The sequence below is a fragment of the Centroberyx gerrardi genome, chromosome 9 (assembly GCF_048128805.1).
Source record: "Centroberyx gerrardi isolate f3 chromosome 9, fCenGer3.hap1.cur.20231027, whole genome shotgun sequence".
NCBI classification, from domain to species: Eukaryota; Metazoa; Chordata; class Actinopteri; order Beryciformes; family Berycidae; genus Centroberyx; species Centroberyx gerrardi.
In genome coordinates this window covers 32,965,946-33,088,197 of record NC_136005.1, presented here as the reverse complement: position 1 = coordinate 33,088,197, position 122,252 = coordinate 32,965,946, and the positions used below count along the sequence as shown (strand labels likewise).

Below are 122,252 nucleotides of genomic sequence, written 5' to 3'. Positions count from 1 at the left end.
CACCATAACTGTACGAGAGGCTACAGGAAATATGAGATGAGTGTGTGCGTAAAAGCGCATTCCAGGAATTCCATGCAGTAAATTCACGCTGATTGAACAATCCTGCCATGTTCATGAAATACCTTATAGTTTGTTACTGTTAATCATTTAATTGCAGTTATTTTTGCCGGTTTGCCACTCAGGCGCTTTGGCTGATGTGCCTGTAATATTTAATATAATAAAGTAATGATTATGCCTCCCCTGTATATATTGTGTTTTAGAAATAAATACACAGACACTGATTTGGTTGTGTTGTTTTTATTCCAAAGATGACGTTTTTAAGTATCTGTCTGGACTCACAGCTATAGTCCAGATAATAGCTGTGAGTGATCTCATCTCTCTGAAAAATCTTCTGAAAAATGGTGTCTTTTCTATATTCCTTTTGTTTCAATTATGAATATTCATCATGGACTGATGAGCAGTCCAAAGTATCCCTATGCAATGTTTCTCTCTATATTAACGTAATGTGCACCAATTGGCTGAATTACCATAAAAGAATTGCTTGATCTGTGTGTGTGTTTAAAATTAAAGAAATTATCTATTAATTACTATGGCTTTAGATAAAAAACAAAAAGTGCACATTATAGCTTACAGTCCTGAAAAATACTCATATTAACACTAGAAGTTGGTGACCAACCAACATCTGTTACTGCCCCCTAATCAAAGCCATCTAAAACAGAGCTAGCTCCATGGTGCTGAAAGGGCGCACAGCGCTATATGCAGACTTGTAGTGCAGCGGCTACTTCCCAGTACCAAACATAATGATCTTGTTCCCACACATTAGTAAGTTGTGGCCATGCATTAGGATCCCGTTCCCACGCGTTACTAAGTCGTGACCATGTATTATTTTATTAACATGAGATGACACCAGAGGGGCTCCGTAGAAAGGGGACCTGTGTAATGTTAAATCTGTGTAGCCTATGTAGTCCAAAAATTACAAATCTCTGTTTAAATGTAGAGGGGAACTTTCAACAAAATGATTACAATTCAGTGGTTACTCGTAGCGACAGATGTTGCAACCAGAAAGAGAAAATTTAGCTGACCTCGCGAATATACGGTGACCGACGGGGGCAAACGCACTACAACGGCCCAAAACAACTGCATAAGAAGAAATGGGCTGCAACTTCAGAAACGATGCAAATTCAAAAACACATACGAGCACCCAAAGCAAATATAATGGAAATGTGCTGCAATTGAAGAAAACGTGCTGCAGAATGCCAAAGCAAATACATTAACAGGAAACGCTGCAAATTCAGAAACGATGCAAAGTCGAAAGCACAAAACCCCTTGTTGAAAGTTGCGCGAGACGTGGCGCCTAGACCTACACAATCATGGTGGTATACGTGATTTTGCGTTGTTTGCACTGTTAAGGCCCATTCACACCTAGAGCGACAATTATAAAGATAACTACAAACTATGGCCCGTGTCCACTAACGACCTGTGAAAAAAGTGGTGGCGCTGTTTTTTCATAATTTCCTATGGAAAAGTTGTGCTTTCAGCGCTTACAACCCAAAACAGGTACCTCACCTCTTTTTAACACTTAGCGCCGTGAGCACTGGCCCTGTTCTGCAGTTGAAACAATTTCAACTTTGTCTGAAGCGCACCGCTCATCAATGTCACTTCAGAGTTCTACCAACCAATGTTTAGCAACAACACCTGGAGACGTCATAGCCATTAAAAAGATGGGATGATAACGCATTAGTTAGCAAGATAACTAGCAAATACTCTAGTTAGTGAGTTTATCCAGTAAACACACCTTACTGCTAATCCCAAGAGCTCTTCCGATCCTGACCGGTATGTCACGTTTCTTTTCAACATTTTTAGAAGTGATGGTTTCCCCAAGGCTTTGTCAAATAGTGTCAGGTTCCTCTGGACTTCTGTAATCAGTTCCTTAGCAAGCAATGTCATCACTGCAGTGAACTACCAAATTCTCCCACACCTTCCTTTGTAGAACTTTATTTTGATTGGTTGAAAATGTTCAGGAATCAGTTGTTCTGGAACCGAAAATTCCTGCTATGCCATGTCTAGCTCACTCAAGTCAGAATTCAGACTTTAGTTTAGGATTTCTTAAACCGTCTTTCTGGAATGCTATGAGAACTAAAGTAAAACTTAACATTCTACAATTCCCTCTTTCTCTCTCACTCTCTCACTTTTGTTGTGTTGACTGGATATGCAGCGCTTTTCTGTTGCATTTGTTTTCGTGTTTTTGACTTTGCATCGTTTCTGAATTTTGTGGCATTCTGCAGCGCGTTTTTTAATTGCTGTGTCAATTTTATCTCTCATTTCAATAAATATTCATTTTATTTTGATAAAATGATCTGTGATCTGTAAGCTTCTTTAATGAAGCTTTTTTGAAAATTCACCAACCGCATTCTGAATGTTTCCCCCAAAGAAAGGAAAAAAAAGACCCAACACGAGATTCGACACAGACAAAAGTGTGGCACAAACGACCTGTTGTAATTCACCTACGCTATCCAGGACAGGTAAGGATTTTAACCTATATTTCAAGTTAAATTGGCCTACGCCAACATACAAATGTTTCCTTGTCCAAGCAATACAGCCGTAGCAGTGCTTTTCCAAAAAATAAAACTAATAATACACTGCCATTTAGAGATTCATTTTAGAGAACTGTAATTTTAGTTCTTTATAATTCATTGTGCAGTGTAAAGTTTTTAAGATTAATGACAAAGTAAAACATTTATTGGGCCATAATAAATTTGTCAGGAAAATAACTGAACAACTGCATGATTGAGGAGAGGAGTTGTTTGATGTGGGCTTGAGACTAACTGTTACGGGCTACAAGCATGCAACTAAAGTAGTTGTAGATTGCATGGAAATTAATTTACTAGAAACCTGACAGTTTCAAATGAGTAGCAGAGGCTTCTGCGACTGAGATTCCACTAGGTTTCAAGCAACTTCAGTGATGTGAGTTTCAAATTTGGAAACCCAGCATCCACACATCATGTTATCACGTTCTTATCAAACCAAAGGTTTCTTGTGGGCCTTTTGTGTATTTTAGGTTATGTTCTGCCTCTCCTGTCTTCATTTTACCTTCAGCTCCCAGTTGCTTCTGCTCTGCTGGTTATGCAAACAGTGTTTGAATCAATTTACGTTAGCTGGCTAATGGGTTAGCTAAGTTTGTTAGTTCCGATTTGTTAGTTACTTAGTTCCGATGCTTAGTTATTGATTGGTTCATGTGCTAACTTGTGTTTTTCAGATTACCATTAAAATTGTGGAGATTGAAGGATACAGCCGGTACCAGGCTGAGGTCTCCATGGCCAGAAAGAATTTGCCTGAAAGAAGAGTCTTAGCCTTCATATTAGCAAGCATGATAGCCCCCATGTCTATCACCAAGCTGTATCACCAAGTTTTTCATATCCGTTTATTGAATGTGTGTCAGCCTGTGGACTTTACTTTCATTGTTACTTTATCATTTTTAAAGCTTTAATGTTTCATAATAAACATGTTAACTTTTTTTTTACAATAAAAAAAGCAAATTTTCTCCATTTTTAAATATTTCATAATAAATTGTTTAATAATTAATAATAGATTTAAAACATTTAATATAAAGAGTCAACAGACTTTTCAAATATATTTTTAATTAACAAACACTGAATAAAACCTTTAAAAGAGTCAACAGACTTTTCAAAGATATATTTGTAAAGTCTGTGTGCTAAATTGCAAACTTTAAAAATACAGATTTTGTCCGTCATGAGAAAAAACAACACGAAGAAGAACCACTTCCACTGTGGAGGTCATTCGCACCTTATTCCAAATTGAATGTGTTTCTGTACCACATGTAATTGCAACCTGGAATAAGTATGTTCAGAACACATGTTGGGAAAAGATATGATCTCTTCCTAATAGGAATCTGTTGGTTAACAAAATTGGAGAAATTTCTTTTAAGATCATACATCGCTGTTATCCTGTTAAGTCTTTTCTGGTAGATTCAATAAGGATATTGATGTAAGCTGCACTTTTAAAAAGGAAGCAGAGTCAAAAAATCATTTGTTTTTGGACAAGTGGCTGACAAATGGAATACATATAATTAATGATCTTTATAATGAAACAGTCTTAAAGTCATTCCAGGAATTGAAAGAACAATTTAATCTAATAGATAAAGGGGATTTTTGGAAGTATTTACAATTAAGGAGTAGTATAGGATCTATTTTTGGAATAAACAGAAAGGAGGAAGAAGAGAATATGATCCAGAATTTTTTTTAATTCTCCTAGTGAAATACACTCCGCATCAATATTTTATAAGAAATCTTTGAATAACCAGAGCAGAATATGTGAAAATTTGAGACTGATTTGGCAAAGGGATTTAGATAGTGAGATCAAAGAGGAGGTATGGCAGGATATTGTCTCAAATATAGGTTGGGCCACGAGGGATGTGAGAAATAAATTTACTCACTATAAGATTATAAATAGGTACTACTTCACACCACTCAAGCTCTATAGAATGGGCCTGGTACAAGATAATAAATGCTGGAAATGTAAGAGGGAATTGGGCACATTTTTGCATGTCATGTGGGAGTGTCCTCTGGTACACTCTTTTTGGAAGGAGGTACTAGAAACACTCACAAAGTGGATAGGGCAACCCCTCCCAGAAACACCACGACTGTGTCTCCTAGGAGATAAATCAATCTTGCCACATGGAATCACCAAAGCAGAGTTTGGGTTAGCCTTAGCAGGCTTTATCACTGCAGCCAGGCTCATTTTACGGAACTGGAAGACTCCACGCCGTCCGGAGTGGACGGATTGGTTGAGGCTGATGACTGAAACTGCCTCTTTTGAGGATATGATTGCCAGAGTGAATGATCTCAAAGGGAAATCTAATGTGGCCTGGAATCACTTTCTCATATATATTAAGGATGTAACATCTTAGAGTGTGGAGTTTCTTGTGGGCTAAGGTGGGGACTTAGGCTACATATTCTATTATGTTGTATTAACGGAATACACCAAGTTTTTGTGAGTTTGAGGTAGGGATTTATAGGTGTTGTCTTGACTGGATGCTTTGATTGACTGCCACTCTTTATTTTATTTTATATTTTGTTTTATATTATTTATTTACTTTTTGTATTATTATTATTTTCATTTTATGTCAATTTATGTAAAACTTTAATAAAAACTTAAATGACAAAAAAAAAAAAGGAAGCAGAGTCCTACATTAGAACACTATCTACCTCATGCAATAGAAAAGATTTGAAAACTCAAAATTTGTGCTCCAAATTTAACATTTTAATATGTTTACTGCATCATTTTCTTTTTGTATTTGTTTATTGTTTCGAGCTTTGTATGTAACCCCTGGCACTTTTTGTTACTGTACATACTTTTGAATATCTTTGTATATTTGATTATAAAAAATGGAGGAGCTCTGCCATTTTATCTGCAGCTAGGTACTCTTTATTTTATCTGCAGCTATGTACTCTTGAATATTTGAGTGTTGTGAATTTGTAGAAATTACGCTTTTATTCTGAAAAAAAAATTCCGGCCTGGAAGTGTCATTCTTATTCAGGCAAGCATAAGGTGAAGAAGCTCCAGAAGTGGCAGCAAAGAAGTGATAATTTCCACAAATAAACCCTCTAAATTGTTTTTAATAAAGGACCTATTATTGCTCAGTCAAAGAGGGCGGGGGATATACTTAAAGGATAAGGCTGGTGTTTTTTAATGCATTGCTTACTGTCAACAAATCCTATGAAAATAACAAAATCAGCAATGATTTTGTTTTGCCAGCAAATCTTGTCCATGTAGCCGGTGCCCAATGAAGCCATGTCCCAGCAGCCATAGAACTCCATTGTATTAAAAAAACGATTAAAAACAAGTCAAAGAACTATGCCGTTGCTCGGGGCAGCATATTTCATCATCACGATGCATCAGGCCAGCCGACTGTTTCCTCAAACAACTTAATTAACTTTGTGATCTCAGGAAAGTAGTTCCGTAGCACCGAAAATAGTCCCCAGCGTAATGAAGAATTTGTTCCCATTTGAATTTGATTTGGTAATAACTACAACAGCCTGACTTTTCGTGGTAACAGTTAGCAATTTTTAAAATTGAAACTATGTCTTTGTGAGCTGATTTTTTTTATTAAATTTGTCATATGTAGTAAAATTTGTACTAGTAATAGTTTTTTTATTTTTAGTTTTGATTAAACTTTGGCCCCAGAAGCTCATGCAACACTCTCGGTTTGAGTTGCGAGAGTTTCTGCGTTTCTCAGATTAGAGGGGACGGGAATGCAACTAGCGGACACACCAGTCAGTGGAATGGAAGATATGGAGCTTGGATTACTGATTGGAGGAGGCTATTACTGGCACATGGTCAATGGGAAAATTGAAAGGTACTGATTGGAGGAGGCTATTACTGACACATGGTCAACAGGAAAATTGAAAGGTTGAGAGGACTCCTGGCAATTGAAAGCATTTTTTTTTTCTTGCCAGAAAAATACATCATAAATATATATATACAAAACAGTATACAAACAAAGAGGATGATACCAGGGGTATATACAATTAACAATAAAGAAATATTAACTAACATTGTATTTAACAAAAATATGTTTTCAGAGCTTTCTTATTTTTTATCTTACAAATTGCGGTGCCATATTCAATCAGTTCTTGATTTTAAAAAAAGTCCAAAATGAGGCGTGGAGTCAGTCCATTTATTAGTATTCCATTACAAGTATTACTAATAATTGTACAAAGAAAACAAAGTCTTTTTCTATCTCTTAATTCACTGGTTCTCAACGTGGGGTCCGGGGACCACCAGGGGTCCTTGTGGGGGTTCCAGGGGGTCCCCAGAAAATTTATGAATTGTTAAACTTCACCATTATTTCATTTTTAATAAGTTAACACAATTACAGAATGTAGAAGAACAACTATTTTGATCATAGTTTCACTGTTATCTCTCTACCTACAATACAAATACTCTGGAAATTCTGGACAAAATCATATCTAACATTAAAAATATTCTCAGTTTTGGGTCCAAGAGAAAAAATGTCATCAAATGGGGGTCCGTGGCCCTAATGTGTACTAAATTAGGGGTCCTTGATATGAAAAAGGTTGAGACTCACTGTCTTAATGTAGAAAACAAAGGAGAATATATCTACTTTGTTATTTTATTACATAACCAGTCTTTTTTCTTATAAAGTGCTCAACATCAGTCCAAAATATTCTAGTATATATGTAATGAAAATAAAAGTTAAAATTTTCTAATCCACAGAAGTCACAAGAATATACAATATTCAACCTGGACCAGATCAAGCGAAAGGTAAAGAAAAACATTTCATTTCTCTGTAGGGTCCTTTCCATAATGTTGTCAGACACTTATAATAACAATCTGAGCCTGTCAGTGGCAAAAACAAGCACTTTTAGTGGACGTACATTGACGGTTCACATTTGCCCCGTCGGATTACATTGCAGCCCGTTTCGTGGCTGCCGGCTGATGCAATCTCGCTCAATACTGGACCAATTTCAAAAATTGTTGTCCCCATTAGTTACTTAGACACAAAAAGTTGGGAAAATAGGGTCCAGGTTGAAAAATACCAAAGTTACCCTTTAAAATTCGATAATTTGCTCCAAACTTGCATGTGTTTGTATATGTATGTATATGTGTGTAAAAAGTAATAGGAGATGTGTGAAACTGCCCAACATGGGTGCAATGCAAATACTGGCATATTGCCCCTGTTGTGTGATGTATTGAAAATTAAGTCATGACATATAAGTCTATATATAAAACTCGATATATTGAAAAAGCCTTCCTCTCCCCCTGTGGCTCCACTCGCCTTGGCTTTTGCAGCTCGTTTTTTGGCTTTGTTGAGCTTGTCACATAAGCCGAGTGTTTCCCCAATATATATTCTACTGTGGCAGGCCGCCACGGTAAGATCATGACATGCCATGCTAAAAATATTTTCAAAATAATTTTATTTTTGGCTGAAATGGTCTCACTTGGTAGGCTAAGCTGCTGTGCACTGAGGACTGTTATAACCAGTGTTTCTAGGCGCCTCTGCTGAAAATGCGCCAGAATTTTAATTAAAAAAAAAAAAAACCTTCATGATCAAAGTGAATAGCAACTTGTGGTCACGGACAGAGCAAGAGAAGCACAACTGCTTCTGCTGTCTATGGTGTTTCAATAATCATTCAGTAATTTCTATAGTAACTGCTGCTAGTGTTTATGTAATCATTCAGTCATTTGCTATAGTAATTGCTGCCTACAGTGTTTCTCCCCCGGACCATGCCTCCGCTGTAAGAAAAAATGCTAGGGGTTAACACTGCATAAACGCTGCATCCCAGCCTCTGCTATCTCCCTCCAGGAATTGAAAGCCTCGCCCGGTCTACACAGTAGCTCACCAGATGTTGTTCTGAGGAGAAGGTACCAGCAGAAATTTGCGGCTCCCTCTGATTCCCAACTCCCTTCATACCTCATTACATCCATGCTGACCAATCGCTGCAGCGATGGTCAGCATGTTCAGACGTTTCAGAGAGTCACATTTTCGAACTGCATCGCCCCACCCCCCAAACGTCAGAACACTTCTGAAACCCTCTCCGAACTAAGTATAAACCAAGCTTTATGGTCCTGCGTCGGTGATTATGCGATAAGACCACCGAAACACTAGACGGCAGTGGTGTGCTTTGTTAACACGGAAGCAATAACAGAAGTTAGGTCTGAAGAAAATCTTGGGGAGAACTGCAAACTTTTCTTTCTGAAGTGGAAGCAGTCAGCTAATCAATTCCAGACCCCTTACTACCTCTCACCCCAGCTCATTTTCTTACAGGGGAAACTAACTGCGCTATCTCCACAGACTGTAAGAAACATGGATATCCTCCATGGGAGAAAATGAACAGACAGTGATATAGAGATAGACTCAAAAAAAACCTCAAAATAAATCAATTCTGCATTGATGGAGACAGGAGTATTTGATGCAATTAAGATCAGCTCATTCTTCAACTTCCACGACTTTCACAACTCCATTAAAGGTCGGTGACTTAGTCCTGGTACATGACCATGTACTGCCAAGACAGTCCTGGAAAATGGGCCGAATAGAAGAAATCTTCATTGGGCACGATGGGAAGGTTCGTTCTTGTTCTGTTCAGTTGCCACGCAATACCATGGTAAGAAGACCAATACAATTATTGTATAACCTTGAACTGAAGTGAATTTGAGTTGGTTTGATGAACATGATAAAAAAGTTAATCGTGCCGGGAGTTTGTTGTTACCACGGAATTTGAATGGATAGAACAGTTTTCCTATTCAAATCAACGCTCCTGGAAGGTCGGAGCAGTGGCCATTTTTATGTGTAGGCTACCGCTCGATAATATAAAACCTCCTTGGTACCGTTGGGCTAGCTTCCATATAAACCGACTTACGGCAAGTCGCAGAGGTGAGAGGTTTGGCAGCAATGACCCAGCAGTGGAAAACTGGCATGTTGCACTATCTCTGTCGCATTGCTGTGGGTGGGTGGGTGGGGGGGGTTGGAGCTCTTCAAGGATTTTGGACCGACTGGGTTTAATCGCTCTATATTACTGTTGGTAAGTCGTCACATTTTATTCATGTAACGATAGTCTTGTAATATGACAAAGCTAACCCACTCACGCTGTGTGGCAGCAAGTGTGACACACCGGCCAAACTTACGTTGTCACCATAGCACCTAAACATAGATGCCATTTTATGGTGTACTAGCCAAAATACAATAGAAAACAGTGGAAAGATCATTCTATCCATTCAAATTCTGTGGTTGTTACTCATCATTGTTGAGTGTGTGTCAGCAGGTGACCTTCAGTACCATATACAGCGCCTGGTGCGCTGTAGGCGCACTCCCTACCTGAATTTGCTTGAAGGAGGGGCAGGGGTTTCGGCGAGGTTACTTGAGGAAGGGAGACACAAACATGGTTGGACTCACATCCACCATGCAAATTTCTTTGTCCCAATTTCCCACAAAAAATTTTAATTAATAGAAAACTAGAAAATGTGCTCAGTAGAGCACAGACCTCCACCATGTCTGACAACACCCCGCAAGGAAGTTATGCACCTTTTGGTGATATGCCACGCCCACCACCATGCCCCCTTTTGGCCAATCGACATGAAAAGTAAATCAGTTCTTCCTTGGCCCATAACCAACCTTCATACCAAGTTTTGTGCAAATCTGTGCTCAACTTTTTTAGAAATCCTGCTAAAAGTTGGACGGACTGACGGACGGACAAACATTACCTCCTTGGCGGAGGTAATAAATCAAATGAACTGCAAGAAGACGACGGCCATGTTTTATTTAAAAGAATTCCACAGATGAGGACGAAAGACTGTCACTACTGTGTGGTTCTTTCATGTTTGATTTTCAGATTTCCTCATTTGTCAATGACAGAAATTTCAACATTTTTGCAAGTTTTAATGTCATTAAGGATAGGGCTGGGTATCGGTACTCGATACTTTTAAGGTATCGACCGAAATAACCCAGTACCAAGTAGTATCGAAACTTCTCCAGTCAAACGATACCTGCATTCGATACTTTTTGTACACAGATCTAGAAAAAAATGACTAGTTTTGCTCGCAGCCAATCACCACAAGCGTTCTTCGATTTAATGCGACGTGTGATTTGCCCGCTACCGCAGCAGCTACAACCCATACAGTCTGTGGTGAAGTCGAGCGCGGTGTATGTGAAGGAGTCGGCAGTTCAGCGTGCCGAGATGCCACCAAAACGTTAAAAAAAAGGTATCGAAAGAAGTACTCTATTGGTATCGGTATCACTTTAAGGGTACTGGTATTGGTACTGGTATCGTAATTTTTTAAACGATACCCAGCCCTAATTAAGGATGATAAATGAGTAAAGGCCAGCCGATCACTAGCTGCATTTACATGGAGCCTTTTAATCAGAATAGTAGCCCAATCAGAATAAAAATGCCTCATATAAATGCCTCAATCAAAATAAACTGAGAGGGGTGATATAACCGTCGATGGATCAAATTTGGTCATGTAAACACTCATTCCAATTACTTTCTTTGGTTAGAATATCTCGCTTCTTTCTGCACATGCTCGCGCATTTGACGTAAGTAACATCAATTACGTTTACTTTTTTCCCGGGAGAATTTGAATGGATGTGCTTGTTATTAACCCCGGGGTGCTCAGGCTTCATGTAGGCGGCGCAGTCCGTTTTTATATCAAGTGCCGACTCCGCCTATCCAGTTTCGTTGTATGGCGGTGAAAATTGCAAATGGACCCAGTCATTGCGGGGGCAAAACAAAACGTCTTTTTCTGACAGTTATGGAGTCATATGTTGTGATAAAACTGTTGCTTCATCAGAAAGTACAGCAGTAAAGAAATAATGGTGCCAAGCACCCGACGCAGGTCCAGCTTTTAAAAATGTAAGCCTGAGTGCTGGATTCGGTGTTTTGAGCGTGTCAGAAACTTTTATTCTGATTATATACAGTGGAGCATAGAAACGCACATCTTAATGCGATCATTATATTTAGCGCTCATGTAGGCTAAACACTTGCATGGGAATCCTCCTTCGGAATGATTTCATTCAGAATGAAAAAAAATGTCTCATGCAACCGCAGCTAGTGACAACCATGTTTACAAAACACATTTCAGGATTTCATTGTGATTTTGTGTTTTTTTTGTTTTACTTGTTATGAAATATAAAGAAGCTTCAGAAATTATGATCAATTTGATCAGGAAGGACTTTGATTAAACATGTCATTGATGCCACCTCATTTTACCACTATTAGGTACAAGCAATTGAACAAACTTGGGTATAGTTAATAACTAATTATTGACCAAAGATGAAACGTTAGTTGATTCCGACTGCTATGATAAACATCAGTGATGTTTTTTGAGGCGGCGAGATGAGACCTTTTTGAAGGCAGTAGCAAGACAAAGCAGAAGTTCAGAGTTGCTAATGCTAACCTCTGAACAATATTAAAGTATAATTTTCCACCATTATTTACCAGTGGGAATAAACTTTGGTTCTGATCAGAATTATTCAAATTGTTGACCAAAGATGTAGTATAGTCCAGTGTCCAAAGATGTATGGTTGGAGAAATCTAGAAACTACCGCAACCAGAGGATCTGGAGTTAGGAGTTGGAGGTCTTCATAGCAAAACGTGGTATGCATTGACCAATCAAAGACTGCTAACGCAACGCCCATTTCTGTTGTAATACCCACCTCCAGAGACATTTCAGTGTTGCAAGGACCTACACTTGCCTACACTTGCTGCGTGAGCCATTGAAACCTCATGGGGCCGAGGCGGGCGCAGTCTCTGGTGCCAGGTGCTGCAGTTGCTCTCCACCGACTGCTCCAAGGATGGGCACTGCCTTGAGCTGAGTGCTCATTGGCTTATCAAAGTTGTATCACACCACCCACAATGAAATAAAGTGACGTTACTCCAACCAAATGTTTTTATTGGAATGTTATTAGAATGTTTTGGGCCGATTACCACTTGATTACCTACGCTCCAGACATAATGCAATTTCCATAAATGCCACCTCTCTGCAATGCCTACATCAAAATAAAAATGGCTTAAAACCAGTGAATAGCCTAAACTAGACTAGGAAGTATGTGAAGGTCTGGGTACTTAACCTGCTTGTATCCATTTAATGAAAATTAAAACTCTTGATTCAAATCAATTTATTGTGGGGATACTTATTGGATTTTTCAATTGTCATCAAGGCATGTTAAAACAAAAATTAACCAGCTAAAATATCACTGGTCTGTGCCCAGTGGTCCACTTTGTCATTTGAAATTGGTTTTAACATCAATTGCAATAATGCGTCTGCCAGATAATGTTTGGATCCAAACTGTTTCTATCAGTTTCATTTGAGCAGTGAGTGTGGGTCGCGGTAATGCACCTTTTAAGTCGTTTACCAACCGCTGTTAAACAAAACTGAAGGAGAGCAGTGAGTGTGCTGTCGGGACTGTTCGGTTTGTCGACTCCTCACCTGACTGCACTCTGCTACTCTCGTCTCGAGCAGGAAATCATCTCAAATGTGCCTATTTTCTGATGAGAAATTCCCCAGACCTCCGGGAGTTTGAGACGGAGGTGTGGCTACGCGAGATTAGTGTCGACCCAAAACCAGGTTACTTGAGTGTCTGGGTTAAGAAGGAAATGGTAGGTTACTATAGCACACATGTTGCTTAAAAAATAAATAAAAATCCTGAGGCAACTGTATAGCAATAACAACCTATAACAATCAGATTTATTAGATGATATAATGCACTCTAACTCTCTAACCTAATAGATTGAAATGAGGACACATTTTAATATGGAAAACATTTATTATGTATACAAAAAATAGTTCAATAGTAGGTAATAATCATTATGAATGAACAAACTAACATTTGGCATGCTCCCCCCCTCCATTAACAAAAACAGGTCTCTACTTAAGTGATTAAGAGTTGAGTGTTTTCGGCTCAATGTTCATTCAGAACTTTAAACAAATGGCTCAAACAGAACTATGTCCTTAATTGCCATACTGTATGGCAAAACTAGTTAGACCCAAGTCAATTATTTGGTCTAACCATACCTCATAGCCCAAAACTGTTGATGCAGCAACAAGACATCCATAAGAATTAACATCCAAATTTAATCTGAGAAATGACTCACAGCCTCATTGATTCCATCCAGTCCTTTTTCGGTTACTTAGCTGGATAATCCAGCTAGAACACCTAAAGACCGGTCGAGTTCCACCATCTGTCTGTGCTACACTTGAGCCCAATAAAGCTAGTCTTCTATTCACCACAGGGCTCAGGTTCAGAAAATAGCTTAATGATCATCAGTTTGTCTAACCCTGTCTGCCTTTACAATGATCTGGTTTAAATGTCTAAAGTTTGTCTCTCTTCATCAACTACTATTAGGAAAAAGAAATGGAAAAAAAAAGGACTTTGAACGTTCAGCATCAGTCTAAAGCTACTGGAGCAGCAATGCAGCCTTGTTTCAATTAGAGTCCTAAAATACACTTTCAACCCAGGAACAAGATTTCACACAGTGATCCAGGCCAACTCTGATCAAGTGATCAGAGTGGGGTCATCCGTTAACACCCAAACTTAATCACCCCAGAGACCCTTAACACAATAAATCAATAAAACCAAAAAAATTAATGTAAACAAACTGATTACATAGACAAAAACCCTATCAAAGACAAAAACAAATCCAGTAATGCAAAGCACTGCATTCAAACACACAACAGAAAAACTCAGTTTCCCAGGATGATATATAGTTAGAAAAACAATTGAGGCAATGTTAGTTTACTTCAATATTTCAGATTGACAGAGCAACTGTCATCCAATCAGAATGCTCTCGTTTTCTTTGTCATCCAATTGCAGTGGCTGTAGTGAGGAGCGAGCCCACCCCTCTACATAGCCTACATTCACCAGTTCGAAACCAGAGCCACAGAAATTTTGGCCACTCCAGGTTTCAGTGGCAGCCATGTTGGCTCCAGTGCTGCCTCAGGGCAGTTGTTAGGCAACTGATCTCGAGTGGTTCCATATTACTAACTAGCAATGGTTCTGGTGGAAACAAGTTGATTTAAGTAGAAACAATCCCTGCCATGCTGTCTCATCACAATCCCAGCAGAGAAAACCTGATGACTGTGATTTTAACAGAGTTAACATGTCTGAGAAACATCATTTTCACATATAACCATCATTATCTTTATGGCCATACTTATCCAACAGACCTAATCTTTTTTAAGACACACCCATGATTTTATAATCATGACAGTATCATAGCTTCCAGTAGGGTGTCAAGAGCAGAGAGGCTAGTTCATTTCCCATTATGCTTCACTACCACAGGTCACATCAGTGTGACTGAAGACACAATGCCATGATACACAGGCAACATTTTTAGCAGTTTTGTTAATATGGAGGTCAGACAGTGTTTAAGCCCGACGGACCCGGTACCGGGTCCACCCCCCGTGGCGTAGTTACGAAAAATCGCAATGGAAGATGGTCTATTTACAGAAGATATGAATGTTATACTGTTTTGAAAACATGGGGTCTTCAGCTTTCAGAATCCGTAAACCAATTGTATATTGTCCAAACTATGTCTTATTACAAAGTATTTTAACAATAAAGTCGTACAAATATAAACTTCGTAAATATAGGAGCAAGTTGTGATCAAAAGATCCAGGATAATTTTCTCGTCAGTCTACAATAACATGCTTGGTATCGCTGGAAACTAGAAATTCCAAGCTTTCCAATGACCCTAAAAGCACCACGATTGGAACGAGACAGCTTCCGCTATTTCCGGGGAAACGTAGCAGTCAAACTTCACATTTTACAGTCACACTGACATAAATCTATGTTCTTGCCAAAATATTTCACCAATTCTTATGTTATTTTTGCCAAAAACGGCAGATTTTGGTTACTTACGTTTCTACCGTATCTTTGGACCAACAGCAATTGTCAGGGGGGTTTCACCAGCCATTTTAGTCCAGCCAGACTGAATCCCTATGGTGGGAGCTCTGTCTCTTCGTCGCCATCTGGTGGCTGTATCGAAGTACTGACACCAATGAACCTTATACCATTCTATTCCTCTGACTCAGACGAAACTGAGGATACCTCATAAAGCACTGAGGACCCTTGCATTCTCCATTAATCTATCTGCCTGTATAGCATGGAGCTCTTCAGTCATATATGAATATTGATCAATATTCATTGTGTTTATTACTATTTCAATGTTTTTGGGAGATTTATGTTATTTGTAACATGGCTATATTGAAATAAATAGTGTTTTGAAGTAAAACTCCCAGTAAACAGTCAACATGTAAACAGTAAACATGGCCAAAGCATGGAGACTGCCTGAGTATATCTTTATAAATTGTATCATAAATGTTGTATTTTAGTGTATTTTCATCACATTTACAGTTACAGTTGTAGTCAAGGAGTAGGAGAATACATTCAGTTGCATCATTATCCATGGGATCTTGGTTATAATGGTGATATTGCCTTTGAAATTTAGATTATATACGAGGCGAGGATGAAAATCTTATTTTTTCCTTTATTGCATCTCCATTTACTTACTTCTTACCTATCAAAAGAGACCAGAAATATGCATATAGGCCTTATGGTTGAGGAGCTATTCCTGATTCATTTTGGGTATATTATTTTAGGTGTTTTTTCCTAGGGCTAGGGCTTAACAGGTTAAGCAAGGTTCTTTTAGACATGGAGTTTCCAGCTGAATGGAAAAAGTAGTCAGCTAGGGGAGCCTGGGGGCGTGAGGGGCAGAGCAACTTTTTCACCATGAGGTGAATTTGGTGGCCTGTTGTGCATTCTGATGCCTTTATTGGCCTGTTGAATGTGACTGCTCATTTGGGTCATATGTATTATGTATTATATGTATATTATATGTATTACACTATCACTAATAACTTTCTGAAGGCAAAGGTTTTGTGATGACAGATAGCTATTGTGCTTTTCAAATAATACACTATCAATCAATATAGATTAATGCCAGTTTTTAGTTTTGAACTGTTCTATTATGTGCAGATAGATAATAACCATAGCAGTCTACCTGCTCCTACCTGTGACTTATGAACTTTTAAATAGGCTATACACCAAGCGATATTCTCATTATGCCTTCTCCTTTGTTTGCAATTTCACATACATTTAAAAGGAAATCAGACAAATTAGATCATACGTGGATTTACGTAGTCAAAAAAGCAAAGGTACAAATTACTGTATAATCTTTTGAGTTTTTTTTATGAAAGAAAATATGAGCTGACACTCATTTGTGTTTTTTGTACCCTATAGAGTACACAGGTAAATAGCCAGCAGTCAGTACAACGTGAGAAACAGCTTAAGGTTGCCACTCCCCATCGCTACTTAATAGGGGTGTCACGATTTCGATTCTAAATCGATCGAAATGAGCGTTCGATTTCAACCTCGAAATCACAAGCAGGTTCGCGATTCTCCCAGTATTTTTTTTCTCTCCACCCCTGCCTACTTGCACGCGTCTGAAGAAAAAACAACACTTCAATGACGACACAGCGTAGCTGCTAGAGAGCGCCCGTTCTATATTTCACTACAGCGCCCAAGAGTGCCCGTCATTTTTAAATCGTTTAAAATGCACCAAAAACTGAAAATCAAGTTATCAGCTTTGTTTTATATATACTTCAAGTTGTCATTGATGAACCGGAACCGGAAAATACTGTATATCTGGTGACGCTGAGACGTTTGATTTTTCCCGGGTTTAGTCGTCCTCCACCGGTAATGTTAGATCTAAAAATGGCTTCGCCGGCTAAGCGTCACGCTTTTAAAACCTTCTGGAAGCTGTCAGGTTGTGCTGTGAGACAGAACCTGACCCGCCGTATGTAGTGGAAAGTTACAAAGACGTTGTGAGTTGAAGTCTTTTGATCGAAATCGCTGTTCTTGCTCGATAAAACAAGACACAAGATCACCTTCACTAAACAACTACCTGGCTGTCACCGCTGGAGATGGACGCTGTTTTCCGGGAGGCAGTGCACCGAAGAGTCGGTAGGAGGACTGGCCGGGTTGCAGCGACTTTTATCCATATAAGTTCGGCGACTATTATTGTCTGGCGACTATTATTGTCTGATCTTTTTACTGTGTGGGCTGAAAGCGCTGGAGGTTTTGTATGTATTGTGAAAGTTTATCATTAGCCAATCAGTTTTGTTGTCATACTGTGAATGTTGACAATGAAGTGAGGAGACACGCTGAATCGCCTTGCCATGTATTTGGTACCAAATTAAAGGGAAAGCTGTGTTTTTTTAAATGGAAAAACTTTGAAAAAATTTGACCATATGGCCTTAGTGTGGTACATTCAAAAAAAAAAAAATGGCAGTTATATCACACTTGATACCATCTTTTTAAAGAAGAATTTGAAAATGTAAATGACAGTTGTCAGGGCATAAAACCAATGATCTGTTGATCTTTACAAATCAAGACTCGATAGTCTAACAATGGCATAGCTGTCAGTGCTGAAAAAAAATATTTTTAAATCAAAAATCGAATCGAATCGTGACCTTAAAATCGAAAGTCAAATCGAATCGTGGATTTGGAGAATCGTGACACCCCTACTACTTAAGGCTTTTATGTAACTCAACTGCATCAAAATGTTGCCCATGTGTCACTGCCTTAATGTTTTGTTGCTCTTTGGTCTCCCTGCGTTGCAATCTTCTCAATGTCCTATTTTTTTCAGGACTATGTTGAATTTTCTGTTTCTTTAAACACTTTTCATTCCAATATCATTCTATACACATTTAAGAATGAGATACATTTTTAATATTTAAACCGAACCCACTTCTCCTGTTCCACCCTTCTGGGCCTGATGCTGCCAGGCATTCTACACTTACTGAGTGAGTTTGATATCAACCAAAGGCCCTCCAGGCAGTACAGCACATCTTTATGCATCTTTAGTTCCGTGCGACAAATCCTCATACAAACATCCCTATGCGCAAATATCTGCTGTTCTGCTTGGAGTTGTTGCACAGCTTGGCAACCTGTGTAACCTCACTGGGGTACAGCCTGGTTTTCACTACAGGGTTGGTATGCTCTCTACTACAGGCCAAATGAGTCTAACCAAGGATAAGCCATTCCCTACTTTTTTCCATGAGGTTGCAAGCAGAAATCATCTGCAAGATGTCCCATTCGGTTCAGATAAACCAGTAGTGTTTCTCTTCCAGGAGCGTTGGCCCTGCTGTGGAAACCAAGGTAGCAATATCAAACTTACCCAGTCACTACAGGCACTAGCAATAGTTAACTGTCAGTTATAGCATCTACAACACACAATTGGAGGATAACATCACATGAGCCTCTAAACCCTTCCCCTCAAAACCTCCCTCGCCAATTCCAAACATCCGTCTTTGATTCTGTCCTTCCTGTCTCTTTTTGGAGGACAGAAAGAAGGACAGAATAAGATTGAAATCAGATCAACAATCACATTTGCTTGATCTCTTTGAAGAGACAAGGAGGAAGAAGAGGAAAGGAGGAGGGGAGAGGAAGGAGACAAGAAGGAGAGAGAAAGGAGACAAGGAGAGGAAGAGGTTTGGAATTGCGTTCAAGATTGTGACAACAGGCCAGATATCAAAGACCTCTTGGTAGGTCATTGAAAACTGACTGGAAAAATAGTTCTCCAAAATCTGCGTAACAGCTTGTCACCATCTCCTCAACACCACCATGGATACTCAAAACACTGAAGTTATGAATTCATCACATCATCATTATGGACAGAAAATAAAGTCAGCATCATGGTTGCGGGCCTTTAACTTGAAAACCTGAATAGCAGGTTCTATTAATTGATTTCTACAGAATTTCTATACGTTGTTTTAATTGTGCCATTTAGCTTTGCCCAAATGAATGGAACCAAATGTTTACTAGGAAAGAATGGAAAACAGCCCACAGAATGGAGAAGTGATATGAAAATGAAGAACACTGTTATTGTGAGTGGAAATACTCAGCTGCAACACCCTATTTTTACTAAGTTTGTAGCTGAGCGCCATAATCTTTGACGTGATCCATAGATGTTCGCATTTTAAGTGTAATCATTATCTACAGATGAAATTATTTGTATTAAAAGCAGGTCCAGAGTTGAGCAGAGCAGTAGAAACAAAGTCTGTTAGAAACGTGCCCAAAAATCCTCATATCTTGAACTATGAAAAACCAGCAAAATGACGAGGCAACAACAGGACAAATAGAAAAATATCTGAGTGGCTCTAGAAAAAAAAAGGGGGAAGTCAAAACCACCAGTGGAATGGGGAGGCTTCACATGATGGCGCACTCTCTGGATGCCATCTTCTTGCCCTGCATGGATACACAGAAGAGTTCAGACTATTTAGTTAAGTTTAGTCCCTCGCCTCTCTTCCATCTTGAGTTTTTTATAGATGCACTTTGGAGCATTGTTGAGTTTAAGGACAAAGCAAGGTAAGTCCTAGCTTATTTTAAAATAATGATATGCAAATGGACAGAATCAGTAAACTGTGAGTTAGAATGGATTATGTGGACTCCAAGTCTTGTGAATTCCTCACCCCTAATGCTGATTATGCATTGGGAGTACTTCGATCAGGGAATATTGATCAGGGGTATTCCCAATGCATCCACAGCACTGTAAGGAATTCACAAGACTTAAGAGTCAAAAAATCCAAAGAAACCCTTTAATTTAAGGAGACATGAACATGAAATGAGGAAATAAAACTTTTTTTATGCAAGTGAATTGGACCAAAATTTAAGTATACTCACCCTTTCTCCCACCTCCTCTTCGTCATCCTCTCCGTTCTCTACCTCTACCTGAGTCTTGGTGACGCTCCTACTGGCCACCTCCTTTAGGACAGACCAATCACACCAGATGTTTCAACATAGAAACAGTGCTGTCAAGCTTTAGAAATACTACCTTCACCAAGGATAAGAAGTTAGTAACTGGTAGGGATGCACCAATCCGACTTTTTCAGTCCAGATACCGATACCGATAACTGGGCTTTGGGTATCGGCCGATACCGAGTACCGATCCGATACCAGTGTTTAATTAATAAACTGTAGGCTATGCCTCACTGTGTGGAAGAGACTGGGATCATTCTTTTATGTGTAAGGCAACATCAGGCTTGACTTTAACATTGCTTTCCTAACTTTGTAAAACAAAATGTAACAAATAAATACATAGATATAAATGTACTCAATTGTTATTTATTATTAAAATAATAAATAATCGTGCTCCAGCAACTTGGTAAAACATCTTCAAAATTAACAGGAATTACAATTCAAGTGTAAACCTTTTAAATGCAGCAACAAATTGGTCAGGAATTAAAATTCCAGTATAAAACAATACAACTGCATCAAATGAGAACAAAATGTAAACATTAAATCACAATTAAGTCACAAACTAGTGCAAACAAACTTGATAAATTAAATCACAATTCACACAAGTAGTATAAACAAGTAACTTGGTAAAAACAAAACATTCAAAATATGCAGAATAAACCTAAATTACTGAAATAACTCTGGCTTAACTGGTAATCTTGCTTTATGAAACAGCCCTCAGAAAAAAAATCAAGGTATGTTAGTCTGACTATGTGTCGGCCGAATGGAGCAGCAGTACCTGACGAACACGGAAAACACTTGAAATCGTGTTGTGGCAGGAAACAACGTTGACCTACAGCCGAGTCCCTGTAAACCTTGGATTTATGAATGGAGTCTGGCTGGACGCGCCGATTGTATAATTGGTGGAAAACTACTTTACCTCGCAGGTTAAATGGCAGCCTGCTCGGCCGCGCGGTGACCCGGGAGAGTTTAAACATATAACCGAGACAAAGTATTCATGCAGGTGTGTTTTTAACTACCGAGCATCAGCACCGACCCCCGGTCAGCTCACCCCGACCCCGGCTCTGTTATGAGGGTTGGGCGCCAGGTTAGCTTGTTAGCCTGGATGCTAGCTGCGGGAGGCTCGCGCCCCACGAGCGAGAATTCAGTGCGGGAGACGCTGCGCGCGGCAGGCGGGATCCTCCGGGATCCTCCGGAGCTGCTGGACCGGAGGAGCCACCGGACGGACCGAAGGCAAATGGCCGGGTCTACCGGCGCGCTGCTGACGCATGACGTAGTATGCGCACGTAGACATAAACATAGAATTGAATTGAATAGATCGGCCCCATTGTCACCGATACCCGATCCAGCTATTTGAGTCAGTATCGGACCGATATCCGATATCAGTATCGGATCGGTGCATCCCTAGTAACTGGGATAAAATTAATGTGTATAATTTCTTAACTATGTTGCCTCAAAAAGTTACCAATGTACAGATACTAAAGCTAGGTCCACACATCTAAAAATGCTATGTTGTTCAATGGCCTAGGCTCATTTTCATCCAGATTCTATGGCAGCCAAGTGTACAGAGGAGATTCCCCATGATTCAGCCTGAAATGCCATTTCAATCAATTCTATGGTACTATATCTGAATCAATCTAATATGAAATATTCTTTAAATTCAGTACCTCTCCATCAGCGTTGATCAGAGTAGTGATGATGTCATTTCCTGTACCCCAGGAAGACTGACTCTTCCACAGCAAGTCAGATGGTGGGCTGTGGGCCACACCCGCATCCGCAGACCACACCTGTAGAGACATTGCAGTTTTATGAAACCAGCTTGCAACCAGTGCTGTCCTTGTGACAGTCTGTTGAAATGCTCTGTTCAACCACACCATTTTGCTGCAGCACTGCAAGAGTCGTGGAAGCTGGATGTCAGCAAATTATATGTCCCTCAGGAAACTCTTCTTGCCATGGTATTTATTGTTATTTTTTTTTCATTGAAACTGTGATACCTGGCCTGGAATTGGTACTGAAGTCTAAACTTGGGTTTGGCAACAATGGTAGTGTTCAATAGTAGTGCTCATTTACAGAAAAGTTTCCATCAGGCCCATTTATAAATATAAGTGCCAATTTCAAAGACATCATTTTTGGAATTTTATACAGTTGTTAAAAATCATACATGTCAAATTTCAATAAATTCATATATTTTTTGATTGTTTTTCAGTCATTTTGCAATGACATGTTATGAACTCAATATCAAATATTTTATACTAATAAATTACCTAAATATATGAAAAAGTGTGTATTTTTTATTTTGACCTGTTGACCCTGTGGAAATATACAGGGGGTAGGCACATGTGACCTATTGGCTGAAAAACTTGTTAATGTACATCTTAGTGTGTTTGCTTCAGCTTCTTTTAGACACGTTTTGGCACTAAACTAACCTCACACCCTTTAAACTGTCAATGACATTCAACTTTTAAAATTCAGTAAAGTTCAGCAAATTCATGTGTGCTTCTATTCAAAATTTTTATAATTTTTAAGTTATTGAACTTTTATTTTGTGTTCGGTAATCTCTTTTACATCCATTGACACTCTAGCCCCTAATAACATAGCAACTGTGGGAGCCCTAAAACATGATGAGACTTTCATTTCATTGTATTTACCAAAGTCATCTTTAATGCCTTTCATTCCGATACTTTCACAATCATATTGATGAACTGCATAAAGGATAATTCCGGTTATTTTCAACCTGGTCCACATTTACCTAGTTTTTGCGATTATTATGATTGTGTTCAAAATCTTGTCCCCTATTCACATCCAGTTTGCCGGGAGCTCTGCTCTCCAATACACACCCACAGGGCCAAAGCAACCTCCAACAGTCAAACCCAAAAAGCATTTAAAACACATCCTACATCTGATTTCCAATTATCTATTGTCTGAAACTTGCGTATATTGCAGTATTAGGCATGTTATTTTAATTAGTGTGAGCTAGTTGGCAAGTAGACTGTTCACCGTCCACGTCAACCTCCTAGTGATAATTACAAGTAGGATATGTGTTGTTGTTTTTTTTTTTTTTGAAGGCTTCGATATCTCCCACTTGGCATCATGAATTGCGGAAGTGTGTTAACACAAGCAATAAATGGGAGGAAATCCACCGATGTCGGCAGCCCAAAGCATTTAAAATTAAAATGATGATTTATATTCATGTTAATGCAATCAACCGTACTTACAAGAAAATATCTGCTGTAGTTTGTTTATGGATGATTTTAAATTCATGACTACAAACGACTTTCAATGTGGGTGTTCCAATGCGTAAAACACCCAAAGAACTCTTTCAAGTTGAAGCAACAAAATTGTTTGTCAGCAGCCAGAAAGTTGGAAGGGAAGTGTGTGAGTAATGCTAAAAATGGACTGAAATGCCAGCTATTTAAAGATGTGAGTGTTGCTGTGTTGAAAGGGTGTGTTTTAATTGCTTTTTGGGTTCAACTGCTGGAGATTGCTTTGGCCCTCTGGGTGAGTATTGGAGAGCAGCGCTATTGGTGAACTGGAGGTACGTAAAGATCTACAATCGTCATGATGGTAAAAACCAGACAAATAAGGCCCAGGTTGAAAATAACTGAAATTAGGCTTACCTAAAAGACGTCAGACTTCATGTTTACTTTTTCTTTGAGGCGTATTAAAGCTCAAAGTTTCATATGTCTGAAGAATATGTAATAATATTTTACAAAGTTCAATGTATTGAACTGGTCCCAGTCCCCGTCCCAAGGACGGTGACTGGGACTTTGGCTACAAAATAAATTGCTTAAGCCACTTAATCAAATTCTAAACACATTTTAACTAATGAATTTAACTTTTTAACCTTCCATACTAAAACAAGCAAACAAATTTTGTAACATTTTCTAATTTTTATTTCTTACCGTGACTGAGTGTCCGGCCTTGAGGACAAACTTTGGAGAGAACTTATAGATGACCTCCTCCCCTTGGTCAACCTGTCTCTTTAACCTCCAACTGCCCAGAGGCTGGTCCTGCACATACACAACACAGCTCAACATACATGTCATACATGTTTTAACTGTGTCTTTACACAGTGAGTCTGAGTGAGTTTTTTACCTCAATTTGTTTCTCCTCTATTTACTGTAAAGCACTCTGAGCTGCATTTCATGTATGAAGGGTGACTTACTTGACTTAAACCTCTTTACCCCATTTAGGGGCATAGGGCATCCACCAGACCTCACCATGTATGAAGGGTGCTATATAAATAAATATTATTATCATTATCATTATTATTATTAACATCAGAAACTCGGACTCACTATCTTCATTCAAAAATAAACTCAAAACCCACTTCTTCAAAACTGCGTACAATACTTGACCCCCACCGCCTCTCCTACAATGAACAAACCATCAACACTGTTTTCTTTCTCTCTACTGTCTTAATACTCATGTTATTTATTTTTATTATCAGGGCTGTACGTTAACTTTTTTTGCACATAGCACTGGTGCTACAGAGGTTGATAGTTTTGTAGCACAGGCCACAAAATTGTAGCACACGTATAAAAGGTCTGTTACCATCTCTAAAAACAACCACAAGTAGTGCAGTTCATCACTTAAACAGGTATGTGACTGGCAAAGGACATTAATGTTGCATACAGGGCACACAAAATCCAAACCTTAACAAGAAATGTTTTCAGACAAACATTTTCTTTATTTGCCCATAATGGTAAATTGCAGGGACATAACAACTGTATACAAAACATCAATATATTACGCTTCAAATTAGGGGTGTGAATCTTTGGGAATCTCACGATTCGATTTGATTCCGATTCTTGGGTGTCCGAAACGATTCTCGTTTCAAAACGATTATCGATTCAAAACCAATTCTCGATTGAATTAATAGAAAAGGGGGCACCATTTTCAGTCTCTTGCTCCAGTATACTGTGTGTCAAACCATTCACTGGTGTCCTTAGTCCACTGAAATACAATATGAAACATAACTGGCAATTAAGGTAAATGGTCCACAGCCTTTTTATTTTAAAAGGTTAACTGCATTAATTAATGAATAAATTAATTTGAAAGCATCTTACAGTCTCCTGCCTGTATGAGAATAACAAAATGAGGGGGAGGCGGAGTGCTCCGCTATGTTGTTATTAACGTTATATCTCCAGCAGCGGAGAGCAGCCTCTCTGCTGCACCGTTAGCTCCGGGGAAAGCCATCGTTGTCCAAGACGCTGAGCGGGCGCAGGGTTTTTGAGGTGAAACAGACTGAGCACCGAGTTATTTTCTTCACCTCAGAGTTGGTTTAAGTTGTTTAATGCTGCAGTGTGTGTTGGTCAGCCGGTCCCGTTTGTTACTGCTGATCGCTGCTCCGCTCTGCTAACGTTAGTTTCTGAGTGACAGCGTAGAAAGTTCACAATATACTTCACGTTCGTCTCACAAAGGTAATTATTTAGTCATTAAATCAAAACATGTTTGCAACCGCTTGCCTTTTTTGAAGATGAACTACAATATAACTCTAGCGTGTGCACGCTGTAGACTGTCCGGGTGCTGCACTGCCCTCGGAGGAAACGGCGTAGAGGCAACCGCATAGGAATTATGGGATTGTTCCCTAGGAATTGTGGGAATTGGTGTTGGATGTATGGACTCTACGCAGCTGGGGGCATCATCTTTAATCGCACGATAGACTACAACTACCAAGTAGAATAGCGATGCGCCATCGATTCACCTCACACACAAACAAGCACACAAACCCTCACTTCACACAAACAAGCGGCTCCACACACACACGCAAAACTGTATCGCACGGGTGCTATTGCGGTAAATTAGCACGTGCGACATATATGTCGCACTGTACAGCCCTATTATGGTCATTTATTTATTATCAGCACTTTTGTACCATTTGCTTTATATGTTTTAATATTTTATTCTCTTTATCCCTTTGCTGTAAAGTGTCTTTGAGTACCATGTAAAGCGCTCTAGAAATAAAATGTATTATTATTATGTCTCTCTTTAAACACAAACTCGGCTCTGCCAAAATCAACACCAAATGCAAACTGAACAATCGTGACTTCAAAACTGCACCTACCCAACAGACATTGGGCGACTTTAAGATTCTGCTCTGGGTGAGCTTGCTCGCTGTTAACAGATAGTGTTGTAGTTCCCGAGACCAATATCCCTTGATCTCTATCTTGGACCCAATTTGTCTTGGTCTTGGGCACTAGTGTCGAATTTCTCAAATGTGTATTAAGTGAAATTAAGCTGATTACAAATAATCAACACTCACACATCAACACTTCCTTTTCCTGCCAACGAGTGCATTATTAAAACAAAAAAAACCTTCAAGCTCCTCGTCAATTGTGTTCTACCGCTGTTGCCTTCAGTCAGAACTGCATACAAAGCTGATTAGCAACATGTTGGTTTCAACTGCAGTCATCCAATTCATATATTTAAATGGTTGTGAAGAAAAAAAACACACGGCTGTGTGCCAGTTCTGCAAGAAATCCATGACAGAAACCGCCGGAACAATTGAAAGGGACCACAAAGACAGGTAACATAAGGTTAACATTACCTACTTGGCCATACATTTCTCTTCTGCACTCAACTGTTCTTCACCTTTGTTTAATTCCTGCAGCTAGTGAAAAATTCAATCCTGCCCTGAGATGTGTCATAAAAATTATGCTGGATCAATTTATCAGCACATCTTACTCTTTTGGTTGTAGTTTTGCCTTGTAGTTAAAGACAGCAGTGACAACCTTTGTCATCTCCTACAGTAAAGAAGTGGGAGTTTCAAACAGCTTGTAATGAACTTATTTCTGAATATCAGTTTGAGCCTAAATAAGTGAAATAATATCGCTGACAGTTCAAGCATACACACACAGTCTAATTTATGGCTACATTGCATTTTAAAAAGTTATATCATCAGCTGTCTTCTTTAATATGGTAAAAAGGTAATTAAGTAATTAGAAAAACTCTTATTAGATAACAATGATGAGGACTCCAAAAATGTCCCCTTAGTCACTCTGGATATGCTATGCTTTATATTATGCTTGACTGCATAATAAAGTAAATTACATGTACCTATAATACATTCTTTTTTATTGTGTATTTACACAAATCAACACAACTAGAGTAATCCCAAATGGAATTAAGTGCAGCTGTTATAAAAACCAGATAACGCATTAATATTCAAACTGTTGTAGACCAGACTACCTGGATATGTTGAAAAACAGCCCTCCTTAAAAAATAAATAAATAAAAAAAGCCAATATAATAATAACAACAACAATAACAACAATAATAATAATAATAGATCATTGTTATTAGTAGTAGTATCATCATCCAGGGTTTCAATGGAGAGTTTGAGTGTCCCAATGTCTAAATGCCGTTTCAGAGGCTTCTGCATCCTGACAAAAATAAAATTCTACGGGAATTACTTTTTAGGCATTTTGGCAATTAAGGAAAATTTTAAGACACTGAACAGCTATTGGCAGCTTTAATCCAAAAATATGGGTATGGGCCTTCATTGGTGGAACCCTAGTCATGGTGTTTCAGTGATTTTTCTGCTGTGGATCAGTGAAATTGTGCTACATACCTGTTCAGTATCATTGGCCAGTGTGACAGCATTTCCATCCATATCAGTGGGCGATATGGTCACTGCTCCGCTAGCCGTGGCCTCCTCTGACACCAGGAGTTGCCCCTCTCCTCCTCCCAACTCTGGTGCCTCCTCGGCCTCCACCGCCACTCTCTTCCTCTTGGAGGAGCGGGAGGAGGAAGAGCCTGTTACCCTGGAAACAGTTACCCGGGAGGAGGGGCTGGGGGACAGCTTCAGTCTGGAGGGAACAACGCATTTATAAAGTTAATTAATATCCCCAAGGAGTTTTTAAACAATACAGGGTTTCCCATATACTATACTCTATCTGGGCAGCCGCCCATATAAATTAATAGTCGTCCATTTATGCAGGGTTCTACAGTGCGAGCAAAATGGTCGCATTTGCTCCTACTTTTTAAAAAATGCGAGTGAGAGGTTGAATTTATGGGCACCTGTGTGAGCGTAGGAATGCAGCGATTAACCGATGTCACTATTAGCCACGCTTTAAAACACCACGGTTTTCTAACTGTAAGCATTTTAGAAGCTGCGGTATTTCCGCCTGCGATTCTGTGCTCTTGAATACAGCCTCACGTTCGCACGAGACTGCACCTGTCAAAATTTCTCACAAGAGCGAATCACTGTTTATGTTTGTGTGGAGGCCACATTAGCTAACAGAGAAGAGACAACATCCCAGCTTTTTATCCACCAAATACTGCCTTAAATCAGCAGTGTGGGAGCATTTTGGATTCCTACAAAATGACGAGTGTGTTGAAGACTGATATTCAATTTGCAAAGCTGCCAGCGAAATGCGGCTGCCAATGGCTCAAACACATCTAACTTGCTAAGACACCATCCATTCTTGCATGATCAAGACAAGGTAATAAAGTTGTTGTGAGTTGGGCTTTCAGTGCAACGTAAGCCAACGTCAGTAAAGCAGAAATGGGAGTATTGTAGTGCCCATCATTACTTTATATTTTATAAAAGCTCACCAACATGGCTGTTATCTAGTCCAAACAAAGTTTAAGTATTCCAGCGTTTCTTCTCAGCAGTGTGTCTTCCATTCCCGGGGCTGAATCAGCTTGTTTGGTGCGATTATTTACAGTACTTTCAGTTTGCGTCTGTATGAGGCTAGGTGTAAAAGAGTAATCTATTGCAGTAAGTCTAATCCATTTTTTTTGTCTTCAAAAGGCAGTTACTGTACTATTATTTCACTTTCAAATGGCAACTATTGTGAATTCTAAAAGGCAACTAGGCTACATACTTTTCTCCACTGTATTTAAATGTGGTTTTAATATAGAGTACGCTTTTTTTTGCAGTACCAGAAGAAATGTGAAAAATACAATAAAACCAACCAAGAGGAGAGAGAGAGAGACAGTTGGGGGCAATTAAGTAGAATCCAAATGCATAGCAAGCATTTTACTAAAAAGAATGGCATTTTCCAATAGTCATGTTCCATAGACCTGACAATCTCTAAAATCTAACCAAGAGTTACCAGTTCAATAAGTTTCAAGTAAGCGCTGAAAGCATGTTAGTGAAGGACCAAAATTTTGCACTTATGAAGACTTTTGGTGATAGCATGACAGTCGCACTGTCTGAGTCAATGATCTTCATTCCTCTGTTCAATCAATTCAAATGATGGACTTAATGTTGTTTGTCGTGGGTGTACACTGTATATCCAAGTAGTCTATATTTTGGCTGCATTTTTATTTACATTTAATTTAGCAGCTCAGCATCTGATCTTTGTTCAACCACTAAAGTACTTACTCTATTAACTATAAACTAATTAAGCTAGCCTAGCATTGGCTAACGTATTACTGCAATATTAGCTGACTATTATACTGCTATTTTATTATCACTAGTTTAGTGAAGTAAATACAACATACAGCTTATGACAAATAGGTTTCCTCCTCAACATATAACATCAAGTCCATCATTGCACAGAGCTATAATGTTACTATGGTTCATAGCCCATATTATTCTCAGTTGGTATCTTCTAATAGTTTCCTGAATGCATTTATCTCTGTATCCAAGGACTGTGTGTGTGTATGTATGCTATACCTATGCTCTTCTCCCTCCAGCAGCTTCCTGTATGCGTTGATCTCCATATCCAGGGCTAGTTTGACGTCCAGTAGCTCCTGGTATTCATTGAGCTGAGCATTCATCCTGTCTCTCAGTTCACTCATCTCTTGTTCTTTTCCTTCTATGGCTCTGCGGTGCTTGTCTCGTTCTGCTGACAGGATTTCTTCCAGCTCTCTGACACGATCCTCTGAGGCCGACGCCTAAACACACACCGATCAGATGAGCATCATCAACAAGTAGTAAAGATAATATGGAATAGAAAATAGTGGAGTTGGGTGGTCAAAATATTCAAAATTCTGGGAATAAAACACATTCCTCAGTAATAGCAGCTGATTGCTGCTCCCATATAGGTGGTCAGCGTGTAGTACCTGCTTCTGCAGGGCATTCAGCTGATATCCAAGGCTCTCTATTCTCATACGAGCTTCCTGCAGCTCCTCCCTGGCTGTGCTCACTGCCTTGTCATTCATCTCTGAGGACACCTTGGCATTATCCAACTAGAAGGGAGACCAAGACAGACAGTTTGAATGACAGGGACATAGAGAGTGAGAGAGAGAGAGAGAGAGAGAGAGAGAGAGAGAGAGAGAGAGAGAGAGAGAGAGAGAGAGAGAGAGAGAGAGAGAGAGAGAGAGAGTGTCTCTTACCTTGGCCTGGAAGGTTTGCTCCAGTTCTTCCTTGTACAGAGAGACTTGTTCATCATGCTGCCTCCTTAGGTCCTGATGAAAACCGATTTGATTAGATTAGTTACTACTAACAACTGATGAGCATAACAATAGACTTGATTACAATACCAAAAGACCACTTCTTACTCTTTTGACTTATCTCTCTTCATTGTTTTTCACTGATTATAGGAATCTAAAGTTTTTCTATACTTGAAAAAGAGAAAATTTTGTTGCTTTGCTTTGATTTGTGACATGTTATCCATTACCGAATGGGAAATTATAGAGCTGAAATGAGCCTGCCCCCTTTTCATTTCCTATTACTTTTCTCTATAGACATTTCAGAAAATGCTGATATAGTTTCACCCTTGGGACTGAACCAACCAATAGACTAGAAAAATATATGAAAAAAGAAAGAAAGGCAAGGGTACAAGACTGTGTACATAACATTTCTCTTATTTTCAACCTGAAACCAGAAATAAAGACAGACGTAACAATAGCACAAATCAGATGTAAATTATATATTTCCCAGCATACCTGTAAAGCCTGTGCCAGTTTGAACTCATAGTCCTGTCTGACTCCAGAGTCCACCTCCACTATCCTCTGCTCTTGTCTACGCCGAGACCCACGCACCTCCTAACCATAGGGAGAGACAAAAGAGTAGTGGGAGAGTGGGGTGGGGTTGAGGAGGCAGATAGTGAGGCACAGACATTGAGAACCATTTTCAATGAGATTATGGATGACAGAAAGTTTGCTTTTTAACATTGCTGGCAGTGGTGAGAGGTGATCTACACCCTGCGAAAGTATGTTTGCGAAAAGGGCCTATTGATATCACAAGAAAGCTCACATTGCTCTTTCCAACAGTGTATTAAACTCAAAATGTTTCCAGGGGTCAATGTGACTGAAAATGATTAGCTGTTGGGCGAAATTTAAAATAATGCCACACTGCAGACATGATTGTGTGACTTGCCTCCTCCCATACCACACGCCTCACTACTGTAAGTGGTGGTGGATAATGCTTGCGGCACATACATTTTTTTGGGTGTAAATGGAGAAGGAGAAATTAAGTAAATAAATGGATAGTATTTGGGCGTCATGTAGCCAATACCGATAAATCAATACGCCTTGATCAGGTCCGATTTCAATCTTGGGACATCCCTAATATAATCCCATTTACACTGCATGTACACAATCACACAGAGGTGCACAGCTGGTAACTGACAGCAGTTCTCTTAATACCAACCTGTTGCCCTCACACCACACACCCCTCCTACCTCTTCAAACATGCTCTTCCTGAACTCCAGCTCCTCGGTCAGTGATTGACAGCGGTTCTCCAAGTCGACGCGCATCAGGGTCTCCGCCTCCAGCTGGCGCTTAGCAACAGCATGGCTGTCCTCTGCCTGTACATCAGATAACACCAGCAACAATGTTAACGCATAATGCACACTCCAACATTAATGTCACCGACTGACTGTTAATGAGGTCATGTTGTTGTAAGCATGCAGTGAAATATGGTTTTAAAGACAGTCTCTGTAAGATTTTCCCTTTATCTAGCCTATAATCTTCTCAGTAGGTCAAAAGCTATGGTGGAGGGATAAACTTCTAATCTATTCATTCCCCATTTGGATTGTTGTTGTCTCCTGTTGTCCGTTTTGCTCTAGACATGTAAGCGCAATTTATGTTATCTAACGTTAGTTATCTGGACTATTGCTATCAGGGAAACCAGTCTAGCCCTACTAACTAGACTTAATATCTAATTTCCAAACAAATTTTGTAATATGTTTCCATTATATACAGAACTAACAAGGCTAACGTTATGTTTGGTGCTATGCTGCACAGCTGCAGTGGCAGGATACTACTAATGTTGTAAGTTGCTGTAGGTGCTTAGCACATGTCACTTTGTTGGCCAGATACATCTGGTAGTAACGTTAGCATAACATTAGGTCAGGTAGCGGTTAACAGATTAATCATAGCCTAAACTCTGCATTTGTGATTTGTGCCCCACCCATGTTTATTGTGTGTTGAGCGTTATTTTGCATTTCTTGCAGGGGAGCTAAGTTCATGCCACACATCACTGGCTAGTTAGCTCGTGGCTCTGCGTTTTTACTCATGCATAAACAGGTAAGGATATTTATTTTGAACTCAATGTTGAGCATCAATGTGACATGGTTCATGGTACATTTCATTGAGATAATAAGGTATTGTGTTGAATACAAACTTAAAGAGGCCAGAGCAAAATTTGAAGCAAAATTATTTGAATATATTGATCAACGGTTAATCAATTGAATACAACTCAAGAAGTCTTGATCTCAAAATTCTACTGAAGTATTTGCTATTAAATGTACTTAAGGATCAAACATAAAAGTAAATTTGAAGGTTTTGTAAACCTATCGGATGCTTAATCATTTTAATCAACTTAAACCGATGACAAATGAGTTGTTTCTGTTTCTGTCTTTGGCATACTGGCGACACATGGAACTCATCACCACAGCCTCCGCATCATACTGTAGCCAGTCTCTTGAAACTCCGTTATCTCCAAACCTCCATTTCTCACAAAACTTTCTTTTTGTATGTGCTTCCGCTGCTTCGTCCTCCTTTTCGTCGGTGGCAGTGGGTTTTCGTTTTAAAGGTTGGCTTACTCCTTGTAAATATCGCCACATAATAGCTATTTAGTTAGCCTAACGGTAGCTAGCAGCAGAACGGCGGCAAGTGACAGTGGAGTAGCTGATGTCCCGTACGGTAAACAGTGCCGCTAAACTAGGAGAGCTTGAGATGGTCTGTGGCTGGCGCTCCTGTGTGTGTGTGTGCGTGTGTGTGTGTGTGTTTAGGAGCTCAGGCCCGCCCGTGTGAAACTCCAACACAGACGTGATCTCTCTCTCTCTCGCACTCTCTTTCTCTGTCTCTCTCTCGCTTGCTCTCTCTGCACGCCCAACACCAAAACGCAGTAGAGACTCTCAGCATAGTTTTTTATTACATGACTATTTTGGTACAAACATTTACCCGCCATGTGGCGGATAGCCTTCTGAGATTTACTCGCCAAACGGAAAATCTACCCGCATTTGGCGCTTGGCGACTGTTAATTTCGGACCCTGTGTGTGTTTATATATGGACTTACAAACTTCACCGGTGTTTTGACCCTGGTTTTCAGATCCTCTAGATCTGATCAGATCCTCTACTCCGCTAGCAACGCTGGTTGCAGTTAGCTTCGCCACAACACTGTTGAAAAATCATGCTCGTCACCTGGTCTAAACGAGTCTGGGTTAGTATAGTAACGGGGGAAGAGAGCGTGTATTGGTCATATCGGAACTACCTTGGCTGTTTGCTTGTGTGTGCCGCGAACACATTCCAAACGGAAACTATTTTGCAAATGTTCACGAACAAAAGTTACCTGGCACATTATACCACCATTATACCACTCTGGCACATTATACCACAAAATATAAGCAGTTATATTTTTTTGGTGGCACTGCCAAGAAAAATGATCATAAAATGCGACCAAATGGTCGCAGTCTTGAGCCCTGCAATGACGATTACATAGGCTCACTGTTTCATGATATTTTATCATTTATGACTTGTAAACACTTGCCATTCCCTTGTCTTCCATTTTATTAACCTCCCTATAACCAAACCACGTCAACACGATGGAGGGTGCCCTCTTCTTAGACAACTTTTCTTCATCTTTGTTTTCGTTAGGTTGGAGATAAGTTTGTTTTACTTTTTACCAATTTTGTGACTGATGTCAAACTGTTTGACATAGCGCCAATATAGAACAATCCTGTTTTGTCCAACCTACCATCTGCACACTGAGCAAAACATCTCTAGGGATCAAACTTTACCCAATAAAATTGTCAAAAAAAGTTTCTCCCTCGCTTCTTGCAAAATTGGGTTGGATTGTGTTAGACTGTAGCATGATTCTTATGATCTCTCTGTAATGGCAGATTGTGGAGATATTTTCACCGGTTACGATCCAAGAGCGCCATATCGATCACCTCTATGACAATTTGTTTAAAAGCTTGATCGACGGTGATTATGCAACGAACATTCCTAGTGCATGGATTTTTCCCAGCCAGCCCTATTATACACACCTTAGCCAGCAGGCTTTTGATGTCGGCCAGTTCAGCGGTAAGAGCAGCATTTTGGCTCAGAGCTGTAGAAAGAGCTGCTTCACTCTGGTTCAACTGGCCTTCCAAAGCACTGGCCCTGGACACTGCTGCTGCAAGATCACTGTCCTTCTTCTTTACACTAGAAAAAAAATGGAGAGAGGAAATGGGGAGATTTTTAGATGTTTTTTCTTGTTCAGTCCTTAAGCCGCCAACACATTATGAGCCATCTGAGCTGCGCTCACCCCTACATAGGGCAAGGCGCAGGGAGGCTTGCTTGATAAGGTATCACGAAAGCATTCATATCAGGAACACGAGACTCTTCTTCTTCATGTCTGAAGAAAGTGTCTGGGGCAAATAGTCCAGATGGTGGCGCTACAGCAGCGGTCTAAAGTTAAAAACTTAAAAAAAAAAAAATCATAAAAAAATCAACAATCCACGCTACAGCTAAACACGGCCCAAACAAGACAAAACTTTCATACACTGGTACCTATACTAAATTATGAAGTCCACCACTCCACCACTAAAACAAATTAAATCTAACTAGTCCCACATACACAAATTACATGAAAATCACTACAGAGCATCATTAGACCTGCCCAAATAAAACTATCGTTGGGTTTTTCATTTAATCAAAAATTGAGCCCACAGCTCATCAAAATGTCTGACTGTAAATGGTACTGTACACAGCCACAGTCAATTGCCGTTTACTCAATGTCCAATCTTCATGTAAAAAATAGAAAATATTTTCCTATGTTGGTAGATGAAACATACCAAATTTCAGACTTCTATCTCAAAAACTGAATTTTTTAAAAATGATTTGAATTCTGCCCATATGCCCTCCTCACTTCACTCTCCTTTACACCCTATTTAGTGCCCTTATTATTTCCTCAGCACCCTTTACTAGCACCTTGGTCTCTGCCACTAATCAGCCTGATTGTGCTCACCTGTTCAGCACTATTTAAGCTGCTGCAGCACTGCTCTCTCCCTCTCATTCTCTTTGTCATGGGGTGGCAGTTCACCTCTGTGCATGAGTACAGTTAAGTCCATTTCATTTGCTCTTGATTGTTTAGTTCTGTTTGTTATGTCCATATCTACTACCGTAGTTACAGAGTTGTCCAAAATATTACCTTATCCTTAATTACGGACTGAATACGGAGTGAATTGATTTGATTTATTGTATTCATGTACATTGTTTGTTAAATGTTTTGATCTCTTTTCTTTGTCTTTGTCTGCTTTCCAGATAACTACCACTTGAAATCATCTACTTCATCAGCCCATGTGTCTTGTTTTCCATATTGTGTGTTATGTGTGTTAAATAAATCACCATTCACTGGACTTCATTGAGCCTCCTCATTCATACTGGCATTCTAACCGATGCCCCCTGATGATAGTCACCAGCCATTCCTATTTAATACTGCGTAAATGTGCTTTCTTTGCTGTAGCTCTCTTTTTCCTCTTACGGTACATCTGCTGTCCATGACTGCTTGCAGTCCTAGTTAATAATTTTTTTTTTATTACTTTTACCTCACTGATCTATTGCCTTTTCTTTTATTTCTCTTGATTATGAAGAACTTAATGATTTTATTTTGTTTGTGAAGCACTTTGTAACTTTATTTATGTAGCACTTTTCAAAACAAAGTTAAAAAAAATACAAATTATTACTTAAAAATAGGGCCTACATGTTCTGTCATTGTCTGAATACACATTTGATGCATGTTTAAGCCATCACAAAATAACTTACCTTGTGTCTCACAGAAAGCATAACTAGTGAAAGAATGTATAGTAAGAGATGTAATATCATGCAAATTCTGCATCACAAGTTGCCGGCTTCTACTGATCAGTGAAGGACGCTGTCTCAAAAACTAAACTTGAGCTATAAATGTCAGCTTAGTAAAACCAAGACCATGGTGCATCTGTGCCGTTTTCATCAATGTAAAGCATAGGCATGTGTTAGTTTCGAGCCCTGTACTATAACTCTCATGCACCCTGCTATAAACGTTTGCCTAAATTTCCTCAGTCACCATCGTCTTTTCTAAATGTTAACACGTTTCTCCCATCCTAAATGACAGCAAATCTACCGTATTTCCTCTAATAGTGGCCCGGGCCTTTATTTACCTCAACTGCAGAGGGTACCAGGCCTTTATTGGAAGCAGGCTTATATTAGAGACAGGCCTTTATTTCTAATTCCCTCTGTTTGATAAGTATATTTGCTCATATTTTAGTACGAAGCCTCCTTGTTTTGTGATCTGCTTCTGTTGGGGTACGTTAGGTAGACGTTTTTTTGTTACTGCAATGCATTACGATAATTACGGTAATCGACGACGGCATGCTCCAGAGACTTCCGCCGGCCGAGCCATCTTGTGGCACTTGTACGTTACTACAAACTACAGTTACAAACAGGCACCAGGAGTTTACCGGTATCCACCGTTGTTTGCATGTAAGCTGAAGCTAACTGAAGCTAACTGAACCTGGGCGCCGATGTGTTCCCGGTGATCCGGCCGAGATTTCGGCGGGGGTCCGGGGCTCGGATCGGGAGGATCAATGCGGGCCGTGGGCGCAGTGGAGAGGCAGCGGCGGAGAGAGGAGACGGACACGGTGTAGCCATATACTAGGTTTTGACCTAGTCTTGTTTCCTTTGTTTTTTCCCCCGGCCTGTATTTGAGACCGGCCTTTATTTGTTCGTGTCGACGACGGCCCCGGCCATTATCGGAGACCCGGCTTTTAATTGACTACAGGCCACTATTAGAGGAAATTCGGTAATCTAAAACCGTTACTGGATAGCGTTAAATATATCTTATGTTATAATGTACAGAATAATGCAGTTGGATGACGTCGCTTCTGACATACTGTACCCCGCTCTCCTTTAAATACCAGTCATGTTCTGAAATCTACAGCATAACCCAATGTATTTTTCTATTTCATTAATTAATAAAAATTCCATTTATAACAACATGTTACTGGCTAAGATAACCATGTATATTAGATTGTAATGTGCATGGAACAATGGAATTATACATGACTTTTCTTTGTTTTTTTATTTTTAACCCAAATACTGACCTTGTATTTTTTCTATTTTAATAATTACAGATAGCTGGACAGAAATCTAGTCCCTTATGGCAGTATTTCACTGAGCCAACACCAGGGAAGGCCAAGTGCAATATCTGCAGACGGAGTGCAGATCTACTTAATAACATTAGTACGACAATACGACAATAACATTAGTGTTAAATAAATGTTCATTTAAGTTCAGCAATTTTGTGTCTCATTTGTTATTATTATTAAATTGTTGTATTTTATCAGATGCAAAAAAAACCCAACAACAACAACATGATATTGGCATTATATATCGGCCATCAGCCGCCCTGCTCTCTTAAATTCAGCATCGGCCTTTGAAAAACCCATATCGGTCGACCACTACCTAAAATCCCAGACGATATTTTAGTCTCACACAGTGTTGGGGAAAGTTACTTTTGAAACTAAGTAGTTACTTTACTTCGTTACTTGCCCTAAATAATAACTAGTTACTTTACTGAGTTAGTCTTTATTAAAAGGAACTTGTTGAGTACTTTCACGTTACCCACTTAAAATCATCCCTTTAAAACATGTCTTCTGCTGATGTCATCACTATTATTATATAGAAATCATCATTAAGTAACAATCTACTGTTATCTAAAAAAAAACATCAAGGCAGCTTTCCTTTACCTGGATCCACAGTAAACTAGTCAGATTGCAGAGGAAGCCTTAACTGATCCTGTCTGGTCTCAAAATAAACAGCAGACTGCACTCACAAGCACTTTCAATTCAAATCTTAGGTATGATAGTGAACGCTAAATAACAGTTAACAATTATAGCTGCTGCGCAGCAGTGTCGGGGCTGGGCATTTTGCGGAGGAAGATGAAGAAGAAGAAGAGGAGAAAGAGGAAGAGGAGGAGGAGGATGAATGAGAAATACATGAGGGTCCATCAGGAGAACTGCCCGGACCATAATTATCATTAAAACAGATTTGAAATCAGGTGTCTCTAATCCACACAGCACAATGCCTGAGTAGGCATAAGCATGTTTATTCTGCATCCCCCGGGGCTCGAACTCACAACCTTTGCCACCAATGGCAAGTCGTGATCGAGCTGAGCTACCTGAGAAGTGGGAAAATTAGAGGTGGCTTCACACTATGACTTAGCCAACCACCAGGGTGCAGGATAACAGCTGTCCATGCATGTAAAGGCAGATTTCAAACTAGTGTCAAAAATTCAGTTATCAAGACAAAATTCTGAGAATTTGTGTACTTCATCTAGACAACATAGAGATGTCTGTAATTTCTTTTTACAAAGATTGATTGCTCCGTAAGTAGGGATGCACCGATCTGATATTGATATCGGCCCGATATTGACTCAAATAGCTAGATCGAGTATCGGTGACAATGGGGCCGATCTATGGGGCCGCTCTATTCAATTCAATTCTATGTTATTCTTTGTTTACGTCCACGTGCGCGACGCGTACTACGTCATGCGTCAGCAGCGCGCCGGTAGATTTTGCTCGAAGGACAGCTAACACATGGAGCTAACATAGCATGGAGCGAGCTAAAGGGTCAGCTGTTTGGAGGTATTTCACGCTTGCTACGCCAACAAGTTCTATGGCTACTTGCAATATCTGCAAAGCCAGTGTTTCGAGGGGTGGCGGTAGCACTGCAAAATATAACACAACCAACTTAATCAAGCACCTCCAAAGAACACGCCGAGTTCAGCGAGTTAAACCAAACAAAAAAAGGGGACGATTCGAAGAAGCAGTTAACTTTGTCGGATGCATTGCAAAGACGCGAGAAACTTCCAAGTGATAGTGTGAAAGCGACAAAAATAACAGAAAAGGTTCTCGAATTCACTGTTCTGGATGAGCAACCCCTGACAGTCGTTGAAAATGAGGGCTTCCGCCGCCTGATTGAATACTTGGAACCACGGTACCATTTGCCATCACGGAAATATTTTTCCGAGACCGCTCTACCTGAACTCTACAAGAAAGTGTGCGAACACTTATCAGAAGAGTTAAAAGATGTACCAGCGATGAGCTTCACCACAGATATCTGGAGCTCCGACGTGTGCCCGATGTCGCTTTTAAGTTTAACAGTACACTGGTTGGACACGAGTTGTATGCCTCACAGTGCGGTGCTACAAGCAAAAAACTTCCACAGACCACACACCAGCGACTCGATTTCAACTGCCATAAAGGAAATGCTTGATCAGTGGCATATTCCGTTGACTAAAGTGCATGTCATTTGAGGGACAATGCTAGCAACATGAAAAAAGCCATGGACAACATGGGAGTGATCTGCCCACGACACTGACAGCTAACCAGTGGGCCTTGCTGGAGAAAACTATGATCGTTCTAGCTCCATTTGAAGAGCTAACCAGGAAAGTAAGCTCATCCACCTCCTCCACCGCTGATGTAATTCCAGCTGTCACCGTTCTCAAACGTCTCCTAGCTAAGGAAAACGAGGCCGACTCTGGGATTAAAACAATGAAAACGACCCTCCTACAAGCTGTCAACAGACGGTTCAGCACTATGGAAGATGAACCCCTATACTCACTTGCCACTTTGCTTGACCCGAGATATAAAGACAGGTAAGACTGTAAACCTATTACATTATATTATAAACTCACTCTCACTCAATTTTTTTTCAATTCAGTATGCTTTATTGGCATGAATGTCAGATGAGCAATATTGCCAAAGCGTCAAGGATAATACAATTCAATAATGAGATGGAAAAAAAAGAAAATGGCAGAAAACAGTAAACACATGTTTTGTGTTTGTTCACACGTGTGTGTGTGTGTGTGCGTGCTTGTGTGTGTGAATTGTTTGATGACTGAAGATTGGCCAGGCCAATCTAACTTTCCAATTAGTCCTTAGATCTCTCTCTCTCTCTCTCACACAGTACACTGCAAATTTGAATGTGATAAGATGTCATGATGTAAATTTAAAGTAGAACATATAAAAGATAACCCAGATGCAACCATCTGGGTAAAGATGTGATCTTTTTTCATTTCTATGATGTATTACTTTTGATCAGCCTATAGTTGAACCTATGTTTTATTTTTGTTTCAGATACTTTACAAGCCCAGACGCTGTCAAGCGTGCAAAAGATGCACTGACCAAGGAACTTAAGGAAGAATTGAGGAGGACCACAGCTGGAGCATCAGAGGCTTCAGAGCCACCAGAAAAGGCCCCTCGGGTGGAAGCAGCAGCATCACCAAGCACAAGCAAGAGCAGCTTTATGAAAGCATTTGACGAAATTCTGGAGGAGCGCGAGGATCCTGGTGCAGCAAGCAGCTCAAACACTGTTGCCCAAGTGCATGCATATTTGACAGAGCAAACAATTCCTGCCTCAGACAACCCATACGAGTACTAGGGAGTCAACAGACTTCGGTTTCCTGGCCTTGCTGCCACTGCCTTAAAATTCCTCTGTGCCCCCTGCACTAGTGTAGAAAGTGCGAGACTGTTCAGCACAGTCTCCAACATTGTGGATGAAAAGAGAAACAGACTAACAGCAGAAAGAGCAGAAATGCTTGTTTTCATGAGAAAGAGCCATTGCTGCTTAAGTGGGCATTCTGAGCAACAACAGGTCACTGAGTGGTCAATTGTGTGACTGCGATCATAACACTGCAAATTTGAAATGTAAGGAAGAAAACTGGTCATACTCTCTCTTACTGATATGAGTCAGTCTCACATCAGAGGGCCTTGGACTTCCCCACAGGTAGATTTTACAGAAGGGACTTACTTAGCCCCCTTTAGTGGTGAAAAAAATAACAAGAACTTGACGAATGAATGACTGCCTGTTTCTGTAGCAAAGGAGCTGTTCTAGAAAAAAATGTTTCACTAGAAAAAATGTTTCATTTTTACCAAGTTACACAAGTTTACACAGAATTTTGATTCCTGTTTATTTTGAATGTTTTGTTTTTACCAAGTTACTTGTTTATTCTGCTTGTGAATTGTGATTTAACTTATTTCTCAGTTTCAGCTGCTATATTATTTTATATTGGAATTTAAATTCCTATTTGCACTAAACTTTTACAAAGAATTTTGATTCCTGTTTATTTTGAATGTTTTACCAAGTTACTTGTTTATTCTACTTGTGAATTGTGATTTAACTTTTATATTTCTCAGTTTCAGCTGCTATATTATTTTATATTGGAATTTAAATTCCTATTTGCACTAAATGTTTACAAAGAATTTTGATTCCTGTTTATTTTGAATGTTTTGTTCAAGTTGCTGGTGCACGATTATTTATTATTTTAATAATAAATAACAATTCAGTACATTTATATCTATGTATTTATTTGTTACATTTTGTTTTACAAAGTTAGGAAAGCAATGTTTAAGTCAAGCCTAATGTTGCCTTACATATAAAAGAATGATCCCAGTCTCTTCCACACAGTGAGGCATACAGTTTATTAATTAAACACTGGTATCGGATCGGTACTCGGTATCGGCAGATGCCCAAAGCCCAGGTATCGTTATCGGGACTGAAAAAGTCGGATCGGTGCATCCCTATCCGTAAGTGAAAAACTGATGTTTAAAGATGCTCTATTTCCATTGACTGCAATAGTTTACATGAGAGCAGATAACAGCTGTCCATGCATGTAAAGGCAGATTTCAAACTAGTGTCAAAAATTCAGTTATCAAGACAAAATTCTGAGAATTTGTGTACTTCATCTAGACAACATAGAGATGTCTGTAATTTCTTTTTACAAAGATTGATTGCTCCATAAGTGAAAAACTGATGTTTAAAGATGCTCTATTTCCATTGACTGCAATAGTTTACATGAGGGCAGAATTCAAAATGCTGTCAAAAATTCAGTTTTTGAGATACAGTTCTGAAATTTAACACACTTCATCTACCATGACTGGAAAATTTTGTCAATTTTTTTCATGAACATTGAAGATTTATTTAGCGAGAATTTGCAGTAGCTGTTTACAGTACCATTTACAGTAAAACATTTTGATGCACTGTGGGCTCAATTTTTGATAATTTAAAAATCTGGCTGGATCGTTTGTGGAGGACAGTCTGGAGATGCAGTGTAGCAAGTTTGGTGTCAACTGTGCAAAAAATGTGGGAGGAGATAGGTTTAATTAGTTTTACAGTTTTTGAGAAAAAAAGAGTGATGGACTTCATAATTTGCACTAGGTTGAAGTTTACAAAAGTTTCTTCACACTTGGGCCTACATTGAGGTTGAAGTTGCAAAGCCGTAGCACATACGGCTGATTTTTAATGAATTTTCAAAGTTTAGAACTTTAGACGGTTGCTGTAGCGCCACCATCAGGACTACTGGCTCCCAATTCCAGTTGAGGAAGTTTGGCATGGGACTGGACCTATGTGCAAAGTTTTGTTTATTTTCATGCATGGGAAGGCAGATTTCCTTGTAGGAAGAAGAAGAAGAAGAAGAAGATGAAGAATAATAACATTGGCAAATACAAGAGGGACCGGCAGCAGAGCTGCCCGGCCCCTAATAACACTGGCAAATACAAAGGGACCGGCAGCAGAGCTGCCCGGCCCCTAATAATGCTCTTACCCTTTTCTTTGATCAGTTCAAAGTAATGCAAATATTTCCAAATTTTGCAGTTTATTGTTGTGTTCATTCTGAAAGCGAGTCGTAACCTACCAGCCTCCACTGCACACCGCCAGCCTGCTGTATAGTCTGCTTTTAATAACATCATGTAGCGCAATATTTTTTTTTTTTTGCTAACTAACTATTGCTAACTATTAACTAAACATTTAACCATTTGTAAGAATAATATAAGTAGTGTAATGTAAGTTTTAGAAGGTAACTAATAACTGATTACATAAATTGAAAAACTAACGCATTAAGTCACTCATTACCATAAAAAAAATAATCTGATTACTCCCAACACTGGTCTCATATCATGATATCGATATTATACGATATATCGCCCAGCCCTACGCTACGACATGCTTCGGGAAAGCCTCCCCAGAACAAGTGTGTTAACTGTCATTAACTGTCAATTACCTGCGTGTAGCTTCGTCCAGTTCAGCCTGAGCCTTGCCCAGGTCTATCTGCAGTCTGGCTCTCTCTTTGGCAGTCTCATCCAGAACCCGGCGAGCATCAGCCAGCTCTGCCTCATACAGAGATTTTAGACCAGTCACCTACAGAAATGGACAGATGGTTTCATTACAAGATAACATGTTTAGAGGAGGAAAATCATGCGTTCAATAAATTCAAGCATTCTTTCATATTATTTCTTTCTGGGGTGAATCTGCAAGTAGTCTGCAGTATGTGTGACTTTTATTTTATTAACCTTTATTTAACCAGAAAAAGCCTCATTGAGATTAAAAATCTCTTTTTCAAGAGTGTCCTGGCCAAGACAGGCATCAGTAGAATAAACATATTACAGACAGACAACATGTAACAGATTATAGACAATAAAGGTTACAAATCCCACTTTCTTAAACTAATGGGGATAGATCATGAATTGAATGTCCCTCCACCATACAGGCCTGCATAAATGTGAAGGGGAGGTGAGAAGTGTCAACTCAGCAAAAAAACATGGGCATTGTGTCCACTATGATGAAGGCAAACAAATTACACTACGAACCCCTATAAAACTTTCCAAAGTCTTCTCCCCCAAATAATCTTTTTCATGCAGAAGCAGGTTCTGAAGGGAATCCACTAAAGGATTACAAGTTGTGCCTGTTAAACCTTCACAAACAAGTGAGAAAAAGACAAACCACCCACAGTGGATGGAATGCACACACTGCACCTTTGCTGTTGATGCATATTTAAATGAAGTTATCTACACTTCGGAGCCCCCCCCCAAATGCAAATAAGACCGATCATAAGATGTGTCTGATTCACAAAGACAGCCCCTAATTGCCCCACACAGGCAACGGAAATGCAATTAAAGGATAAGGCTGGTGTTTTTTTAATACATCGCTTACCGTCAACAAATCCTATGAAAATAACAAAATCAGCAATGATTTTTTTTGCCAACAAGTCTTATCCATGTAGCCGGTGCCCAATGCAGCCATGTCCCAGCAGCCATAGAACTCCATTGTATTAAAAAAAACTGTTAAAAACACATCAAAGAACCATGCTGTTGCTCTGGGCAGCATATTTCATCATCGCGATGCACCGGGCCAGCTGACTTTTTCCTCAAACAACTTAATAAGCCGGCTGTAAAGACGTTTGCAATCTCAGGAAAGTAGTTCCGTAGCACCGAAAATAGTCCCTGGCGTAATGAAGAATTTGTTCCCATTTGAATTTGATTTGGTAATAACTACAACAGCCTAACTTTTCATGGTAACAGTTAGCGATTTTTAAAATTGAAACTATGTCTTTGTGAGCTGTATTTCAAGGTTTTTAGCTTACAATTGGAGCCAATGACTTCCGATTTGACGGCTAAAAACGGTACGTGGGAAGTCAGAAAGTAACGGGAGTAGAGCAAACGCATTGTTGATTTTATTATTTTCATAGGATTTGTTGACGGTAAGCAATGCATTAAAAAACACCAGCCTTATCCTTTAAGGCCTCCTGAAAGCTGGCAGTAATGGAACCTATAGGCCTATTTAGGGCTGTGCCCATGATCGTATAATCGCGTTCTTGTTCCGCCGCGGTCCGCCGGTTGTGTTGCGCCTGTCTACATTTTACCTCTGGGTAAGTGAACACAACTATCTAGTTTTGCTTAGTTTTCCATGTTATTTTATCTTAGTTGTCAGTAGTCAAATAGACTAGGTGTAGTGGTTGCTAGTCCTGGTCGCAACCGGTCCCGCTCCTGACACAGAAAGATTTTTTTTGCCCTTGATTTCATGATAAGTTTAGGGCTGAAACGATTCGTTGACGGCAAAATGTGATCGACGGGTATTTTTGGCAGTCGATGCGTCGCATATCTTTACATTTTCAGGCTGTATCAGGGCTATATACAGTCAATGATGCAATGCGCAAAGGCAGCGCTAGGTGGCAGCAGTGCTTAAAATGTCCAGCTGATCGACATGCAGTAGACAGGCAAAGAAGACGTTTCCCTCATGGAAGAGCTCTAAAGCCAACGATACAGCAGAGTAAAAGCTCTGTAGAGTAGAATGGAGAACAGCACCACACCGACATTTAAAACCAAAGTATCCCGGAGCCACTTCTGAAACTGATAGTACTTGGTGAGTAACGTTGTTTATGCTACCTGGCTGTCAGTGATGAGTAACGTGACTACAGACCTGATATGTGCTGAAGCTCTGGTTATGCAGGGCTCCAGACTGCGACCACATTTTTTTAGAGTGTGCGAGTTAAAATTTCACGTGGTCACATTCGTGCGAGTGCATGATGATCATTAGGCTGTTTTGGTGCCCCTCCGGCACGGGTACTGCGTTAGCCATTGTGGTTCACTGGCTCAGTCGCTCTCTCCTTACCTGCACTCTTCCTGCCTGCACTTTCATCATCAGTGCGCGTGTAGGGGGGGGGGGGGGGGGGGGCACTGGAACGGAGATCAGTATGGATGTATGGACTATTAGGCTGCGTTCACACATCACGATCACGGCTGAGCAGCTGCTAGCTCACTAACCAGCTGGTTAGCACTTCTAGCAGACAGAACAGTGCTGTGCAACAAGCAAAGGCTTACTAGATATTTCCAATACATGTCCAGTATAATCCATACTGCCTTTAAGATCACTGTTGCGGTAATTACAACGTCCAATTTCTCCACCGGCACTTTCACTTTCTCAATAGTTGTTGTTGCTATGGGAAACGGCCGGCGTCTCTGTGATTGCAATTGGTTGGCTGGAAAAAGCGGTTAACGTCACCCGGCACTTTTCTGAAAAGTTGAACATTTCTCAACTTTTGAAAGCGCTCCGCTCTGATGAAAAAAAACGCCGGCTGCAGCGCTTTTCGGGAGTGGCCGCCTTTTGTGCGCCTTGCGGCCACGTCCCATTACTTTTATTGAGAAAAAGGCGCTGGCGGTTGGGGAAAAAACGCTATGTGTGAACGCAGCCTTATTGCGGAGTTTTTACTGGCTGGCTTGATGCATTTGGGACAGAACAAACATACACAATCTATACATTTATATCATATTGCCATTTATTTCCATGCACATGTGCGAGCTCTATCCACCTGACAGCCCTCTGTTCTGTCGGCGGAAAGAGAGACACAGAAGCATGGAGGTTTCGACGCGTCGGTCGACGCTTCCCGGAGGTTCCCGGGGGCACGGTGACGTATGAGAAATACGAAGATTTACGAAGAAAAAGAAAAAAAAAAAGAAAAAAAAAAGGGTGCGACCAAATCATGTGCTGGTGCGACCAACTGAGAAAGTTGGTAGCACCAGTGCTACCAGTGGAAAAGTTAGTCTGGAGCCTGTTATGGTTAGGTAACTACTGACCTGAGAGGATAAATATAACTGACAGCTCTCATCTCCAAACAAAACTTTTTCATAAAACTTAAAAGCATAAATCCACAGTCTGCTATTTTATTTGCCACTAAATTAATGTTTATGTGAAGAGTATTTTATCATTTTGAATTAAACAAAGGCGCTGAAATAACAGTTACACAATATTAAAGAACAAGCCCAAAGTTAAAGTAGTAAATTCATCTGGTCTCTCACCTCTACTTGTACACAGAGAATCCATGGCATTTTTACAGGCATGAAGTTACTGAATAATATTCTTCAATACATTTCTGTATTATCAACACCTAAAACAATATTATTCTATCATAACATACAGAGGTGTATAGATGATTTTCTCCTTGAAGTCTGAAAGCATCCTCCACCTGCTCCTCAGAGTTGAGAGCTCAATAAAGCTTTGAATTTTGAGCCGATTGATTCAGTTTTATTTTTGTTATGACTAATGTAACTAAGAAAATAATCATTAGATTAATCGAAAAAATAGTCGACAGATTAATCGACTACCAAAATAATCGTTAGTTGCAGCCCTAAATAAGTTATAATAATCTTTACAGTATTCTCAATATAACACTCGTCTTTAATTCCCACCAATATGCTATTAAGGCGTGTGCCTATCGGGCTTAAAGTGGAGATGAAACAACAATAGACACCTGCATAGAGCTTTGTGTATTACTAAGATGTACCACAATAAAAACAACATTGTAAAAGTAAGCCATTGTTGAGAAAATAAATTTTTTCAAATGCCTTTAACGCTATATTTGTAGCCTAGCGCTCCACCATCTTAATTTTCGCCAGCGTTTACGTCACGAGAATGGTTAGCGTGAGTACAGTACTGCAGTACAGTACTGGAGTTCAGACTAGTTAAATGTTGGTACTAAGGATTTTGAACGTTTTTATGAATCAAAAGACCCACAAACCAAGTCAGAAACCCAATAGCGTATGCTTGGAGACTGTTAGAACAATTGCAGTGATATGACCAGCTGTACAGAGGAGGAGAAAGACGGCGATGCCTATATACAGGATGATGTATATATGATACAGGATGCCTGTAGACTGTACTTAAAAGTCGGCGCATTGGAAATAATAGGTGGTGCCAGTGCGGGGCTTGTAGCCCGATGCCAACCTATGTTGAAAGTATGTGTTATCTGTTACGAGATCGCTGTATCACAACCAACCCGATGAAAAGAGAGAGAGAGAGATTGTCTCTGAGGGACGTCCTGCTGAGACACTGGATGCTCAGTAGGGTTTAACGATTTTGAAAAAATATCTAATTGCGATTATTTTGACTGATATTGCAATTGCGATATGATTTGCGATATTAGACGGAATGATAATTTTTACATCATTATTCTCATTTTCATTGAAAAATGTATTAAAATGATTATGGTGTGATTTTTGCGGGGATCTGTACCAAACAAAGATGTTTTCTTAAGTCTGTAGAATATGATGTGTAGGCCAGGACATAATATTTAATTTAAAATGGTATTTTGACACACATTTCGCCTTTAACAAATATTGTGGCTCCTGCGATTTGAAAATTGCAGTAGGCCATATTGCGATTTCGATAAAATTTTGATTAATTGCTCAGCCCAATAAACAGGTGAGCTTACAAGAAGGTACGTTCAGCCACCACAGGAAGGTGCTTAGAGCATACCAAGAAACCAAACCACACAAAACCAATTCTCCACATAAAGTCATTGCTCTATTACTGTCTCCACCAACTTGCCGCACCACAAACGCATATCAAGTCTCTGATAACCTAACTTTAGCAGCTTAATCCAGCGGTCATGGCCACACGCCACAATATCATGATCAATATTCCATTCCCACCTACAAGTCAAGTCAAATCTACGCACTTTCTGCATCACGAAGCAGGCAGATGCAAAGGCAAAATAAATAAATAAACGATATGACTCACCATGAAAGTGAAATTCCTCTCCATGTGTTAACGGCATTTGTAAACGGTAACACGTTTTAATCAGAGATTTATAACACTGCTCAACACTCAGAGAGTTAATGTGAGTGCAGTGCAGATTCTGGCATATTGCCCTTCTTTAGGCTCCCATTGGATTGTACTGGACACATTACTGTCACTAGGTAATAACTAATCCTATTCATCCTAATCATATTAGTGATCAGATATTAGTGATCAGTATGTTTAAGTATGTCCATTTATCATTTAGTAGCCTAACTTGAACATGGAAGCTCTGAATATGTGCTTTTATTTTACAAAATACAAAATAACAGTATTCCCGGTGTGGGGCTAATAACACCAGTGTGGACTCCAAGACCGCATGCCACCGGTAACACCGCCCACCGCGACAACCCTAATCGCTATGATAAAGCTAGCATGTTTGCTATGCCGATACCGTAAACCAAGATCAGTTCACTCTTCAGCCGTGTCTTGTAGCGGGTCCTCTCCTGCTTTAGCCATTGCTTCTGCATATCCATATAATTAATCCCAAAGTCCAATTCTTCCTTGAAAATGGCAAATAAGAACTAGATTAGCCTATACCGGTGCAGCATGTGTCCCATGTTTACAAACAACATGCGCAGTAAACGGCGTTCCGCCCCTTCACACAACTCTAACTTGACTGACCCTGCCCCTATGTCATGTTAGTTGTGAAAATATTGAATTTTTATTCATGTTTTATTTCAATATATTATGATTCGCTTATAAATACATATAATTATTGTTACGACTTAGACATAACTGACTTAATTGTATGATTATACAGTAGGCCTACTGTCTCATATATTGTGTGATAATCCTGATCATATGATACATAGTTTTGTTGTTAAATTAAATATTAATGAAATATTTAGGGGCACAGCTTTGGCAGTGGCCCTGCACACACATTTCCCGTGGTTATTCTGTTTAAAGTAATGTAAAACTTAGGTTGAGCAGATGAGACGAACCATTCCCGTGTAGGCATGGGCCGGTTTCCGGTTTCAAGGTATACCGCGGTTTGAAAAAGTCACGGTTCCAAAACCACTAATATTTCCCGTCATACCGTTCCGACGGTATGAGCTGTCCCCCCCCCCCCCCCAAGTTAAAATTACTATTCTCAAAGAGAGAAAGTGCAGGGAATCCCCCAGGTCGCGTGCAGACTGCAGAGGAACACGCCCCTCCCCTCAGTTGGTACCGAGCAGTCAGCACTCAGCAGTCAGTCAGCTGTGTTTACAACCCGTGTGTAACGTATAATGGCCGAAGGAGGTGAACCCGCCGAACTTTCCCCCCCGTCGAAAAAGACTAAGTCGGCTGTATGGGAATATTTCGGTTATCGAAAAAACACAGACAGCCATGGCTTAGAGGAGGAAGGTCACCCAACATGCAAAACATGCTGGCAAAGAGTGGCTGCCAGAGGAGGCAATACATCCAACATGATTGCACATCTACGGGAGCACCACCCATCGCTCTTTGCCAAATTCAAGGTAACGTTGTCTTGAAATTAACTTGAGCATGCATCGGACAGAAACCATTTTCCACCAGCAGGTTCGAGGAGTCTTTCATGGTCATGGGACTAGGGAGTTACCGTGCCTAGCTAGCTAGCTGACATTAGTGAAATAAATACTCTACGCTAGCTACCGAGGCAGATAACATGGCTAACTAGCTAGCTAACATCAGCAAACCACTGAATTTTGTCGGAATTAATTCAAAGCAAAGTGCCACAGAGCCAGCAGGTCGTTTAACAAAACGTATTGCGCTGAAGACATGTACATAATGACCATGAAAGACTCCTCGAACCTGCCGGTGCAAAATGAGGCACAAACTGTGGCTATATGGAGACTGAGAGAGAGCGTGTGTGTGTGTGAGAGTGAGTGAGAGAGAGAGAGAGAGAGAGAGAGAGAGAGAGAGAGAGAGAGAATGTGTGTGTTTACGTGTGTATGTGCGTGCGCATTAGGGCTGCACGATATATCATTTCAGCATCGTCATCGCGATGTGCGCATGCGCAATAGTCAAATCGCAGGACGTGCAATGTCAAGTAAGGCAAATTAACTCAAACGCGTCATGCTACAACTTTTTTGCTGCTTGATACAAAAGGAAAACTCGCACGGTTCTCATTTTCCATGACTAATCTACAAGAGAAGTCTGTCTCATATAACATAATTTACTCTGATTTAAGGGTTTGTTGTCAGAGTAGCGTATGTTACTTTTCCAGCTTTCGCGGCTCCGAACCGTAGTTGGGAAGCCTCTGGTGTTGTGCTAGCCTATTTTAGCTTAGCCTAGCTTGTAGCTGGTAACAAGCTTTTTACTAAGAGTCCGGACCAACTCTGCAGTGGAGAACTGGCACTTTATTTCTGTACAGCAGCGAACATAATGCACGGCCTCTCGGTGACGTTCTAAGCTCTTTTCCCGCTAACTATGGTAAATTTACTCACTTATAGGGGTGTCACGATTCTCCAAATCCACGATTCGATTTGACTTTCGATTTTAAGGTCACGATTCGATTTTCGATTTAAAAATTTTTTTTTTTCAGCAGACAGCTATGCCATTGTTAGACTATCGAGTCTTGATTTGTAAAGATCAACAGATCATTGGTTTTATGCCCTGACAACTGTCATTTACATTTTCAAATTCTTCTTTAAAAAGATGGTATCAAGTGTGATACTGCCATATTTTTTTTTTTTTTGAATGTATGTAGGCCATATGGTCAAATTTTTTCAAAGTTTTTCCATTTAAAAAAAACACAACTTTCCCTTTAATTTGGTACCAAATACATGGCAAGGCGATTCAGGGCATCTCCTCACTTCATTGTCAACATTCACAGTATGACAACAAAACTGATTGGCTAATGATAAGCTTTCACAATACATACAAAACCTCCAGTGCTTTCAGCCCACACAGTAAAAAGATCAGACAATAATAGTCGCCAAACAAATATGGAAAAAGTCGCCAAACTTATATGGATAAAAGTCGCTGTAACCCGGCCAGTCCTCCTACCGACTCTTCGGTGCACTGCCTCCCGGAAAACAGCGTCCATCTCCAGCGGTGACAGCCAGGTAGTTGTTTAGTGAAGGTGATCTTGTGTCTTGCAAGAACAGCGATTTCGATCAAAAGACTTCAACTCACAACGTCTTTGTAACTTTCCACTACATACGGCGGGTCAGGTTCTGTCTCACAGCACAACCTGACAGCTTCCAGAAGGTTTTAAAAGCGTGACGCTTAGCCGGCGAAGCCATTTTTAGATCTAACATTACCGGTGGAGGATGACTAAACCCGGGGAAAATCAAACGTCTCAGTGTCACCAGATATACAGTATTTTCCGGTTCCGGTTCATCGATGACAACTTGAAGTATATATAAAACAAAGCTGATAACTTGATTTTCAGTTTTTGGTACATTTTAAACGATTTAAAAATGACGGGTGCTCTTGGGCGTTGTAGTGAAATATAGAACGGGTGCTCTCTAGCAGCTACGCTGTGTCGTCATTGAAGTGTTTTTTTTTCTTCAGACATGTGCAAGTAGGCAGGGGTGGAGAGAAAAAAAATACTGGGAGAATCGCGAACCTGCTTGTGATTTCGAAGGTCGAAATCGAATGTTCATTTCGATTGATTTTCGATTTAGAATCGAAATCGTGACACCCCTACTCACTTAGCATCCTGCAACTCACTCTGGCTGCGGCTAAAAACACACTAATTTCCTACTACGTCACCCGCGCAGGTTACCCACAAGGCCACCTTCTTAAAGGGGCAAGGCTTGATAGAGCTATTCAAGTCATTTGGTGAAAATTCCTGTATTTTTTCATATCGCAATATATATCGCAGAAAAAAAAATATTGTAATGTCAGTTTTTTCCAATATCGTGCAGCCCTAGTGCGCATCAACATTGAAACAATCAAAGTGTATTTTTTTCCAGAAAATAATTCAATTATTTATGTCCTATATGTTATACTATGTTAACTTAATATACAACGTTTACTAATGTTCCAAATGTTCTATGTTATTTAAAAATAAATTACATATTGCTCAATGGCAAAAAATGTGTGATTTTTTTTTTTTACCCAGAGATTTTACAATAACACATTTTAGAGGTGCGCAATACCGCGATACCGTGAAACTGTGATATTTTTGCCTACGGTTATCATACCGTCAAAATCTCATACCGGCCCATGCCTATTCCCGTGACGTCACCACCTAGCTTGATGGAAGATGGCTGCGTCCTACTGGCGAAAAAGCGAAATGTTGTTTATTTTTCTAGCAAATTTAGGTGAATTTCAGACTTGAATGCAGTGTCCTGTCTTATCTGAGGTAAAATGCAAATAGCCAGAGTCATATTATCAAATGCTTCATCTCCACTTCAAGGACAAACCCCAAGGACAAAAAGATCGATTCAATGATCAACGATCCAATATCATCGATACAAAGTGAAAACGATACAAATCATCATCTTTAAGATACGCCTTTATTTTGAAATTCCCATGGCACGTCTGTGTCACCATTTCCGTCCAAGCGCACCTCCTTCCTAAACATTCAAACAATGCTAGCGCCAGGCAGATAATGGCAAGCAGCCAAGAAAAAGACGACAATGAGGATATTTACTCCCCTCTCGGGAATAAATCAGCGGTGTGTAAATATTTTGGATTTCGGAGAAAAGACGGGTCAACGGACAAAGCGCATGCCATATGCAAACAATGCCATTACGAGATAAAATACTCAGGAAACACGACGAACCTGGCCGGGCACCTAAAGAAGAAACACGGCATTGACCCCCGTGCTAGCGCTAGCGTTAACGTGTCAGATGCCTGCTCACCAGCCTTGACCAGCTTTTTTCCGCAAAAACTGAACTACAACTCTAAAAGAGCGATGAGTATCACAGCTGCCATTTCATATTTCATTTGCAAAGACATGAGGCCTTACAGTGTTGTCGAGAATGACGGTTTTTGTGAGCTACTGCATACTCTGGAGCCGAAATATGCAATCCCATCAAGACAGCACTTCAGTGAAACTTGCATACCGAGTCTGTACAATTAAGTTAAAGATGAGTTTAAACGTGAGTTAATGAACGCAGAACGAGTCGCTATCACTACAGATGGATGGACATCATGTACAACAGAAGCCTATGTAACTGTGACCGTTACCGTTGTGAAGCGTTTTGTCTCCTGAACATGTCAATCAGTTGTTTTTTTTTAAGAAAAACCTCTCAAAGAAGAACACTGAAGGACATACTTGACTGTTGTAGAGATCCCATAGTAAGCTATGATACAAGCCAATGAGCTGTCATCAACCTACTGATGATGATTACATGCAAAGGACTTTGTTAAAGTATTTTACTTGTACAATATGCACTAAGAACCAGAGTTTCCGTTATCCGGTAATTACCGTTTTTTTACCAGGAAAATCTGTTGAAGTCCGACATATTTAAATCTCTCTGGTCATAATGTCCGGTGAAAATAATTCCCTCTAAGCACAATTTGAATTGTATTAAAATAGGCTAAAATTAAATTTCCACATATCCTTCTATTAAAAAAAATGACGGGGATCTCTCTCTCTCTTACAGTGGCACCTATAGTCGCGGGCCTTTTGGATTTCGTGGCCACAATCTTCGCTTACATAGGCACCTTCTACAGACTGGAGAGCTGCAGCCGCGGGTCTGCCATAAGTGAAATATCTTCCTCCTCATCTTCAGTCTCTCCGCCTGTAGCCTCAGGGCTCGTATGTTGGTGTGTGGACTGTCCAACTCTGAGGAAGACGCACCGGTGTCACTTGCGACAGGTCACGCATCCACCGGCACCGGAGTTAAAAAGTAGTCTGATATTATATCAGTCCATTGCGCGTCAGTCGCTGCTCCTCTTACAGAAATTGAGTTTAGTAATCTAGCAATTTCTGCCTCACGGGAATTCATTTCTATGTCTTTTAATAATTTCATCTCTCTCTCTCTCTCTCTGAAACAATAATTTTGATTAGACAATAAAGTGAACGATGGTCAACCTGTTACTATGCAGATGTTCATTCATAATTTTAAGGGACACATAGAAGTGTTGCCAGGTTCTTAGCGACAAAACCCTCCCAGTGCCAATTAAACCCAACCCATAAACAGCCCAATGATCAATGAAACTAGTCCAAAATAACAAACCAATAACAAAACTCCACAATACAACCCTGACAAACTTTATAAACAGCGTTTTAAGTCCTACAGCATTTATAACATTTCCAAGTACATTAAAAACCGCAAACCTGGCAACATGAGGAATGCGACCTTTGTTGACAAACTAAGCTAGTAGTTCTGCTTGTCACCCTACCTTTATGAGCTTCAAAACTATATTTAGCGTTTGAATTTCACAATAATCTTTACACAGAATGAAAGCCAAGGCTTTATTTTATTAAAATCTGATGAAACAGCCAAAAATCGATCTTTTCTCATAAAATCACGTTTATCCACAAACGCGCCGTTGCGACTTCCGACTGAAAATGACAGAACGCGTCACATATTTGACCGGAATTTCTCCCATTTGTCCGGGACATTGAAATCTTCCAGGACACGTGGACCGGCACCAATTTTTTCTAACGGAAACTCTGCTAAGAACATGTGGAATTGTTTACATTTGCTTTGTTCTAACAACTGAAATTTCTTATTTTGATTTGGTTAAGAAAAATGTATATCCCAAGGTGTAGTGGATAGCTATGATGCAGGAAGACTGCACTGCATTTGCACTTAAAAGTATAGGTTAAGTGGTGACCTTGGTTATTACTAAGTTCTAACTGTTAAAAATATATTGTTTGAGACTCTAAATATGAGTGAAGGTTTACACAAAAATCCTGCTTTAATGTATAAAAATGGGAACTTAAAGTTCTTTCAGTTTTCTTTTATAGGATGTGAAAATTTTAAAGCTCAATATCTCTAAACCACTGAGTACACAGATAGAACCTTGTAAATCCAAGGTGATGAAGCATAGATGTGCATGGTTTATGTTCATAATTGAAAGGTCATCATGATAAAAATAGACCTCCTGTTGTTCACTATAAAGTGCCACATTTCTCATGTTTAAGTGCAAATGTTTTTTATCAGTTAACTTAAAGAGAGTTAACTGATAAAAAACATTTGCACTTAAACATGAGAAATGTGGCACTTTATAGTGAACAACAGGAGGTCTATTTTTATTCTTTTTATTAAAAAGAATAGATTGTTTTTCATTTAAATGTCTGGAAGAGCTCAGAAATAAAATTGCCAAATCATATTTTAGTTGCTTTTTGTGAGTTGATATAAATGTAACTGATTGTGTTAAATGGGCATATGATATCGTCTCATATCGATCGCAGGCCCCTGAATTGAATCGAAATCGTATCGTGGCAGACTTTGTGATATCAGCAAATATCGTATTGTTGTCCAAAGAATCAATATAATATCGTGATGAAACTTGTGATTTACACCCCTATCGGTTACCAGTCTTGCTTTGCCCGATTTTTCTCCCGCTGAAGGAAGAAGTGAAGAGGTAGGTAGCACGTTTACTCGTTGAAAACGTTTACTCGCTCGCTTCATCGATTCGCCTTTTCTCTGGCTGACTTTGACAACACGCTTTAGGAAAGAGGTGAAAACAACACAGCTGGTCCGCGTGTGTGGCTATTTGTTTATATCATTACGTCTCACGGAAATCTCCACATAGCACACGTTAGTTTCAGGATTGGTTACTGGGTCTGAAATCGCTTATTGCAGGTTTAAGGTGTAAAACTTAACTAAGAGTTTCTGGCCCATATGGGATATTCTGCACAACACATTTCATGTTTAGTTCCAAGCATTCTGAGAATTAAAACACAAAGATATCAGTAACATCTTCCAATAAAATGTTCAAAATACTTCATTTTCATATTCATAATATTGAATTATTTGTCTTACAGCCAATGTCCATCTGTTTACCTTTTTTCTTAACTAGTATATTGCAGTTTGCAAACTACTCCATCACTGAGTGAATTTGAAAAAAGGTCTCTTTCTGCCCCGCCTGCACGTTTTATGACACCGTGTACGCGCAACAACACTGGTAGCTTCAAAGGGCTTACCACCCGGCCTGAAAAAAAATCTAGGGGAAACACTGACAAGAGAACATATTCCAAAGAAGAACTGCTTTATTTAATATGACCTATTACAGGTTGGGATTAACATCGATCCTTAGATTACTTGATCAAACACGGTGGGACGGTGTCTTTAACCACCAGTCTACCCTGAGGGAGGCATGGTACTAACATGATACTAACTCTAGGGCTCAACATTGCCATTTGCCCACTGGCCCGGAGGCATATTTCCAGGCCAGTAGATTAGCCTAACCTTTTAAGTAGTCCGCTTGGGCCAATAGATTTCAAAGTCCTAAACAGACAAAACACAGGGTTAGGGTTAGTTTTCTTGCAGTAATATAATGGTGCGTTAGTGGTGGAATAAATATTCTGTGAATTTGTGCGGGTACTGCATTTCTGACATTTCTTGTAATACACTATGAAAGTGATGACATCATTTTCAAAACAGATTGTGCATTTGGAGACATTCGATTAAATTAGCTTGCCAACAAAGTTGATGTGACAGTCAGTCCCATATCAGTCACTACATTTTTTGTTGTGTTTGTCTGTATCAGGCAAAAGAGTGCAATAAAAATTTCTATTAAAAATTGGTTGGGATTCCTGGAGTGCATGGCTAGAGGAAACCCTGTATTGCCAGGTCAATTCAGTAGTACATGCCTGCTAGAAACAGAAACCAAACAGTTGATTCAGTTCTCAGTAAACCACTTAGCCTTTGTCAAAATGCAAGCCAAAACATGATGGTGACAATTTTCTTTTTTCTTTTTTTTTTAAGGGTTTATTTCTCAGAACTGTAAACTGGTCATGCAGAGTGACTTGGAACAGTTTCACTGGATAAATAGTGACAACAATTACAACAACTACAGTGAATTACATGTCATCTCACCAGCAGCTCACTACTTATGGAGCTACAGTACAGTCAACAGTCACAACAATGGAAACAAAATTCCATCAAAATCATACAAAAACAACGTCGGCAACAAAATAGCAATAACGACAAAACATAAAGGCAAAACGACAGACTGTGTTCAGCACTTGGCTTGGAAGGACACACAGTCAGTAACAACCACTACAATACCAACTCGATGGCACTCAATAGAGCGCATACCTCCGCCAACGCTAGGCGATTGTCAAGATATGCCAGTTCCACAAGTTGGATTTTCCGATTACCAATTTGTTTCACATCAGGAGACGCACACATTTTCATGACTGTACCTGAAATGGGACATGAGATTCAATGAGATCAAATTCTAGCCACTTCTAAGCATTTTAGCCAATTATCTTAACACCATGTGGCCAAACAGCATTATATTTCTTCAGTGGCCATTAGGGGTGGCCTTCTATCACTGTACCAAGTTGTGGAAAATTTGGCAGGGCGGTTAGCCTATGTCTAATCCAGAACTGAGCTCTCCAGTGCTCCCATGTTGTTTAATTGGGCCAATAATAGAGGGTTTCCCTCTTCTTATGTCTGCTGACAGACACACAAAGTTTGATGGCATTAGATGAATCTGTTTGGAAGTTATATACCATTTTGTGAGAACCCACGCCCACTGCCATGCCCCCCTTTGGCCAATCAGTGTGAATAGTTAATCAGTTGTTCCTTGCCCCATGACCAACCTTTCCACAAATTGTCGGGCAAATCCATTCATAATTTATTGAGATATCCTAACAGACCGATAAACAGACGGAATGGGGCGAAAACGTAACACCCGTCCAACTCCGTTGACGGATATGACAAATGTAGCAACCAACACAGCAGTAAGAACAAAAGACAATAGCAACATCAACCATAACATTCATTATTATTCATATTTGGGCTTTTATTTCAACTAATGAGCTGATAGTCAGCTGCCTCAATCTGATTTGCTACGTTAGAAAAGAATTGGCGGGAGCTTAGATGTCTGCCTAGCCCCATAGATTCTGCCAAATTCAATTTAAAAAATCTGTCCGTTTAATGCTGCCTAATTTATCGGCAAATGTGCACACCCGACCGAACCTCACAGACTTTCACGAATGGTTAGGACCCACTCTTTAATTCGGCATACATACAACACACCAATCAAGGTTAATTATACATATTTGCCGATAAGCACAGAAACATTAAACTGACAGCTTTTTTAAATCGAGTTTGGCGTGGAGTTCTCAGCGTACAAGTTCATAAGTAATCACGTATCGGGCTGTAATGTCTGTTTTACTGCCGGTGGGCGCGCGCGACCTCCCGCTCAATCCACCGGGTCCCGTTAACGTTAAGACATAAAAAATGCTGCCACAAATCTCTTCTTAGCAGAGCTGTTTAGCCATGAATAGCAGCAGCTTATTACTAACTGGTAAGCTAACGTAGTGCAATGGCTGGTTGTGAGCTAACGTTAAATCTCCAATCAGGACAAATACTAGCCATCCGTATTAGTTAATATTAACTGACTATTCAAATTGCTTTATGGTCATTTGCATCCACTGCTTCTTTATTTCAGCGATTTAATGTTTATATCATATACATTAGTTAAAGTTAAGACCTATGTTAAGTGATTGCTGTAAGTTAACCTTAGGTGAAGCTCCGAGATAGTTAAAACAAATAGTATTTTCTATTGGACTCACCTCTCTCGTAGTCACCTCCTCTTTCTCTGATACCTTGACCATCAGCCGGTCATTCTCCAGCTCCAGAGCCCGGACCCGGTCGATATAGACGGCCAACCTATCGTTCAAGTGCTGCAGCTCCTGTTTTTCCTGTAAGCGGGAGATCCGGGTCGGGGAGAGAGGGGTAGAGGCCGCCGACCGGCCCGCTTCACGGCTTGGGGTAGCAGTAGCCATAACGGTTCTTTCTCCAATCCGAAGTTTTGCTCCTCCACTCTGCAAATTCTTTCGCGAGTAACACAACACTTAATTGCCTTTTTATCTTTGGTAAAGTCGCAAAAACAGTTTGTTTTCTCAACAATCAGAGCAGTGTCAATGAATGAATAATTGTGCGGTCATGCAATGTTTCAGCAGGCTGCAGGGCTGAAACACACTGATCTGAATTCAAGATGGCGGACACCGCTGCCAGGACCGCGCCAAAAGGAGACAACGCTTCCTGACTCGCAATGGATGATGGGACGTGGAAGGAAAGCTAGATAGAAAGAAAGAAAGCAAGTCAGACAGACTTTCAATGTTCTTTAATTAAACATCCGGAAATATCTCATAACAAAGCAGACGGCAAAGGAAACTAAAATCATCTTAGCAACTCACCAACCCTTTCTGCAGGACCCACACATGACCCACCAGGATAATGTAATACTTCCATACGACCCACAATCTCATCCTTGTTCAGCAATATAGGATACACATATACATGGGGTGAAAGTAGCAATATAGCAATAGAAATACACATATACATATGGGTGAAAGCCCCCACTGTTATTCTCATGACCACTAGACTGAGCCAACCCTACTACTTCTTATTGGAAAGTAAACTCTCTCTGAAATCATGAAGAGGTTAAAGTTAACATAAAACCTCTGGTCCAATGCTGCTCGGAAAAAGCCTCAGCATTAAACTCATACTGCTATTATTGGGAACATTTCAAACATGAAATAGGGAAGTATCTAAGAAAATTTGGTAGTGATCTGGCTAAATCAAGAAAACATGAAGTGTATGTACAATGAAAGTGTGATCTCTAAAATTACAAAACTAAATCAAAAGGCTACTGAAATCTAACAGAGGATGAAAGCTTATTCAAATGCAGACTAAATTAGATAGATAGATAGATACTTTATTGTCCTACAGGAGGAAATTTGGTTCCACCCTTTGTACAAAGCCTCACATACATGTACACACATAATCACCACACAATATTCATACAAAACAGGATGACAACAATACATTAACAATACATTGACACAAGACATTCAATGCAGTGAATTCAGAGCTTCAATGGCAGAGGGGACAAAGCTCTTTTTAAAGCGGGCCTGTCTCCAGGTGAGGGACCTGTACCTGCGACCAGATGGAAGCAATGTGAAGAAAGGAGTAAGGGGGTGAGTGGGGTCCTGAGATATGGTTAGTGCTCTGCGTATTACGGCATTGTCATTGAGGTTTGAGGGATTGGGGGTGGGAAGGCCAATGATCTTAGATGCGTTGTGTGAGATGCGGGTGAGCCGGTTCCTATTAGTGACTTAACGTGGTGAAGAAACAGGGGGAGCAGTAGAGTAATATCGGCTGAATTATACTTTTGTACAATAACAACAGAAGGTGGGGTTTAAATTTAAATTATGTGGTGATGGGTGAGGGGCTGATGAATAAACTTAAAGCATAAGGTGCTTTTATAAGATCCAGTACTATGTGGATGGAGGACATTCAGCCTATTTCTTTCTACAAGAAAAATGCATCTCAAAGAATTCATACATTGAGACACTACAAAATATTCTCCAGTGATTTGATTCCATTTTTACTTAAAGTTTTTGAAGAAAGCATAGAAACTGAAACCCTGCCTCTCACCATGACACAAGGCTCGATAACCTAATTCCAAAACCTAAGAAATTGAAAATATAATTGAAAATCGGTGCCCCATTTGCCTATTAAACAATGATTATAAATCTTGGCATTTATTTTTGCAAATTGAATGAAGAATGTACTAGACTCTATCTCAGATCATAGACAATCTGTTTTTTCTATAGACAATCTGTTTTTTCTATAGACAATCTGTTTTTTCTGAAAAATAGATACATTGCAAACAATGTTAGACTAGTTTTAGACTTAATAGACTATTCCAAACTGATAGATGACAACAGCTATATCCTCTTTTTAGACTTAATAGACTATTCCAAACTGATAGATGACAACAGCTATATCCTCTTTTTAGACTCTTACAAGGCTTTTGATTCCCTGGAACACACATTTATTTTACTTTCTCTGCACAAATTTGGTTTTGGGAACTTCTTTTGTAAAGCTTTTACAAATGAAAAAACCTTGCCCTGGTTTGACCTTCCATGGGGAATCAGACAAGGCTGCCCAAGCTCTGCAAATCTATTTTTGCTCACTGCCCAACTTCTCACATCATTTATTTGTGAAAATGACATACAAGGAATCTCTCTGGCAGGTAGACAGATTGTCATTTGTTAGTTGGCTGATGACACTTCTTTATAATAATGATAATAAATAATACTTTTTATTTGTTGAGCGCCTTTCCCAAACTCAAGATGCTTTACAGTTACAATAAACAGAATGGACAGACCATACTCTAGTCTAGTCTAGTCTAGTCTATACAGTCCTTTATCACAGTCAAGTCTCAAAGGGCTTTACATAGCATCATATACGTCATATACCACACTACATCATATATACTATACATACTACATATATACACATCATATACATCCTATACTATGTCATATGCATCAGGTACAGTACATAGTACTATGTCACATACATACTTCATATACAGTACAGTAGCCTATCAGCAGACGAGAAGAGGCAAAACCTCAATTATTGGCCCAATCAAACAAGATTGGGGCACTGAAGAGCTCATTTCCAGTTTAAACATATACTAATTTTTCCAAAATTTGTAAAAGAAAAGAAAAAATCAATCATATGCATCTCGTAATGTGAAGTTGGTAATGGGGAATGGAAGAAATTATTAACTTTTGGTGAAAATCGGACATGTGGAAGTGGCATATCTTGACAATTGCATAGTGTTGGTGGAGGTATGCACTCTACTGAGTGCCATCTAGTTTTGAGAAAGTGCCTGGAGCGCTCCAAGTTGAAAATGATCCTAGAATTGAGGACCATAGGACTGGAGAGCTTCTTGAAACAGTTGTGACAAGCAAGAAGGTGCTCTTTGGTATATAGGGTACAAATATTCCACTTTAAAGTCGAGATGAAACGGCATTTCGAGAGTATCTAACTTCCGTATCGTGACGTATTTCCGAGTGAAACAGGAAAGACAGGCGGGACATAACGTTGGGAGGAATTTGATTTGAACGTTGAAAAGTGGGCGTGTCATAACACCCGAAGACACACCGAAGTACCATGCTGTTGCTAGCTAGCTAATGGGTGGATGTCATGATATTATTGGTTGAAATTGGTTATGGGCATGCTTACGTAAGCACATGGCATATTTTGTTTTACAGGAAGAAAACATGATTGAATTTTGATATAAGAATACAAAGAAATTAATTTTTTGTATTTTTTTTGGCATATATTGGTATATAGGTGCACAATATGACCGGGGATGTGATCTAAAAGGGTTAAAAAGGCATTTTTAATTTCATCTCGACTTTAAAGGATGAGTGTGTATGTGTGATTTGCTGTATGTGTGTGTGTGTAGATGGTACAGGGGATGTTGTAGCTTCATTCACACTCGAACATAGTCCATTATCAGTGTTTGTGAGCCTGTATAATCCTTCACATGCACTGAAAACCTGGAACTACTACCAAATCTGTGAAATCTTTTAATGTGTGATGCTGCATGATCCTCAGTCTTAACAGAATCTTAAAATGTGAGCAGCTCTAGGACTAAAAGTCATGACTTGAGACAAATTGTTGTTAAATGTGAGAGTGCGTCAGACTAAATGTCTTCAAATGTATGGCAGGCATAAGCTAGCTAGCTAAGTGATTGACAGTTGCTGACTTTGTGGTTGCCTAGCAATAGCAAAAGGACGCGGTGTGCCTCACATTTTCAAAAAAAGCACATCCTGTGTGATCCGTCACTAAAGCAGCTTAGTCATAGATGAAGTAAACAAACAAACAAAACTGTCAATTGGTGATGCCATTGAGGCATGATTGGCTGTATTTTGATCATCTACACTTACTTATCCCAAAGTCGCATTGACATCAGTGATGGCTCATCGGACTCAGGAGAGAGTTTCCTATTGATTGGCAATATCATTAATGACCCTCCCTGTTTCCTGTTTGGCTGTTTTTTTTAATTATGATGAACCCTGTATGTAGGACTACATTGATAAACAAATACTCACACTCTATGAAAAATTAAGAGCGAACAACTATGTGAGGGGAACAAGATGCATTAAGTAACCAATAAACTGTATTAGGCTCTTGTATTTGGTTTCATGGAGCCAAATAGGTTGCAGCTTAACACAAATTATGTGCTCATTTACTTAAAGAAACACATTCCATTGATACTGACGCTAAAATTTGGAAGTCCCAATGGAACGACCAGATGTGTCTGTGTCATGGTACATCCTACTTGCCAGGTGTTGCCATTCGTTTAAAGAATTTGTCAGATATTAGGGTCAGATTGTGATGTAGGAGGTCACTGGTTGACAATTTATTCATTATAATAGTGAAAATATATGGATATAGCAATCAGGTGAAACACAGACTATTGCTTTCTTCACTATGCTCCCATATTAATAATTGCAGGAATACATTCTTAACCAATAATATTATAGTATGCAGGGATTTTAAGATAATGCACTATTACAAAATTTTAATCTAGAACAGACATTGGGTTATTTTCACACATCTCACCATTTGTGTGACTAACCGACCACTGTAATATCTCCTTACATCTCAAAACAAATCCAACCAATTTTAACAATATCAAATCCTATTGGAAGTTCAGTTGCAGTTTATTGAATAACACATTTTGTGATAAGGTTGACAACCTTATAGACTATTTGCCAGATGCAAACTCAGTGTCTGTACTTAACAGGTGGGAATGGTTGAAATAGTCTAGTCTAGTCTAGTCTAGTCTTATTTATTTATATAGCCCTTTATCACAATCAAGTCTCAATGGGCTTTACATACCCTCATACATCATACATATACATACATATAACACACATCATATACATGCTATACTAGGTCATATACATACTATACATTACTACACCATATACATACATCATATACTACACCATACTACACACTAATGTCTATGGCCAATTTAGAGTCTTCAATTCACCTGACCTGCATGTCTTTGGACTGTGGAAGGAAACCCGGAGCAAACACAGGCAGAACACGCAAACTCCACACAGAAAGGACCGGGCGGTGATTCGAACCCACAACCTTCTTGCTATGAGGCGATAGACACAAGGCGGCTGTATAATCCGTCAGCAACTATACAAATGGAATTATTTCAGAAAATAAATCGTTATTGTGACAAAATCCTGAATTCGCTTGAAGAAGTATCACTGGAGAAGAGTTTCTATATAAGTAGGCTATTGCTTTGAAACACTGTCATTCCCTAATGTGAATATCGTTAATGATTGAGCTGAATCTGCAACAGGCTCTAAATGTAATTAAACCGCAGTACCTCTCCCAGCCAGCCAGGGACGCTGTAGACATCAGAGCAGACTCTTCCTGGTCAAATCTGTCATTACCCAGCGGCACTCGACTAACATTCCTTCCGGCTTGACCGCCATTAAAGACAGCAGGTAAGAATTGAGTGATGCCTTCTATCAACAAAAATCCATCTTAAATCGCTGCCATCTGTCAACTAACACCAAGTGAAATGAGACAACAATAATCCATTTGCCGTATTAAACGTCTGTGTTGAATATTGTAACAGTATAAAGAAGGATTCGAGTGTAAATTTTGCACCGAAGTCACACCAGTGACTCCGGGTTTCTTACACGCACTGCACTGCTGACAAACCGCTGAAATCCGTAGGGGATCGTTTTATTTTTACCACAATACTGTACAGGATGAACAGATTGGCAACTATTATGAAACACGAGCCTAGCCAATACAGTATTCTTACAACTACGATAACACCGATTGGCCTATAGCCCCTACAGGGGTTATAGAAAGAGTCTTAATACCAAACTCCTTTGCCTTGCGTATTGGCAAACGTGCATACCTGCTAAAACACGACATGAAGGCCATTTATGGTCTAATGGTAAATTCGGCATGTAGATAATTTGCCAAACGGCACTTAAATCGTGTCCTCTCTTACAATTGGTTCACATTGCTCACTACCGCCTGCCACGGTGTGTTTTTATTTTTCTTGGTGTAAGATTGGGGGAATAACAAACCAATTCTAACGGATGAAAATGTATTGCAGTATGTGAAATACACTAGCCTATGGCATATATGCAGAATTAGAGTGGACCATTAAACTGCCTTAAGAGAGCACGGGAAATGTAGAGGCTAAATCAGCATTAGCCTACTGGGCGGCAGTCATAGCTACTGTTCTGCCTCAAGCATTGTAATTTTACCGAGCCTTTGACTGATCACTGCACACAAACAATTTGCTGGTGGGGAAAAACCTCGGTATTAGTATATGGACTAAAAGTATTAGAAGTAGCAATAGTAGTAGTTGTAAAAGCAGCAGTAGGTGTAATAACGTTTTTAGTAATAGTAGATGTAGCAGTAGTAGAAGCATCAGTCGTAATAGTTGGACTGTTAGCAGTAGTTGTGATAGCAGTAGTAGTTTCAGTACCATTTGCGTTAGTTACAATAGTATCAATAGAAGTAGGTGAAATAATATATACAGTAGTAGCACATGTAGCAGCAGTAGTGGCAATAGTACAAGTAATAGTGGTCAAGGCATTAATCAATAAAATGTCCTTTGTCCCAATGTTAGCGGGTAAATCGAAGCTGTATGGCACAGTAAGGTCTTTACTGTTATATCAGTCAGACTTCCACCTTCTATATAGATAGGTGGCACATAAGCCAGAGCAGGAAGACGAGTTAGTGTCTGTTCTAAGATGTGTAATATAGCAGCTTCATGGGGCATAAAAACAGTGAGCTGTCATTGGTACTCTAACTGGTGTTCCTGTGTGTGTGTGTCCTCCAGCTATGGCTATCCGCTACCCCATGGCCGTGGGCCTCAACAAAGGCCACCCTGTCACCAAGAACGTCACAGCTCCCAAACACAGCCGCCGGCGTGGGGTGAGTATCTGCCGTTGACCTACTGTGTTGGCAGTGGTATAGAGCAGGGGTAGGCAACCATGTGACATGTAGTGCCAAGAGTCTGCAGGTTTTCGTTCCATCCAAAGACTACACCAGATTATTTAATTAATTAGTTCCTCATCTCTGGATGAGAGAAATCAGCTGGTGTAGGCCCAATCCCAAACCAGCCCCTACACCCTCGCCCTATCCACTCCCCCTCTGTTTGCCCATTCACATGGAGGGTTCGCCATGTTAAGTCCCGTCCCAAACCAATTAACAGGGAGTGCAAGTGGACTGTACAACCCTCTGATAGCGAGTCTACATCGATGCAGACTTGCGATCATCCACTATCAAGAAGCGCACCTGCAACAGGAGAATGGAGTAAAAAAACATACAAATGTTAAGTTCTGTCTTTCTACTTAGAAGTATTTTTGATCATGCACACACACCTTTGTTGTCCTCACAGTGACTTTACAGTGGCTTCAAACAAAATCACGAAATGTGTGGTGAAGTGTAAAACTAAAAGTAGAATATCACTTAGTCTCTAAGGTCGCTTGACTTGTAGCAAACCCATAAATGCCTTTATTTATGCATGCATTAAAAAAGTCCACTTAATATCTCATTCCCATGGTTTTGGATATTATGTTTACAGTGACAGTTGCAACCTGTTATCCTTGACTCTGGTAAAAATTTGAAAAGGCAAAATAGCCCGCGCGAGCAGGGTGTCTATCGGTTGCCATGGTAAGTACTGCTTCCATATCTTCCGGTAGAGTGGCAAGGGCGTCCCACAATTTGTCAATTTATTTCTACCCTACCCCTTCATTAGAAGTGCCCTCCACAGCTGCGAGTGTAACTTAATTTGGAGTCATACTCAGTGGTGTAGTGGGTTTGGGATTGGGCCTCGGTGTTTGTTTGGGATGAAAACCTACATACTCAAAGCCCTCCATGGTAAATTATTGCCCACCCTTGTTGTAGACAAGATCAGTCACTTGGTGCTCTGTTTTCATCTGATCCTGTACAGTTGACATCTACAGTTGAACCAATGAGGCCAAGTTCATCCAGGCACAACAGACTGAACTGCCATTCTCCTTTTGAACAAACTCACTGGTTTCACAAAGTTGAAGCAATTGATTAATTAACTTTCTTGCATGACCAGTAGTTCATACAGAGTATGATGGATTTTTTCTTATAAAGTTAGTGTCTGCACTTGGAAGTACCATGTTGTCTATCAAAAGCAGTTAGTTCAAAGGACAGAGTAAAATCTTGATCCACTTTCACCAGGGTGTTAGACATGGCCATCAATAAATCCCATCGTCGTCGTCCTTAATAAGCACACGCTTGTTTGTCTGATGTCATTAAAAGGGCGACGGCAGTTAAATCAACAGTGCAGTTGCAAATTCTGCCCAGAGTAGCCGCTGACAATGCCAAGTTATCACATAGAGCTTTAAGTCATTAACGCTGAAAAACTGAACCAAACATTTCAGATAACTGTGGATATTGTCTAAAGGCTGTCTAACTTGACGTCTTGTCCTCCTGCAGCGTCTGACCAAACACAGCAAGTTTGTTCGGGATATGATCCGTGAAGTTTGTGGTTTTGCTCCTTACGAGAGGCGAGCTATGGAGCTGCTCAAGGTGTCAAAGGATAAGAGAGCCCTCAAGTTCATCAAGAAGAGGGTGCGTATTGTATTTCTGTGCTTTGCCAAAACATTTTTAACGTAAAGACGCATGCAAGTGCAACCTGGGAACCTGGGCATTTTTCTTTCATTTCCCCCACCTTCCCCTCAGAGTGGCTGCTTCAAAGTTAGTTGACACTGAGGGGAGAACAAATTAATTGTAATTACTACTAGTGGTGGTGTTCTACACATGAGTTAATGGCATAATGTGGTGTTTTAATAGAAAACAACATACATGATTTCACAGTATTGAATATGATACCCTGAACATTTTATAAATCCTGACTCTGAGATGTATAGTAATCTCACAATTCCGGCCGGCCCTAGCTGACTGTTAACAATGTCAGTTTTGGGGTCAGGTATTGGCTGAGTACTGACTGAAGTTCTTACAGTGGTCTTCAGCAAAATGAGGAATAGTTTGATTTCACAAACTTATTTCATTAGAAATGATCTCAATTAGAAAATGCATATGTACAGTTATACAATTCAATAGTAAATCAACAACTACAATCTTCCCATGTGGGTCCCTGTGACAGTGGAAATGTGTCTAAATATGCAAAGTAAGTCTTCTTTCCCTAATGGTCATGCATCTCTTCCCAGATTGGCACTCACATCCGGGCCAAGAGAAAGAGAGAGGAGCTGAGCAACGTGCTGGCCGCCATGAGGAAGGCCGCTGCCAAGAAGGACTGAACTGTCACTCAATAAAAATATTTGTTAGACCACAAAAATCCAGACTGCCCGCTCTGTTCATGTGTCTTTGCTTAGTCTGTTCATAACTGACCAGTTTGACCTCCAGCTAGAGGACCAAATCATATTGGTGGCTTGACCAGAGCTGAATTGGGGCAGATGGGGATACAGTGGAGGGTAGGGCCACCTAAACTCAGTTTACCACATTTTTATTTCCACAATAGTTTACTATATTTTTAGGCTGATGCAAATTCATAGTATGCATCAGTGGTTTTTAATCCTGTACCATGGACATCAGTGTCTGTCAGAGTTTGCAACTAATTACTACAGCAGCTCATTTCACTTGGTTCCTCCTCTGGTTGAAGGTGTGTTAATCAAATGAGTTACTGCAGTGATTGGTTGGAATGAAAACCTACATGCTCTTGAGTCCAGATATTACTTGCCCCCATTGTCCTCCCCTCGGGATAATCCCCACTGCCAGCATACAGTATCTTGCCCAGAATGCATTCTGATCGTCACTTCCTGTGCACGACCCACCATGGCGAACAAATGATGTAAGTGTAGTTAAACTAGTCAAGTTTATTTATATAGCACATTTTGTATGCCAAGCATGTATGAAATGTGCTTCAGGATAAAAAGCAACAAATATTCAAAGAACATTACAAAAAGATGGTAAGCATATCAAATAGATAAGTTCCAGACAGCACACAGTTAAAACCCCATCTTTTTCAGCTAACCCAAGGCTGGTGAAAAAAGATATGTTTTAAGTCTGATTTTAGAAGACACTGTTGTAGTAGACCGTAGTTCATACGGTAGAGAATTCCAGAGAGTGGGACCATGATGACTGAAGGCACCATAAACTGATTTAGAATTTATTCTAGGTATAGTTGGGAGACCTTTGCATGATCTAAGGGATCTGCCCGGTGTGTACTCAGCATGTCAACAGTGTAGGAAGGTGCTAAGCCATTAACATTTAAAAACCACCATTTAAAATCAATTCTTAATTCAATCAATTCTTCTCTTAATTCTTTGTTTACTGGGAGCCAGTGAAGAAAATTTAAAATAGGAGTGATACCGGTATGTTCAGACTTTTTAGTTTTAGGTAATACTCTGGCTGCAGTGTTCTGAATGAGCTGGAGTTTAACGCCTGCTTTGTCAGTTCAGCAAAAAGTGCATTACAATAATGAAGTCTGCTAGAATGTGAACGCATGAACTAGCTTTTCAGAGTGTGACTGAAAGAAAGCATCTAACTTTAGATATATTTCTTAAGTGATAAAAGGCAGTCTTGGAGATAGTAGATATGTGTTTCTGGAACCTAAGATCAGCATCCAAAATCACACCCAAGTTTTTGTAGACTTATTTTATGAAAGCAACTCATCTGTAATATTTGATTCCTCATTGCTCTGTGTAATTATTATTACTGTTACTAGCCCTGCTTAATTAAGGGCAAGTGTCTTCCGTTTGAAATACTCTGCTCCCACTCAGACCCTGCTCTGCAAGTGGTCGCTTGTGTGATGTATAGTGCTAACATTGGCAAGTGCCCAGGAGTCACAAGGAGTGCATGATAAATGAGCTGATGTTATGTTGTATGGTTGATGTTATGAGAGTATGGTCTTGTAAGGGAAAGAAGCAGTTTTGAAAATGTAATTGCTTCTATTGGTTGATTGAGTTTCCCAATTCAGCCTCATGACAAAACTGGCTTCTCCTCATGTCAGAAGCTTGGACTTGTAAGCTTGAAGGTCCCATATTTTTGCATGCATTTGTTTTCAAATCTACTATGGCACAGAATAACATTGTTCCTCATGATGTTTTTTTAATAAATGTAGTTTAGTTCAATTGAATAACTTTGAAAACAAAGTCCTCACTAGCTCCTACTGCAAATGAGGTAAAGCTGCTGAGTGGAGTCTTTCCAGTTCAAATGCTGCAAACTGGCCTGATTTGAAGGATTTGGTAAAGGTGCCAATCAAGAGTGGAGTCTGACTGTACAACTCAAACAGAATAACATTTTAGTAATGTCTTCATTAGGCATCTTTGATTGTATATAAAGAGAAGAACATTTTGGAAAAAAAAAAAAAAATTATATTTGAATGATCAGTATACAAAAGTTTGATAGTTTTAAAAGCTGTAGATGTGGCACTGGCAGTGCCATAGGAAAAAAACAGGACATAGCAATCTCCTCATGGCGCCATTCTGAATGAATTACCTCCACGAAGGAGGTAATGTTTTCACCCACGTCTATGTTTGTCCGTCTGTCTGTTAGCAGGATATCTCAAAAAGTTGTTCATGGATTTGCACAAAACTTGGTATGAAGGTTGGTTATGGGCCAAGGAAGAACTGATTAACTTTTCATGTTGATTAGCCAAAAGGGGGCGTGGTGGTGGGCTGTCAGACATGGCGGAGGTCTGTGCTCTACTGAGCAACGTTTTAACTGAACCTAGCCTCGACTTTGCTGAAATCTAAAGCTGGTGTGAAGAGCTCAGCAACATCTGCCTAAAACATCACCAGGTTACATGTAGTATTTACACTGATTCCCATTTAATTTGACTTAAACCTTGCCTAGCATTCTATGAATGCTACTTATTCCTATTAAAAGGCTTAGCTGATGAAGACTGTGATGCACAGTTGGTTTCACAACTGTTGACAAAATGTACTTATTGTAAGTCGCTTTGGAGAAAAGCGTCTGCTAAATGACGTCATGTAAATTATGTAATGTAATGCCTATTTTTCCCCTCTTAAGCTTGCATTTCCACATGCATGAATTTTCTTTTAACTCCAGGTCTGAGTTTTTATGTCTGTTTAAAAAGACACATGGAAATCTGATTTCTGTTAAAACAGCCATAAGAAGATGATTGAGGTATTGAAGGACTTGGGATTACTCAGCCAGAAAGCGCAGAGATCATTGGTTGGTATGGCAGGAGAACAAATAACAGTAGCCAGAGGAGTCATGTTCATCAATTAAATGCAACATTAGATCATCACATCTGGTCAATAACAATAATATAAAATAACATCAGTAATATATCCAAGAGTCTGTCCAGAGCCCTATATAATGAGGGCTGTGGACACTGTGGCTGCCTAGCAGCAAAGTTACAACCCCAAACTCGCTCTGCTTCGTCGTTGACGCCATCATCTCGTCGTGGCAGACTGGTGTGTGTTGGCCTCATCATCAGCCTTATTGTGTATGTCCATCTTCCACATACTTTTATACTGTATCACATACTTTGACATACTCGTATACTGCATCATTTCAGTTCAGAGATGCTGTCATTTGTGTCCTCTTGCAGCCAGGGGTAATATGGTGGCTGGCAGCCTGCTGGTTAACAGAATAATATTTTAGTTTTGGATCAGTTCCTGTGCTGCACTTCTCCACAACAGGACCAAGTAAGGTTTACCTGGGCCAGGGCCAAAACTACATGTTTTCAAAAATTAGCCTGTTTTGGCTTTTTTAGCGCTGTAGTTGAAAGCAGGCTAAAGCTGATTTTCTGGGAAGACGACGGGGTAGATCTGTCTGTAGTGGTCAACAAAGTGGACCTCCAGGCCCTGAGTGATGTAGTCTGGCAGGTCAGAGAAGTCCTTCCTGTTCTCAGCTGGTAGGATGATGCAGGTCACACCAGCACGACGGGCCTGACAGGCATGCACACAAACATGCGTGCACATAGTGTTAACCACAGGACACTTAAGACAGTGAGGTTTTCTATGTTCAAGGTACCTGACTTTGGGTTTGACATATAGGCCAAAACAATGCTGATATTTTTGGATTCAAATTTCTGATAGCCGATAGTGTATGCTGATATTTGTTATGTTTAACTGACATTTCATGCCAAAACTTCCAAATATTCAGTGTTTCCCAACAGTTTTATTCTTGTCGGGGTGGAAAAGCCTCTGAAACAGCATTTAGACCATGGGACACTAAATAATCAGTCAAACTGCATCATGTTCACCATATTGGAGGTGGACGACACTGACTGGCCGAAACCTATATTGGTTGAACCCTAGTGTCCGTGTGTGTGTCTTGTACTTACAGCTATAGTTTTCTCTTTGATTCCTCCCACTGGCAATATTTTGCCAGTCAGTGACACCTCTCCGGTCATGGCTACGTTCTGACGCACCGGCTGGTTGGTTGCCAGGGACAGCAGAGCTGTGACAATGGTGCAACCGGCACTTGGCCCATCCTTGGGAGTTGCCCCCTGAAAACAAAGTCAGTCAGAAACAAGCTCCCACCCACCACTACACTGCCACCAGTACCACTAAAACGAGGCATTGTGTTATTTGGTGGACAAGTAAGATTACATTAGATTAAACTTTATTAATTCCTGTGGGAAAATTGGCAGCAAAGAAAAATATGATACAAATACATATAGAGCACATAGGGGATATTAAATATATAACTGACGGGTACAACAATAGAACATTAAACAGAAATGTATCAATGAAAAGCATACAAAATATGAATTACCGCATTATGAACAATATAACATACTGACAGAAAAACAATGAAAAATATGCTGTGTGCTGTTTACTAGGTAGTGTATATATTTCTACTGCACAACATCTACTAGGTAGTGTGTGTATTTCTATTGCATACAGTTTAAATAGTAATTTGTTTAAATACATATACAGTATATATACATACATGTACATATACATACACACACACACACACACACACATCACCATAGTTACCTCAGGGACATGCAGGTGCAGGTGGGAGTTGACTAGGAAAAGATTCTCTGGTTCCTGGGTCATAAGGAATGCTCTGGCAAAGGTCAATGCGATCTTAGCACTTTCCTTCATAACATCACCCAACTGACCTGCAGGGGTGGAGCAACTACTGTTTAGCATACACTACCCATTGGTTTCAATGGTGAATGCTGACTGTGTTATTAAGCCATTTAATCTTCATCTTCAAATGCAAACAAACTACAAAATAGCATCACGTCTTGGCCAACCTGATCTGCCGAGGGCAAATGCGTTATCCTATCTTTTTAATGGCTATGACCGGATGGTAACGAGTAGCCTATTGAAAACCTCTTAAGCCATGGTGAAGTTACAGGTGTTTCTCTCAACATGGACACTAGCCTCTTTGATCCACAGTAGATGTGGTGTTCAGAGTCACCTGCTGGTAAAGAAATGCAGAGGGACTACATAGAATCACGTATTGTGAATGATTGAAACCTCCATTTGTGGATTGAATTTACTAGAATGTATAGTACAAACCAGGTAGTATTTCATCTGGATGTAAAGCTTGATCATATGTTTTTTTTTTATAAAAAGGTGAGTTTTTGTCTATTACCTCTGAATAATTCACATACTGATGATACCAATCATCACTGTGATTTTACGCCATAGCAAACTTTTTACGGCAGTAATGTTTTGCTGACCATGTCTATAATGGCTGTGGTGTTCCTCCCCATCCTGACTGACCTGTAACCTCCAGTGACCCCTCTCCTTCTTTATGCCCCGCCCCTCCATGAGGACGACGCAACAACGTCTCAACGAACAAAGTAGTACCTCCTGGACAGAGGGAGAGATGCAGATAGTTATACAAATATGCATGAGTCTGTGTGTGTGTGTGTGTGTGTGTGTGGGGGGGGGGGGGCTCATTAGCTAATTTCACTTTTTCAGCTAATTTCACTAATGTGTGTCCTTACAGCAATTTTCAAAATACTAGGTGGTTGCTATGGTGTTACTAGGTGGTTGCTAGGGTGTTTCTAAGTAGTTGCTAGGGTGTTTGTAAGTTATTGCTGTGGTGCACTAGGTCGTTGCTAGGGTGTACCATTTGGTTGCTCGGGCTAAGTAGTAGTACTAGTAGCAAAAGTAGTAGTAGTACTACTACTAGTAGCAGCAATACTGCTGTAATAAGAGTGTGTAAGTGTGACTTGCTGAAGCAAACCCACTAATTAGGATTAGGTTTAGGTTAGGGTCAGAGTTAAGGTTAAGGTTAGTTTAGGGTTTGGGCTTGGATTTAGGGCTAGCGTTAGAATTAGAATTAGGTTAATGGTAGGGTTGAGGGTAAGGGAATTGAACATAGTCAATGGAAGATCTTCACAAGTATAGTAATACAAACGTGTGTGTGTGTGTGTCTCACCCAAAGCGGTCCATGCCAGGCCCATAACCACTCCTGGTGGTGTGACGTCATACATTCGGTCAACAGTGAACAGCGGTTTACCAACATAGTCCTGCAGGTTGTCAGGGGTAACGGTTACCATGGTTTCTTCACCGCTGATGATACGAAATGCCACCTTACGGAAAACCTGGGACAGACAGACATTAGGCTAGAGACAAACTACACCACTGACCAGACTGAAAAGACTGGACATCACACACTTAACCACTGGTCTTATGTCATCAAGGATCACACCCTTGACAGTGCACACTTGATCACCAGTTGGAATTGGGGAACACTACACACATCTACCATTCGCCAGAAAACGGAGTCATAACAACTGTCACTTTTGTTGTGAGAGCCAAATTCCAAAGTAACAAAGTACCCTCACAATCTGTGTGGTACCATTTTATGAGCTCCATCTTGTCATTAAGCAAAAAACAAATTCCTTGCTTGAAAAGTAAAAAGTGTGGGCTCTCCACCTCTGTTTAGCAAGCAAACCAGCTGCTGTCAATCCTTACAGAGAAAATAAGTAAGATTTTTATTGTTCCACAGCACAAACTGATGAGGGTTGTTGACCAATGCTAATGACTCAACGATTACTGGGCCAGGTGCTGAGATTTATGGCTTTCAAAAATATATTACCCAATACCCTTTTAACCAAGTTAGGATACCTTCTGTATAAGCATAAGTCTTAATCTTACTTCTAAAACTAGGATCAAATTTGTGTCACATCTGTCTGGTACTTAAAGCAATATTCCACTTAGTTTTAACATGGGGGTTATTCCGCACTTGACCGCCCATGAAAACCAGAATATAAACTAATCACCAAGATCGGATGCAGCTGGACGAGTTTGTAGCGTTCGGATTTTTACTTCCCATTCATTTGAACGAGGCCACGAAAATAGCCTGAAAACTTACATTTCACACGTTCGTTAAGACAAAAAACGTCACTCTTTATAGACTCAGCTTTATACATGCAGGCCCCGGTTTAGTCAAGTTAGAGAACAGGCTACAGGCCATTTTAAGTGAGGAATTTAGGAAGACTAAGGACTGACTATTACAACAAGTTGTCTCTTCATATGGCCAAATCTGAATTCATCATGTTTGGATCAAATCCTAGGCTACATAAGCTTAATTTGACTAGTATCATCCTTGATGGCTGATGGTTTTTCCACCAAGTCCTCAATGAATTATTTAGGATGCGAGACAGCAACCTGGGTGGAGAAAGTATGACATTAAAGATTATGGGTAAGGTGAATGGAAGGACTAGATTTGTAGCTAGGAAGGCTAAGTTTCTTGATGCACTAAGTCTCAGATTGCTTGCCAACGCTTTAGGTTCCTGTTTTGATTATGCAATTTGTTCATGGTATGTAGGCTTGACAAAACTGCTTGATAAAATACAGATTTCCCAAAATAACCTAGTCAGGGCTGTGCTGGGTCTGGCCTTGAGGGACCATGTAGGAAAACAACATTTCCAGTAGCTGGGATGGCTACCACTGGCAGCGAGGTCAGTCCAACTGCAGCTGAGTATGGTCCATAATATCTATAACAACAGAGCCCCAGAGTACCTAAATGGCTATTTCCAGAGAGTTGGGGATGTACATGCTTATCGGACCAGAGCTAGCATTGCTAACTTATCTTTGCCTAGGTTTAAAACTGACACGGGTAAATGTTCTTTTACGTTTTGTGGTGCTGAGAACTGGAATAAGTTGCCATTGCACATAAAAGGTAGAGTCATAAAAAGATGATAAAAATACGATAAAAGACGATAAAAAGACGACATCACATGAAAGTAAGTCAATAAAGCCTTATAAATAAACTAAACTAAGAATAGGGTTATTGTAGCCCAGGCTCTAAAATGATACCTCCTAGTATGATCATCATTCCTTAAAACAATTCATTTTATTTTGAAATAAATAGATAATTCATTCAAGTTGATTTATACGTGTTAAAAAACTATTAAAAGTGTTGATTTACATATAATATTTGAAATGAATAAATAATTAGTCATGTAAAAGTATACATCTGTTAAAAGTCTGTTTAAAATGCATAAGTTATGTGCATAAAGGGAAGGAAAAAATCGCTTTGCTAAAAGCATTGTGTCACTGAAAGGGTTAAATCACATGTTTCCCAACCAGCCAATCAGCGGACTCCGTGAACCTCAGGTGACCGATTCCTTAGTTCATTTCCTGTAACTACTTCCTGGTTACGGAAAAAATCGCGCTGGCTGTCTCGTGTGCCGTTCGGTACAGTCAGGCATTGAACCTATTATCATCCGCTAGAGCAGCGTGAGTGACTGGATGACTGTCACTCATCTGGCGAGGTGAAATACTATTGAGCCATTCATACATTGACTCAGCGGTCAGGTTTTTTTTCCTTGGTGAAACCATTTGAAAAGGGTTGAAGCCACATCCCACCAGAAGTTGGCGTACTTCCTGCTGGGCTTGTGTGAAGTTCAGTCCCGGATCCAGGAATGATTCCCAGATTCCAAGACCAGAGATTCCCAGTGTGAACTGGGTGGCGAGCCAAACCGAACCGAACCACTGGTGTGAAGTGCGCAAGGTTTCCTGATTTCCCCTCCCTCACGGATTGTGTGGTAGGACATAATAAACATTGGCACACTGACATTAACTGGATAAGGGCCCCAACGCAAGAAAGTTTAACTTTGGGAAAAGAGGGTTTCTTTTTCTTGCCGGCTTTATTATTTTGGTTTATTATTTTCTGTTCATTGTTTCAACATACTGTTGCATTGTCAACTGTGTTGTTAATGTGTAATAACAAATGAAAAAACCTCAAACCATTATTTGTGTAATTATTGATGTTCAAAAATATTGGCTCTTAAAAATTTAGTTTCTTCTGATCCTGGTCCAGTTATTATCATTGATACTCACCTGTGCTCTGTTACTACACTGTAATAGGGGTGACATTATACATTACTTTTTCCACTTGTTTCTGTAGGTTTCTGACTCCGGATTCTCTGCAGTACTGTCTGATGAGCAGACTGAGGGCTTCAGAAGAGATGGTGGCCTTCTCCTCAGTCAGACCACACAGAGAACGAAGCTGAGGGACCAGGTAACGCTATGGGGAGGGGAGGGGGGGGGGGGGGGGGGAGAGAGAGCATACGATATTTAACTGCAGTGTTCAATTAACAGTTTAAAATAGAGACTACAGAGGTAAAAGCCAGTCATCATAAAATAACGTTCACAACTTATGTACTGTTTGACTATTTAGGACATATGTGTCATTAGATCATCATCAAATTAGGTTTGCTATCAAATATGGATATTCATTTCCAGGCATCATTTAGCCACAACAACAACATAAAAGACAACATACTGTATGCCCAATTACATCTTCCATTAACAGGAAAAGCCCAAGTCCAAAAATCCAAGTACTAAAAACATAATATAGTAAAAGCATGATATATTCAATTAAGCTTTTTGTGTCATTGCTCAACACCATAACTGACAAAGCTGTGAGCAAAAATAATAATAAAAAGGTTGTTGTATAGCACTTATCAAAAACAGAGTTACAAAGTGCTTTACACATAAAAAGCAAAAGTAAAATCAGCATACAAGATAGAACACACAAACACACAAACGAAGCTTGACATATTGGAATAAAACACAATTTAACAAAAACTAAAACGAATAAAAGGCCTTTCGAAAGAAGAATGTTTGAAGAAGTGAATTAATAGAAGATACTGATTTGGCAAGCCTGAGCTCCTCAGGCAGGTCATTCCAGAGCAGAGGGGCCCTGACAGCAAATGCACAGTCACCCTTTGTCCTCAACCTCGAGTGAGGGACAGCCAGCGGGTTCCTGCCTGAGGACCTCAGGCTGTGCACTGGTTCGTAGGGGGATAGTAACTCTAAAATGTAATCAGGAGCCCGGCCATGTAGAGCCTTAAAAGTAATCGGCACTGATATCGGCACGCCTCACCGATATCTCGGTGTGGATGAAGGGACGCCACCTTCAGCTTAACCTATCAAAGACTGAGCTCCTTGTCATCCCAGCCAGTCCCTCTATACAACAACAGATCAGTATCCAGCGCGAATCAGCTCAGCTCATTCCTGCAAAGTCTGCCAGAAACTTGGGTGTCATGATTGATGACCAACTAACCTTTAAGGAGCATGTGGCTTCTGTTGCTCGGTCATCCCGATTTGCCCTGTACAACATCAGGAAGATCAGAGCCTACCTGTCTGTACATGCAGCACAACTCCTAGTACAGGCGCTTGTAATATCACGCCTTGACTACTGCAGCTCCTTACTGGCAGGGCTCCCGGCATGTACGCTCAAACCTCTGCCGATGATCCAGAACTGATGATCCAGAACTTAGCTTTATGGCACTTACTCTCATTGTTCTCTCCTGACTAGATCCTTGCTTGTGTTGTATTAAAATCTCAAATGGGAAATTGTAAATTGTAAAATTGTAATCAGTAAAAACAATCCTAAAACAGACAGGCAACCAGTGTAGGGATATTAAAATAGGAGTAATATGTTTGTGTCTCTTTGTTCTAGTTAAAAGTCTAGCAGCAGAGTTCTGAACAATTTGGAGCCTCAGTAATTTGGTGAATCAGTATTGTGCTATTGTAAATAATACATATATGTGGCAGAAGTAGATATTGGTGTTACCTCAGCGATAGCCAATTTCTCCTGGGCCACGTATCCAGACACATTGATCATCTCCATCCTGTCCCTGAGTGGCTCTGGGATGGTGTCAACCACATTGGCTGTGCAGATAAACAGTACCTTGATTGGAGCAGACAGAGATAGGGGGTGGGGCTTATGACAACAGAATTTTACATGTCATTCATGCTAGGACTATGGAACTAAATAGGAAGGACTGTAGCTTCCTGTGAGGGCAAGTCTCTCTCTAGCCTCAAACCTACCAGTCCTGTTTCTGATAACTGCACAATAGCAACAGATAGAGATAAATCAATGAGATCATACTCAATCGGCAAGCTGAAGAATAGTATTTCTACCACAGAGTTAGGGTTTAATTGGTTCCTTTATCTCTGCCCCATACACATCTGTCGCCATATATACACACCCAGCACACACACTCCTACCTTCGACAGGTCTACAGGTACATCTAGGTAGTGGTCAAGAAAGTTGGCGTTCTGTTCAGGGTCCAGAAGCTCCAACAGCGCTGAGGATGGGTCACCCTGGTAACCACGACCCATTTTATCCACCTAGTAATGACAGGTTAGAGACAGACGCATTAATTAATTTAATTAATATCATTATCATCATCACACACCAGTTTATCCACCTAGCAACAGCAGTATTCATGCACCACCCCTGGTTATATGGACCTGGTAATCCAGATACAACAGCTAATTTCAGGTGAATTTCTTACCGCGGTAGCCGGAGAGAATCACTGACATGTTTGTTCCGGATGGGATAAAATTACAAATCACCAGACCGCCCCTGGTAATACTAATGCTGTCCGGAGAGGGCTTTATACTGAAATTCAATAGACAGAACTACAGAGTGGCACAACCTTTACTGACCTCATCTATGAGCACCAGCGGGTTCTCCGTCTTGGTTTTCTTTAGGCACTGGATAATCTTGCCTGGCATTGCTCCAACATAGGTTCGCCTAGACACACACAAAAACACACACACACACACACACACACACACACACACACACAAATACACATTTTAACCCTTGTTATGTTGCATATGCAGAGGTGCCAACATAGCAAAGTTGAAAACCCTAGCAGAAAGGTTGAAAAACCAGAATCTGACCCTAAAAAGAGTAGCATATTTGTTGTAGAAAAGAAACTGACAAAAAGACACATTTGGGCAAAAATAACAAAAACATTTCGGACCATTTTAAATGTATCATATTAGATTCACTGAATAAAACATGGCCAGTGCCTTTTTTCTGTTTCTTCACATGTGCAGCTTTTAATGTGCGTCACATCCCCAGTGAATCTTTTGAACACACAGAGTTACTTTTGTATTTGCTTCAAAACACGTTTTTAATACCACCAGATGTTGAATACATATGGCTGGTTATTATACTTAACTTGACTTTAGTTTCACGCACATAACATGCGATTAGATAACATTTTAAATTTTAAGTTAAAATATAGCCGCTAGCGGCAATGGCTGGGTTCATGTCAGTACAGCAGCCAGAGCTGAAACATGGAACTTTGCGTTAAGATTGCTGTCAGGTTTACCAGATTAGGCTGTTGAGCCTTCAGTCCCCAAGCTATCAAGTCTGATACTGAGTAATGCAAGTTAAAAGGTGTCAATATCCAACTTCATATTGGCTTTACCGTGTTTAGCTATACACTCAAAATGCTGCTGTTGGGCAAAATCTGGTTGGATCTGTATGGAAATTGGTGTGCATGTTCCACATAAAGGTTCGAACATGATTACCAGGATTCATAGTGATTGGTGAAATTCTATTTGAGTTATAAGCCAAAATGTCATAAGCCACGCCCACTTTCACTAATGACGACCGAACATCAGATTTTGACTAGGACCTGGTCCTAGAGCATGTGTACCGAATTCCGTGCAATTTCACTAATTGGATTAGGAGATAGTTTTCTGGCATTTGTGGCACCCACTATTGGTCAATCTTAAAATGGCTTTGCACACGTTCCTTCATTACATGTGAACATGGTGTATCACAATTTAGCTTATAGGCCACGCCTCCTTCACAATTTTAAGAGTCTTCAAAACGAAAGTAGATATCAAAAATCTATAAACAAAATTTAAAGAGCTTGGTCCATTGATGCTACTGACCGATTTTAGCGGTAATCGGTCAAACGGTGTAGGAGATGGTTTGCCTGATTTGCCTGGACTGGGAAACCAGAAAAACATAGCATTTGAGACCTTCCCTGTAGCCCCATAGCAGAGGGGCAAATTCTGTAGCTGCTATGGGTAAACTGTAACAGTTGGCAGCTCTGCATATGTAAATTTGGTAACACTTTATATTAAAAAACACATATTCTTAATAAAATTTAGCATCTGTTTCTTCAAGGTGTAAGCCATTACTGTTCTAGTACTCTTGTTCTATAATGCATTACTAAAGGAACCTGTGTATATATAGTGTCAAACTATGTGTGCATTAGCTATGAGCAAGGCTTCACTTCAAAATGGAGAACATAATCTGATTTACAAAGACTGTATTTATTGGGGCTTTACATGTTTTGATTAATATGAATTAAAGTTATTTAGAAAGGCTAATTGAGGGAGAATAGTTGTTCTTATGATACTAACAACCTTATAAGCCCCATACTGAGTAAAGCATACTAAGAGCCTAGTTCATATGCAACAACTTCCTTACTGACAGCTAGTAAGCACTAATTAGGAGGCTATTGAGGGAAAACCCATAGTTAATGGGCTATACTATATATAGCATATGATAGTGCAGAAGAAGGTGCTAATAAATGTTTTTAATGACTCATAAGGAACCAATACACTACCAACATGCTGTAGCGGATTGCCTATAGGGTTTTGGGGTGCCAGCTGGAGTTTAGTCCGACAATTTTAATGTTTAAGATTTTTAAGGTAAATCCCCCACATGGATACATGATTCAGTGCTCCATACACTCTGCCATGAACCCACATAACATAAATCTGAACCACCAAGCAGAATGCAAACAGATATTCAAAGCAATAATCAGAGCGATGCAAATGCAAACACAGAGAAGTTCAATATAAATCAGTGTATTGGAGGTACAAATGAAAACCACTCACAAAAGAAAAATGTCCTTTACAGTGCAAGTCCAAACCAAAGGTTCTTCACCAAAAATAAAGAGTTCAGAGTTCAACAAAAAAACACCACTCTTCGGGGATTCAACAATAAACAACCAAAATTGTCAATAAGCAACTAATTAATGGTGAATATGTGTCCTTTAATATAAAGTGAATTTAAATTTAATGGTAATAACAGTACTAATAATGCCCACCCTGCCTGCCCAGTAGACTGGACATTCATATTTATGGGGTTCTACTCTATCAGGGGTTTTCCTGGCTGTTGTGAGGGCCAGATGGTGTCATATGCTGATTTGCATATTGGTGACGTCAACTCTTCTATTTATTATTTATTTATGTGTATGCCTATTTTTTCCCCCCAGGTGATTAGTATTGCTCTATTTGGGTTCATTTATTGGTGCTGGCGCTTGGCTGACACATAGACACATCAACATTTTTCCTCATGGTCAGAAAAAGTAGTTGTGGCTTACTGTATATGATATGGATAATAAGTGAAGTGTGCTATAATGAGGTCCCTCAGTATTAATGCCATTAGTAGAGTAGATTTTCAGACCTGTGGCCTTTGATCTCAGCCACGTCAGTCATGCCTCCCACGCTGAACCTGAAGTACTGTCTGTTGAGGGCTCTGGCTATGGAGCGAGCGATGGATGTCTTCCCTACGCCTGGAGGACCGTAGAAACACAAGATCTTGCCCTGGGTGGAGCCACGGAGCTGGCTCACCGCTATGAACTCCTACACACATGCAGACAGGCAGTCAAGTCAAGTTCATTTCTATAGCCCTTCATCACACAGCATATCTCAAAGGACTTTACAGCGAACGAGCCTACCTAGATCTAACTAATCAACAACCAATCACAAAATGATGCAATACAGTATGCAAAAAAAAGCGCAAGACATAAAATAGCAGAAGAGAGAGAGTGACAAGCAGAGATACATGCAGGTACGCAGAAACAGTAGAGAGGCATTGTAGGAAAGACAGATGTAATAAGAAAACAAAAGCAGAAAACATGGAATCTTCATGAGAAGTGAAACAGTGTTAATTACAAAAAAAATGAAAAATGACATTATTTTAGCTTCCATCTAGCTGTGCCCAGTGGTTTCAATAAAGAATGCCAACAATGTTACCAAGCCGTTTTTTTAAATGTCAAATTTTTCTCCCTTTGATATGACAAGTATAAAAATATAAATAATACTAAATCTAAAACGCTACCGTATCCCTTGAAAGATCCAATTTAAAGTCAACACGAAACAGCATTTCAATGTTGTTTTACTTCCGTACTTCACTGTATTTCTGGTTGAAACAGGATGTTGGGGCAGGACATAATGTGGGGAGGGACTGTTCAAAAGTTCAAAAATGCTTTGAGAATAATGTCACAAGCTCTGGATTCTTCAGAATGAATAAATTCCAGCCATCGGCATACCACCGTGGTGTCTTAAGTTTTGGGGGGTAAACTGTACTATGGGATTTAGTAAGATTTTGAAATAAAAATATGAGAAAATAAAGATTTTCTATATTTTTGGGTTTTTACTGTTAAATAGGTGTATGTCATGATATTGATAACAATCATTTTTGTGTGTGTACACATACAGTTTATACTGTGTATATATATGTAAGTGCGTATGCTCTAACCAAGATACGTTTCTTGACGTCATCCATCCCATAATGGTCTTCTTCCAGAACCTCTTTGGCTCGGTCCAGTGCCAAGTTCTCCTCGCTGTTGGTACCCCAAGGCATGCTGGTCAGCCAGTCCAGATAGTTACGGGTTACACTGAAAAACAAACAGATGACTAGTTTACTGACAAACCATATACAGTATGTTTGTAAGCTCTGTATTTTTATGCACTAGTGGCTCTCTTGATGTAGCGAGACACATTTGCACTTGAGGCTAATAAAAATCTATTCTACTCGATTTTACACTACAACAGTACCATTAACTAAGTACGATAGAGTAGGATATTCTTACAGCAGAATACTTGCTTGAATTCTGAGCTACAGGAATTTGACAGACAGAATGGAGTCTAACTTGACCTCAGACCAGCAGCTGTCAAGTAAAATAGAGTAGAATACAGTACAGTAGAGTACAGTGTCCTACATGAGATTCTACAGAGTAGACCAACTTGAACTCTGAAGAGTGGTTGTCCAGCAGTCCCAGTTTGTTGAGTTCTTCGTTGATGACATCCATGATGTGTTGAGGGACAATTCTGTCTTTTAGTCGCTCTCTAAACTTCTCCTCGATGGCCTCTTTGTCCTCCTTCTCCAGACCCAGCTCCTGAAAAATCCACAAGCTCCTGTTCAAGTCTGGGGAGGACTACACCCTGTTCGCCCCTCCATTACACTATATCTCAGAAATAACTGATTGGATTTTGACGACACTTGGGGTAATGATACATCTCACCACTGTCCTGGCATTGTCAAAATTACACTGTTTAGTAATCTATCATCAGTCATACCTCCCACACTGCAAGATCAAATGACATGAAATCTGATGCTCATGTCCAGCTATCCTTGCTCCAGGTTTGCCTCCAGGACCATTAATGGCCTAATTGGATTGTCTACCATTTTGAGTTTCTTGAAAAAGCCCTTAACATTTATTTACTGATTAGCCCAGAGGAGGACTGCATCCTTTGTACAGTCGACCAATATAGAGTGCCACAAATGCCAAAAAGACTAGCAGACAATGCAAATGGCTCTATACAATGCATTTGGACTGATACATAACAGCCTGGAAACTTTTAACTGTTTCACATTTGATTAATGTTTAAATTAAATGTAGAATTTTGCCTTGTTTCAAAGTCCTGTTAGATACTAATACAGCAAACTGACAATTTTCTTCACTCCTGTTGCAGGGCCCATGAAGGAGGAAAGGATTCAGTTTCTTGCTCAAGGATTGACAGACAGATCACATAATAATAAGAGGCCATACAGTCTATTACAACCTTCTTAATAATCTTGAGTTGCTCCTGTAACAGGTACTTTCTGTGGGTCTGTTTGATCTTCTCTTCAACCTGGGAGGAGAGAGCGGAGACAAAGATGGAATTACTTAGGTTGACCAGCAGAGCAATGGTTGGTTAACAGTGATGTGTGTAGGTAGATGAGGTGGTCTGACCTCTCGGCCCAGCCGCTGCTGCAGTTTGCTGAGCTCATATTCCTTCTTGAGCAGAGACAGAGCCTTGTACAGACGCTTAGGGATCTGCAGAGACGCACATCAACTGGTTTCAAACATATTCATTGTGGACTACCTTTTAATTAGATTGTTGTGGTAGTTTCTGCAATCACATTTTTTGATAGAGCTAAATATAAAAAAAAAAATCACTGAAATAGATTCCCTAAGTAAAAGAAATAATCACTTTTATCAATGGTAGACTATGTAACTCTATGTGAGAGCACTGCTGATTTGTTGCATTCTGGAGAAAGTTTGTCTTGCTCCATGCTTCCAAAGTATTCAATGACTATAGTGTTGATAATATATACCACTTAGGCTGTAACTTTAGTGTGTAACACAATGTAAAATGTGGCAGACACTTCCAGTGTCAATAAAAATGTAGCCAAAATATAACAACTTAAATAAACACACACAACTGGTAAAACAACACCAAGTCCATCATTTGAATAGGCTGAACAGAGGAATGAAAACCCTCTCTGCCATGTTTAAGTCCTCTGCCAAACCTGTATAATGTTGAGCTAAGCATTGTATGGCCTGTAGGCTGCTCACATTAGTCTCCTCCAGGACGTCCTGTAGCTCATGGGATTCTGCTCCTGTCAGAGCTGCTCCCATATCGCTGAGGTAGATGGGATTATCAACCACTCTCTGGCCAGCCTGCATCATCTGGAGGACCGACTCCCTGACACACACATATATAAGCAAGGACACACATACAGTTTATGGATGAACGCAAACATACAGGTTTTTAAAGATTGACACAGATATTTTTGGATTGAAGCTGCTGGTACTCTGAATTTTGGGCCAATGTTCAATAAATTCAATGTTATCTAAACCTGTCCATGTCCATTAAAAAAAACTGTCCACTGAAGTCCAGCACAATAATAATAATAATAATAATAATGTATTCATGCATACTCTGATGGAATTTGATCAAAAAGTCTCATTAGACTCAGGTTAAGGTCTTCCCATAGACAACCAGTGTAGTACTGATCAATTCTACAATAAATATGTACTCAATGAAACTGTGTCACATTATCATATCAGAGACCATATCCCATTTTAAACGAGAGGCACTTGAGCTGCCTAATGTCCTGCCATAATGACCATGATATATTAAAAGAATAGTTAATCCAAAAATGCTAATTTTGTCATCTACACCCTCATGTCAGTCGAAACACACAGTGAGTTAGTTTGCTGCTAGGTCCATGCCATCTTGGCAGCTCCATACCAGGATATGACTCTTTGTTTAACTTTTAGGTGTCACTCATACAGTATATTAAATGTTTGTAGCATTTCCAGGTCATTTGCCCGCTGTGGCTATCAAAGAGGGCTTGTATCAAATAGCAGGTAGCTTACATGAGTTGACTATAGTTATCAACAATTACTGAAATTTAGTGTTGCTTATCAAGTGCCCTGAAATTCTTTCATAGGATTCTTGAGAGTGATTTGTGCAGTAGATTGCACCCATATCCCCATCACCACAGCCTTGGGGAACATGAGGCTGACTTTGTGAATAGAAAATCACAGCTTCACAGCTTCAATATGATGACACAATATTGTATCAGTGAACAGTATGAACACTGTCCCTTAATGACACGGCAGTGTTAACAACATGTATCCATGGATCCCTCCTGCCTGGTGTCAACAGCACAGGCTGCTGCTGGTGATGTAATGGTGTGGGGGAATGTTTACTTGGCTTACATTAGGCTCATTAGTACCACTGAAGCATCATTTCAGTGTACCTAAACATTGTTAGTAACCAGGTCCAGTCTTGAGCAAAGATGGTTGAGGAACATGACAGTGACTTTAGTTTAGTCCAGACCTCTTTAGGATTAGGTGGCTCACTATAGCATGGACCTAGATCCCTGTGGGAGGTCTCCAGAAACTTGTTGAGTCCAGGCTTTGAAGAATTCCTGAATTCTTACTACCTGCTACTAGCTACGTGGACCTAATAAATTTGTCACTGAGTGTACATGAACATAGACACATGCACACACACACACACACACACACACACACACAAACACACACACAGAGCGTTACAGCTCAGTAAAACTGTGGGCCAGTAGATTTTAATAAATGATTGATTTATTAATTGACTGACTGACTGACTGAAAGACAGACTGACCTGTAGAGAGGGTTGAGTGCGATGATGTCCCTAATGGTCTTCACTATCTCTGCTGTCAGTGCCTGGAGAGCATAAACACCACACTGTCAGATTCTACCATAGTATGCTACTTTAGTGTACCATCCTGTCAGGGCAGGGAGACCACATAAGAATCGACTGTACCTTAGGGGTGGGCGGTATACCGGTGTTATAGTCAACACCGGTATGATGTTCTACAATGATATGGATTCTTTTTTTTTCCATAAACAACTCAAGTTGTACCGTGAGGAACTTAAATGTAACATATAGAATACTAATGTGTAGTGTGGTGTAGGTGTACCGTTACCAAATAGAAGCTTCTCAGCGGCTCCACAGATAACCTCATCTGCAGCATTTATTTAAGCGACATTGGTTTATGTATCCTCTATTTTGTTTACCGACATGGTGATAAATGACCATAGTAGGCAAAATCGTGGCATTTATATACATTTATATGGCTAAAATACAGAACAGACGGGTGTGTAGTCCGACAAAAACAGAAGCCATGCGTCTCTCCAAAGTCCGCTCCGGCTCCGTTTCAGATCCGGCAATGTGCGCATCAGTGCAGCAGCTGCATTCAAGTAAATAACTGCGCACTGAAAATGCAACCGGCGTAGTTCAGGTGCAAATTAAAATATAGTATAGATCAATTTCTATATACTGACAACTTTTGATTTTGTGGCGGTGCGCCACAATTAAACCTATGTGTGGGAAACCTTTTTATGCAGCTAACTGGAGTTTTAGGTCAATTTAAGGCCATTCTTTACATACATACTTGCAATATTTTAAATATTCATCATATTTTTCATGGCCTATAACCTACCTTTGCTTCTCAGTTGGAGAAGGAAAACATTTGCACAATAAAAGCAGTTGAGATGCATAATATTTTCCGTCGTCTCACTCTGTTTGGTATTATAAAGATAAAACACATGTATTCATTTTATTATCAAATATTAAAATATAAAATTTGGAATACTGTGATATAATACAGATACGGTCCAGACAGTGGAAAATACCGTGATATCAATTTGAGTTCCTACTGTACCTTACTGTATTGTACCATATATTCTACAGAAAGTGTGTTTAATGTGTACCTTAACCTCCTCTGTGACAGTAAAGTGTTCATGTTGAACATTGTCCACCTCCACCATCAGGATGTTAGAGGAGGGCAGAGGCTGAAGCTCTGGGCTTAGGTCTGCATTTGAGATCTGATCAATTAGAACAGAACAAAAAAATCAGTCCCATCAACATCAAAATACACTACTACTACTAGTAGATTAGTATACTACTACTAAGAATAATAATGTAACAATAATAAAATAACAGTATTGACTAATAATAAACACTATAATAATAACTTTATTTGTATAGTCACTTTCAAAACAGCAGTTACGAAGTGCTTCACACACATTAAACAAAAAGGAGAACAACATACAAGGTTAAAATAAATTCAAATAATAAACACAATAGAAACAAAGAACAAGAATAGGCTAAATACATAAATAAAAGCAAAATGAATAACACAATATACAGCAAATACAACCACCAACCATTAACAAAAGTTTAAAAAGTGAAGTGAGTTTTCAAGAGTGATTTAATGGTTTAATGAATGCACTGAGGTAGCTGGACAAATATCCTCCGGGGGGCTGTTCCAGAGTTTTGGGGCTTTAGTCTAGACCAGTGGACAGTTAGAAGGGCTTTGTCACTGGATCTAAGATTCCAAATTAGGTCAGTACAGACATAAAAGCTCAGAGATGTTTGCGGGGGCCAGTCCATTTAAAGCTTTAAAAGTAATAAGTAAAATCTTAAAATCTATTCTAAAATCATAGGAGTCTGTCTGCAGCATTCTGAACGAGCTGGAGATGACAACTGCTTTTACCATTGAGGCACAATAACAGAGTTGCAATAATCAATTCTAGAAAAAAATGAAAGCTTGAATAACGCTTTCCAAGTAAAAAGTCCACTAATTAATGTAGAAATGGCAAACCTTTAGTCTGTTAATGATTCAGAGCTCTGAAAGAGCAGGCAAATAAATCATTGCTATTATCAACCCTGGTCATCAAACCATTTTTGTTCCCTAATCCATAGTTTATGGGCGCATTCACACAAAGCATATTTAGAAGGGTTTATTCAAATTCTGGAGTGTTTATTCCTTTAGTTTGGTATGTTTGGCCAAGTGAAAACAATGGCATTGGAACTTGGGTGGCAGCAAAAAAACGTCAAATGACCTGCTGTAGTGTTTGGTTGAGTACGTGGTTGAGAATCTTTCATATATACTTTATATATACAGTACATATATATATATATATATATATATATATATATATATATATATATATGATGGCCAAGTTTGAATGTGAAAATCATCTGTACAGACCTTGTCCTCCAGCTGCTCTTCCAGTGTACCAGGCTGGTCCTTGCGGGTGCGTTTGGCTTTGCGTCTCGGTGCAGGTTTGGGTTGTGACTCCGCTTCAGACTCTGACCATGCCGATGCCGTTGCCGACTCCTCGGGCTCCACCTCCAGCTGTTGTGTGATCCGGATCCTGACAGACCAGAATATACAGCGGACAGCATTTCTACACATTCTTTCAGATGTTCTTTTTACTGCCTCAAGTTGGTAGAGACTTATCCAAACGGACCAAACAGACTGCTGTTGTCAAAGCTGCTTCTACTAGGTAGCAATGTCATAGTATAAAGGACTCGCTTCTCATTCAAATTGACCAAGCTTCAGCAAATAGGCAAGTAAGAATGGGAGAAAATCCCAAAAATCCAGATGTGACAAGTTCATACCGACATATCCAAGATGACTGGAAGCTGTAAATGCTGCTAAAGCTGCTCAGAGGGCTGAATATATATTTTAATAAGATTCTTCTGTATTTAATTTTCATTTAAATGTACAAAAAATTCTAAAATCATGTTTTACTTTTTCATGATGGTCTATTGTGTGTAGACGATTGACAAAAATATCAATTTGGTAAATTTTCAATTCACTCTGCAAAACCACAAAATGTGGAAAAACTCAAGGGGGTTGAATATTTTCTGAAGGCACTATATGGATCCTGACAGACCAACATAATACAGCGAACATAGGCAATTATCAGAGGTGAGATATTACATAAAACTCATCATGGAGGACACAAGTACGCGCAAGAACACATTGAAAAAAGAGCTCGCTCTCTCTCTCCCTCACAAACACACACCGATATCTCTAATGCATTCCCAGGGATGAACTAGCCCCAAAGGGACGCTAAATGTCATGAATTTGGACATGCCATTACTAGCGTCCCAAACTTTCACCCTTCCTCCTAGGCCTTAGTAGCATGTAACGGTACCATCAAAGTTCCAATTAAGTCCTTCGTTTTCCCAAAACGCAGGTTTCGGTAGCTGGGAGCTAAAACTAAAGCTACCTTGCTGATGACACTGACTCTATGCAAGCACAGTTCACGCAGCCCTACACGATAAAACTTCCTTGGCACCTTCTCCACACTGACCCATATCTACGGAAGAGGATTAGGGCCACATGTGAAAAAATTATTTGAGTTCTGAGTTCAAAGTCAGAATTCTGCGAATAAAGTCAGAATTCTGACTTTTTTCTCAGAATTCTGACTTTTTTCTCAGAATTCTGAGTAAAAAGTCAGAATTCTGACTTTTTTCTCAGAACTCAAATACATTTTTCATGTGGCCCTAATCCTCTTCCGTACATATCCTGTCTCCTCAGACTGTAAAAAAAGATGGACGTAGTGAACGTGACATCACCCATAGGTTTCTGAAGCATAGAGATTGGGTTTACGATTCCATAGGCTAGCATTATTGTCTTGGCTTCTCATTTACAAACACAACTTTTCTCCCCACAAAAAAATAATTTGGAATAACAAGATTATTAATTTCAAACACAAAACCTTATATTTTAACAATTGGGTTAAAAACAACATTCTATTGGTGACACAACTACTTCATATAAATGGGCACCTACTCGCATACACAGAATTCTTAAGGAAATATGAAATTCCAGTTACTGTTACAGTTTGCAATAGTTTTTGATGCTGTACCTGCAGGCCTCCTACGGTTCCAAAGATTATGACGAAACTCCTAACTTTACTGTAGATATTATTTTAAATGGTATAAATATCAAAGACAAAAAATGCAATAACAGATGTATTAGAAATGTAGTTATTGATAATACCACTTCTAATGCAAAACAATTTTGGAATGCCCATTTTGAAAATATTAGTTGGAGACTAGTATGGACTTTTGGAATTTTACATTTGTTTTATGAATCTATATGTGTTCAACTTTTTTGGTTGGACTTGGAAGATATGTTTGAAAGGGTACTACACTAAGGTTTTATTTTTCTATCAAAAGAATAACATTCATACAGAAAACCTTTTTTTGTTAAATTTTTTCATTTTATATGGTAAGTTTTACATTCACAAATGTAAATGGTCAAGGAAAAAAACACATATTATACAATTTAAAAAGCAAAACTTTATTTTGAAACTTTACAGAGTGCCCAGAAAACCCAGAAAGCCATTAAGACTCTGGCTATTTATAATGCCTTAAATATTCTTATTTAATCTATTTTCTGTAACCTCTGCTCTTTTTTTTAATCTACCCTATTTCTCTCTTTTTATATCTTATTTTATTTGATATTTTTTCTCTTTAAACAGTCTCTGATGTATTTTTTGACAGACTTGTTTTCCTGTGATATTATGTGATGGGAATACATGATGAATAAAGGAAATTATTTTAAAAAAAATGAGAAGTTGGGTTGTGGTCCCATTGACTTTGTGGAGTCAGTCCCCAGTTCAATTCATTATTGAATTTTACATTTTCTATAAGATTTTGATTTATTTATTGTAATTTTATTTGTCATTTTATCTCATTGCTATGTTATTCCGTTTTTATTCTGTACTACATGTTTTATTCCTTGCACTTGTTCCTTGTTGTGAAGCACTTTGTAACTTTGGTTGTGAATAGTGCTCTATAAAATAAATACAGTAAACAAATAAATCAAGTAAATTTGAAGTTGATATCTTAAAATATGAAGAAAATACGGTCATTTAAAAGTCCACAATGTTGATTTTTTCCACAAAACTTCAAAAGGCTTCTTCTCATGAAGGTCCCAATGACCTTAAATTTGACATATGTGTTCAATGGAAATGCCTTCATTAGTTTGCGAAAAGCTCAGCTGAACGAGATCAGACAAAAGATGAACAAAAAAGTAATTATTATTAGCAGCAGGTAGTAGCAATAGAGTCACTAGTACTACTAGTAGTAGGTAGTAGTAGCAGGAGTAGTGGTCGTAGTAGTCGTGGTAGTATCAGTAATAGCAGTAGTAGAAGTCATAGCAGTATCAGTGGAACTAGTAGTAGTAGTAGTAGTAGTAGGTAATAGTAGTAGTGTTTCTAACCTGCGGTGTCCCATGACAATCATTCTCAACTTGTCTCCCAGGTCCTGCATCTCATGAATCTGAACAAAGGTCCCTGTAGAGTAGATGGCATCAAGAGACTCCACCACATCTGATTCGTTACTGCAGAGAGACAGACAGAGTCACGAGTTCATGACTGCAGAGACAGAGAGTCACTGGTTAGTACCAGCACACAGCCCTGTACAGTAGATGGCATCGACACATTATCATACAGCTGTACAAGATAAAGAAAACACAGAAAAAGAGACAAACCCTGTGAGGTTGATAGCAGAGTAGTTTTGTAGTATCCACAAGTTTCTTACTTATCGCTGTGCTTCCCCTGTGTATTTTTGTAGGGGTGGTAATTAGAGACATTTGTTTTCAATGAATAATTAATATAATGAACAGGGGAAAATAAACATATTTAACACACATATAACACCTTAACAACATGTATGGGGTCCAGAGTGCTCAGAAAATCTTCTGTTTTCTATGAGATAATGAAGTTTCTCAAAGGAGAAAAAACAATTTTGTAGCCTGAGATTCGGAGTGCCGAAGCACTAAACGGAGAACCCCGTGGTTAAGTAAGATCCATTGGCATTTCTGCTTTACTAGACAATCAGAGTAGAGAGAGACAGGAAAGACAGGGCAGAGAGAGGGGATGACATGCAGCAAAAGGCACAGACCAGATTTGAACCCATGCCACTGCGATTAGGTACACGCCAGAGGTGTGAGCAAGTCAACTTTGCTCGAGTCCCAAGTCAGTCTCAAGTCTTGTGGCACAAGTCTCAAGTCAAGTCCTAAGTCTAAAGGCCCTGACACACCAAACCGACGTCAAAGAACCAGCGGCGACGAAGGCCGACTGTTGCGTCGCCTCACGTTGCCTGCGTCTGGTCCAAAAAGTTGCACTTGAACACACCGCAAAGACTACACCCGACGGCCAACTAGCACGTACGTTTTGCGCATGCGTGAGGGGAAATAACCATATGTCTGATAAGAAGTTGCAAATGGCACTGGCGTTGTCAGCCCTTGGTCTTTTGGTTGTGGAAGAAGAAAGGAAGAGGCGGAGGCGAAAAATAAATAATACCGCACTTAATGGGTGAAATCATGAATAACGTTACTCCAGCGACAGGCTCAAGGGGCTTTCCCGAACCTATGTCGAGAGCTGGAGATAAATGAAACCTCCGATTTTAAAATTTTCGCTCGGCTCTTTCCTGTTCAGTTCCACATGTTGAAGGAATTTATCAGTCCAATCATCCAGAGGCAAAACAACAAACTATCAATCAGAGTGATCTCTCTCACCGACGGGCTCCGCCGCCGATTCAACATGCTCAATCGGCCGAAAAGACGCCGACAGGATCCGACTAGTGCCGACGGTGCGGGACACACCGCAAAAACTAGGGACACCGACGCTTACCGACGGCCCGACATTGGCCGATGGCCGACCGTCGGTTTGGTGTGTCAGGGCCTTAAGTGTAGATTACCAAGTCAAGACCATGTCATTAATATCAAGTCTCGAGTCCAAATGTAGAACACCAAGTCAAGTCAGAACAAATCAAGAGTCCAGTATCAATTTAATATCTTAAAGAAAACTAAATATCTAGGACTTTTCAATGCAATATGGTTTTAATAGGATAAAAACTTGGTAAGAGCATCATGAGGTTGATTTCTATAATCAGTTTCAACTTTATAAATTCAATCATTCCATACAAATTCAGAAAACAGAATTAAAATTCACTCGTCTGGTGGAACAAATCTCATAACTTTCAATCTAAGTCATTTACACAAACATACGATCTTTTGTCAACCCTAACCCTAACCCTAGAAACCTTTTCAAGTCATCAAAGTACAGGTCAAAGTCAAATCCCAAGTCACCAGAACCAAAGTCATGTCAAGTCTCAAGTCTTCTCTTCATGCATCAAGTCAAGTGACTTGAGGGGACCCGAGTCCGAGTCATGTGACTCGAGTCCCCATCTCTGGTACGTGCTTGACCGGTTGAGCCACCAGGGCGAATATTACGTCATGTTTAATTTATACACATTTGCTGATGGTAAAAACAGGTAAAATTAGCATAAAATCTGAATCCATACAAAACAGAAAACGGAAAATGGGGAAAAAAACTGAATTTGAGGGGGAAAAAATCATAAGGCACTGGTCCTACTGCATGCCACTGTACTAAAACCATTCTTCTTTGCGTTCCTCATTATGATAAAAGCACTTATACTAAACATTGGCCCTACAGTCGTTTGAGTTTCAAAAGGAAACTGGCTAAATTATGATTAGGTTTCCTTGAGGATAGCTTTGATGTAGTTCAACTTCTTACAATGTGAAGTAACTGGCAAAAAACTTGACTTTGTGAAGTAGCTTCCCCAACACTGGTGCTAGTCATTGAGTCAATTGAAAAGCATGCTGTTAATTTGGACCAAAAATAAGATAGCACTTTATTGATCCCCTTGGGGAAATTTGGGTGCCACTGCAGCAAATGGCGGACAATGCCAAGGAAGTTAAGTGTGTCAAGTACAAGGTGATAAAAGAAAATAGGTATAAGATAAAAATAAAATAAAATAAAATAAAATAAAATAAAATAAAATAAAATAAAATAAAGGTACTGTATATAATATACAACACTAGAGACAATAGAGACAGTGCAAATAATGCAAATAAATGCAAATAATAAACGTAAAAAATAAATGCAGATTCGGATAAGTCCATGGCTCCAAAGGTATGTAATATCCGTGTGCAATATAGTCAAGAGTTCAAGTTAGTGCCGGTTAGGGACGGGGGGTCTAGGGGCTACGGTCCAGAGTCCAAGTTATTGTGCAGTTATTGTGCAAGCATAGCATATCTAGCAGAGAATGAGTTTAAGTGGTTAATTCATCACTCATGACTCATGACCCATGTAAACTCACCCCACACATCGTAACAGTACCTACAACAGTAGCTTGGTTCACTACTGCTAAGTTCACACTGCAGGCCTTGATGCTCATATGTGCTGTTTTGGATGACTGTTCATATCTATATGTAATATATTCTACATATTTACATACTCTATATAACCCATATCCGACACCAATATGAACTGACAGCAATGTCGAAAAGTGTGTGGCAGAGTAACAATAACAAGATAACAAAACAATAACAACAATGAGCCTTCCAGTTTTGACTGAATCGAGGTGTCAAGTTGTCCATTTGTCTTTGTTTCCATTGTTGTCTCACTGTTCTCCATGCTAATGCTGCTCAGCCAAGCTGGCTGCATTATGACAACTGTCTCAGGTGAATGATGTAAGATTTACTTGTCATGGCAATGCTGACAAATTCTGATTTGAGCATTCAAATACAAGTTGCAGTTGTTGGTTGCAAGATGATATACATGTGATCCAAATTGGAATTTAAAAAATGTGACTCCATGCAGCTTTTTGCTGTACACCGTGATTCAAAAAACCATCCGATCTGTGTCACATATGAGGGAAAAAAATCAGAATTGGGATATTTTGAGCTGCAGTGTGAATGGAACCCACAATGTTGCTGTTATTCTTGGTGACAAGGACTATAGCTTCACCTTCTTGAGCTCATATCAGCCTACCGATCGAGCCAAATCGGCATGCTCTTGATTTGGATGAAAGGTAGTACTTCTACCAGAGGAGTGAGTTAACATTAGACTTTGTCAACGTGGCTTACTTATCGTCTCTCTTCAGGAAGACTCCGGCGTAGGGCTGAGCCAGACGAACCTTCCTCCTCAACAGCTCCATCAACGCCTTGTTCTTTACCTGACAAGAAGACAGACACATTACTGATTCTGATCACTTGCACACACACACACACACACACACACACACACACATCTCAGAGCCTTGGTCTTCACCTGAAACAACACATTTACCAATATATAGAATCTTATGGAATTATTATTTTGGTTATTGGTTATTATTTAGTTATTTTTTGGTTGAGCACCTATGTAGAAACCTGGCTTGGATGTTAGAGGGATGTTAGTGGATGAAAGCAGGAAACTAATCAGACCTGTACTCATCTACTCCACTCAGTAAGAATTTACATATGTTATTCCTGTGCCCCAGGACAGTTCAGTCAATACTTGTGAACATATAGCAGCAGTGAAATGCCTTAATGACTATCGCCCAGTTGCCTTAACCCCCATAATCATGAAGTGCTTCGAGAGACTCATACTATCGCACATCAAGGCCATCATCCCCTCCGATCTGGACCAACACCAGTTTGCCTACCGAGCAAAAAGATCCACGGATGATGCGGTCTCAGTCGCACTTCATACAGCCCTGACACACCTGGAATATCCACATATGTTAGGATGCTATTTGTAGATTTTAGCTCCGCCTTTAATACCATAATCCCACACAAACTGGTAAAAAAAACTCGGCAACCTGGGCCTAAGAACTTCACTCTGCTCTTGGATCATGGACTTACTCACAAACAGACCACAGAACGTCAGGATGGGAAACCACACCTCCGCCACTCTCATCATGAACACTGGAACGCCACAGGGCTGTGTGCTAAGCCCAATGCTCTTCACCCTCTTCACACATGACTGCACTCCAATTCACTCCTCGAATACCATAATAAAGTTTGCAGACAACACCACCATAGTGGAGACGGCCTACAGGGATGAGGTGCAACATCTGGCTGAGTGGTGCACGGACAACAACCTGGTCCTAAACACCACCAAAACAAAGCAGATCATAATAGACTTCAGGAGAGCCAGGAAGACCAATCACCTCCCCCTCCACATATATGGAGGAGAGGTGGAAAGTGTGGAAAGCCTTAGGTTTTAAGTTCCTTGGAGTCTACATAACAAAAGATCTGACATGGTCCCTTAACACCACCCACCTGGTGAAAAAAGCCCAACAGAGGTTGTTTCCCCCAACCCCCAAGGCTGCTAAGGACGGAGGTGGAAAACTCAGTCGGAGCGCCTTAATGCAGTTTTTTTCTCATCTTGACCGTTACGACAAAATCAAACATGTTTAATATTATCTTAAGTCTTGGCTCAAACGGTGTGTGATGGTCAACGACGTGATTTATAACGTTACACTGTCAACAGCCAATAGGTGTGCTGTCTTTGGCTGACATCAGCACCTGTAGTGACAGGTGACAAGGCTCTACAGGCAGACAGAGTAGTAAGCACGGAGATGCCAGCGGGGAAGAGCAAGTCCCGGTTCTGTTGGATCGTCAAACTGGAGGAGAAACTGGTGGAGCTGTGGAGAGAACGACAGTAGCGACCTAGCTACATTTGTCTCTTTCTCTGCATGTTGTGTATGTGTGGTTTGTTGTATGTGTGTGTGTGTGTGTGTGTAGATGATGGAGGAGGGGGATGTTGTAGCTTCATTCACACTGAAACATCACAATCCAATATTCGTGTTTTGAGGCTGTATAATCCTTCAACTGCGCTGAAATCCTGCATGATGCAAGCAAGGAACTATTACCAAATCTCTGAAAAATCCTGCTGGAGTCTTGTAATGTGTGATGCTAGATTCTCAGCCTGAACAGAATCTTAAAATATTGACTAAAAATTCATAACTTGAGACAGAGTGTTTTTAAATTTGAGTGTGTCTGACTAAATGTCTTCTAATGTATGATAGGCATGCTGACATGTAGTTGTACAACGGGTGAAGCTGTGTTGCTGTGTCGTTGCATCATCCCTCTGTGCCCTTGAGCCTCTGGTCGCTAAGGGTTATTCACTGTCAGCATATACCAAACTGATTCAACCTACTGAAAAAACAGGACTGGAGAATCGGGGTCCCAGTATAATCACCTCACCACACACTCACCTCTATGATCTTGATGAAGCGAGGAAACACCGGGTTCCTGCTGACGGCGACCAGCGGGACATTAGGAAACACCTCCGGCACCATCATGGGGGTGAGGGCCGTCATCTGCGCTCCATTATACGGTACTCCCCCATCTCCCCCCGAATCATCTCCTCCAGATCCCGCACTCTCCCCGCCGTCCTCCCCGGAGAACCCCGCTCCACCGGCTCGGTTGCCGAAGGCCCTATCCAGGATACTATGGGGGCGGCAGACCGGGGCCAGGAACTCCCTTTCGCCGCCGAAGATACCCGAAACCCGCGCCCATCGATGAGGTCTCCCAGCTCGCCTCCAGCCTCTTGTCATTGCTGTGGGGATGGGAATGTTACCGAAGCGGCTGCTACATGTTTTTGTAACGGTTCCGGCGGTGCTATAAGACCATGCGGGTTGGAGCCAGGTCGGGGCTGATGTGTTGGTCAGGAATGACCGGGTGCTGCCAGTTCTGAACACACCGGGCCAGTTTAATGTTAGGACAAGAAATGAGTGTCTGTGCATCTGTCTGGCAGCACTGAGCATCTTCATGCAGGCGGCCATGTTGATCTGGAGCGTTCTACATGTGACCAACCTACTTCCGTCAATTTTTAATGACGTCAAGGCCAGGGCGACTCATACTGCTGCATTCCAAACATTCCAAAGCAAAGGTATGCCCGGCATGCCCTTTTCACAAACATGGCTGCCGTACTTTCGCAGGGTATATAATTCGATTGTCACCATTGGCAGCAATGTTAAAAAGCCAACTTTCTTTTGCCCGTAACTCTGTCTGTAATCACGTATTTTGTGTTTCCACAGGTCATAAGTAGGCTACTAGCCTACTCTATCACCTATAGGCCTATAGCAGGGGCACTCAAACTTTTTTATTAAAGGTCCACTTATGAATTTTACACAAGTTCAAAGGTCCGGAACAATGCTAGTAAAATGCACCGAAATAAATCAATGTCCATAACTTGTCCATAACATAACTTAAACATAACTTAAAGTGCACACATTCAATAGTACAGTGTGGTGGCTTGAATAAGTGGGAGAAATGGCACTGTTTGCCTGTAACCAATGCCTTGAACCTGGGCACACAAGGTGTGATTGCCACAAGTGTTCATTGGTCAAACTGCTGCAGTAGGAGTTTTTAACAATGTTAATCGTAGAAAATCTAGACTCACATCGATATGTGCAACCAAACAGACTGACAGTGGCAAAAGTTGTCATAGCAATGGCATTACGCTTCGTGTGATTGGACCAGAGTGAACGCATTCACAGAAAGTGACGGCGGGCGCGCGGCACACACAAACACACATACAAACTTGCGCTCTGCAATGCGTGTCACACATGCGCTCGCGCTCGCGCACAGTCGCACACAAGTATATGCACACAGTGTCGGCTTCACGAGGGGGCACCAGGGGGCAGTGCCCCCCCACTTCATTCACTGTGCCCCCTCACTTGTATAAAAGCATGTAAATGTTTTCTCCCATCAGTGTAACTCTAGCGATGTCTGAAATCCATTGTAAATGACTGAAAATCTGAAATACATTGTAAAGCTTTTACAACGCTGTGACCTAACGCTTTACGTTTTTACGTCGTCGTTTTACGTTTTACGTTTTGAGTTGGAAGGACCTTGCTGCGCAAATTCAGCACCTCCAGTCACAGACTACAGCTCTTAAATGGTAATGCATTTTCTACTTAAGTTAACTTTTATGTAAGCCTGTGTAGGCCTAAATAACATTGTTATCGTGTGCATACTGGCCACTGACTGGCGTAATTATTTGGTATATGCAAATCCATGAAAATCCATGCCCCTGGGAGAGTGTTCTTTTTATTTAACATTCAGTCCGCAAATACGAACACAGTGAGATTATTTGGATATTTTGTCTGTGTTGTCAATTTGCTGTGACCTCGTTATGTGTTACCTTATGTGTGTTTTGAGTAAAACATTTCGGTCAATGTTTACATTGACCGAAATGTTTTAAGGATGTTTTCAAGGATACGTGCGTATCCTTGCATTTATTTACACCTAACTTAGCTAAGTGATTTCTCCTTTTGTTTTAGTCAGATTATTAGGAAAGCGACGAGAATGCACTATTTTTGTGAAATTTTTTCTTAAAAATGTATCCTGGGGAGCATACCACCGAATGGTTTCACTATGCACAACTACGTTGCCACTTGCCAGTAATTTGGTGCCTCTTGCCCCCCCCTGGATATTTGTTCTAGCGCCAACACTGTATGCACGTTCAATCACACAACACGTGACTGACAATACGCTATATTCCTACATTAACTAACGTTACATTAAATTATGTCTAATGTGACACAAGGTCCGGTCTGGATTGATGTGTCGTTCGGTCCTGATTCGAGAAGTCCTGGCCTATAGGTTACCGGATCACATATTTCCGAGGAGCCTAGTTGTTCCACCAGGCTGGTGGAACAACTAGGCTAAGACTATCTACGCCTTTTGAGTGTGTGTTTTTATGGAATGAACAAATCCTACGCTGGATAGGTTTGTCTAAACTTAGAAATATTCATGGCAATAGCTGGAATTGTTTGTTTCTTGTGTGCGCCCTGCACATGATGGAATGGAATTAGTAACGTTACCTAGTAGTGTAAAGTATACTAGTGTAGTGTAGTCTGTGTAGTATAGTATAGTGGAGGTGGAGCCAAGAACACACTTAAGTCTCTGTCTGATCAATAATCCATGTTTTAATATGATATATGAGAGTACATGACATGAGACATCTCTCTGGAATTGGAGAGTAGCTGTATTAACGACCAAGGTACGTTTTAACCGTTTGTTTTTTCGGTACAATTGACACAGGCAGAAACCAGAAACAGGTCGTTTTTTCGTTTTTTAAATTTTGGACAAAAAACAAAAAACACAAATTCAGCTCGATTTCTTGTTTTCCGTTCTTACTGACAAAACAATTTTACCACTCAATGTTTCGTTTTCATTGGTGGGTGGGCCTTCAGCGCCCCCTTGCTTCTGATTGGCTAGTGTGCTCTATCAATTATGTTTGCGCTGTACTCTTCAAAATAAAGGTTCTACCTCTTTGCCTTTAGACAGTGCAATGTCAACACAAAAATATATATATTGCGAAACATAGATAGACAGTCAGACAGACAGACAAACAGACAGATAAGGCTACATTACGATCACAGACCATACTTGTATTGGCGGCTATGATGCCCTTTAGCCTTTAATAATTGATGATTATAATTGAATAATAATGTATTATTATGCTCTTACTGAGAGGTGCCGCACATAATTTTGTTTTATGACCTACAATGACAATAAAAATGTTTTGTATATCAAATGAACGCGCTGTCTTTCATTTTCAAATGTTCTGTTGGTGCATGGATTATAAAGTAATGCAACAGCGTTTTATTGTATTGCCTGTTCATGTGCAGCTGAGTGACCATAACGCATCATGTCTATTTTGAAAATGAAAGCACTTTAGTAAGTTTTCCTCAGGATGTACTGTTGACAGTAAAGTCTCTTCTCAATAATTAGAAAGATCAATGGCATAGAACCGACAGCAAGCACGTCAAAAGTAGTTACAAAAAACGACCAGCAGGTGTCGCACTGGATATGTTGACAGCTAGACAAAAAAAAACAGATAGGCATCTATAGATAGGCGTTTATGCAGTGAATAATCCACAGAGACAGTGAGCATCATATGAAGCGTCAACTTGTGCAGTAAATCTGTTTGGGCAACCCAGTCGCCAGAATAAAATGTTGGCATTGTACGTTTCTGCAAACCACGGATACGTTGAATCTCAACGTTTCTGAACCAAAAATACGTTTCATATCAACATTTCTAGATACGTATCGATATATCAACGTTATAGTGTTTTAACTGCTCGTGGCGCTTTTGAGGCGCTTTTGGCGTTTTGAGGGAATAGAATGAGGGTAGGCTATAATAACCATTTTCTGGTTATGAAATAACATAAATTATATATTTTATTACACACCACGTATTTCGAGCATGTGGAACAATGAGATACATTTTTGTTCGGAATCCCCCAGCCCCCCAGTTCTCGTATATGCGCTTCGCTTGTTTACAGCCTATGGCCATAATTTATTTTTCTGTGACATGCACGCATATTTCCTGTATTTTACGAAATATGAACACAATATTCTTAACAACCCCCGAAATGATTGGTTCTTGGTTCCTGAGATAGGAACGGGACGCTGTGATGAGGTAAATTAATGTTTAGAATGTTGCACATTCTCTGCATAATGTTGCACATGACGTTGCTTACGAGTTTATGAGTTGTATGTAAAATGTCATTTACACAAACCCAGATGAAGATTCATCACAGCGTCTTTGTATTCTTTCATTGAAGAATCATACAGGTGGCGATACTGTCTTAACTTGTTCTGCCAGTCTTTTATCTATACCCTCCATATTTGCTACGAGCTAAACTAATTAAACTAGTTAATTAAGCAAGGACAAAAAAGTTACAGACCAAAATATCAGAAAGGACGTTCAGTTCAGTGAAAACTACAATCTCCATGGCGACGTTAGTGTGACGCAATGTGACTACCCAATCACATTGCGCGACAAAATGTGACGGTGTCCGCGACATAACAAAATTCTCCAGGTGCGCGACATGTTGGTAAAGTGTCGAGAGACACTTTTTTCTGTTGAAAATACGTCATTTCTGTCGAGCGACACTTATCAAAGGTGTCGAGCGCCCTACCATAAATCAGGCTTTATTTAGCCTGCCCCGGACCAGGTTAGTTTCCCAGCATAAGTTGCCATAGTAACTGAGCTTGAACTATGTTGAACTTGCTTTATGGAACCGAATCAACTGCAAATGAGTCAGACTAACCGAAAGAAGCCTGGCTTATTTGGTAAACTCGCTTTATGGAACAGGGCCCAGGGTAACGTTAGAAGAAAAATAAATATAAATAAATAAACCTGGACCGATGGAAGTATCTTAGCAACAGTAGTTGATTACATGCGGTTTAATATTGTGCATTTATGACATGCATTTTATCACAGATATTGATTTTGTAAATATGGATGATGCACAAAGATTGAGTTGGCTGTTCGCTTATGAAACATTTAGATTAGCTAGTTACCTGGAGAAAGCCTGGGAGATGAGAAAAAAGCTTTTTATCAAGATAAACTGTAAGTTAGCAGTTCGTTTCAGTGTATTGTTCATTTGAAACCTATCATTTCAAATGTTATTTGAAAGAATATAGTAGTACTTTATAATGTGGTAATTTATTTATTTATTTATTTATTTTTTGCTCTTATATGTATCACCGGAAGATGTATGTTTTGTAAAATGGTGGTGTCCTGTAATCCCATGTGGGATGGGCCAGATGTTTGGCATGACAGAAATAAAAATAAACTAACTATAGAATGGCCATTCTATCCTCTTGGCTTTTATTTTGATATATTTACTTTTACTTCCGGGTCACCTGTCTTGCTTTTCTTCATGTCTTTCTTCAAAAGGAAAAACGAAAAAAGGAATTTGCAAAAACCAAAATTGGACCGTTATTTGAATTTGGTTTTCTCGTTTATCGTTTTTGGATTCAGACAACAAAAACGGAAAAACGGCTCTGTTTTTCTGTTTTTTCGTTTTTGGTATAAAATGAAAAACGAAAAAACCATGATATTTCCGTTTTTTCGTTTTTTGGTTCAAACGAAAAAACAAACTATCAAAACGTACACGGACCCAAGAGGTATGCCTATGAATTGATGAATCAATGGCTATGGAATAGATGATCATGTGAATATACAATACTGATAATTAAACCACTATTTTAGCAGACACAATCATGGAAGATGAGCAGTGGAAGACATGAGTCAGCAACGATAGTAATAAAGGGGTGACAATATAACTATCTGGAAAACTGACTTAGATGAATCTTTGAATAACGAAATAGTTACTATATAACTACAGGGAGCCGTAATAAAGTGTGTGATATGTGTGTGAAGTGTGAATGTAAGTGGAATAGCTATGTGTGATGTATGATATGATGCCCAGTGGACAATGATCAGTACATACAACACCAGCACACTTGTCGCGACCACGCAAGTGCATGAAATCCGCACTGAAAATGTGTGTATTTGGTTTTGTTGTGATCAGTTGAGGGGTGTGTGCGTGGGCTGGCATGTCTAGTGTTACGGCTCATTACATATGCATAAAACATAGATTTTTGGCTCTCAGATCTATCCAATATGAGTGACCATCAACCATTGACATTATTAAACTCAGCACAAATTCCTGAACACTTTAATATCAAATATGGCTATCTACGCCCCATGTGAAGAAATAGAAATTGGATAATGCAAATAACTATTGTATAGAGCATCACAGTTACACATAAAATTAGACATATACATTAGAATTCACCACAATGTGATACCCAAGGTTTCATGAGTCTGTATCAAAGATTTCTCCTGATTTTGGACACATTCCAATGTGTCTCATCTCAGACTCTCTGTCTCTTTGGGGATTAACAAAGACAGGGCTAAGTGTTGGAGTTTTATGGTTATTTACCAGGTCTGTTCCTTGATACCAGCTCTTAGGGGTGGAAATGAGGTAATTTACGTTGTGGTCAGTGCCTTTTCCTTTCGATCTCACAGTCTTCCCCCACTATAATGATCTGTTATTAGGGAGGAGGCTCACACAAAATGCACAGGGCCTTTCCAGATGTGAGATGACAATGATGGTGTGGGTGCAGTTACTACATTCCCCCACTTGTCCGGTAATGGTGCGTCTCCTGGAAAGAACTGGAGCATCATTGCAGGACACAAACAAGCATCACTGGCACACAGTATGATCATTGTCAGACACATGGGCAGTGAGGTGTGTATATGTAACAGTGGTTTTAACAGAAGTGTGTTTGTCTGAAGTGGATTCAGTGTGATAGGGCGCTCTAAGGGTCTCTCCTATAATAAATCACCACTAAACTTGACAAACAACATGCTCTAAGTGTAAACTAATTGTTACATTCATATCCTAACAATAACTTGTGGTAGCTAAATGAGCATATATATAGAGTAATATAGAGTGTAGAGTAATTCTGTTAGCTGTGTCATGTCTTCCATGCATGAGAGTGGCAACGGACGCAAGAGAATTAACTAGCCAACACTTCCCAACAATTTCTTTGGTATCAGTGACGTCAGAGCGGGAGGTAACCTCGGCTCTGCAATGTGAGCTGTTGCTCAAGGGGTGAATACCACCCGATTGGGTGGTGTAATTTCTCCCAAAGGTTCTGCTTGGACACAAAAATGAGTGTTTTTCGTTAATGTGCACATTATTAGGTTACGTATTACGTACAATTTGGAATTACTGTCATGGTTTGCCATAACCGAAGAAGTGTTCATTTTCACCTGGGTGTCACTTTTCCACATGTCAACATTCATCACATCGTTTAACCTGTAGATATTCTTATGGTCTACACTTGGGAGGCTGAGCAGGAAGGCCACTTCTCGAACCTCTGGGTTTGGACATAGATGAGGAACATCACATAAGTTGGAGGCTAGGTGCATTTGCAAGAGAATGACATTACCAGCTATGGTTCTTGAAAGGATGTTATTCCCCAGGCTAAACATCATCAAATATGGAAGGGTGCAACTCATGGTCAGGCTGTCGATGGAGGAACTGACTTCTCTGAGCATGTTCATCATTAGCATGTTAAGCTTTGAGTATGGGCCAAATCATACTGTACTATTACTAGGCAATTTACAGTGTGAAAAGTTTTGTTGATAACAGTGCTGTGAGTGTTGAGAGCTACAACAGTGCCTTAGATTTTTCTACCAATTGTTTGGAACTGTGTAGTTTGATTGGTTGTCTGTTGGTGGATTTTGGGCAGTTCTACCTGTAAATCATGAACCTGTTGTTTAACAGTGGACAACCTAATTGCGTTCACTGTGGAGGTCCCAATGGAAAACAGGGAGTCACCAGCGGAGGCAGTTGTTACAACTACACCCAGAAAACATTTGGAGCGCTGTGAGCCATGCAGCTTAGCTTGTGTGAACTTGAACTTCTCAAACTGGTGTAACCTGTGAGTTATGTCAATCTCAGGATCACTACACTGATCTTTGGTCCAGCTCTGACCAGCCACATATGCGCTGAATAGGAACACAAGCACCCAGAAAATCTTCATTGTGAGGATGACACAGAGGGCATGCACGGTTAGAAGAGGCACAGTAGTTAGATAGCACAGCACCCAACAAGGCTTTGATCAGCTGGAATTAGTGCAGTTGAAGATAGTAGGCTGTGGATCACAGCAGTTACCATTGAGGGCTGCAATTAGACTATGTTGTGGCGTCTATCGCCAGCAATGAAGCAGGTGTGCTCTAGCACACAGAGTATCAACTTTAGCAGTCAGTTATATCTGTCTGGGAAGAATATCCTTACTAAAATGATCACGAGCAAACTGGATAGTTAAATGTATCAGGCACTAATAGTTACAACTATTTACTGCAACAACAAATTAAAACGTTAGAGAAGGGAATGAGCACACAGGGGTGCTTCAAAGGAGGTTCTATGTGTTGTTTATTTGACAACAGGAGAATCCCCTACTCGTCCCATGGGGTTTTTGAACAGTTCATTCTGGTTCTCTTGAACCAATTTAAAGGTGAGGTCCTTCTGACCCCCACTGATTTTACTTTGGTAGGTCACTGGGAAGAGTTTGTCCGTGATCTTCTCTGGGTCTGACCAATGGGGCAGGAATGTCTTGGAGACCCCCACTGGTTGACTGAAGGTGTTGCAGATCTTGTCCCCCACTTGGCGTTCAAGACTGATGGAAGACTTTTCTGTCCAGAGGCTCAATGTCACATCTTCAACATGAGCGTTTTGCAAGTCAAAGCCATTCACCACAAGGGGGCATTGTCCTTCAGAATGTGAAGGGCCCAAAGAGTACGAGAGCGCGTCTTGATTGTGGAAGAACTCAGCAGGTGGCCATGGCTCTCGAGCCTGACTGGTTTCGTCTGTGGCTGAGTCAAGAAGGTTGTCATCAAGGATGGTTTTCTGAGCTGGAATATCCATGCACAGAGCATCGTACTGGACTTCGTGGAACCACTTGTCAGGAATGGGCAGTGGCTCTCTGACCTGAGCGTAGATTTTCAAACTTTACAAATCCCTTCTCAAAACTCACTTTGTTAGACTTGCTTTTAATACTTGATTCATTGCTCTTATGTTCTTTTGTTTTAAATTTACATGTCTCATGTTGTTTTACTTTCCTTTTTTACTTGTGTTGTTTTTACTGGTTGTTAATATGCTTTTGTAAAGCACTTTGTAACTGTTTTTAATTGCTATATAAAGTTATTATTATACTTAATTGACCATATTATCAACCAATGAACTGTGAAATGCTTTTGCATATTAAATGTGCTTTTTTTTAAAATTGGATTCTCGACAGTGTTTGATTCAATGCAGCTTATTGCATTCATTCCATTACCGCGGCCCTGAAGAACATGAGGCTGACTTTATGAATAGAAAATCTTTTTACAGCCTCAATGTATCTACAAAATATTTTATCAATGGAAAGTATGCCACTGCGTCCTAATGACGGGGCAGTTCCTCCAGTAATCCTCTCTAGCCTTGGTAGCAGAAACAATGTTACTTTTCACTATTATGTTTTGTAATGCTGACATTTTTTCATTGTAAGAGTTTGTTTTTATTGAGAGAAGAACACAAATGTTAGTAATCCATTTCTCTGTGATACCCATTTTTATAGTCTAGGCTACTTCTCTTACTTAGCGTGTTGAAAATGTCAGCAGTATATTAGGGCCTAAATAATCCTACAATTAGACCTATTTATTGTCTATGGCTTTTATTGTTTCATTATTTTATTATTTTCTACTATATTGCTTCTTTTTATATTCTAGTTGTGTGTTTATATTCTATGTCCCTTTCCCCGCTGAATCCTATTACATTTGCCACTGCAACGACCTAATTTCCCTACAGGATCAATACTTTCATCTTACCTTATCCAAATTGTCTGATCTGGATCTGTCCATGTTGCATGCGATTGGCTATTAGTTACAAACCAGCCTCTTGCATGTGAACGCGCTCATAGCTGGAGAGGTAAATCCTGGGTTGACAGAGCCAGTTGATAACCAGCTACGTGAGACCGGTTATCCAGGATCGCCAATGTTAGGTTTTGTGAAGCCGGCTAAGGCAAAGATAGCCTGACTATGTTGAATTTGCTTCGAGACAGGCCCCAGGAAGCATTGGGGACTATTGGATCCTCGCATGTCAGAAACTTTTATTCTGATTACATACTGTGGTGCATGTAAATGCATTCCTTTTATTTACTGCTCATGTAAACACTTGCAGGAGAATCTTTAATCAGAATGAAAAAATATGGCTCATTTAACAGCAGCTACTGAAAATCCAATTTCAGGCAAACGAACACACAGGGTCACAAACTGATAATGTATATCCTATTTATTGTTATTGTAATGTGTATATTGTTATCGTAATGTGTAATGTGCATATTGCAGCTTCAAATTTATCTTTAATGAAAATGCACAACTCAAAATCAAAGATTACAGAGTAATTTCAGTTTGAATCTCCATACCATAAGTGTTCAGAAAGCCAGTTATGTTGCTCAATGTATTTTAGTAGGGATATTTTAGCTCCAGTTTAACTTAAGATTTACTCATTTGCATGTGACTGTTTCATTATGTGTTCTGATGTGTGACGTTAAACTATGCTGATCACTGTTAACAGGACTGATCTATCTCAGGTCTTCAGTCTTTTGTACTCCCATGCAATACAGAGCCGGGCTGGTTGGTATAAAGGGGAAACTATTTCTGCGTCAAAGTACCACTCTAATCTATGCCGGTGGTTCTGCGTCAGTGATTCTGTGCATAGACCACTGAAACGTTAGACGGCAGTGGCGTGCTTTGTTAACACAGAAGTAATAACAGAAGAAGTAGTAGGGCTTACATTCTCTGAAACTCATGTTCTGGTTAGGGTTAGTGACATCTGGCGGTCTGTATAATGCGGAGATGAGGTAGTCTTTATAATTCGGAGATGAGGTGTCCTACAAATGAATATGTTCGACCAGATACAGGTAGGAGGAAATATGAAACAGGCCAATCACAGTTCTTGCGGTCTTGTGTCACCCTACGTGTAGTTACATTTTTAGAGAGGTGCACATAAGCCTCGGCGGCAGAGGCATAAATTACCCTTAAATAATACTGATCTGAGACCAGGTTGCCCTCAGTGAGTTGCTCTGGATAAGAGCATCAGCTAAATGCCTCAAAAATCAATATAATGGTGACATTCATATGGTCAAGCTTACATGATGTAACCTGAGCAGTGATCCCTGGTCAAAACTTCCATTCTTAAAATCTGTATCCATTTCAGCCCTGATCTTCTGTTCACGGCTGTCCGAACAGAAGGAAATCACATGAAGTTGTGATTACTTTAGACAGTTTAGGCAGCAATGAAAAGATCAAATATGGGTGGCATAGACAAAATATAAAATATTTTCTAACACAATGAAAACAAACATTGAATCCCTATTATAAAGTTGCAGGGGCAACTTTGCAGGTTAGTGGCCGCAAATGCAGGGAGAGGTATACAGTATGTTTGAAAAACACCCGGAAGTCTTGTAAGGTGCTGGCAGCAAACTGCCACAGCCCCAGCCAGTCTGTGATGCTTTATACCAAAGGACACCAAAAGGATGAGAGAGGCAAAACATCCAACGGTGAGCCAGCTTTCTCTGGACCGAGCGCTCGCTCACTGCTGTTCAGGAGACACTTTTGGATTTCACTCTTCAGTTGGATTCTTCTGTTCCTGTCTGTAGAAGATTTTCCACCAGTGACCATACTGACAGCAGAATTTAATTTGGTCAAATAGGGTGGATCTACACCATCCCAACTAGGGGGGATGGGACGCGCTTCTTTATTGCAGCCTCACTTTGTGATTTAGGCTGATAAACCAGCTGGAATTTTACATAAAAATCTAGTTTAACTTTATCAGCAATTAAAGGACCAAATCCAGTTCACAAAACAGACATAAGCTGGCTGTGTAAACACAATCTCTAAGGCAACAAATGTAACATGAAACACACTGGTCAAAACAAAAGGAGCACCTGATTTATCTTGTTGCCAGTGTTGTCAATTTTTTGAGGCTGTTGAAGTGTCTGCTAGGATAAATGTACCCCAGTAGCTGAAATATTTGCTATGGTCAACATAAAAAACAAAGAACAAGAGGACTAACTTAACTAACAGTGTAACTGCCATGCTAATATAAAGCCCTTTTAGTAACCCGGGATCTCCAAACACCATAACATACAGCAAGCATTTTGAGACAATGTAGCTAGGCCACCTCGCCAACAGTTATAACTAAGGTTCGGTCAATATGAATTTTTTTTAAGGCCAATGCCAATACTTCTGTATTGAAGCTGCTGACAAACGATATTTAGTGCCGCTCTTCAATATTTTTTAAATAAAATAAAAACCTTTCCAAGTATTCAGTGTTTCCCCCATAATATTATTCTGGGTGGAAAAGCCTGTGAAACAGCATTTAAACAATCATGGGACACTAAAGCTCTTCACTAAAACCCAGACTAATCAAATTCTTTGAGGGTCAGCAGCTTCTTAAGGCAGGGTGACCCACCCCACCAATTCAATGGTTGGGATACTTACTACTTTTAAATGAAGAATTAATTTACAAAAGACATTATTGAACAATTACATGAATAAATAAAATATGCAAAGAAAATTTCATTGCAGGATTTACAGACTGTTTCTATGTAGCTGTGTGGAGGAACCATCATATGAGGTGGATGACATGAATAACCAACCTTCTCATTACACTTTTTTTCCTTATAGCCCAGTGTTTTATCATCACATTGAATTTGTTCTATTTGTCAATCTATGTGCCTGCTGACAGGTTTATTGCCCATCTCTCCTCAAAATGCCCTTGTATCATTCTCTTACAACTCATGTAAAAATGTTTATTCAGGATTGGTTTCATGGTGGATGGGAACACTTTCTTGTCAGAGGGTCTCCTGTGTTGCTCAGCCCAGCCTAACCTTGGTTGGGCTCTGTCTAAATGCTAGTAGTCTGACTACAGCTTCCAAAGGCAGTCTCTTCCAATCTTCACCATACTGACCATCCACCAAGCATCGTTCATCATGCTGTACCATCTGGGACCAGTGTGAGCACTGGTTAATGTGTTTTGCCAGTCTACACGGTGGTACCAAAGCCCATGTCATCCATGTCCTGACTGTCTACGTCATCCTCACTCAGAGAGAAGTCTTTATGGTTGCAGATCACTCTGTTAGGACTACAGTAGTCAGTGGCTGGTCCGGCTGTGTTGGGACTGCAGCTAGATTCTAGGTCTGTTAGGGGAGAGTTGGCCATACCGGGCTCCCCTATCCCTCCTCCTCCTCCTGCTGCACTCAATCCAACTCCTAAACCTGCCCCCTCCACTCCACCTAGAGGACCCAGCCTCTCAGCCTCGGCCATCAGGGCCAGCATGCCGTCCAAAGTGGCTCTGCTCTTACATATGCTGTCCAACAGGTGGCAGCGGTGCTGTAGCTGAACAACCAAAGTCTCTCTCTCCTTTACGGACTGTTGGTAATGTTTCATGGTGTCTTCACATTGGCAGAGTTTCTCGTTGAGAAAAGATATTTCTCTGTGAAGAGAGAGAGAGGAATAGAAAATAATTACTTAATTACTTATAATATTCAGATGATAAGGTCTAACGAATCACTCATCTTCTGGCAATGATGGATGGCTGCCTCTAATTGGCAACGTTCTTCGCTGAGTAAAGAATTTCTCTAAACAGAGATGATTACAGAAAAATTCTGTGATCTCTTCACAGTGACAGAGTTTGTCAATAGCTGGGTTTCCATCCCAGTATTTTTTGCCAAATGTAATTTACTGAATTAGAAAAGCTGAATGGACATGACAAAACCCCTCAATATCACAAAAAAAGGTTTTACGCCCGCTTAAAGTGGAAAGAAAATGTACTAATAAAGAAATTCTGCAACAAATAGCGATGGAAACACATATGTTGGATAAATAATGGGATAAGCTCGGCATGATCGGCCTAACAAATGGTTCAGTTGAAAAGTGGCTTTGCACTGAAATGTTTTCTGTGAAATATCTGTCCACCACGCCTCCAGACACACATTGTTTCTATCACATACAAGTCTCCATCGTGGTTGTATGACCATTATTCTACAATACATTTCCCATTAATGTAATAAAAGTTATCTACTGTTAATGTATACCTTTTTTCATTTAAATTCTTGATTAGTATCCACACATCCACCATTTTTGTGGTGGATGTGTGTTCTGACATTTAGGAATTATATGCTTCAACCAAGCTGATAGAAACAGTCGCATTTCCTTTCTTAGAATAAATTCTGACAGTTCATATAACATATCCACAAATATACTTTGTGGGCTACTTTGCAACTGAAAGACTTCTGTCTGCAATAAGGAAATCCCAAAAATATGATGTTCTATCACATAATTTATTCATTCTGCCCATTTGTTTAACCTGCCAGGATGTCTGAGGTTAAGAGAAATTAAGTTATTCAAGGCCAGATGGATCCATCCTCCTTAGCAACCACAGTTTCTCATTTAGGAGAGAGCCAATTCCTTTCCACTCCCACCTTCTATTGTTGTTTTCTCTGTTCACCAGACACCTTAGTCCAGATCCATACAACACAGCATCACGCCAAACTCCACATTAGACGCTACTATTGTTAATGTGGCCTTTTTTAAATATGCAAATGTTACATACGTCGCAGAACATCACTCACAAAACCTTTTCTGAAGCATTAGGATCCACGTACATCCATGTACATTTGGCATACAAGTGATCCACCAAGCAGCACCTATTTAAAAACAAATCACAATTTTTGTAACTGGCTTGATAAAGGAAAATGTGCTAACTAGTAAACTCCATACATTAAGGAAGGCTAGAAGGCACTGGATGGCACATCCAGCACAACATTGATCGTTCTGCTTTTCATACAGGAGACAGTTTGACCTGATAACCTCTCTGATTGGAGTTGGAGTTTATTGGCGACGTTGCGGGGCGCTAGTGAGCACACTTTCCTTTAGTACGCCAAAATTCAGAGCACGTGAAGAAATAACAAGTAAAACACTTACAAATGTTGAATGTACCTAATTATTCAGAAAAGGTTTTGAGTGCTGTTCTAGTAATATTTGCTTATAAAAAGGCCACATTAACAAGACTAGTGTTATATTAAGTGGAACAACTGTTAATGTGATAAACCATTAATGTAATATTAATTTACAGTGAATAGTGTAATAATCCTGTTAACGTAATACCTTTCCCATTAATGTACTACCTATTACATTACTGGCTTTTGTTACATTACCAAGAAGGCTGAAATTTTCAGTTTTCGAAAATGTACTAACAGAACTGTTAATTTAATAATAGTCAAAATGCAATGCACAACATTCACAAACTTTGGTTAATAACCATGGGGCTACAACTAAAAAGAAGTGATGAATATGTATGGAAGAGGTCTATTGTGGAACATTGTCTGTGCCACAATCCAACAATAAATGATCACATCTAATGATGAAACATTACAATGAAAAATAACAAATGATCACAACAAATTATAAATGCTCACATCACCAAATAATGAATATTTACGTCAAATAACGAAAAGTTTCAGCTTTCTAAATCATCAACAGTAAACATCAGGTTTTGGTGTTAGTCCCTCAGAATCAAAGAGCAAGGGCTTCTGTCTAGATTTTGCACCATTTTGCACTGATGCTCAACAATCATACAGGGAGAAGAGGCAAAGATACCTGTTCCTCCACAGACAGTAGCCACAATAGACCAAAATGCAATGCAACCACAAGACGTGTTTTGAGTAAGGGACATGGCCAAGATCATAGACACGCCTGAATGTTCAGGAACTAGTTGGAGACTTGTTGGCAAAAAAGTACATGACAACACTTCATCACAAAATAATACCTGGATTGCATTAAACATCACAAATGATGATGATATCTAACAGTGGACGATGATCCAAAGGTGGATTTTTCCTTTTACCAGTTGCAACAATGAAGTTTGGCCTGACATTGTATTGTGGCTACTGTTACCGTCTCCTCTCTTCGTTTGTCCTTGTTCTCTAGATCTCCAGTGATGCAGCTGATCATCCTGGATTAAGGGGGCGTTATACTTACAACAAAGTCAAACATGCCCAAAATAGAAATACAGTCCACTCCACACCAGTAAGGGCGCATGAAGATTAAAGTGGTAAAATTAACCTAGGGAAACCAGACATAGTGGTGACAAAAACTCGGGAGAACAACAAGCACAACATGCAGTGTGAAGAATCCCACTAGTTTGGTCAGCAATCCATTACACACTGTGGAGTCTGAAGTAGGGATGGACCAGAATAGTCGACTAGTCGGTCAACAACCAACTTTTCACTACATTTTTTTATTTTTTTAATTCTTGACATGAACCTATGGTTTATTTTGATTACCAAAGTATGTCTTAGATATTTTACATTATGTTACAAGTATTTTCATACGTACTTGATATAAGCCAATAAGGCCTAGATCTATATTTTTAACCCGCGCCCAGCGGGATGCAGCACTGCACGCTATATGCCTATTCATATGTTTTTGTGCCGATACCAAGGTTGCCCAATCCCACCAATTTTATAAAGGTTGTGGAAAGCCGTCTTAAATATGCCCTATTAAAGTTTCATCATTCATCTAAAATATGTCACCATGCAGAAATTGTAAACAAGACCAAGGCTGCAGGTCAGTGTTCAACATGAGCACAAAGGAAGAAATAGATCTTTTACATTTCTCTTTGCCCTTTTTCTTAATTAATTTAAGAAGAAATTGATAAGCATTCTGCCTCAAAAAACGCAGTTCATGCTTTCTCATTACAACTACTCAACTAACCATTCAGACACCCCACTACGACTACTCAACCTTGAAAAAATTCACTTCTGCACATCTCTAGTCTGAAGCCAATGTATGACTTCACTTTTCCCCACAAACATGTCCTTTTGTTTGTACAAACCTGCTGAAATTTGTTTCCACAGCAAGTATACCATGGCCTTGATGAGCCCACCTCACCTCACCTGTCCTTGGTCTCTGTTATCTCCTGGGTGGCGGCTCTCATCTGGTCATCCTTGCGGATCAGGCTCTCAGCTTGTTCTCTTACAGTGTTCTCTGCAGCCTGCAGTCTCTCCTCCAGCTCCAGCACCCGAAGGTGCAGTGCCGCTAGGTGGGCATTGGCCTCCCTGATTTGGACTGGGGACGGGGAGGACATGTCTGACAGCAGGCCTCTTACCAAGCAGGAGTCAGACTGCTGGGAGCACATGAAATTATAGATTAACATTGGGAATTTATTAGCATTAGACCAATACATGGCGTTGGATATTGTCCTATTATTAAAATGTGATCTGTTCCAGTCTGATATGATGGATATGATGCAGTTTGATTGACTGATTACATATTGATGTAGAATTGATCAATACTATACACTTCTATGGGAAGACTTAAAGCGAAAATGATCCTGAGACATTTTGATCAGATTTCACACAAGTATGCATGAATATATTTTATTATTATTATCCTGGATTTAAATGGAGCACGACGTGGCTACTTAAGAAGGCTACTTAAAACGTTTTGGCATGAAAATGGTTATATTTAAAGATATTTGTTGGCACAAAATATTGGTTATTGGCAGCTTGAATCGAAAACTATCAGTAATCCAAAATCAGGCCTTCATAAACCCATATCGGTCGATCGCTAAAAATGTATTTAAATTTTCATTAAAAGCTAAGAAATGTTGGCTTGTATAGTATTTCTGATTAACTGCAGACATTTACTTCAGCTTGTCAATGACTACTAGCTTATTTGTTAGGTAAGCTGATGTTACTCAAGTAACTTATCGTTAATAAAGTCAACAGCATTCAGCATCTCAACAAGAGACTTACTGTTGAAATGCTCCGCCTCAGCTGTCTATCTAGCTAATGTTAGCAACATAACAATACAGCTGAGGTTACATCAGTTTTCTTGGCGACTCCTCCTCTCTCCAAGTCCACTAGTTAGCTTCTCTAGTTGCTGGTTACTAGAATTGTACGATTCCACTGAACAAGCCAGTTTATAGTGCATGCAGTCTGTCAGATTGATGGTTTCACATTAAAGTTAGATGGACGGAAGCAACAAGCACGGACGTGCCCCGGAAACCGTCCGACTGCCACAGGGCGCATTCGTTTAATAGTACCCGCTACCCTCGCGGTCACGTGCCGGCGGACAGCGGCAAGGGTGGAGTCTACAAACACGAACCAACCTGTGTTAATTTTGACTGCAAATTTTGATTTAGTTTTAGTCATAGTCTTTTGGCTAAAATTCCATTTAGTTGTAGTCATATTTTAGTCATCTGAATTGTTTTAGTTTTAGTCTTGTTTTAGTTGACCAAATATTATAAGATTTTAGTCGACTAAATCTACAGTACATTTAGTCTATGAAAACTAACAGGTTTAGTTAAAGTGTAATGCATTACTTAAACGTTTCTCTAGAATTTCTAATTAATTTTCACAGATTGCTCTACAAACTCTTTAGACTGCTGGAGGAAACATCTATTAACCTGTTATTATGGAATGGTATTAAGGTTTGAACCTGCAAATGTCGCTTCAAGTTCGTTGTGTTTTTACTGGTGATTGTCACTCCACATGGTTTACACAGGGTCTTGTTTTCCTTGACATCAAATGTGAAATTTATCAATATGTCTGTTCTTCTCTTTCTCCCAAACGCTGGCTGTGGCAAAGACATTTCCGTACAGTTAATGCTTGTTCATCAGCTCAACTATTTTTACACGCCATGATCAGAGACATGCAGCAAGTTAACACTAGTTGACCTCCTGGGTAGATCAGCACTATAGGTCAGCACTAAAGGGCGACTCCCCCTGCCCTTTTTTTGTGAGAGCTGAAGTGCCTTTTTTTTTTTTTTTTAGCTATATACATTTATTTAACCAGGGTAGGTCCAGGCCCTAATGGTCACTTCCAATACTTCATTATTTTTTTTTTGGGCATTTTCACCTTTATTGACACTGCAGTAGAGACTGACAGGAAAGACAGGGCAGAGAGAGGGGATGACATGGTACGGAGCCCGGGAGTGGCCATTTGGAGAGAAAAAAAAGTGATATCGAGTCCACGATTTACTGTAACGTGCGCACGTTTTAGTTAATTCGTGCGCACGAGATACACTTCGTTCCCTCGATTTCGTTAAACTGTGTATTTTAGGAAAAAATGCAACTTAAAAGGTACCTTTTAGGTATTGCAGATAGGCCTAGTAAGGATTTGGTATGTTAAAATCCATTGTCTGTTTACACTGAATAGGCATATCCCCCAAATATTGCAACATAGTTAGCCACTTAACCTTCAGGCCATGTAAACACTCATCTACATGCAACACACCCAGGACAGCGCCACATTTAAACATAATCACCAAGTTGTGCACTGACTCTTTATAAGCTCGTGAAGAGCGCATGTATTATATATCGAGAGCACGATATCACTATTTCGAGGGCACGTTTTGGCAATTCGTGCACATGTAAAGAGGACTGTGTGTTCACAGTAAGTGTAGGTTGATGAAGTCAGACCATTTTAAAAGTATCTTAATAATTGTTTTCATTCAGCAGACCTCTAGGCCTATGTCATTCTATTCAGTCAATTTTGATTCAAAATTATGCTGGTGTTATGTCAGACTTTAATGAAGGATTTTTTACTTGACTAAATTCAATTTAGCAAGTTGATATAAAATTATTTTGTATATTCAAAAATAGACAGTGGTTTAGATTAGAGAAGTTGGCTATAGCCTAGATATAACCAAGTAGTTCCCATAGAGAGTCAAAGGCTGCCATACCAAAAATACAGATTTTATTTGACACAGATAAAAAGATAATAAACTGGGCAGTGCAGGGCACAATTACAGTTGTGACAATGGGACCAAAATAAATAAATAAAAATACAAAAAAGGCATACACTAGGGGGCACAACTGGACACTTGGGGATTAGCGCAGGGGTGCACAAAAGGGACACTAGTTGTCACATTGAATTGAATCCAACAACAAACCAATGACCAACCCAGGGTCAAGGAGTCACACTACGGTCACTACACACAAGTTAGTTTGGATTAACAAACTGTATTACACCACTCGAGTTATTTTGTGCACACCATATAATTAAGTGGATCAAACCACACCATGCAATAAGGAGTCCCTGTAGCCTCCCTATCACTTAGCCCCCAAAGTAACACAACAGTAAAACTGGCCCGTACAGGCAGATTAGTTAAAACGAAGGCATCGACTTGGTACTTGACAGATTCTACAAAACATACAATTTATTAGACATCACAGAGCAGAGAAATGTATGCATCACAGCGATAGATCCAACAGAGTGCCTTAATGTACCTTGTAACGTTAATATCACCCAGAACTCACGAGTCTGCGCCCCAATCTTGCCCTTAAGATACACTAAATAAAATGCAAGTATTAGCACACAAAAGGAAATAACATTACAATTTGTGTGAAAAACTGACATATGGTTAATATCTGTCTTATTCAGACATAAAACAATCCCTCTCTCTCAGAGGAAGTCAGGTGACTGGAATCTACAATATGGAATACATGGGTTAATGGTGCACCTGTGAGGACTGAGGCTCACTTTAAAAGGGCATCACTGCCTGGCCTAAGCATACCGTGGCTCTTGGCTGATGTGCTCCAGCAGCATCACTCCATGGCCTACTCCCTCACCAAACCACCAAGAATCTGGAGGTTTAAAATAGTTTTTTTCACATGTAGCTAGCTTTGAAGTTTAAATTAGGCATCTAGCTTGAGTTGAAGCTACTGTTACTGTGGCAAATAAGTGTCAGCGAGCAGCCATAGTCCTATTATAATAATAATAATGCTAACTTTATTTATATAGCACTTAAAACAGAGGTACAAAGTGCTTTACAGAGACATCAGATTAACAACCAGAAAAACAACACAAAGTAAAAATGGAATTAAAACAACATGAGACACACAAATGTAAAAACAAAATAACATAAAAGCAATGAGTCAGGTATTAAAAGCAAGTCTAAAAAAGTTAATTTTAAGAAGGGATTTGAAGGAGGCCACTGAGTTTGCCCACCTGATAACCTCGGGCAGGCCGTTCCAGAGGGAAGGGGCCCTAATAGTAAAAGCATGATCACCTAGAGTCTTTAGCCTTGCCAGAAGTGCCTTGCCAGAGGATCTCTCTGGTTCGTACGGGGTTAAAAGGTCTGTGATATAAGAGGGAGCTAGACCGAGCTGTGCTTTGAAAGTAATCAATAAAATCTTAAAATCAATTCTAGAACTAATGGGTAGCCAGTGAAGGGAAGCTAAGATAGGGGTGATGTGTGAGTAAAAGGTTTTTCTTATTGAGGGAAGAGTATAAAGAATTGCAGTAATATAGGCGGGAAAAAATAAAAGCGTGGATAACTTTTTCTAGGTCAGCATAATTTAAAAATGATTTAATTTTAGAAATATTTCTAAGATGATAAAAGCAGGACTTTGTCAACCTTTTTCACTTGTGTGTTGAAGCTAAAATCACTATCAAAGAAAAGACCCAGGTTTCTGGCTGAGGACTTAACATTAGCAATTACAACACCAAGATGTTGTTGAATTATGGTTGTGGTGGAAGGTGGACCAAATAAGATGATTTCAGATTTATTGTCATTTAACTGTAAGAATTTTTGAGCCATCCAACATTTTAAGTCTGAGAGACAAGCCTTAAGAGATGACAGATTCGTGGGGTCAGAAGGATTTATGGGTACGTACAATTGCGTGCCATCTGCATAACAGTGGAAATTGATGTTGTGTTAACGTATTATGTAGCCTAAGGGGGCATAAGCATCGACCACACAGAGGTTATTAATATTTTCAAAAACACAGTCAATAGGAGGATTTTGCTGTGAATCCAGTCTGATACAGGAAAGTTTTTTTAGACAATTTTCCCCCTATTTTTTCTGTTTTTTCATCATTTTTTTAATAAATGGTCAACAGCATTGTCTTATTATTCCTGATGACAATTTTTTAAAATGTGAGTATAGAATCATAAATAAAACATTAATCGTAGAGTAATAACTGGTATCCACGTTTTTATTTGATTAGTCATCCCAGTTATTTTAACCTATTCATTGGTGTTTATGTGATGTGTTAGGGTTAACCTGGAAAGAAGGGGGGGTTTGGTTATTTCATCAAATGTAGCGCAGAGAAACTCTGTGGAAGAAAATGTAACATACATGTAACAGCTTAACTGGTCTCCCTCGGGGAATGCATTGTTTCATGATGAATGGTTACCTCACTGTAACCTTTGGACCATAACTTACTAGGCCAGAGGTCTCTTGTCACAAGTGGCTCCTGGATGTCCCAGACTATCTGTAGATTCTCTAAACTAAGACATAACATATGATGCTGTAACCCCTTTCTGTGACCTGTTCCCATGTCAGCACATTCTGTGCGTCCTTGGAAGATACATAAAGACCAGTTCAAATCTATTCTCCTTTGAAGAAGTGTATGTAGCCTATGTGCTGTGTGCATCTCTTCCTCTCATGAGACTCCT

At 39.9% G+C, this 122,252-nt stretch overlaps 4 protein-coding genes across 6 annotated transcripts; 1 reads left to right on the top strand and 3 right to left on the bottom strand.

Annotated features, from left to right (window-relative positions):
* Positions 1-18,245: 18,245 nt before the first annotated feature.
* On the bottom strand, positions 18,246-60,098 carry lmnb2 (lamin B2). The gene is made up of 13 exons (XM_071900146.2): positions 59,690-60,098; positions 43,718-43,854; positions 34,686-34,842; positions 31,875-32,000; positions 31,138-31,236; positions 30,586-30,657; positions 30,313-30,438; positions 29,924-30,144; positions 27,869-28,106; positions 24,199-24,306; positions 21,964-22,083; positions 20,222-20,302; positions 18,246-19,786 (listed from the first exon to the last, which is right to left on the bottom strand). Exons 1-13 carry the CDS (start codon positions 59,900-59,902, stop codon positions 19,748-19,750), a joined length of 1,737 nt encoding a protein of 578 aa, XP_071756247.1. The 5' UTR covers positions 59,903-60,098; the 3' UTR covers positions 18,246-19,747.
* Positions 60,099-65,396: 5,298 nt separating this feature from the next.
* Positions 65,397-69,318, top strand: rpl36 (ribosomal protein L36). The gene is made up of 4 exons (XM_071900144.1): positions 65,397-65,458; positions 66,823-66,917; positions 68,457-68,591; positions 69,191-69,318. Exons 2-4 carry the CDS (start codon positions 66,825-66,827, stop codon positions 69,278-69,280), a joined length of 318 nt encoding a protein of 105 aa, XP_071756245.1. The 5' UTR covers positions 65,397-65,458; positions 66,823-66,824; the 3' UTR covers positions 69,281-69,318.
* Positions 69,319-72,219: 2,901 nt separating this feature from the next.
* On the bottom strand, positions 72,220-100,209 carry lonp1 (lon peptidase 1, mitochondrial). Its single transcript, XM_071900143.2, has 21 exons — positions 99,635-100,209; positions 97,518-97,606; positions 93,843-93,962; positions 90,810-90,975; positions 89,527-89,640; positions 88,415-88,476; positions 86,836-86,965; positions 86,230-86,313; positions 86,060-86,128; positions 85,241-85,392; positions 84,753-84,891; positions 83,676-83,854; positions 80,900-80,987; positions 80,456-80,578; positions 80,019-80,135; positions 78,324-78,464; positions 75,366-75,531; positions 74,702-74,791; positions 73,961-74,088; positions 73,300-73,464; positions 72,220-72,901 (listed from the first exon to the last, which is right to left on the bottom strand). The coding sequence occupies exons 1-21, from the start codon at positions 100,202-100,204 to the stop codon at positions 72,746-72,748; spliced, it is 3,048 nt and encodes a 1,015-aa protein (XP_071756244.1). The 5' UTR covers positions 100,205-100,209; the 3' UTR covers positions 72,220-72,745.
* Positions 100,210-110,022: 9,813 nt separating this feature from the next.
* On the bottom strand, positions 110,023-117,811 carry vmac (vimentin type intermediate filament associated coiled-coil protein). 3 transcript variants are annotated; one of them, XM_071900149.2, is made up of 3 exons: positions 117,603-117,811; positions 116,742-116,971; positions 110,023-113,278 (listed from the first exon to the last, which is right to left on the bottom strand). In XM_071900149.2, the coding sequence occupies exons 2-3, from the start codon at positions 116,930-116,932 to the stop codon at positions 112,828-112,830; spliced, it is 642 nt and encodes a 213-aa protein (XP_071756250.1). In that variant the 5' UTR covers positions 116,933-116,971; positions 117,603-117,811; the 3' UTR covers positions 110,023-112,827. The 3 variants fall into 3 exon arrangements, with proteins under 3 accessions (XP_071756250.1, XP_071756251.1, XP_071756252.1); XM_071900150.2 differs by having other exon boundaries at positions 116,742-116,968; XM_071900151.2 differs by having other exon boundaries at positions 117,672-117,807.
* Between the last annotated feature and the right edge of the window lie 4,441 nt (positions 117,812-122,252).

Excerpts from the sequence above, each read along its gene's own strand:
- lmnb2 (XM_071900146.2), bottom strand. The coding sequence starts at position 59,902 with ATGGCTACTGCTACCCCAAGCCGTGAAGCGGGCCGGTCGGCGGCCTCT. Across the intron at positions 43,855-59,689 it reads AGGAGGTGACTACGAGAGAG|GTGACTGGTCTAAAATCTCT; the intron begins GTGAGTCCAATA and ends CCATTTCTGTAG. Across the intron at positions 22,084-24,198 it reads AGGCCGGACACTCAGTCACG|GTGTGGTCTGCGGATGCGGG; the intron begins GTAAGAAATAAA and ends ATGTCTCTACAG.
- rpl36 (XM_071900144.1), top strand. The coding sequence starts at position 66,825 with ATGGCTATCCGCTACCCCATGGCCGTGGGCCTCAACAAAGGCCACCCT. Across the intron at positions 66,918-68,456 it reads AACACAGCCGCCGGCGTGGG|CGTCTGACCAAACACAGCAA; the intron begins GTGAGTATCTGC and ends GTCCTCCTGCAG. Across the intron at positions 68,592-69,190 it reads TCAAGTTCATCAAGAAGAGG|ATTGGCACTCACATCCGGGC; the intron begins GTGCGTATTGTA and ends ATCTCTTCCCAG.
- lonp1 (XM_071900143.2), bottom strand. The coding sequence starts at position 100,204 with ATGGCCGCCTGCATGAAGATGCTCAGTGCTGCCAGACAGATGCACAGA. Across the intron at positions 80,988-83,675 it reads GCTGAGATCAAAGGCCACAG|GCGAACCTATGTTGGAGCAA; the intron begins GTCTGAAAATCT and ends GTGTGTGTCTAG. Across the intron at positions 80,136-80,455 it reads TACCTGTAGACCTGTCGAAG|GTACTGTTTATCTGCACAGC; the intron begins GTAGGAGTGTGT and ends GCTCCAATCAAG.
- vmac (XM_071900149.2), bottom strand. The coding sequence starts at position 116,932 with ATGTCCTCCCCGTCCCCAGTCCAAATCAGGGAGGCCAATGCCCACCTA. Across the intron at positions 113,279-116,741 it reads ATAACAGAGACCAAGGACAG|AGAAATATCTTTTCTCAACG; the intron begins GTGAGGTGAGGT and ends CTCTCTTCACAG.